General features: G+C 40.8%; 1 protein-coding gene and 1 pseudogene across 3 annotated transcripts; both read left to right on the forward strand.

The window, feature by feature from the left end:
• Window positions 1-628: 628 nt before the first annotated feature.
• On the forward strand, window positions 629-1,062 carry LOC308243623 (mitochondrial intermembrane space import and assembly protein 40-like; annotated as a pseudogene). The gene has a single exon. The product of its transcript is annotated as a mitochondrial intermembrane space import and assembly protein 40-like (transcript).
• Window positions 1,063-5,088: 4,026 nt separating this feature from the next.
• On the forward strand, window positions 5,089-110,005 carry TUBGCP3 (tubulin gamma complex component 3). 2 transcript variants are annotated; one of them, XM_080659169.1, is made up of 22 exons: window positions 5,089-5,400; window positions 22,057-22,164; window positions 27,124-27,191; window positions 31,088-31,165; window positions 32,081-32,295; window positions 35,037-35,209; window positions 37,468-37,586; window positions 38,661-38,786; window positions 41,761-41,829; window positions 42,178-42,310; window positions 43,968-44,134; window positions 63,605-63,715; window positions 64,322-64,430; window positions 78,449-78,638; window positions 80,909-81,044; window positions 82,120-82,188; window positions 86,450-86,585; window positions 96,493-96,581; window positions 96,711-96,842; window positions 99,890-100,030; window positions 102,859-102,975; window positions 108,880-110,005. In XM_080659169.1, the coding sequence occupies exons 1-22, from the start codon at window positions 5,325-5,327 to the stop codon at window positions 109,036-109,038; spliced, it is 2,721 nt and encodes a 906-aa protein (XP_080515295.1). In that variant the 5' UTR covers window positions 5,089-5,324; the 3' UTR covers window positions 109,039-110,005. The 2 variants fall into 2 exon arrangements, with proteins under 2 accessions (XP_080515295.1, XP_080515296.1); XM_080659170.1 differs by having other exon boundaries at window positions 5,123-5,400; window positions 32,081-32,250.
• The last annotated feature ends 34,174 nt before the right edge of the window (window positions 110,006-144,179 follow it).

A 144,179-nucleotide genomic window follows, 5' to 3' on the forward strand; every position in this document is an offset into this window, starting at 1 on the left:
CACAGCATACAAACATTCAACCAGTTTATGAGTGAACTGTGAAGATAAAGTTCACAGTAAGTGCACTATTAAATGAGGGCAATATGAGAAGTGACAAGAGAAGGATTAAAATATTAGCCATAAAATTCTGTGCCCAAACAAAGATATTTCATCACCATTATGAAAAGCCATTTGTATTCTTTTTTTAATAGTGTTTTAAAATTAATTAAAATACTTTTAGGGAGAAACCAAGATGGCGGCATAGGTAAACACTTAAAACTGCTGCCTCACACAACAATTTCAAAACTACAACTAAAAGACAAAACAGACATCACCCAAACCACAGGAAAGCTGGCTGAGTGAAAATTCTACAACTAGAAGGAAAGAGAAAAGCACACTGAGACTCAGAGGAGCTGCAGAAGGCAGAGGTACGGAGGCGCAGGTGTGCGGAGAGGGCTGGCAACTGAGTATGCAGCTGGCTTTCTCAAGCGGGAGGGAGACAAAAGCTCCCGACTGCACTGAACTCCAGTTCCGGGTGAGACTCTGGGAACCCAGACTCATTCAGGGAGAAACTGGGAGGTCACAGCATGAAGCCGCCGCTGCCGCTGCCGCCGCTACCACCACGAGGTCTGAGCGCTGGGCTGCAGCCATGGCCTACTGCCGGCAGGAAGGTAGGGAGGGGAAGGATCGAATTATATTTGTGACCAAAGAAGACCATGAAACTCCAAGCAATGCAGAGCTGGTGGCTGACGATCCCAATGATCCATACGAGGAGCATGGATTGATCCTGCCCAATGGAGACATTAACTGGAACTGCCCGTGCCTTGGGGGATGGCTAGTGGCCCCTGTGGGGAACAATTCAAGTCAGCCTTTTCCTGCTTCCACTATAGCACGGAGGACCTCAAGGGATCAGACTGTGTAGACCAGTTCCGGGCCATGCAGGAATGCATGCAGAAGTACCCAGATCTCTATCCCCAAGATGAGGAGGAAGAGGTGGAGGAAGAGAAGAAGTCAGCAGAACGTTTAGAAAAGGCAGCTCCCGCTGAGGCCACTGCAACCAAAGAAGAGAAGGGGTCAAGCTAATGAAGGCCGTGCTGCAGCGCTGGCTCCTGGCCTTCCACTCAGAGTGACATGAACCTTTTGCAGATGCCTTTCGGTCACTCTCCAAGAAAGTCTTTCCCTCTATGGTTCTGTGCACTGTAATGTACAAAATAACTTATTTTGATGATCAGGGGTTTTGGCCCCTTGACATATACACTGAAAAACCTGGAGTTATATGTCTGTGTATCTCACATAACTCTACCAGTGACTGTGGCTACTGCTTTCCAATTCTCCTCTGAGATTACCTCTAAGTTTGCCACTTTGAAATAATGTGCTGAATACTCTCAGCAACTAAAAATCATTATCTAGCAGTGAAAAAAAAAAAAAGAAACTGGACTGTCTGGCAGCAGGTGAAACTCGAGGGCGGCTTTCTCTCAGAGGTGCTTGCAGCGATTACTGTGAGATACTGAGACCCGGGGGGCCTCTTAGGGCAGGGCTGATGGGAAGCCATTGCTGTCTGCTCCGCCCTGAGACTCTGCCCCATCCAAGCTGAGCACAGAGGCTTTTGCAAGTCTTGTCTCATAAGGGTGTATCCAGCACAGAAGTTCTCCCAGCGTAGACACAGCTGATCCTCACAGCCAATTGGCCTGGAGGTCAATTCCTCCCAGTGATACCAACAACAATCAAGGCTTAAATACAACAAGACTGTGCACATAGCCCACAAAGAGGTGCACCAAGAGTATCCACCTCCAGTAACTGGGGAGGCTGAGCCACTGGGCCCTATAGGACACCTAGCACACAAAGCTACTCTACCAACTCAGGGAAGCAGCCAAAATGCGGAGACAAAAAAAACAGGTCACAAATGACAGAAATGGAGGAAAGCAAACGACTGGGTATAGAGTTCAAAACCACGGTTATAAGGTTTTTCAAGAATTTCCTAGAAAAGGCTGATAAATTTAGCCAGACCTTTGAGGATATGAAAAAGGACCAACTAGAAATTAAGCATACACTGACTGAAATAAAAAATAATATACAGAGATCCAACAGCAGACTAGAGGATCACAAGAATCAAGTCAAAGATTTGAAATACAAAGAAGCAAAAAACACCCAACCAGAAAAGCAAAAAGAAAAAAGAATCCAAAAATATGAAGATAGTGTAAGGAGCCTCTGGGACAACTTCAAGCGTACCAACATCCGAATTATGGGGGTGCCAGAAGAAGAGAGAGACCAAGATACTGAAAACCTATTTGAAGAAATAATGACCGAAAACTTCTCCCACCTGGTGAAAGAAATAGACTTACAAGTCCAGGAAGCACAGAGAACCCCAAACAAAAGGAATCCAAAGAGGACCACACGAAGACACATCATAATTAAAATGCCAAGAGCAAAAGACAAAGAGAGAATATTAAAAGCAGCAAGAGAAAAACAGTTAGTTACCTACAAGGGAGTACCCATACGACTGTCAGCTGATTTCTCAACAGAAACTATGCAGGCCAGACGGGAGTGGCAAGAAATATTCAAAGTGATGAATAGCAAGAACCTACAACCAAGATTACTCAAAGCTATCATTCAGAATTGAAGGTCAGATAAAGATCTTCACAGATAAGAAAAAGCTAAAGGAGTTCATCACCACCAAACCAGTATTATATGAAATGCTGAAAGGTATTCTTTAAGAAGAGGAAGAAGAAGAAAAAGGTAAAGATAAAAATTATGAACAACAAATACTTATCTATCAACAAGTGAATCTAAAAATCAAGTGAATAAAAAAATCTGATGAACAGAATAAACTGGTGAATATAATAGAATCAGGGGCATAGAAAGAAACTGGACTGATGATTCTCAGGGGGAAAAGGGTGTGTGGGGGCGTGTGGGAAGAGACTGGACAAAAATCGTACACCTATGGATGAGGATGGGGGGGGGTAAGGGCAGAGAGTGAGGTGAGAATCAGGTGGAGGGGAGCTATGGGGGGAGAAAAGAGGAACAATTGTAATAATCTGAACAATAAATATTTATTAAAAAAATACTTTTAGAATCAAAGAGGCAATGTTGCCCTAGCCGGTTTGGCTCTGTGGATAGAGCATTGGCCTGCGGACTGAAGGGTCCCAGATTCGATTCCGGTCAAGGGCACATGCCAAAGTTGCGGAATCAATCCTCAGTAGGTGGTGTGCAGGAGGTAGCCAATCAATGATTCTCTCTCATCATTGATGTTTCTATCCCCTCTCCCTTTCCCTCTCCCTTCCTCTTTTAAATCAATAAACATATATATTAAAAATAAATAAAGAGGCAATGTTACAGTTGAACACCATACTAAAAAACGTAATATGTTTCAAACATTCTAAGTATATAATTCTAAGTAACAAAAACAATTATTGAAAAGTGGGGGGTAGTGGCTTTCCTTTGCTAATGTGGAGAGATAGGTGGAAGCAATATTTAACCTCAGTGATATTTAGAGGAAAGCCTTGTCCAAAGTTAACCTTTGAAAATCAATTTCAATTTTAAAAAATAAGAAACACTACATACTAAAAACAAGATAACAGAAAGGACAGTGGTTCAAAAGATTTCTTGACTTCAAAGTAATTTATTCATCTACTTACAATGGTTAAATGACATTTTCCTGAAATATATGACTTTCCAAAGCCTAAATGAAGTTTCTTTCTGTTCATCTGATGTCAGAACAATAAATCATTATGATCTCGAAAAAGAAGTTAATCTTAATGTATAAAATATTTGTAATTTGAAAGGTTGTTCACTAGTTTTAGTTAATCAGAACATCTTACATTATAAAAGCATAATATGCAAATTGACCACACGGCGGAACGATGGGTCACTATGACATGCACTGAGCACCAGTGGGCAGATGCTCAATGCAGGAGTGCTCAGTGTGCTCCCACAGGGGGAGCGCTGCCCAGCCAGAAGCTGGGCTCACGGCTGGCGAGTGCAGCGGCAGCATCAGGGAGCTGGCCTAAGCCATCAGTGGTACATCCCCCGAGGGCTCCCAGACTGCAGGAGGACGCAGGTCAGGCTGAGGAACTTTCCCCACCCCTCCCCGCTTCAGTGCACGAATGTCGTTTTAGTTTTAGTCAATCAATCAGAACATCTTTACAATAACTGAGTTGGGTACTGATAAATTTCCACGTCTTCTGAAGGCTGAGGCTTGGAACTAGAACAGCTTTTCCACTACATCTCAAAAGGCCTCCTTTAAAGTACCATCTGACATTGCTGAGTTCCAGCAGGATGCCTCAGGGTGGTCCTGTTTGTAAGATTGGGTATTCTCCTCTCACCCTGGAAAGTGAGATGTAGACATTTTTTTCCTACTCAGTTCACTTAGTTGTTGAAGGTGATTTTTTTTTTTTCTCTTATAGTTCAGGCCATCTAGAGATAAAAGTTCTTTTTATCTTAATCCCCAAATCCCTGGAAAGAAATTTAGGTTAGTCCAAGGTGGGATAATCTACAGTAGCTTCCAGGATCCCATACCTTGATCAGTTAATGTGTGTATTGTGTCATTTGTTCCTGAATCGGGCAGTTCTCAGTACCTGTGGGTTTTCTCGCACTCACGTTTAAGTGTCTATAATTGTCTTTAAAATGACTTGCAACTGCCTGTTTATCGTTTTCTCTTTGGGCCTTTCCCTTCTCTTCATCTGACTGCCTCCAATGACTATAGTTGCCTGGGATTAGGAGAGTGAGGAATGGGGCGGGATGGTGAGAAACCACACACTGCTCTTGTGAAAAGCTGGATAATGGAGCTGGGTAACGTCAGTGCCCAACCAAATGTTAAAATTATAAGATCATGTATAGCTTTAAACAGACTTCTTACACCAAAAGTGTGACTCGAAACAATGACTTTTTTTTTTAAATTATGGACTATAAAAGCGTTACTGGGCACCAACCAGTTTCACAGCAAGTCAGTGACCGCACTTTTGGGGTCCGAGACTTGGAGCAACACGTGCAGGGAGCAGTTGGGGCGGTTGGTACCGGAACTTTGCGGGCCAGGCGGTGGTGGTCGGAGGAACGCGCGGCGACGGCGCGGGGAACCTTTAGGCCAGCGCACGGGCGGCCCCGCGCGCCCGGAAGAAGTGGGGCATTGTGGGAAGCGCCCGCAGTTTCGGCGGGTTCCGTTAAAATGGCGCCCTTGTCGCCGGCGGTTCCCGCGGGGCCTTAGGTTTTTGGGGACACCGGGAGCCTGTGGGGCACGTGGCGGGCACAGGCTGCGGGGCACGGCTGGGCCTCCTGGGCGCGCCGGCCTCGAGGCTGGCGGGCTCGGGCCGGCGGCTCCGCGGGGCCCCCGTGGGCAGTCTCCGGCGAGGATGGCGACCCCCGACCAGAAGTCGCCGAACGTCTTGCTGCAGAACCTGTGCTGCCGGATTCTGGGCAAGAGCGAAGGTAGCGGGGCTGGGCCGGGCGGCTTCAGGTCCGAGGCGGGTCCTGGAGGCCGTTTCCTGCGAGTGCAGTTCCGAGGCATCCAAGGGGCTGGCGGGACCATGGCAGGGCGGCCCCAGGCTCCGCAGGCCGGCAGTAGAGGAGCCGCGAGGGGCGCGGCCGGCCGGTGGGGTGCTGCTGCCTCCCGGCAGAGGGAGGGAAGAGCCGGGGTCCGGGGTCCCCCGAGGCAGAGGGAAGGAGGGCAGGGCCTGGCGTGGGCTGAGTCACCGCTTCCCTCGCGCTCTGATTCCGAGAGTGAAGCCTGGGAAGACGTCAGCTCGCGAACCGCGTCCACCTTCTCTAAAGTCCCAGGACCGGGCAGGGCGCTTCCGCGTTTATTTGGGTGGAGAGTGGTGGGCTGGTCCCAGTCACGCATCTGTGACTGCGCTGAGTGCCACCGCGGAGGGGATGTCAGGTGGTGGCGGCCACGTCAGTTTCCCCTTCCCTTAGGAAAGTATAGCAGATATGAGTGTGATGTAAAGTGGGTGCTTACGACCTTTACCTGCCATGTTTTTCTATAAAGGGCTGAGGATTGGATTTAATATAAAGCTATTTCTGGAGAGTTCATAGAGCGAACGAATACTGCTACCCAAACACAGTTCTGTACAGTATGTAAAGCCATTCTGTGGTCGTGGTACTGTAAAAAAAAAAAAAAGGGGGGGGCACTGTATGCTGTATGTCGTTTCTTGATTTTTTTTTTTTTTTTTTTTTTGGCGGGAGGGAGTGGGGATGCACCATGAAGGATTTTTCTGGGTAATTGTAGCAACTGGGTTACTTATTCCTTAAGCACCATAATGTGGAAAAGAAATCGTGCAGTGTTTGCGAGACGACTTTAAGCAAAATTACATTTAAAATAGTGGGACAGTATTTTGACCTTTCATGATTTATGACAGTGTACATACTTTATTTGATGTTCTGTGATAATGTTATGGGCAAAAGATGACTTTTTTTCGTCGGTCTATTAAATGGCACTGACTTCACATATATCTTGCTACTATGTGAAGTTTAACTCTGTCAGGAAATCTTTGGGCATCCCCACCCCCAGGCACTCTGCTAGGTGCTGGTGAGGCAGAGCTACATAGACAAGTCTTTACTCTTGCACGCTAGTGGAGACTGATAAAGTAGGTAAATGTATAATGTTAAGTAGTGATAAATGCTGTGATAAAACTAAAGTAGAGCAAAGGGATGTTGCAGGAAAGCCTCTGAGGAGATATTTAAACACAGACCTGAATGGAGTGATGGTGGGCTCTGTGAACATCTGGGGAGGTTCTGGGTAGAGGGTGCAGTGGCCGTGTGATGAGTGTGAATGTGTGGTGTGGTCTTCTATGTGTCCTCTGAGTTACCTATCTGACTTGATGTTTCTAATCATGGAAGAAACCAAAGAGCTAAGATTGTTGGTTATGACTTACTCACTTTAACACCAGTGTTTGCATTACACCAGTGGATCTTAAATTGTTCTCCAAGGATAAACCACACATTCCCGTTATCACAGCTGGACTTAGGAGGCACTCATGAGGTAGCATGATGTTTCTGAATTTTAAAAGAAGTTAAATTTGAGACTTCTTTTGGTTGACTTAGTTTCTTCTCTTCAAGGAGGTTGAAACACTTATCTTTAGCAGAGTGTTGCATCTCCATTTAGAATTGTGTCTTAAGTTAAGAATAAATAGGCTAGAAAGGATATTCTGAGGGGATCCTCTCTGAATAAAATATAAAATCCATTAAAGATGATGCTCTGGACAGCTAGGGTTGTCAATCATTATATTTATAGTTCCAAATACTGCTATTAATAAAGAATTTACAAGGATTTAATAGCTCGCCTTGTCCTATTTTAATTTGTCCTACCTTAGCAAAGGAGCAATATTAATTGCTGCCTTTATAATTTTGACATTAAAATTTTTTTCTTTTCATTAGTGTGTATTTTATCTGGTAACTAAGTAGAATATTTGATTAATTTCTTCGTTTTTAATGACGTTATAATTTGCCTTATGCTTTTGTAATATATTGCTTTTTTAATACTATGAAATTGGGGCATAATAGACACTTGTTACTTTTAATGTGAATTTTATGAGTCAATTTTTTATAGATAATTACAATTTTTTTTTACAGTTGGTTTCAAGAGATTCAGAAACAAAGCACCTACCTTAAATAGTGCTTGTCATTTTTATAAAGTTGTATAACCATTGTTTCCTACCTTTTCCAGCTTATAACAGCTGTCACTTTGTTTGAAACACATTTTGCCAACCAGTGACAGGAAAATTCTCTCCACATCCCTGCCCCTTCCCCAGAGCGCATTTTACTCATTATATCTTTGGAAACAATTTGCTTGATGTTATAGTCTTTCAACTCTGTCAGAGGCAATACTCCTTTTCATACTTTGTAATTCTCGTTCTAGCTGCGAGAAAAAGGAGAAATAAAGGAATTTTTATTAAGTATTTTAACATAAATGGCCTCTCTGGTACTTGTCACACAGTGTATCCTTGAATTCACTGGTGTCCAGTTCTTAACGAAATGTTTTCAGAGGCTTGGCAGGAGTATTACCTGCTTCCCTTTCCAGGCTCCTGATAATCACCCACCCCTCACACATTCCAAGAGCAGATTGGAGGTGAAACTATAATACATTCCTTTGCTACTTTGTGGTCAAAACATTGAATACTTTAATTTTTAGCTTGGATTAAGTCAGATCATCAAAGAGCTCCTCATTGGAGCTCTTGTTGAAATGACTTCGGCTTTTACGGTTTGGATTTTAGAATCCAATGGCATTGGCCTCCTTTGAGGAATAGTGTACCAAGTAGCTCTGTGAATCTTCATATTGTGTCCTTTTCACCGGTTTCTTTCGCTTTTCACAAGGCAGGCTCTACCTCTCTTAAAATTCACTTCCTTAGAGAGGCCTCCCCAACCAACCTATTTCATGAAGTCTTCCCTGTAATTGCCACCATGGTGTCTTGCTTATTTCCTTAGTAGCTCTTATCACAATCTAATTACCTTCTATATTTTTTGCCTCCTCTCCCCCCCCCCTTTTTTTTTGGTATTCTCATTAAGGCTGCCTTGTTGACCACTATTTCTCTTCCATTCTTGGGGCCTGTGGTGTTTGGCATATAGTAGGTGCTTAGAAATTATTCATTGAATTATAGATTGAGTTTAGTTATACTTAAAAGCTGAATGATATTTTGGTAGTATTAAACTAGAAATCTGTAGTTGACATTGTTTGATATTTCACACTTTAATCTCTGATGGTAGGTTCACTAAACAAAGAACAATTGCCTCTGCTAATTTTTTTAATAGTCTGGATTTTGTGTGTCTACTTTTGAAACATATGATAGATAAATTTGGTTTAAGAAATAGCAGGTGGATTTTTCATATATTTTATAATCAGCAGGAAAGAGAGACCAGAAATTTGGTTGGCAGGCAGGTAGGGAAATTGAAGTGTGGCTGAAGAGGTGGACATGAAATAATATGCATACCAAAGGTGTAGAGGAAATGTAGAGACTGAGGAAGAGGAGAGAATTTCTGTTATTGAGGAGTTTTGAATTTTTGGTAAAAGAAAATTCATAGGTTTATGAAACTTTAGGAGTGAGGATTTTTATTTTATACTAGAGGCCCGGTGCACGAATTCATGCATCACTGGGGTCCCTTGGTCTCACCTGCGGGATTGGGCTGAAACCAGCTCTCTGAGATCCCCCGAGGGGTCCCGGATTGCTAGAGGGCACAGACCAGGCTGAGGGACCCGACCGGTGTATGATCGGGGCTGGGGAGGGATGTGGGAGGTTGGCCAGCTGGGGAGGGACCACAGGAGGGCTCCAGGGCATGTCTGGCCTGTCTTGCTCAGTCCCGTTGGGCCGGACCCCAGCAGCAAGCTAACCTACCGGTCAGGCATCTGCCCCCTGGTGGTCAGTGCACATCATAGTGACTGGTTGACTGTCTGCCCCCTGGTGGTCAGTGCACGTCATAGCGGTTGAGCAGCCTTAGCATATCATTAGCATATTATGCTTTGACTAGAGGCCTGGTGCGTGAATTCATGCACAGGTGGGGTCCGGCCAGCCTGCCGGGCCGGTGGGGGGGGAGGGGACATGGGAGGTTGGCCAGCCAGCCCCGCCCCTGGTCAGGGTGGAGGGGCTGATTGGGGGTGGGCTGGCCTGGGGGAGGGGACATGGGAAGTTGGGGGCGGTTCTGATTGGGGCCTTGATTGGACCAGTTGGCCACCACAATATGCATGATAGTGACCTGTCATTCCCGTCATTCCGGTCATTCCATTGTTCCGGTCGCTTGGCTTTTATATATATAGATTGGCTGAACAGCCGACCAGATGATTGGACACTGAGCATATTAGGCTTTTATTATGTAGGATAGGATACTTGAGTATGTTGTTAATGAACTATGTTTTTGTAGAACTCAGGGTCATGGTAATTTAAAAATATTTTTACTAGGATAATTATACAAGCAGCCCTCTTAAATGAGCCATTTTCAATGACACTTTTAATATTTATAAAATTAATATATACTCAGTGTAGAAGCATGTACTCAGTTTGGAAAGTATAAGAAAGAAAATAAAAACTACCCCTAATCCTATGACTCCACAAAAGCATTTTAGATTATTTCTTTTTGCTCCCCCCCCCCTCCCATGTATGCATTCACCAAGTACATATTAGACACAGTCTGTTGATACAGTGGTGTTTAAGAAAGATTCTGTGTGTACATTTGCATTCTTGTGCGCGATTGTGTCTTTGGAGCTAGGAAGGCATTTTGAGAAGGTGACATTTAAATAGAGAACCAAATAAAGCAATGGAATAAATCCTGGGAAGATGCAGAAGAGTGTGTCAAGATTCTGAGCTGGAAGTGAGTGTGGTGTGCTCAAGGAATGACAAGACCACAAAGTGTGGTATGGCTGGGAGAGGCAGGAGATGATATTGATGAAGTAGCAAGGGGCCAGATTATGTAGGCCAGGCATATCAAACTCACATATTTTTGTAGCCCAGCCAATATAATGGTATGTAAGAAACATTTATTTTATTTTTTAAAAAATATATTTTATTGATTTTTTTACAGAGAGGAAGGGAGAGGGATAGAGAGGTAGAAACATCAATGAGAGAGAAACATCGATCAGCTGCCTCTTGCACACCTCCTACTGGGTATGTGCCCTCAACTAAGGTATATGCCCTTGACCTGAATCGAGCCTGGGACCTTTCAGTCCACAGGCCGATGCTCTATCCACTGAGCCAAACTGGTTAGGGCTGTAAGAAACATTTTGATAAAAATGTCATGACTTAAATTTTACAATATTCTGTTATACATAATTATTAATAACGAACTACAACGTTCGCTAATGACTGATGATTATAATTGTGTTGCATTCATTTCTATTACGCGCCTTATGCGCCAGCGCACCCATTTCTCTCCACTAATACTAGCAGCGAATATTTCAGCAGCCGCTTGCCACGTCATTATTCTTGGACTGACTTGTTTGGTGTGCACAACAGGAAATATATTGCTTTCGGAGAACAGGAAAAATAGGTTTATTTGTGTTATGCTTATTAATTTGTGCAGTTATTCAGTGTCTGGTAAGTTAATGTTCAAGAAAAATATTAATTTTTATTAAAATGTTCTGTTATTTTATGTTAACGATTACTTATTTATTTCAGCCCTTTGTATTCAGCATGTCTCTAACAAAATAAACCTACGTTTCTATGAAAATTGAAGCTTTTGCTTTTTTGTGGCCCACATGAACGTAAACCTTGTTTATTTGGTCCGTGTTAGCCTTTGAGTTTGACATGTTTGATGTAGGCTGTCCTCAGGAGTTTGGATTGTATTATAAGTGTGAAGGGAGGGTTTGAGTAGAAGTATGATAGTATTGACTAATTATGTCTTAAAAAGATTACTCTGACTGTTATGTGGATAATTTACTCTAAGGGGGGGGTAAATATAGAAGCAGGATGATCAGCTACTTAGGAGACTTACTGCAGTTGGATAGCAGCTATTGTTGTAGTGTAACCCCCATCTTACAAAGGACGCCTCAAAAAAGGTCGAATTATGGAGTCATTTATTAAAAGCCGGAAGCATACGAGGGAGCAAAAGCGCTCCAGACCTCGCAGCCCCGAACAGCTTGCCACTTCTGGCTTATATGCAGAATATCACAAAAGTATTGATGACATCTTTGGGTCTGGAATGAGGAACCTGTTTTTCGAAAAAGCATTTTTACAGAAGCAGAATTTGAGCAACTTAGTTATCTAAAGTATCTACAAATCACTGAATCAACAGAAACGCATTATCTGGGACCACCTGGAAAATTTGTGCTGTCCAGATTCCGGGACCACTGATTCAACCGAAACTCGGTTATCTGTAGCTGCTGAGACAATTTAGGAACACTATCTGTCCTGGGTCCCAGAGGAATGTGTTTCGATGACCAGTGAGATCACAATCAATGGGATATTCAAACTGCCATCAAGGGAGTATTCAATCATACATAAGTTCAGAAAATCAAAATAACTTTTAAATGAGTACAGAACCCAAAATAGCAAGGTTAAAATATTAAGCAGCAATTTTTACCCAAGTATGGGTGCTACCATACTTCATTATGGAATGATCATATTTGGGATATACTTTTAGAAGTAAAGTCAAGAGGATTTACTGATATAATTATTTAAGAGTGTGAAAATGTCTTTATTTTCTTTTTCTCCCTAATCCAGATGCTCTTGAATTATCAATCAGATATATAAATTTTGGTTTGATGTTGTTTTCCTCTGTCCACTCTGAAGGTATCCCTTCATTATTGATGAGAAATCTGATGTTAATCTGATTATTACTGCTTTGCAGTTATATCTGGCAGCTTTTAGGATTTTCTTTTTATCTTTTATGTTATAAAATTTTGCTATATATAAATTTTGCTATTATGTTCTGAAATTTTGTCTAAGTTTGGGATTTAAAAGTTTATCTGGATTAATACTTGGTGATCCATCAATTTGAGGACTGTGTAATTATGGAAAATTTTGCTATGAATTCTTCTTCATGAATTCTAACTGTTGTCTTTTGTTGTGTTTGATTTACCAGCTTGCATTTAATTTCCCTTTAGTAACCTCATTCTGTTATTAGCCTATTTTTAACTTTGTATTAGTTTTTTAAAAACTTTACAATTATTTCCTCTGTACTGCCACTTTGCTTCTGGCAGCCATTATCTGTTCTGTCCCTGTATTTCGCTTTTTTCAGAGTATCATGTAAATGCAGTCATACAGTATGCAATCTTTTGAGATTGGCTTTTTTTTCACTTAACCTATTTGAGATTCATTCATGGTGTTGTGTGTATCAGTAGTTCATTCCTTTTCATTGCAGAGTGGTGTTTCATAGTATGAATGTACTAGAGTTTATTTATTCACTCAATCATTGAAGGACATTTGGGTTGCTTCCAGCTTTTGGCAGTTGTGAATAATGCTGCTATAAACATATATGTACAGATTTGTATGTCACCATAAGTTTTTATTTCTAAATACCTACAATGTGATCGTCAGGTCCTATAGTCTGTGTATGTTTAACTTTGAAAGAAACTGCCAAACTTTCAGAGTGGCTGTACAGTTTTATTTCATTGTAATAGAGCTTCAGGGGCTCTGCATAAATCCTCACCAGCACTGGGTGGTAGTAGAATTTTTTACTTCAGCCATTATAATAGGTGAGTAATGGTATCTCACTTTATTTTTAATTTGTATTTCCTTAATGAATAATGACATTGAGTATCCTTCCATGTATTTCTTTGCCACTTATCTTCTTGGTGAATTGTCTGTTCAAAACTTTGTGTGTGTCTTACTGGATTTTTCCTCCTTATTGAGTTTTGAGAGTTCCTTATGTATATCTGGATTCAATTCCTTTGTTGGATATGTATTTCCTTTTTTCCTCGGTATTTTCATCTTTTATCAGTGTCCTTTGCAGAGCAAAAGGTTTAAATTTCAGATGAAGTCCAATTTATTAAAATTTTAATGGATCACAATTTTGGTGTCTTATGTAAGAATAACAAAGTCGCAAAGATTTCTTTCATTCCCCCTTCCCACCCCCCGCCAACAGTGTTGTAGTCTTAATGTTTTATACTTACTATCATGTGCGTTTATTTTGTATATGTGTGTGTAATAGGATGAGGTTCTTTTTTGAGTTTACCAAAGAAAAGCATTTTTTTAAACATTTATGTAGTTTTTACCTTTTAGACTAAAGGTTTTTAAATCAGAGCTTTAAAAATATTGATACCTTGGCTCCACTCCAGACCAATAAAATAATGATGTGTGAAAAATGGGTTTTAGAATCAGTATATTTTTAATGAACTTTTAATTTTAGAATTTCAGATATACAGAAAAATTGCAACAATAATAAAGAGTTCCCATATACCCCATAACCTTTCCCCCATTATAAGCATCTTACATTAATATGGTATAATTGTTATAATAATGATATATTTATATTAACTTTATACTTATATTTCCTCAGTTATTATGTAATGTCCCTTTACTATCCTAGGGTTCCATCCAGCGTGTTATATTACCTTTAGCTTTCATGTCTCATTGGGCTCCTGTGGCTCTGACAGTTTCTCAGACATTAACAATTTTTTTTGATGACCTTGACAGTTTTAAAGAATGAAAGTAAAGTATTTTGTATAATGTCTCAATTGGGATTTGTCTGATGTTTTTCTCGTGATTAGACTGGGTTTATGTGTGTTTGGGAGGAAGATCCCAGAGGTAAAGTGCCCTTCTCTTCTTATTGTATCCAGAGTACACACTATCAAGGTGGCTCATTGCCATGGATCTTGATCACTTGGTTGAGGTGGTGTTTGTCAGATTATTCTACTGCACAGCACTCTCTCCCCTTTTTATACTCTACTCTTGGGAAGGAAGCTACTGTGCAGCCAATAATTAAGGAGGGGGGGGTAGAAAATATGGCGGTGGAATGGACAGACGTGTCCCGAGCCTTGTCTCGGAGCAGATAGAAAGAACAGCTGAGGGTCGCATGGGGAGTGTCTGTTGGTGAGTTAAGGGACAGCTATACTCCAGGAGAAGGTGGGGGACTGCTGGACCGGGCTCCCCTGACCGGGCAGCCCCCACTGCTGCTGGGTTCCCTCCCGGAGCCACTGGCTCGGACGCGGAGACAGTGCCATCTTGAAGGGGAAAGTGGATGTTATCGGAAGCCTGAAAATCTACAAATGCGGCACCAACCGAACTGCTGTGAACCCCAGAGCACCGGTCCCCAATTGGCGCAAACACGCGGATTCAGAGGAGCTCTACACTCCACCATGGAAAGTTCAGATTTTGCCTGGGATAAGGAGAGAGAAAAGTACATAACCAGACACCTGGAAAAGAGAGACCAAGGGGAGACAAAGAAAGAACCTGCATATGAAAGAAAAGCAGGCATCACCAGAAAAGGAAGTAAAGGAAATGGAGGCAAGCAACCTGTCAGAGAAAGAATTCAGAGAAATGGTCATAAGGTGGCTGAAAAGAATGGAAGACAAATTTGACAATATGAGTAAGAACCAAGAGGAAATGAAGAACCAAGAAGAAATGAAAAACGACTTCGCTGCTGTAAAGAACTCAATAGAAAGCATCAAGAGTAGACTAGAAGAAGCAGAGGACCACATCAGTGAGCTAGAAGACAAGGTAGGAAAAAATACCCAAGTAGAGCAGCTTCTAGAAAAAAAAAATTAAAAAGGAGGAGGAGAGCCTAAGGGAACTTTGGGACAATACGAAACAAAACAACACCCACATTAATAGGGGTTCCAGAAGGAGAGGAAACTGAGCAAGGAATAGAAAACCTGTTTGAAGAAATAATGACAGAAAACTTCCCTGATATAGGGAAGAAAAAACCCACACAAATCCAAGAAGCTCACAGAGTCCCAAGCAAAATGAACCCCAAAAGACCGATGCCAAGGCACATTATAATTAAATTGGCAAACACCAACGACCAAGTAAGAATCTTAAAAGCGGCCAGAGAGAGACAGAAAGTTACCTACAAAGGAACCCTCATCAGACTAGCAACTGATTTCTCAACAGAAACTCATCAGCCCAGAAGAGAATGGAATGAAATATACGAAGTCATGCAAAGGTAGGGTCTGAATCCAAGAATACTGTACCCAGCAAGGCTATCAATCAAAATTGAAGGTGAAATCAGGAGCTTCACAGACAAAAAAGGACTAAGGGAACTTATTACCACCAAACCAGCAAAGCAAGAAATGCTAAAGGGTCTGCTGTAAAAAAAAAAAAAGAAATAGGAAACAAAGAAGGAACACAGGGGTAAAGAATAAAAATGGCGACAAATAAGTACCTGTCAATAATAACTTTAAATGTAAATGGATTAAATGCCCCAATCAAAAGACATAGGGTAACAGATTGGATAAGAAAACACGACCCATATATCTGCTGTCTACAAGAAACCCACTTCAGAAAAAAAGACGCACACAAACTGAGGGTGAAGGAATAGAAAAAGGTTTTTCAGGCGAATGGAAATGAAAAAATAGCAGGGGTAGCAATACTTATATCTGACTAATTAGACCTCAAAGTGAAGGACATAATAAGAGATAAGGAAGGCCACTTCATAATACTAAAGGGAGCAATCCAACAAGAAGAAATAACTCTGGTAAACATATACGCACCCAATACAGGAGCACCCAAATACATAAAAAAACTCCTGGAGGATATCAAGGGAGAGACTGACAGTGATACAATCATAGTAGGAGACTTTAATACCCCACTATCACCATTGGACAAGTCCTCTAAACAAAAAATCAAGAAAGAAACATCAATCCTAAATGACTCACTAGACCAGATGGAATTAATTCACATCTTCAGAACATTTCACCCCAAAGCCACAGAATATACATTTTTCTCAATTGCACATGGGTCATTTTCAAAGATAGACCATATACTGGGTCATAGGCAATGTCTCTTCAAATTCAAGAAGATAAAAATCATATCAAGCATCTTCTCAGACCACAGTGGCATAAAACTGGAAATCAACTACAATAAAAAGAATCCAAAAAAATCAAACACATGGAGACTAAACAGCATGCTATTAAACAATGACTGGGTTACCAGAGAGATCAAAGAAGAAATAAAAAACATCATGGCAACAAATGACAATGAAAACACAACAATCCAAAATCTATGGGACATAGTGAAAGCAGTCTTGAGAGGGGAGTTCATAGCTCTACAAGCCTACTGCAAAAAATAAGAAACAATGGTAATAAATTACCTAACGCTACATCTCAAAGAGTTAGAAAGAGAGCAACAAGGAAAGCCCAGTGTAAGCAGAAGGAAGGAAATAATAAAGATCAGAGCGGAGATAAACGACATTGAGACCAAAAAAACAATACAAAAGATCAACAAAACCAAGAGCTGGTTCTTCGAAAGGATAAACAAGATTGATGAACCTCTAGTCAGGCTCACCAAGAAGCAAAGAGAGAGGACCCAAATAAACAAAATCAGAAATGAAAGAGGAGAAATAACAACAGACCCCACTGAAATACAAAGGAATGTTAAAAAATACTATGAACAACTCTATTCTAACAAACTGGACAACCTGGAGGAAATGGACATATTCCTAGAAAAATATAACCTTCCAAAACTCAATCAGGAAGAATGGAAACATCTCAATAGTCCAATAACTATGGAAGAAATTGAAGCAGTCATCAAAAAGCTTCCAGCAAACAAAAGCCCAGGGCCAGACGGCTTCACAGGGTAGTTTTACCAAACATTCAAGGAAGAACTAAAACCTATCCTCAGACTATTCCAAAAAATTAAAGGAACACTTCAAGCGCCTTCTATGAAGCCAGCATCACCCTAATACCCAAACCAGATAAAGACAACACAATGAAAGAGAATTATAGGCCAATATCCCTCATGAACATAGATGCCTAAATCCTCAACAACATTCTAGCAAATCAGATCCAGCATTACATCAGAAAGATTATACACCATGACCAAGTAGGATTTATCCCAGGAACGCAAGCATGGTACAATATCCGCAAATCAATAAACGTGATACATCACATAAACAAATTGAGATTTAAAAATCACATAGTCATATCAATTGATGCAGAAAAAGCACTTGACAATATCCAACACCCTTTCTTGATAAAAACTCTCAACAAGGTGGGAATAGAAGGATCATACCTCAACATAATAAAAGCTATATATGATAAACCCACAGCTAACATCATACTCAATGGGCAAAAACTAAAACCATTTCCCCTAAGAACAGGAACATGACAGGGATGCCCACTCTCACCACTCCTGTTCGACATAGTACTGGAAGTATTAGCCATTGCAATCAGAAAAGAAGAAGAAATAAAAGGCATCCAAATTGGAAAAGTAGAAGTAAAGCTGTCCTTATTTGCAGATGACATGATATTGTACACAAAAAAACCGAAAGACTCCATAAAAGAACTAATAGACTTAATAAATGAATTCAGCAATGTAGCAGGATACAAAATTAACGCCAAGGTATCTATGGCATTTCTATACACCAATAGTGAACTTACAGAAAGAGAGATTAAAAAAGCAATCCCATTTACCAAAAAAAATTAAGATACCTAGGAATAAACTTAACTAAGGAGGTAAGAGATTTATACGTGGAAAACTACAGGACACTGAAAAAAGAGATAGAGGAAGACGTAAATAGATGGAAGAACATACCATGTTCATGGATTGTTAGAATCAACATCATTAAAATGTCCGTACTCCCCAAAGCAATCTATAGATTCAATGCACTCTCCATTAAAATACCAATGGCATATTTCACAGACCTAGAAAGAACTCTCCAAAAATTCATCTGGAATAAAAGACCCCGAATAGCCACAGCAATCCTGAGAAAGAAGAACAAAGTAGGTGGGATCTCAATACCAGATTTCAAACTGTATTACAAAGCCACTGTTCTCAAAACTGCCTGGTACTGGCACAAGAACAGACATATAGATCAATGGAATAGAATAGAGAACCCAGAAATCGACCCAGACCACTATGTTCAATTAATATTTGACAAAGGAGGCATGAACATACAATGGAGTCAAGACAGTCTCTTCAATAAATGGTGTTGGGAAATTGGACAGATACATGCAAAAAAATGAAACTAGACCACCAACTTATACCATACATAAAAATAAACTCAAAATGGATCAAGGACTTAAACATATGACGAGAAACCATAAAAATACTAGAGGAATCCACAGCCAGAAAAATCTCTGACATATGCCGAAGCAGTTTCTTCACTGATACTGCTCCTAGGGCAATGAAAACTAAAGAGAAAATAAACAAATGGGACTACATCAAAATAAAAAGCTTTTGTGCAGCAAAGAAGACCATCAATAAAACAACAAGAAAGCCCACTGCATGGGAGAACATATTTGCCAATGATATCAACGATAAGGTTTTAATCTCCAACATTTACAGGGAACTCATGCAGCTTAACAAAAAGAAGATAACCCAATCAAAAAATGGGCAACTGATCTAAATAGACACTTTTCGAAAGAAGACAGAAGGAAGGCCAAGGGACATATGAAAACCTGCTGAAAGTCACTAATCATCAGAGAGATGCAAATCAAAACAACAATGCGGTACCATCTCACACCTGTCAGAATGGCTATCATCAATCAACAAATGACAAGTGCTGGTGAGGATGCAGAGAAAAAGGAACTCTCCTGCACTGCTGGTGGGAATGCAGACTGGTGCAACCACTGTGGAGAACAGTATGTAGTTTCCTCAAAAAACTAAAAATGGAACTCACATTTGACCCAGTGATCCCACTTTTAGGAATATATCCTAAGAAACTAGAAACAGGAATTAGAAAGGATATATGCACCCCTATGTTCATAGCAGCACAATTCACCATAGCTAAGATTTGGAAACAGCCTAAGTGCCCATCAGCAGATGAGTGGATTAAAAAACTGTGGTATATCTACACAATGGAATAGTATGCTGTGGTAAAAAGGAAGGAGTTCTTACCATTTGCAACAGCATGGATGGAGATGGAGAGCATTATGCTAAGTGAAATAAGCCAGGCAGAGAAAGATAAATATCATATGATCTCACTCATTTGTGGTATATAATGAACGGCATAGACTGATGAACAAAAATAGATCCAGAGACAGAGAAACATCAATCAGAATGTCAAACCTCAGGGAAGGTAAGGGAGGGTGAGGGTAAGGGGTTGAGGTCAACCAAAGGACTTATATGCATGCATATAAGCCTAATCAATGGACAGAGACAACAGGGAGGTGGGGTCATGAATGGGAGGTGGGGGGTAATGAGGGAATAAGGACACATATGTAATACCTTAATCAATAAAGAAATTTAAAAAAATAATTAAGGAGGGGGTGTTAATGTTTTATACACTTCCATGAGGGGCTAGTATCTACAAAAGTTTTTTAGCCTTTATTTTTTAAATGTATGTGGTATCAGTGGTAATATCCCTCTTTCATTCCTAAGTTTGTTTCTTATTTTTCTTCGTTACCAATTTATGTTTCTCAATTCTATTAATTTTTTTTTGGTTTTACTGATTTTTTTCATATTTTTGTTTTAAATTTTATTGATTTTTGCTCTTATTTTTATTATTTCCTGATGCTTACTTTAAATTTAATTTGCTTTCCTTTTTCTAGACTTTATTGTATAAGCTTATATTATTGATTTGAGACCTATCTTCCATTTTAATAAAAGCATTGTATATTATAAAGTTTCCTCTAAACACTGCTTTAGCTGTATTCCACACATTTTTTTTTTTTTTTTTACAGAGCGGAAGGGAGAGGAGGGATAGAGAGTTAGAAACATCGATGAGAGAGAAACATCGATCAGCTGCCTCCTGCACGCCCCCCACTGGGGACGTGCCTGCAACCAAGGTACATGCCCTTGACCGGAATCGAACCCGGGACCCTTGAGTCCGCAAGCCGACGCTCTATCCACTGAGCCAAACCGGTTTTGGCTGTATTCCACACATTTTAATGTGTTGTATTTTCATTCACTTCATGATATTTTCCAATTTCCCTTGAGACTTTCTCTGGCCAATGTATTAAGTAGTAGTGGATTAATTGACTTCCAAATATTTGAGGATTTTTTAGATAACATTCTGTTACAGATTTTTAAGTTAATTATATTACTGATAGAGAACATATTTTGGATAATTTCAGTTATTTTACATTTAATATGGCTTATTTTGTGACCCTCCCCCCCCCCCCCCCCCCCCCAAATGTAGTTTGCCTTGAGGAGTGTTCCTTGTGCATATGAAGAGAATGACCTTGACCTTTGTTGATGGATGGAGTTTTCTGTAACTTAGATATAGCTGAGTGTTGTTGTTGTTGTTGAAGTCTGTATGCTGGCTCACTTTCCCATCACTTATTTTTCTGACTACCAAGAAAGGCACTTCTCACAGTGGAGTCTGTGGGCTGGGGTTTTAGTTTTGTTACTGGTTTTTGTTTGGTGTAGGATTTGGCAGCACACTGCAGAGCCGTTTAGTGGGAAGGTGGAACTGGGTTAGGAATTTTCACTCCCAGTGTGGAGGTGGGGGTGGGAGGGGGCTGGATCCTTAACGTTCAGTCCTCTACGTTTACTTCATATTCTTAGCTATCTTGGTGTTCCATCCAGACCCTGTTGGGTTTGCTTGGGTAGGGCAATCAGCAGTTGTCTGGTTGTGTGGAATGGGGTAGAGGATCCAGGAGTCAGTTTTTTATCCAGACTTTCAGCCAGTCCTCCTTCTGCCCTACTTCATCCACATCTTCTGAGGTACTGAGTTCCCTTTCTGGAGCCTCCCTGGGTTTCTTTGTTTCTTGGCCTTTGTCTCCCCTAACCCCCTTACCCCAGCAGGCATGGAGCTTCAGGTTTCACTGTCCTCCTGAATCAGTTCCCACCAACCCATTTGCTTTCCAGCTTCTCACATTTTGTTGACTTGTCTTTTGTGTTGTTTCTGCCTTGTTTTCTTTGCCCTTATTGATTTAAGACTTAAATAACATAAACAAACTTTGGCCCTGGCTTGTGTCACTCTGTTGGAGCATTGTCCTGTGCACGCGAAAAGTTGCTGGTTCAATTCGTGAATTAGGGCACATACCTAGGTTTTGGGTTCAGTCCCTGGTAGGGGTGCATATTGTGACTTTTCTTGTTCCTTTTTAAAAAATGATTATCAGCCCAATTTGTTTTCTATATCTTAGAATTTTTTCAGATTATCTGGCCTGCTGCTGTCTCCCTTTCTTATTTTATAGAACTGTTATTTAGTTTATTTATTCATTTTGTTTTGATTTTTTAAAAGCTTTTGCACCCTCTCATTTTAAAATCTTGGGAAGGTGGAAGGTAAATACATGTGCCCAGTCCATTGTCTTGAACTGGAAGCTTCAGGTGATCGAAAGTGATTGGCATGCAACAGACCAAAAAATTTCTGAGGGAAGGGGGTGGGAAGATTAACCAAAGAATTTATGTGCATTATGCATAACCATGGACAGACAATAGTGCAGTGAAGACCTGGAGAGGGGTAGGGAATGGGGTGGAGGGGATCAATGGGAGAAAAAAAGGATACATCTGTAATACTTTCAACAACAAAGATAAATTTTTAAAAATTAAAAAAAAACCTTCAAGACAAAAAAAAAGGTGATTGGCAATAATTTGCATTCTTTTATTTACCTTTCAGCTGATGTAGCTCAACAGTTCCAGTATGCTGTGCGAGTTATTGGCAGCAACTTTGCCCCAACTGTTGAAAGAGATGAATTTCTAGTTGCTGAAAAAATAAAGAAAGAACGTACGTATTCTTCCTAAATGTTTCATGTGTTGGATTTGTAAACTTGTCAAACCTTAACACACACACACACACACACACACACAGGGTGGGGCAAAAGTGGGTTTATAGTTGTTGGTATGGAAAATAATACATTAATAAAAAATAATACAAAAATAAACTCATAACTGTTAACCTACTTTTGCCCCTCCCTGTATGTAGTTCCTAAGGCACTATTATCTATCTATTTATCCATATGTTTCTGTGTATGTATATATATATATGTGTATATATGTATGTTAAAAATAAAGACAATTCAATTCTGTCTTTTGTTAGAACATAGTGCAAGAGGATTGTTTAAATACTATTATAACAACATAATTTGGTTTAAGAGTGTGAGGAGGTAAAAGGATTTAATATAACTTCCTGCTATCTTGTGATTTGCAGTATTTAATGTAATGCACCTTTTGACCAGATAACATAGAACAGTATCTTGGCAATAAACAGCTCTTAGTGAGTCAAATATTGCTTCTATTAATTGTCAACATTCAAACTTATAGTACTTTAGAATTTATTATGTGAACATTTTAATTCTGAGGTGATACTGAAAGCTTTCTTGAATGTTGTTATCTTAGAGAAAAAAGCTTTCCATTTATTAGCACTTGGTTACTAATGCATTCTTTGTAAGGTGGGGCTCTGCTCTCTCTCTGTACCATGGAGTATCTAAAGGAGGGAGGCTTTGAGCATTGGGACCCATTATTGAGAATTGCTCTTGTCCTGGCTGGAGCGTTGTTTTTCTCTGGTAGCCAGTTCCCCATTCCTCAGTTTCCTGGGCAGTCTGAGTCCAGCTCCAGTTGCTTGAAAAGCAGCTACCTTGAAAGTCAGTGGTTTTCCTATTGGGGCCTTGCTGTTAAACTGCCCAAATGAAATGGGCTTTGGCCTTATTTCTAAGTGTGCTGGCAAACTGGTAATGACATCTTCTAGGAGATCTGTTCTTGGCACAGTTTCCCACCTTAGCTGTTGCATTATTAACTGTATTTGGCCAGTGATCTGTGTGGATGTCCTTTTTCAGAACTGTGTAACTAAGCTGGATGGTGAGGTAGCAGGTGGTAGAGTTGAGGCTGGGGCATGTGAGTAACTGGATCTGGCCGTGGCTACATTTGCATGTTTAGAGGTTGATGAGCAATGTAAGTCTGAAATGATGATTCTGCTAATGTGAGTCACTTAGTGTGTATGTCTTATTTAAGATAGAGGGGTAAAAATGCAGTGTTTATCCTGCTATTAACTTATAAGAACTTATTTTCCTTTCTTATTATAAAGCTGATATATAAGAACACTGTATTCTTTTCTTAAACCCTGATGATTATTACATTCTAGATTATTTTTACATTTTAGGTTATTTTATATTTTATATTATTTATTTTTTTAAAATATATTTTATTGATTTTTTTTTTACAGAGAGGAAGGGAGAGGGATAGAGAGTTAGAAACATCGATGAGAGAGAGACATCGATCAGCTGCTTCCTGCACACCCCCTACTGGGGATGTGCCCGCAACCAAGGTACATGCCCTTGAACGGAATCGAACCTGGGACCCTTCAGTCTGCAGGCCAACGCTCTATCCACTGAGCCAAACCAGTTAGGGCAGGTTATTTTGTATTTTAGATTATTAGTGAGAACTCCATCTATTTATTGGATACTATATTAACAGACCAATCCCTTTACAAATTTACATTCCAGGCCTCCTGGTGAGCATGCTACACATATGTGTAGTAGCTAAAAAAAAAGTTTGAAATTCAGAGTTAGAGAACTGGCAGCTACATTGTTGCAGTGAATATGGCAAGGAAGTGTTGGAATTTCCTTTTTTAAGAAGAAAACACTAACCATGTACAGTCTTTTTCCTGTGTATCTTCTGTGTTTTTGAAGTAAGACTTGCTGTATATCCCCACAGTTTGCCTCTCTGTCCACAGCTTCTGTTAGGTACCCCTGCCATTATCCTCCCAGAGTCCCCAGCACTGATGTAGCCCAGCTATAGTTCATAGAGTGTTATTGATAGCCCTCTAGTGTAAAGGTCTTCATTGATTTATCATTTTAGCCCTCTAGTGTAAAGGTCATCATTGATTTATCATTTTTCAATAATTCTTATACATAGTTTTTATAGTTTAACGTTTTTGAAATTTGATTAGTTTTTTAAAAAATATGTTTTTATTGATTTTAGAGAGAGAGGAAGGGAAAGGGAGAGAGAGATAGAAACATTGTTGAGAGAGAAACATCGATTGGCTGCCCATCGAGAAACATCGACAACCCCTGCTCTGGGGATGGAGCCCGAAACCCGGGCAAGTGCCTTGACTGGGAATCAAACTGGTGAACTCTGGGTGCATGGATCAACACTCAGCCACTGGGCTACACCAGTCAGGCTGAAATTTGGTTAGTTTTTGATAGATTAGTTGAGTTACGGTAGTTCTGTTCTCTGGAATAATACAAAAAAGTTAAATTTTCCATTTTATGTGGCTCACTTGAAGTATGAAATGCTAATCTATACTAATAAATGGGTAATATGCTAATTATACCGGGTCAACTGGACATCTTCCAGATGTCTGACTTCCTTCTGGACAGTTAGGGGGCGACCAGTCTGGCAGGGGGCAGTTAGGGGGTGACCGGGCCAGCAGGGGGGTAGTTTGGGGCCGGGACCAGGCCAACAGAGGGTCAGTTAGGTGGGGACCAGCCCGGAAGGGGACCAGTTAGTGGGCAATCAGGCTGGCAAGCAGAGACAGTTAGGGGCGATCAGGCAGGCATGTAGAGTGGTTAGGGGTGGTCAGGCAGGCAGGTAGAGTGGTTAGGGGCGATCAGGTAGGCATGCAGGCAGGCAAGCAGTTAGGAACCAGCGGTCCCAGATTGCGAGAGGGATGTCCTGGATTGGAGAGGGTGCAGGCTGGGCTGAGGGACACTGCCCCCCCTCCCCCCCGTGCACAAATTTTGTGCACCTGGCCTCTAGTCTATATAATAAAAGCCTAAGTGACCAGAATGACTGGTTGCTATGATGGGTACTGACCACCAGAGGGCAGACGCTCAACGCAAGAGCTTCCCCCTGGTGCTCAGTGCGCTCCCATAGGGGTAGCACTGTTCAGCCTGAAGCCAGGCTTACAACTGGTGAGTGAGCCAAGCGGTAGGGAGCAGCAAGCAGGTGGGCAGTAAGGAGCGAGCATCCCCTGAGGGGTCCTGGAGTGTGAGAGGGCGCAGGCCAAGCTGAGGGGCACCCTCCCCTCCCCCCCCCAGTGCACGAATTTTGTGCACCGGGCCTCTAGTATGTTTTATATTGAAACAAATTGCAAAACTCATCATGTGTGATAAAATTTAATACCTATTAGTTTCTTAATTTTTCACATTGGTGAGTGGAGTACATTCCAACTCAAGGTGTGTTTTGCTATGTTTAGCAATCTATTAGATGAAACTTTTCTTTTTTTGGTAAATATTCTGTGTTCATTTTTATTTGTATTGATTTTGTTGTCCTGTGACTAATTTTATATCAGGCATTAGTGTCAGTCTCATTCTATAGAAAGAACATTACTTACATAATTTCATGGTAGTGTTTATTTGGAGCATTTTTTATGTAAGCTTTAAAGATAGTAAAGTATATTAAATTTTAATTGCATTAGTTTTGTTAAATGCATTTTGTAAGAATACATTTTAAAGGTAGTTTTACCTTTTGGCATAGGAAGACTTGAAAGTGCAGATGATGTAACCTCTGGTATGTGGTTCATACAATCAGTACATGATACCAGCACCATTTCCTAGCTAATAAATATGAGAAAGTGTTGAATGTAAAGTCAGTCATTATCTTTCTAAAAATGAATTTGAACATTCAAAGCTCAGTGAGTTTAGCTGATGAAATTTTAAGAAAGCAGTCCTACTAAATTGAAATAAATAAGCACAAAGGTTACTTGGAGAAGCTCTAAGCTAGCTTTAAAAAATGGTGCCTTGCCCTAACCAGTTTGGCTCAGTGGATAGAGCGTCGGCCTGCGGACTGAAGGGTCCCAGGTTCGATTCCGGTCAAGGGCATGTACCTTGGTTGCGGGCACATCCCCTGTGGGAAGTGTGCAGGAGGCAGCTGATCGATGTTTCTCTCTCATCGATGTTTCTAACTCTCTGTCCCTCTCCCTTCCTCTCTGTAAAAAAATCAATAAAATATATTTTTAAAAAAATGGTGCCTTTTCTCGTGGGTGTAACAGGGTTTCTTAGAGAGGCACTTGTGCATAGATGGTACATGCAGTATTATAGATGTGGGTGAGTGGGGTCTCCTCCCTCAGGGATCCAAATCCTTTGTGTAGTCTTCTTCATGGAATGGAGTAGAGCATGGATTTCTCATTTGTAATCGGGGCTTTTCAGAAAATTTGTAAGTGTAGTGGCAAGCATCTGAAACGCTTACTAATAGAATGAATTAGTAGGTGAAAATTAGCTAGTAAGCTGTTTTGATTTTTATTTTGAAACACTAACTGGCTATTTTGCCGTATGTGTTAACAAAAATGCTTTGTATAGTTTTAAGTCACTATTATGAACAGTATATATTTTTTTACTACCCTTTGAATTTAGGGTTCCAAAGATATTTTCACTTCACATACCTCCCTCCATATAGCAATTATTAACTATGGTAGTTAAACTGATGGTAAGAAAAACCACATTGTACTGTTTATTAATATTTGTAGATAGAAATTAAAAGATCTCATCATTTCTTTACTTGAGCTAATTTTTACATAAATTATTTGATTCCAGCCTAAAATTGTCCATATTTTCCAAATGTCAGAGAGATTACATGAATTGACCAAATTCACAGAGCTGAAATGTCACTCATTGTCTAGTTTTTTTGATTCTTAAGCTCAGGATTCTTTTCAGACTCAAGTTGTCTTTTACTAAAGGTGAAATAGTATCATAAAAATGAATTTTGCTGTATGTGATTAATATGCTTATTTTCTTTTCTAACTTTACAGTTATTCGACAAAGAAGAGAAGCAGATGCTGCACTGTTTTCAGAACTCCACCGAAAACTTCATTCACAGGTATTCACAAGTATTCTGAAAGCCATTCCAGTAATGGTGAGGCTGTGAGAGTGATCTGCAAACTTCTGAACATTTTTCTGTGATATCATTAAACTTTTCTGTATTGAGTGATGGCTTTTAATTGTGGATGGAGTTTGCTTTTTAAAAGATTTTTTAATGTTAGAAGTAAGTTTTAGCTGGATTTAGTGATACATTGCTTATAGAGATGAAAAAAAGCTACATTGGGAAAGTAATCAGACTTACATACACAATAAGTATGTTTTACAGAAACCTTAAATCTATTACTGGGAGGAAGCACATTGGTATAGCAGCAAAAGCTTATCTTGTTGATACACTTAATTGTTTATCAGATCCTAATTTGTACTGGTACAGTGAATAATTTAAAAATTGATTTTGGCCCTAACCAGTTTGGCTCAGTGGATAGAGTGTCGGCCTGCGGACTGAAAGGTCCCAGGTTCGATTCTGGTCAAGGGCATGTACCTTGGTTGAGGGCACATACCCAGTAGGAGGTGTGCAGGAGGCGGCTGATTGATGTTTCTCTCTCATCGATGTTTCTATCTCTCTATTCCTCTCCCTTCCTCTCTGTAAAAAATCAATAAAATATATTTAAAAAAAATAAAAATTGATTTTGAACATTTTGTGATTGGATGTTGATACTTGCACACAGTGGTTTTTCTAACCTGCTATTTTTATAAAAGACTGCCAGCCTATACACCAATAAATTAATTGAATAATAGGGTGAGATTTTTGTGATCCTAGTTCATCTAGCTGTCTCTACTCTTTATGGAGAAGAAAGTTAAATCCAGAGAAGCTTAATACTTTGCTTAACAAATATTACAGCAATAAAAATCACTGAATTGCACCTAAGGCTGCTCGTAATTAACTCATTATTTTTCAGGTCTTTTTGTTTATTTGTAAAAATAAGTTTAATTTTTTTTGCTGACCACTTTGATTCCTTAATTCAACTTGATTTACCTAGATTCACTGTTTTAATTATGCTTTTTCATCTTTGATAATGTTTACTTTGCTGGTAGTAGTTCTTACCTCCTTCACCACCTCTCGTTTCCCTTTCCCTGTGCAGTTGCATCTCAGTGTGCAATCCCTCTATCAAATGCTCTTCAGCAGACTGATCCTGACTGTTGAATTACCTATTCTTCTATGTTAAAAAAAAAGTTGACACCACCTTTAAATATGTTGCTTACTAATTTTTATGTGCAGTTTTTTTTTTTTGGTACTTTCTCCACTCTCCACCCCGTATACATCTTTGTTTTTCTGAAACAGCTGAGGATCTAACCCAGGACGGTTGCTGCACAGGTAGAATGTCTGCCATGTCCTTGATGCCTACTGGACATTTTTATGTAGGCACTCCTTAGGAAACACTCACAGGGGTTTGCAACTCGGCATCCTGGGAACTGAAAGGATCATACTTTAAAGACTTCATACCTCTAGGAGTCCATGCACATCCACCCACATTAAACCTGCTTCTCTTTCCAAGTTCTACCCCTGATGAATGATAACACCATTCATCGATTGCCAAAGACTAGAAATCTGGATGTTATTTTGACTCTACCTCTCCCCCAAATTCGATCTGTTCCCAAGTTTTATTGATTGTTTCTCTTAGTATGCCTCTTATCTGTTCCTATGGAGTCAGGCAGACCTGTGTTTGAATCCTGGCCTAAAGCTTTGTGGTTAAGTTATTTAACTTACACCTCCGCTTCATTTATTTTTGGAGTGAAGAGAATAAAGCTGTGTCTCAGTGTGGTTGTAATGATTATGGAATATGATGTCTGTAAGGACTTGTCCCAGCAGGCCTCCTTTAAATGACAGCTGCTGATAACTTAACTGCCCTGTAACTCTTAAAAAAAAACGGGATTGGTAGAGAGCAGCTCTTTGGAGATAAACAGACAAGGTTTGGCCTCTTGGTCCTGTGCCCCAAGGGAGTCATTTAACCCCAGAGGCTCAGCTTATGGGGCTTGTCACACTTACCTTAGCAGATAGTCAGAGAATCCCAGCTCAGCCTCTGGTCATTTCCCCTCCAGATAACTGCCATTTACTAAGGAGGGCCTCTGTGTCTTGGCTTTATCTCCCCTGTAGTCCATTCTCCACGTGATTGTCAGTAAGTGGATCCATTCCCCTGCATGGAATCCTTCAAAGGCTGCCTATTGTCTTCACCTTAAAAAACCACATTTCTTGGTACAGCATACAAGGCACCCTTTGATCTGATCCTTCATTAATTTTCAGTTTCTATTCTCATGTCTGGCTTCAGCAAAATTTATTTCTTTCAGTTCCTTGAAGAAGCCATGCCTATCCCCCTTTTCTACCTTTGCATCACCCATCTTTCTTTCTTTTTTTATTAAATATATTTTTGTTGATTTCAGAGAGGAAGGGAGAGGGAGAGAGAGAGAGAAACATCAATGATGAGAGAGAATCGTTGATTGGCTCCTTTCTGCATGCCCCCTACTACTGGGATCAAACCCGCAAACCGGGCATGTGCCCTTGACCAGAATTGAACCTGGGACTCTTCAGTCCGCAGGCCAATTTGCTCTATCCACTGAGCTATTTTGGCTAGGGCTGCATCACCCATCTTTCTAAGAGACTCACATTTTCTCTGGGACTCCTTTCCTGAGCTTGGAGCACTTGAATGATCCTCCTATGTCTGAAATGTAATTTATCATACTGAAATAATTTGCCCATTTGTCTACTTACCACTGGACTGAGGACTCTGTCAGAACTGAACCTCTTTCTTCCTGTGCTGTCCCAGCTGGATACTTTGTTGTTTCTGCAAAGTTCTGTGTAAATCAATTTTTAAAATTAGGGAATAATTTAAATACCCAGGATGAGCTTATTCTTTAGAGAAACTTTCAAAGAACATTTTATATAATGAAGAACTTGTATAATGTAAGTAACCATCCCATAATTTGTTTTGTAAATAAATATATTGATATATTCTAGCCTGTGCATACAAAAGATAAGGCTGTATGAATAAAGTAGAATGCTCTGGAAATTTGAATGAAACGTATTTAGGGTGGGCTGCTGTTAATGGTTGTGAATCAGGGCAGAGGGATAGGTAATGGAAAATTAATGAAATCTGTTGAATAACCTTACATAGAAACCTAGGAATTAGTTATCCTGACAACTAAGATCTTGAGTTTGGTTATGTGTGATGCTGAGACTTATATCTTGCACTTTTGAATTCTTTAAAAGAATTTTTTCTACTTACTATTTTTTAAATCCTCGCCCGAGGATATGTTTATTGATTTTTAGAGAGGAAGGGGTAGAGAGACAGAAAAAGAGAAAACATTTATGTGAGAGAGAAACATCCATCGGTTGCCTCCCCTGTGCATCCCAAATGGGGATCGGATCTGCAATCTAGGAATATGCCCTGACTGGGAATTGAGCCTGCATCTTTTCCATGTACAGGATGATGCTTCAACCAACTGAGCCACACCAGCCAGGGCTAAAATAATTTTTATAATACTCTATTTTGTGGCCTAAATGGGACATTGATAGGGGTAGGAGCAGCACGAATTTTATGATGGCATTTTTCTTATAATCACTATATTTGGAAGGCTGGTTATTATAAGAATTATTTCAAAGGGAAATATTGTTATTTAGGAATAGGGTAATTTAAAAAACATGTTCTTATTAGGGACTTTGGAGTTAGTGTTCAGGGGATTAAAGGTTCCAAAGATACTACCTCTTGAGAACATTATCTATAGCCTTCTGATGGATAGTGCTATTTGCAGTGCTTGGAAAATAAACAAATTTAGATTTGATGTTATTATGTGAATTTTAAAATGTAATTCTATTTTGGAAATAAGGATAATTTAGAAGAGATGAGGGTAAAACTGGGGAGTAGTACAACGTTGTCCTTTTAATGTTTTCTTTCTAAACAGGGAGTTTTGAAAAATAAATGGTCAATTCTCTACCTCTTGCTAAGCCTTAGTGAAGATCCACGCAAGCAACCAAACAAGGTGAGAAGCTGTATTTTACCAGCTCAATACCTTTATAAAGGACACTTTCCATCTTTTGTTGGGACAGTTATGCCAAATTTTTATAGAAATTGGGCTGTAATACTTAAGAAAATAGTATGAGTAAAACAAGCCGGGCTTGTTTTTTGGGATGTCATGGAAGGCTAAGAGATTCCCCCCTCTTTTTTTTAAAGGATAATTTTAATCATTGTTCTGTGTTTTCTTAAGATGTTTTTCAAGATTGTTATTCAAATATAATAACGTTCAGTTAAATAGAGCATAAACTAGCAGTTTTCAAATTTTTCACTGTATGAAGTTATTAATATTAGCATAGCTGTGTAATTTTTTGAGTTAGGTGACCTTTTATAATTTTTTGTATGTTTTTAGATATCATTATGAACATTAATTAGTTATACCAGTGAAAACTTTGTTGTCATACACGTTCAATTTTTGACCTGTGCAGTGTTTGAAAGAGTAATTTGGCTGCTCCATGTGCCAGTATGTTTGTTATAATAAAATGCTCTACTACAGAAATTTGAGTGCTTAAAAGTTGAAGAGTGTGGGTGAAAGAGTCATATTTATATCTAAAGTCTTATTCTGAGTAATGTGCATTCTTTCATTATATAAGATTGCCAAACTTAAAAAATTTGAGTAATTAGAGTTTTAGTTTGCATGGATTTTGAATAAAGTGTTTAGTTCTCACATCACATGGGAGTCTTATTGTTCAGAAAACTTCTAAAACTGTATCAGTTCTGGCATATTTCAAACGTATAACAACTAATTTATTGTCTGATCAGTGCAAAATTCAGTTACAGAAATAGGTCTAAAATCTAAACACACATTTTCTTTGTTGAATCGGGAAAAGTGTTCTGTAATTTTATATCTCCATATACTTAATACATTTTGATTTATTTTCAGGTTTCTAGCTATGCTACGTTATTTGCCCAAGCATTACCAAGAGATGCTCACTCAACTCCCTACTACTATGCCCGGCCTCAGACTCTCCCATTGAACTACCAGGATCGCAGCACCCAGTCAGCTCAGAGTTCTGGCAGTATGGGAAGCAGCGGCATCAGCAGTATAAGCATGTATGCCCTAAATGGCCCGACCCCTACACCACAATCTGTTCCAGGGTAAATCAATTCTACATGATTGATTCCTGAAACAGTAGAAATAGGAAAGTCCTCAGGCTTTTAATGAGGCATTTTGTGGTCACTGAAACTACCTTTAGAAGCTTGTACTAGTATGTGTCAGGAATGTTGTAGGCACTGTGTCTGATATGTTTGGTCTTTGGATTTTACTCTTCCTAAATACTCAGTTTCAGATGGGAATTCTTTCCACCTCTAATCTTAGTTGACTATAGATTTTTGGCTAACTCAAGCTATTAGTGCAAATGCATATTAGTAAAGGACCTAGTTCACAAGCATGATGTGCAGAGCCTTCCACTTTGAGGTAACTGATTGACATTTCTCTTGCTACATTCTCATATTTATTTCTCAGTGAATGTTGTCCCCTTAATTGATGTATGCGATTCTCTTCATTGAATTATTTTGAATAAATGTAAATTAAAATAAAGCTATCTCCTCAGATGTGAGATCGTCAAACTAAGAATTATGGCATCTTTTTTTTTTTTTTAATTATGGCATCTTAAAGTACAAGTGAATTAAGATGAGAAACTACGGAACACACAATACTTTGCAGCTTAACCTGCTGTCACATCTAATTACATTTTGCAGAAATATAGAATTTATGGTTGAGAATACAGTAGATACCAGTGCATTAATGGACTTAGAGCTTTGGTTGTTTATTTTTTTTACATACACATTTCAATGCATGGTTCATTCCTAAAAATCATATTAAAGTAGCCTATTATAAAATCCCAGAAGAATAGTGACCAAGGATTCACCATCAAATGATGTTTTCCACATGAGCATAATATAATTATAAATTATTGTTGACTTAATAAAGTTATGTTCAAGTTATTAGAAAATAGAATGTACCATACAGATGGATTATAAATGGAGTCTAGAGTTCTAGAAAGACAGCATTATCCTATCTAATAAAAGTAATATGCAAATTGACCATCACTCAAACATACAAGATGGCTGCCCCCATGTGGACACAAGATGGCCTCCACAAGATGGCCAGCAGGGGAGGGCAGTTGGGTGGGACCAGGCCCGCAAGGGAGGGCAGTTGTGGGCGATCAGGCCAGCAGGGGAGGGCAGTTGGGAGGGACCATGCCTGCAAGGGAGGGCAGTTGGGGGTGATCAAGCCTGCAGGAGAGAGCAGTTGGGGAGGACCAGGCCTGCAGGGGAGGGCAGTTAGGGGTGACCAGGCCTGCAGGGGAGGGCAGTTAGGGGTGACCAGGCCTTCAGGAGAGGGCAGTTAGGGGCAAACAGGCTGGCAGGCAGAAGCGGTTAGGGGCAATCAGGAAGGCAGGCAGGCGAGCAGTTGGGAGCCAGCAGTCCTGGATAGTGAGAGGAATGTCCGACTGCCCGTTTAGGCCTGATCCTACCGGGATCAGACCTAAATGGGCAGTCGGACATCCCTCGAGGGGTCCCAGATTGGAGAGGGTGCAGGCTGGGTTGAGGGACACCCCCCCCCCATGCACGAATTTCGTGCACTGGGCCTCTAGTACATTCTATAAGTTTAATCTCAAATTTTTATTCTGACTAAAGGAGTAGACACTTCCTCATTTTCATCTTAAAATTTGAAATAATTATTGTCATGATATGAAAAACAACTTTGTAGAGAACTTTGAACTGAAGTGGTTTTTCAGAATTTTTCTCTTAAATTTATAACTGTATTCAAAGACATAGTTTTGGTAGTTATTTTCCCCATTGTAAATAGAAAAATGTAAGAGCTGTTTCCGGTTTTTGCTTTCCTCTCTTACTTCATCAGTGGATTATAGATGGACCCACCAGTATTTTACCAGTAATAAATCAGAGCTCTGCCACTTGGAAGAAGCAGTGGCATTTTTGAAATTTTTGTTTTTGCATTTTTACTCTCAGGAAGTGATAATTTTGTTAGTTTTCAAAACATATGTCATTGGAAATCAGCTGTCATATTCTTAGATCTTCAAAGAGCATCTTTGACATAGTCTCCCAATTATTAAAAGTTAACTTTTAGACCTTGGATGTGCTTTTTCCTTAGATTTTGTTTGTACATTTAAAAAATTAATTATAAATTAGGTTTTTCTTTTTCTATCGAGCACCATGAGGGCTGGGAGACAAGTGAGGTCAGGGAAGTGAGACATAGTCTACATTTTTTCACTCCTATGCTCAATAAATGTTGAGTGAATGAAATGGTATTAATATTGAAATTAAGCCCAGCCGGTGTGGCTCAGTAATTGAACATTGACCTATGAACCAGGAGGTCATGTTTCGATTCCTGGTCAGGGTATATCCCAAGTTGCGGGCTGGATCTCCAGTGTGGGGTGTGCAGGAGGTAGCCAATAAATGATTCTCTCATTGATGTTTCTATCTCTCTCTCTCTCCTTTCCTCTCTGAAATCAATAAAAATATATTTTAAAAAAATACTGAAGTTAAAATTAGTAATGCATTTCAAAGTGGTTTTAGATGAATAGTGTATATTATATGTTTGTAAAGAAAAGTCAAATAGATTTTGTTTTTTATGGTGGGAAATATGTGTGGAGGTGGCAGTAAGAGCTTGAATGGCAGCTAAGGATCCCAAGGAGACTTTGGACTGATCATTGTTGTTATATTTGGATATGGTTAAGTCATTCACCTGTCTCAGATTTATAAGATTATATAATTCACTGTAGTTATATAAGAACAATTTCTGGAAGTGTTTTTGTCTCTTCATTGACTAGCCTGGTATTTGAAGATATAAAATGCTCTTTTCTTTTTTTTAGACAGTCTCATCAAGCTCCAGGAGTAGGAGACTGTCTCCGACAGCAGTTGGGGTCGCGCCTAGCATGGGCTTTAACTGGAAACCAGCCTTCTTTACAAACCACTACCTCAAAAGGTATACCCAACACTGTTTCTCGCAATGTGACAAGGCCAAGGAGAGATTGGGATGCAGGTGGTGAGTAAGGATATATTTTAATGGAGCTTTTTTTTGAACATTTAGAATTTATGCTTCACTTGTTTTAAAATTCCTATCATAACTTTTGAGTGGTTTCTTGTTCTCATGATGAAATTCAGAATCATAAATATTGTCTGTGATGCCTTGGGAAGTTTGGTTTTGTCACCCCATGTTACCCTATCTTGTATTCACCAGCGCCATCCACTTTTTGGGTCATTGTCTTAGTGTTTTTTCTCCGTCTGGACCTCTCTTCCCTTTCTTTTCACAGTCCCCTTCTCTTTTTATTCTGATTTTCATCCTGAGAAAGTGTATCCAGGCTGGATTAGGCCCCCTAGTAAAAGTGACCATCTTCCACCACAAGTCCAGGTTCCACGAAGGAGGGGCATTTCTGTCTTGTTCACTGTGCCAGTAACTAGCATAGTGCCTAGACAGGGGTGGGCAAACTTTTTGACTCGAGGGCCACAATGGGTTCTTAAACTGGACCGGAGGACCGGAACAAAAGCATGGATGGAGTGTTTGTGTGAACTAATATAAATTCAAAGTAAAGGAGCGGAGGGGAGAGCAAGAGAACCGGATAGAACAGCCGGATCCGGCCCGCGGGCCGTAGTTTGCCCAAGGCTGGCCCAGAATGTTGAAGAAACTAGTTTAAGATTTATTTGGTGGGTTAATTGAATGCCTCATTGATTTTTAAAGTTCTGTTAGATTCCAAAGAAAGTTTGAATTTCTTACATGAGAACACTACAAATAGCGATATTTGGAACATTATTATCCTAAAAAATAGAAGAATGGGTTTTATTGTTGGTTCATAATCTACTGATTCTGAAATTCCTCTAGCTATTTTCTGTCCTTGTGTAGGATGGGAGCTGTGTCTTTTAGACTTTGGGGACATTCATACACAGCTTGGCCTGTCCCCATGTAGCTGCACTTACCAGCCTCTAGCTGTCCTGTGACATGTGACAGGTGTGTGCTCTTGGGTGCAGAAGCTAGTGCCTAAACGGAGTCAGAGTGCCCTCTGCTTCTTTCTTTTTGTTTGCTATGACTCCTGATCCCTAACCAGTACCTTCAAATCTGTGTTCTATACAAAGCTAAGAGATAAAAGGACTTAAAAATGTACTTGATTAATCCAAAAGAGCAGGAGAAGTACAAAGGAAGAAAACATTGGGATAAATAAAAAACATACTTGAATTAAGGTACATTTAAATGCAAGCATATTGGTAATTACATTAAATTCATGGGGATAGATACTTTGTTCAAAATATTTAAAGAAAAAAGAGACATTTTAAATATAGGGACACAAATAGGTTAAAAGTAAAGGGATGAAAAGAATACCTCTTATAAACACTAACCATGAGAAAGATGGGTGGCTATACTAGTATTATTAAAGTCGATAGTGGCAGGAGTGTTAGAAAGGACAGAAGGACATTTCATAACAATAAAAGAATCAGTTGTTTGGGAAGAAATAATGCTCCTAAATATATATATTCACCTACTGACAGAGCTTCAGATGCACAAAGAACAACGGAAAGAACTGCAAGGAAAAAAGACAAATCCATAATTACAGTTGGAAAATTCAACTTCTCTCTCAGTAATTGATGGAAAAAGTAGATAAATATGGTCAATAATGATAGGTAAGGGTTGAGCAATAATACTAGCAAATTGATGTAATTGATGTTTATAGAATATTTTCCCCACTACTGAAATACAAACCTGTTCTGACTGTGCTTTCTGGGTTCTGAGAGTGCTGATCTCTGACTGTGTACTCTGATTAAGTTTCTCCTGTCACTGATATAGTGGATATCAGGGCATTGCTTTTGAGTAGCACCTAAATTCTGACTTAGCTTTTGTTCCAAGGTTTCTGGAAATTATAAATAACTTATCTGCTGTATTGGGAATGGACCAACATTTGTACACTTGCTGTATAGTAAGCCAGTTTTTCCAAACACCATCTATGAAATAATTATTCATGCCTTTGTGATTGATTAGTGCTACTCTTTGATTATATATTAAGTTTCCACATATTGCATTGTCCTTTTAAAAGACTTCTGTATGAGGACTTCTGTGATCTCCATATTATTTTTCAGAAAATTCTCGTTTGTAATAACTTCGTGCTCTCTTTTCCATTTTAAGCTTGTTTACTTAGTTTTAAATTTTTGTCCTGAATGCAAATATATAATCTGGAACTAATTGTGTCATAAAATTCATTTCATCTTAAAAATGTGTTCTTCAGTAAATGTGTTCTTATAAAAACCATTTTACAGGTACTTCGGAAGTTACTGAGGCAGCCCTTGTCAGAGACATTTTGTACGTATTCCAGGGCATAGATGGCAAAATCATCAAGATGAGCAACACTGAGAATTGTTACAAAGCAGAGGGAAAGGTACAATAACTAAAACTCCTTCTAAAATATTAAAAAAAAAGATAAATATTATTAAGATCAGATAGGAACTATTTATGAGGTGTTATTGGGGTAATGAGCGCTAGACCTACAGAATTGTGTGTACTGCCCTAGCCGATTTGGCTCAGTGGATAGAGCATCGGCCTGTAGAGCAAAGGTTCCTGGGTTTGATTCCGGTCAAGGGCACGTACCTTGGTTGCAGGTTCCTCCCCGCCAGGTCCTTGTTGGGGCACGTGCAGGAGGCAACCAATGGATATGTTTCTCTCACATTGATCTTTCTCTCTGTCTTTCCCTCTCTCTTCCATTCTCCCTAAAAATCAAAGGAAAAATATCCTTGGGTCAGAATTAACAACAAAACAAACAAACAAACAAAAAACCCCCACAAAAACCAAAATTGTATGTACCAATCAAGTTGCACTATTAAATTCTTGTTTATATTTCCCTGTGCAGTTTGTGACGTGTGTAGTCTCCTTACAAGGCCCTTTGTCAGTCTTTCCTATCCTTTTGCATCTTTTCCCTTGCATTTCTTCCTTTCCTTGTTTTCACTGATGCAGTCCCCCAACTTAGCTGATTTCTGTATCCTGTGATGGTGATGTCAGAGATACCTGAGGGCAGGATATGGCTTGGCCATCTTTGCTGCTGGATACTGGCTTCCAGATAAGGTGTCTCGGTTTGCTTTTCCTTTCACATTCTAGAATCTGCCTTTTCCACAGCTCCTTCTTGTTGATGGTGTGTTCTTCTTGACTCTCAGCTATTTCACAAGGTGACTGACATCACAGACTGTCCCTGCCATGCTGGGGGGACCCTGACCAGTCACTCCTTGGGGGTGATGGTACTCGAGCTTAACATTTACTCAGAGGTGTTTTACTTCTCTGCCTGTTACTTGATGCTTTTGTTTTACAGAATCTCATTGTTTTCACTTTAACGATGGTATATTAGTTATTTTTAAATTAAATATGTCGAAGCCCAGGGATTATATTAAAAGTACAAATGGTTGAGAAAAATAATAATTAAAATTTTAGTGTTAATTTTTAACTCTTGATATTTACTTTTTAGGCAAACCTGAATAAATCTTTGAGGGATACGACAGCCAGACTTGCTGAGCTGGGATGGTTACACAATAAAATCAGAAAGTACACAGACCAGAGGAGTCTAGACCGTTCATTTGGACTTGTAGGTCAGGTATGTTCATTATTACTAGAACATTTGGGATGCCATTCACTTTGGGAAATGCTTAATCCACTTAAAATCTTATGAAAATAATTCTTAAGAGGGTTCTTTTTAAGTAAAGAAGCTTTGGTAATGTCTACTGTATCAGTCATGATCCATTCAAGAAAATAGAAACCACAGTAAGTATTGACAAAGATAATCAAATATAGCACATTGTTTACATAGCTATTGGAGGACTACAAAAGCATAATAATATAAACACTAGTTAAGTCAGAGGTAAAACTGGGGAACAGAGAGAAGGTGTTGGGGTTATCAGAATATATATTGATGTCGGAAGAGGGGCTCCCAGCGGACACAGCCCTCTGAGGAGGGCCCTGCTGGGACACAGGCCTGTGAACTGAGGCACTCTCAGCTGCTGTGTGTGCCCTGGGCAGCACAGTGAGACTGGATTTGGGAATGCTCCAGAAGCTAGAGACGGGAAACCAGCTGCTGCTGCTGACCTGAATGGTCACAGCTGGGGCAGTGTCTAACTGGTCCTCTGCATCCTGACAGGAGGCAGCCAACTCCTTTAATGGTTAAGCAGCATAGGATTTTGCCCTCAAATTGATTCTTGAGCAGTAATTATTTCTAATGAAGTCTTCAAAAAATTACTGATGGGGAGAGAGAGAGCTGAAGTAAACTGCAATACAGCACAGCACAACACAGCAATGTGGCTGGTGATTAGGAGTGTGGCTTTGAAGTGAGACTGCCCAGGGGTCACGATGGCTTCACCTTTTAATAGTTATGTCATCTGGCACAAGTTACCTCCTCTTGGCCTTAATTTTTGTGTATGTACAAGGGAGGTGATGATAATATGTAAAATGATGATAATCTTCAAGGTGGTTAGCATTAGGAGACAGTGCCTAGAAAGCCATTTTCCTGAGCCTAGCACTGCTGTTAATACCATTCACCAGTGTAGAGAATTGGTGAGATGGGTCAGGGACCCTTCCCTCTCATTGTAATGCAGATAGGAAGTAGCAAGGTCTTCAGGACTCCACCTGAAGGTTTTAATGATAAATGGAATTTGCAAGCCAGTTGAGCTCATTGGCCATCCCTCCCAGCTGCATGCTTTGATTTCTCTGAGTTGTTGCACCCTTTTCAAAAGGGACCATTTTATCATGTCTTTGTATCATTCTCTCATGAATACAAATTCCACTGATATATCCTAGTCAATTTATTAGATATGAAGTAAAACAAACCCAGAATAAATACAGGGAAGTTAAATAAACTATTACATAGATGTTCTATTAAGCAAATTGCTAATCACTACAGTAGTGTCATATAGTATTTTATATTGCTGGATTTAAAAGCCTTTTCTCTCATATTTACTTCTAATAACAGCCCTTTAAAATTAGCAGGGCAAATGTAATTGTTCCCATTATGCAGATATAAAAGTTGAATTTCAGAAAGTTTAATTGATTTGTCCATGTTGTCTTGACTAGTAGAGGCAGATATGGGATCAGAATATGACATGTAATTTCTACTCTGTAATTCTTTGCATTCCACTCTCATTTTTTGCTTTTTAAAATCATTGCTCTATACTATCTAGGTACTGAAGAAGTAGTGGTTTAGCTTATTAGAAGAATCATTGAGTGCTCTTGTTGGAGTGGTCATTTGTTGCAGTTAGCATGGGTAGTACTAATTTGTGCCTGTTGATCCAGAGTAATTATTTTTAGTCCCCTTTTACTCTCAGAAGTGTCCTGGCTCTAGAAATACTAAATAGAACAAATTTTATTTTTAAAGGAAGATATTGCTTACTAAGTATAAATCTTATATTTGCTCTATAATAAACCAAGATGAGAACAGCTTAAGTTAAATCAAAACCTTTCATGTTAAATACACAGGGTTCTGAAATACTCAGGTTGTAATTCTGTTATTTTGGTGGAAGAGTACTTATAGGCTGACTTGTATACTCCTTTGTATATTTATGTTCTACATGATGAATTATGATTTATTTCTACTGATCAGCAGTTTGGTTTTTTACTTTTATGTGTTGGTGCACATGTCTTTCTGTCTTAGGCACTGGGATGGGGTTTTTGGAAAAAGTGAGGTTATGCCTAAAAAGATGCCATGTTGTTTTATCTGTGCATATTACTTAGCTGACTATTAAAGTATTTCTTTGAGTCTGCAAAATTTGTATGTAAAATTTTTATAGTTTATAAGGAAGGAAATGTTTTTATTAGATAAAAATCTACAAAAAATACGGTAAAAATAAACTTAATAGATGACTGATTATGTATTGCCTTAAAATAAGCAGAAAAGTGTGGAGAGTGATACTTAGAGAAAACTGGTTTTATCCTTTGCAAGTTCTGCTCTAGGCTGTCTCGGAAACCAAAGCTTCCCATTGAGTATCCCTGGGTTTACATCCCAGAGTTAATTCCAGAAAGTTCTTGTCATAGGGCTACGTGAAGGTTCTCCTTACAGCTTCTGACTTGAAACCTTTTTAGCATTTAAGATTGGAAAGATACAAAAACATTTTTAATAATATGGATGAGAAAAATGAGCAGGGCAAATAAAAAAACACTGGGTGAGAATTGGCATAAAGTTGGCAATTAAAAATTTTTCTAATTAAGAGCATTAAAAAATTACATTTTAATGCTATAAATTTAGAAGGGTCATAATTTAAAAATAAAGAATCATTGTCTAAAGTGAATATACTTTTAGCTTTATGAAACATACTTAGTTTTTTTCATTTCTTCATTTCTCTTCTGAGAAGTTCATGTTAAGGGACAACACTTCCTTACCATTATTAAATATTTAAGTATACTATATATGTGGTGGTTAAACCTGCCAGAAGACCGTTGATAGAATGAGAATATAAGGCACGCAAACACCTGAACTTTGTCTTAAAGCATTGTGCTTGTGCAGTTCAAATGAGTTGATGTATGACTGTGTTGTGTGTAAAGACTGTGTTGTGCTTTAATTATACTTACCCCTTTCTGTACAGAGCTTTTGTGCTGCCTTGCACCAAGAACTCAAAGAATACTACCGATTACTCTCAGTTTTACACTCCCAGGTAAATACCTTATTTTTACTTGAATTTCTTCATGATTTGAAGTATTACAAAATGGCAGTTAGAACTTTAAAGTTTTTTCACATATTTTATGAGATAAAAATCTGTTTGTTAATACTGTTTATAAGGTTTGGATATCTATAAAGTTTCACTGTTTCCTAGAGGCAGTTAATTGCTAATTTTAGGGTCCTGTCACTTGTAGTTTGAAGGAACAATTGTTCTTTCAGAGGGCAACTTTTGCCTCATTTTTATGAGAATAATCCTCTCTCCATATTTACTTTACCTGGATTAAGAAATGGTTGACATATTTAGTGACCTGTACTTACACATTATATCTTGATTGTTTTTTAGCTACAGTTAGAGGATGATCAGGGTGTGAATTTGGGCCTTGAAAGTAGCTTGACACTCCGTCGCCTCCTGGTTTGGACATACGATCCCAAGATAAGACTGAAGACTCTTGCGGCCCTGGTGGACCATTGCCAAGGTTGTTTTGCATCTCATCGACCTGCTTCATTTCAAAGCAGGATTTAGGGAATGTCATCTGGGTTTATTTTTGTGCCTGTTCTTTTGTATCGATATTATAGCTGTTTATCTATATTCCTCTTTTACTTGACTCTTAACCAGAAGGCTTTTCTAGAGTTTCATTCCTCCTGAAATTATGGTCCATGTTTAGCTATATGTTACAAGTTCCCATGTTTGCATGTCTGACTTAGTTCTCTCCTGGACTCTCGGTCTGTATTTCTAGTTGCCTTCTGAACCTTTTTTCTTATTGTTTGTACTACTGTGGCCAAAAATATCTTTTTTTTTTTTTCCTCATCTGTAACATTGGGGCACTAATACCTCTTAAGATTGTTATGACTATGAGATGTGAGATGCCATTCATCTGCTCATAGTTCTTGGCTCAGTGTTCAATGCTGTTCTGCTATTGGATGATTCATAAAGGCCAGAACTTCAGCATGTCTAAATCCAAATTCATCATACCATCTGTGCCCTGCCTCCTTCACCTTTATATTCCTCCCAGTCCCCTCACCCCCAATCTGTTTCAATATCCAGTTAGCCACTATAATTCTGATACCTTTAACTCCTTAATAGGGTCTCAAATTACTGCTCTCCCAAGTTAATGTCCTCAGACAGGATTCTGTTTGAATCCTGCTCTCTATCCTCTCTCTGAGCTATTGTAATAACCTGCTCACTGACTCTGTCTCACCCACCTCCATTTTTGTGCATGCATGAAGAATCTTATTAAAATCAGATTACCTTAGTCCTTCTCTTAAAATCTTTTAGCAGTCTAATAAATTCCTGAATTCTTAACATAAATTCTTCACATGCTTATATTTTTGGACTTGATTTTTGCCATTCTTAATTCATTATACCATTATGTCCCCAGGATACAGGAGACTGTAATCTCAATGTAATGTAGTGTTTTTAGGAAGTTGAGATTAGCATATTATATCACAAGAGAAAGGGAAGAAAATAGAAAATATTAAAGTATAAGTACTGTTTTGTAAACATATATATGTATATATATATTATTTGTATACTAGATTGCAACATAAAGTGTGAATCTTAATGTGTTTCTCAGCCAAAAAAATTGAAAAATCATGTTCTGAATCATATAACAAGTCAAGTTTTTACTACTAAAAAACTCTGTAGCGCCGAAACCGGTTTGGCTCAGTGGATAGAGCGTCGGCCTGCGGACTGAAGGGTCCCGGGTTTTATTCCGGTCAAGGGCATGTACCTTGGTTGCGGGCACATCCCCAGTGGGAGGTGTGCAGGAGGCAGCTGATCGATGTTTCTCTCTCGTCGATGTTTCTAGCTCTCTATCCCTCTCCTTTCCTCTCTGTAAAATATCAATAAAATATATTAAAAAAAAAATTAAAAAAAAACACACAAACAAACAAAAAACTCTGTAGGGATCATGGAGAAATGAGTGACTCGCTCTGACCCATGTAAAGCCCGGGGGAGACTCTTGCTCTCTTGGCTCCTGATCCATGACATGTTTATTGCTGCTTCTATGTCCAAAGTGGTATCAAGAAAACAGACATACTTTATCTTCATTACTTGACCATTTTGGTTAGTGTTAAGTTACTGGTTTCTACTGTGAGTCTAAATTTGGGTGTTTTTCATGTATTCCCTCTCAGGAAGGAAAGGAGGTGAGCTGGCCTCAGCTGTCCATGCTTACACGAAAACGGGAGATCCGTACATGAGGTCCCTGGTCCAGCACATTCTCAGCTTAGTGTCTCATCCAGTCCTGAGCTTCCTTTACCGTTGGATATACGACGGGGAGCTTGAGGACACCTACCATGAAGTAAGGAATGCTACTCGATTGTCACACTTGGATTCACGAAGCATGAGCACCCAATTACTGTTTTTCCCCTTGTGATTACTGTTTTCCCTGACCGGTAATGCTACCACACTTTATTTGAATGCCGTGCATATTTTGTATAGTGCTTTGAAAGCTAATTATCTCATTTTTTTGGCAGAACTGTATTTGGTTAATGGAAAATTGTTATCCCACTTTTAATAGTGGGAAACTCAGCAAGGTCAAATCACTTATCCAAATTTACTAGCAATATCAAGTTTACGGCAAAGTTAGGACTAGGTCTCCTAAGTCTTAGTCTAGTTTTCCTTGCAAAACAGTATAATATGTTCTGTTGCTTTGCATGATTACATGAAACTAAACTAACTATGATGCTAACAATTTTACTGAAACAAGTTACTGGTATATGTACCCATAGTACAGTTCGTTCTGCTATAATGCAATGTGTGTTCCTAAAACAATCACCGTGCTAAAATCATAGAGTAAAAACCATAGAACTTTTGACAAAGATAGAATAAAGGGGGCATCACCTTAAAAAATCTTATCAGTGATGTTAAATAAAAAAGTGTATAAGAACTTCATTGAAGTTGTAGCACAGTTTTAAACACATATTAAATTGTTAAATAATATGTAAATTCTAGAATAAATGTGGCGTTTACCTTGAAAAAGCCCTAATGTTGACTTGTGGACATGGGCCAAAGGAGGCTTGTCTGAAGTGGAACAGAAAGTTGTGGTTGCTGATGATGGATTAAGGTAGCTGGTGGTTTGAGATGTGTCTCTGTGTGCAATTTGTGGATTCCTGTGTGGCTGGGTTACTATTTTCACCTAGTTTCTCATGGATGAAATTGCACTTAAAGCAATCATGAGATTTGTGTTAACACTCAAAGTTTCCTAATAATCAATTATGCCATAATAAGTTTTAAAAACACGCACAACAGCAGAACCAACCGTATGTGGTATTGTTTTGTGGGTGCTTTTGGAACACATAAAGGGTGTTCTCTTTGTGCATATGTATTGTGCAAGTCACTCAGTATGTCTTGTGGCTCCTTCCATGGCAGTATTATAGTTGTACTTTATTACTGCATGTTATTTCACTGTATGGACTTATATTTTATTTAGCAGCTCTCCTTTTGATGGAGATCGTGTTCTTTGTAGTTTTAAACCTTATGAATATTATTAAAATCAACCTCCTTACATGTGCCTCCCTGTGCATATTTGTGAGTTTCTCTAAGGTAAGTATTAGGAGGTGGGATTGCTGGGTGTGGGGAATGCATACTTTAAATTTTGATTCTGCCATTTGAGCTCTGGAGTGGCTCTACCAATTTTCCCAACAGTCATCCATTTTCTGCTATGGTTCTTGTTTCTCCATCCTCATCAGCATTTCGTATTACCTAACTTTAATGAAAGTGTTTTTAACCTAAAGTATGAGATGTGGCATCTCCAATGGTATTTATTTGCATTTTACTGGTTATTAGTGAGATTGACCAGCTTATCATGTTTAATCATTATTTTTATTTCCTCTACTAATTGTTATTTATATTCTTGCCCAGTTTTCCTATGAATTTGTCTGTCTTTTTAGAGTTGAGTCATGGGATAATTCTATACATTTGGATAACTTGTATCTGTAGTGGTATTTTTTTCCTTTAATTATTTTTCTTTTAACTTTATTTTCACATTATTCAGACTGAGAGAAGAGTTGTTAGATAGTACAAAGAATCATAGTCTTGACCAAAACTCCCTGAATGTTAGTTTTGCCACATTTTATCAAATAGTAAATTCCCATATACACCTGAGTCGGCTTCTGGACTGTTTTTATATTGTTGGCTATTTGTCAGTATTATTTAAATAACTATAGTTTTATGGTTTTATATCTGATAGGAACAGTTTGTTCTTTTTATAGCTTTCTTGGCTGTTTTGCACATTTCTACTTAGATATGAATTTAGAATCAGCTTGTCAATTCTGCCAAATTAAAAAATATATTTATAGGGATTACACATTGATTTATAAATTAATAAGAAATATTTTCATGCTTTCTGTGTTCTATTTGTTAAATGAGTTATATTTTTAAACTGAATTGAAAGCTTTGAAAGGTCTGATATATATGTTTACATTTGACTAATGGTTACCTTTCAGTTTTTCAGAACTTTCTTTAACCTATATTTTTCTAAATGCTAACGTCAAGAATAAAACTCTGTTCCTACTTTTAAGATAAAGAATTTTGTGCTGCCTCAGATTCTTTTCTGCCATGCAGTTAATCTCTATAGCTTTTGCTGTGTTATTGTATTATTTTCAAAATTTTTATATTCAATTTGTAAAAATTTCCTGCTCTTTTAAAGTTTTAGTTTATTTTACTTTGTCTTTAGATTTGTATCACTTATTTAAACTTATATGTTTTATGTTTAACTGGTATTATTCCTTACCATTAAGCTCAATTAGAATTTCTGTTATTGAGATCTACATACAGAGGAGTACACAAATCATAAGAGTAAAGCTTGATATCTTACTACAAAATGAGCTACCATCCAGATCAGGATAGCATCTTATCAGCACCCTCATTGTATGTCCCCCCTTCCCACCACCACCCACTCACTGCCCCCTTCCTTATTCCTAAAGGTAAACACTTTCCTCACTTCTAATAGCATAGTTTTGTCTTATGTTAAATTTTACATAAGTGGAGTCAGATTTTGTATATGCTAAAATACATTTTACATGTCATCCGTAGGGAAGCATCCTTTGTATTCATCATAGTTAAGTATGAATCTTGAAGTTTAAATTTCTGGAAAGTGCTAGATAGTTATTTATTTAATTAGAACTTTAAATCAGACTTAAATATTCAAGATTAAATGGAGACTTTAATTCTTGTGCAGTTCAGTTTTTATCACTTTTGTGATAAGGAAACTTTTAGGTAATGCTTTCACTTTGATAAGAGTGAAACATCATTTTTTATTAATTTGAGGTCTGTTATTCTGTAATTACAGAATGAGGTGAATTTTGGAAGCTGTTTTTACAATGCATATTAAATCTCCTGACCATTATCACAATAAGTAAATTGATCTAAGTTTTAGGAATTTGTCATTTATGAGCTTAAGAGAATCTAAGTGATGTTATGGTTAAGAAAATGAAAAAAATAAATATCCTTTTTATATTGTAACTAGAGGCCCAATGCACGAAATTCGTGCATGAGTAGGGTCCCTAGGCCTGGCCAGCAATCAGGGACTATCGGGGCCTTCCAGCTGCTAGCCGGGGCCTCCCTTCCCCAGCTGCTGACCGCCGGCTGGGGCCTTCCTTCATTCCTTGCCGCCCCCCTGGTGGTGAGCACACATCATAGCGAGCGATTGAACTCCCAGTCTCCTGGTTGAACTCCTGAGGGGACTCTTTGTATATTAGCCATTTATATATATAGATCTGTATATGATGAGCTATGCTTACTATGTAAATTTGTGAGAAATAACTTGACCAACTAAAAAACCATAAAGGAAAAATTGTACATTACTAGTTTCAGTTTTGAGATTTATCTGTTTATCTCCCATTAAAATTATACCTATATAATTAAAAAAATAATCTTTTAAGGCAGCCTTCTAAAATTAAATTGTTAAAGAATGAAAAATTGTACCTTTTATTAAATAAAAAAATATTCTAATCCCTCCCTCATCCAATAATTAATATGTTATTTATAATATGAATTTGGGGTGCTATGAACTTTTTAAATAGCTGCTGATCAGTTAACTTGATGAACCTGGCTTTCCTCAGAGGTTGGCTTGGGAATTGTCTGAGATATATAGTGCTACTAATTAAAACAAAAATTAAAGGCACAACTGGCTTATTATCTTTTTAAAGTTCGGTGCCTAATTTCTACTTTTGTCTTTTTTCTTGAGAATAATTTAATTTGTATTTTCTAGCAACCAGATTTTTAAAGTAGTCCTTAATTATATTACTAATTCATTAGACACATCTGTGTTTTTAAAAGAGTTTTAAAAGTACCACCAGTTTTTTATTGATTGTCTGCTTTGTGTGTTATTCAGCCTTACTTATTTATTTATTTTGTTGATAGTAATTATGGGACTCAAGTTGATGGAAAATGTAGAGAATTGGACACAAAACTTACAAAATTTATTTTTTTCTGGACCTTTTCTGTACTATTTCTGAACATTGTTTCACTTAGGTAAAACAGACTCCTTTTAAGACTAGTATAGCTTAAATTTGGTGTACCTTTTTATTTTTATTTTTAAGAAGTCTTGTTTCATAGAACATGTATAAGGCAAAGTTCCAGGTTTTATTTATTTAAAGATAAAATACAAAATAAGTATTTATGACTGTTGAATACAATATTAGCATTAGTAGCTCAAATGATCACGTAACAAACTTATTTCAGAGCTTTTCTCATTGGTAAAGTTATTTATTTTTAGATGTTTTTATTTATAGACTTCTGGAAATGTTGGAAGAATTATAAAAAACATTCTCAGGTACCCTTTCCTCAGATTACCTTAATGCTAATATTTTACTACAATAAATTTATCTTTTTTTAAAGATTCTTTGTTTAGCGGTATTCATACTTAGGGTCTGAGTTTAAATGGGACTTTAGGAAATTAGAGATTTGTAAATTTTTATTTTTTAAAATATATTTTCATTGATTTCAGGGGGAAGGGAGAGGGAGAGAGAGATAGAAGCATCAATGATGACAGAGAATCATTGATCAGCTGCTTCCTGCACACCCTCTACTGGGGATCGAGCTTGCAATCTGGGCATTTGCCCTTGACTGGAATTGAACCTGGGACCCCTCAGTCCACAGGCTGATGCTCTGTCCAATGAGCCAAACCTAAAAGCTAGGGCTAAAGATTTGGAAATTTTTAATTTGCTAGTATTATACCTCAGATGGTTACTGTTTACTAGTTTTGCTTGTAGGATTTTAAAAAATTCATTGTGATTGATAGAGCTAAAGTTAATCCTTCTTGACAATATATTTTATGTTCTTTGTGATGGGCTTGTATTGTTTAGTTCTGCTATGCCATTGGGCTTTACCACTTAACAGTGTCTTGTTATAACTCACCTGCCTTATTTCTGTGGGGTAGAGTTTAAGAGCTCAGGTTCTGGAATTATATGACTTGGGTTTGACTTTCACCTTCAGTTTCTTAATGGCTCTGTATTCTGAGTAATTTAGCTTCTCTTGGCTTTACCTTCTGCATTTTTCATATGTGCATAATAGTAGTGCCTATTTCATGGGATTTGTTTTTGTGTGTGTGTTGATTCAGTCAGGCAAATAGTATTCATGCAATGTGTTATCTGCTGATAATATAAGAAAAACATTGCATACAATTTGAATATCCAGTGGCCCTAAGATGTCAGTGGTCTTTTATTTTCATTGTTCTCTGACTTGTGTGTTTTCTGTTGAACCCTAAATTTATAAATATTCATTTAAGTCTCTAATTTATTTTGGGTTCTCTTTAATTTATTTTAAATCATATGTTTACCATAATAATTTGGTAGTTTAGACAATTGCATTCTGTGTTTGATCCTTATGTAATTAAAATTTGGGAATTATTTTTTCTTCAGTTTCTACATGGGTTAACTTTTTCTTAATCTGTACAATGAGTACAACTTGGTTGTAAAATCAGTTTTTTTTTTAAAATATATTTTATTGATATTTTACAGAGAGGAAGGGAGAGGGATAGAGAGTTAGAAACATTGATGAGAGAGAAACATCGATCAGCTGCCTCCTGCACACCCCCCACTGAGGATGTGCCCACAACCAAGGTACATGCCCTTGACTGGAATCGAACCCGGGACCCTTCAGTCCGCAGGCCGACGCTCTATCCACTGAGCCAAACCGGTTTCGGCAAAATCAGTTTTCTTAAAGTATATGTATAGTTAACTCAACTAGTATACATGAGCTTTATAACTACCGATTTAATAGTAGTTTATTTAATATTTGCATAAAAATTGCTCCTTTCTAGAACAAAGAAAACACAAAATATGAATAAGCAGATAGTAAAAAAGGAACCAAATAGAAATTTTAGAGTTGAAAAGTACAGTAACAAATGAAAAAAATTATTCATGGGGCTCAACAGCAGGATTCGTGGGATTCGAACAGAAAGAAGAAAATAAGCAATTTGAAAATAGATCAATTAAGACTATCAAGTCTGTGGAACAGAAAAAAGGGTGGGGAGTTGAAAAGAGCCTATGAGAACTCCTGTGGTACTGAAATTTGATGAAAAACATTAAGCTATACATTCAGGGAGCTCAACAAACTCAAAGTAGGATAAACTAAAGAAGATCCACAGTAAGACACCTTATAGGCAAACTAGAAAGACAAAAAGAGAAAATCTTGAAAAACCTCAAGTGAGGAAAACTCATCATATAGAAAGGATCCTCTATTATATTTAACAACTGATTTTTCATAGAATCCACAGAGGCTAGAAGGCAGTAGTATGATATATTCAAAATGCTGAGAGAGAAAGGCTGTTATTTAAGAATTTTGTAGTCTACAAAAACTGTCTTTCAAAAATGGTAAAGGAGATATCAAGATATTTCCAGATAAATAAAACCTGAGAGAATTTCTAGAAATTAGCTCTCAAAAGTGACTAATAAAGAAATAGAAATTGTGAATAGATCTATATAACAAGTAAAGAGATTGAACCAATAATCTAAAAAAACTTTGCAATAAAGAAGAGCCCAGAATCGATGGCTTCTCTAGTGAATTCTACTAAATATCTCAAGACCTAACATTAATCCTTCTCAAACTCTTTTGCAAAATAGAAATAAAAGCCAATAAAATACTAAGCATAAATATAACCAGGAAGTATAAGATTTGTACGCTGAAAACTACAAAACATCATTGAAAGAAATGAAAGAAGACCTAAATAAATGGAAAAACTTTTTTACTTCATTACTTTTGATTTAATGTAATCTGTCAAAATTCCAATGGCCTTTATTGCAGAAATGGAAAAGCTGATTCTCAAATTGGTATGGAAGGTCACAGAGCCCAAAATAGCCAACATACTCTTGAAAAAAAAAGAACAAAGTTGAAGGACTACTCACAGTTTCTGGTTTCAAACATATTAAAATGTATGGTCCTGGCATAACTATAGACTGGTAGATTGAGTAGAATTGAGAGTCTAGAAATAAACTCATTCATTTTTGTGGAATTGGTTTTCAATAAATGTCCAAGATCACTCAATGGAGAAAGAATTGTCTTTTCAACAAATGGTGCTGAATGACTTAGGACTTCAGTTGCATTCCACATATAAAAATTAACTCAAAATAGATCATACACCTAAAGCTATAAAACTTTAAGAAGTAAATATACATATAAATCTTTGTGACTGTGGATTAGGCAATAGTTTTTTAAATATATCACCAAAAACATGAGCAACAATAGAAAATAATAAAGTTTATCCTATTTAAAAACATATGTACATCAAAGTACATGATTGAGAAAGTACAAAGAACCCACAGAAAAGGAGAAAATATTTACAAATCGTATCTGGTAAGGGCCTAGTATCCAGAATATTTAAAGAACTATTATTACTTGACAACAAAAAGATAACCCAATTAAAAAATAAGCAAAGTACTTGCAGATATTTTTCCAAAGAAGATATACAAGTGACCAGTAAACACAGGAATAAATTCTTATCATTGTTAGTCCTCAAGGAAACGTAAATCAAAACTACAGTTAGATACCACATCACACTCACTGGGATGGTATTAAAAATACAAAGCAAAACAATTGTCCATTAGGATTTGGAGAATTTGGAACCCTTATACATTGCTGGTGGGAATATAAAATGGTATAGTCACTGAAGAAAACAGTTTGGCAGTTCTTCAAAAAGGTAAACAAATGAAAACATCTATTTATATATATATAAAAGCCTAAGCAATCGTTAGGACCAGACGACCGGCTGGTAGCTATGATGTACACTGACCACCAGGGGGCAGCGATCCCTCCTCCTGGCCAGCCAACCTCCCACGATCCCTCCCCACCGGACTGGGCGAGATGGCCCCAATCGGCCCCAATTGCTGGCCAGGCTGAGGGACCTCACAGTGCATGAATTCGTGCACTGGGCCTCTAGTATTCATATAAAAACTTATGCATGAATATTCACAGTATTATTTATAGTAGTCAGGAAGTAGAAACAACACCAGTACTTGTAAATTAATAAATGGGTAAGCAAAATGTATATCTATACCAGTGGTTGGCAAACTGCGGCTCGCGAGCCACATGCAGCTCTTTGGCCCCTTGAGTGTGGCTCTTACACAAAATACCACGTGCGGGCACGCACGTACAGTGCGATGGAAACTTCGTGGCCCATGCGCAGAAGTCGGTTTTTGGCTCTCAAAAGAAATTTCAATCATTGTACTGTTGATATTAGGCTCTGATGACTAATGAGTTTGCCGACCACTGATCTATACAGTGGAATATTGTTCAGCCTCAAAAAGGAATGAAATTTCAACATGTTCTGCTACATGGATGAATCCTGAAAATATTAGGCTAAGTGAAATAAGCCAGGTCACATTGTATAATTTCATTGATAGGAAATGTGCAGAACAGGCAAATTTTTAGAGACAAAGTAGATTAGTTTTGTCAGGGTTGTAGGGGAAGGGGTAAGGGAAATCACAGCTTAATGAGTATGGAGTTTCTCTTTGGGTGGTGAAAATGTTCTGGAATTAGTGCTGATGGTTGCACAAGCACATTGTGAATAATACTAAAAACTATTGAATTACACATGTTAAAATGGTGACCTTTATATTATGTGAAAGGGTGCTAGCTCCACCTGGCTCCTAAGATTTAACTTTCTGGTTCATTTGCTTAGTCTTCTGCCTCATTGCTGGTTAAAGGAGTTCCTTGTTATCCACCACGTAGTATCTGTGCCTAAGTAGAGCTCAGTGGTTCTCAATCTGCATGTCCCTTTGATCCACACTTTGGAGCCTCGTAGGGAGTTTAAGAATTTCCAAGTCTCCATGGTGGTTGTGATATGTGGCAATGCTTGACCTGGTATGCCCACCTTCTGATCTTCTTGCAGCACCATCCAGACTTGAGTGGGACATCTGCAGAATTTGCCCCAGAGATTGAGGGTTACAAAAGGGAGAGGAATTCAGAGTGCTGCCTCATTCCACAGCAGCAATCATTTATAGAAACTTTTCTTGGGAGTTTTTCTGTGAGAAAAAAAAAAAAAAGGCAATTAAGAATAGGAAACAGGCCCTAACCGGTTTGGCTCAGTGGATAGAGCGTCGGCCTGCGGACTGAAGGGTCCCAGGTTCGATTACGGTCAAGGGCATGTACCTTGGTTGCAGGCACATCTCCAGTGGGAGGTGTGCAGGAGGCAGCTGATTGATGTTCCTCTCTCATCGATGTTTCTAACTCTCTATCCCTCTCCCTTTCTCTCTGTAAAAAAACAATAAAATATATTTGAAAAAAAAAATAAAGAATAGGAAACAGTGCAAACTAGAGAAATTCTATAGTAAAGAACTTCTTTTACCTAGTGTTTCTAAACTTAATATTAAATTAGTAATATAGTAATGGATGTGTGTGTTTTTTAAAATATATTTTTGTTGATTTCAGAGAGGAAGGGAGAGGGAGAGATAGAAACATCAATGATGAGAGAGAATCATTGACCGGCTGCCTCCTGCATGCCCCCAAGTCCACAGGCCTACGCTCTATCCATTGAGCCAAAGCAGCTAGGGCTGGATGTGTGTTTTTATTAACATTCAATGAGAATGCTTAGTGGCTATTTTAAGGTATGTGCAACAACTTAACATGCGATGTGGAAATATATTTTTTCTATTGGTGACTGTGGCTTGTTATTTGAAGGAAAAGCCAAATTTCAGATAGAGGATAGTGCAAATAAGGTGTAATAAACTTCCTAGTGACAGACCTCTCTGCATTCTGTGTTTGTGGACTACAAGTCCAGAAACCCTCAGAGAAAAACTTAAATAAATGTCTCGAACTGGCCCTGACCCATGGAATGGAGCTAGTTTTTTTTTTTTTTTTTTTTTTTTTAATATGTATATTTTTTATTGATTTCAGAGAGAAAGGAAAAGGGAGAGGTAGATAGAAACATCAGTGATGAGAGAGAATCATTAATCAGCTGCCTCCTGCACGCCCTCTACCAGGGATCATACCCTTCACCGGAATTGAACCTGGGACCCTTCATTCTGCAGGCCAACACTTTCTCTACTGAGCCAAACCAGCTAGGGTGAATGGAGCTAGTTTTCTGCACAATTATCACAGGTCTGAATGTGAACATCCATCTCTAGGTTTCCTGCCTTGGAACTGGTGGAATGCCAGTCACATGTGGGACTGGGAACCATCTCTGCCCTTGTTTGTTTTTGTTGGGCTTCTTGGACCTTCTTTCTTTGTGGCCCAGCTGTGCATTCCTCAGTAACTTTCCTGCATTAGGCTCTCTGTGATGGCTATTCAGAGTTCACTTGAGGTGTAAGTGGCTTTGTTGCTGTTGTCCTGGGAAGCTCTTTCAAATGCCCAAGGTTACCTGTTTCCAGGTGAGGCTTTCTCTTTTCTTCCTGCTGCTGAGTGATGCTCAGTGTCCTGCCTTAACTGCTTCCAGGTTTGGCTGATTTGCAACCCAAGGATCAGTTTTTGCTCTTTTACCTGAAATAAAAACTTCCAGGTGGTCTGAGCATTGCTATTTCTGGTTTGGCATCATTAAAATTGGCCTCTCGGTCCACTGTTAGGATTTTACTTTTAATCGTTAAAAAGATATGATTCCCTCGCCCAGTTGTACAGGGACTGGTGTCCGACTTTTATTTTTCTTGTATAAAATGCAAAGGCAGGCAAAAATAGAAGGCTTAAGAATTTACAGATCTCCTGAGTGATTAGTGTAGAAAGTACTTTCAGCATTTGGGGAGAGGTTTCTATTATTTTTGGCTTTTTAAGGGTAACACTGTAGACGAAAACCAATTTTTCTTTTTCTTTTTGTTAGGCTTTTTAGTAGCTTATCTGGGTTCTCTCCCTGATAATATGAGTGAGGTAAATAAATACGCCAGTATGTTCAAGGTAAAAACAAGATAGCTCAGTGTTAATTTATTATTATTATTATTGCTAGAGGCCTGGTGCACGAAATTTGTGCACAGGTAGGGTCCCTAGGCATGGCCAGTAATCAGGGCCGATCTGTGAGGCAACCGGCGGGTGATAGGGGCCCCCACTTGCACCTGCCTTGGCTGGCCTGGCTCCGGCTGCTCGCCGGCCCTGCCCCCTGCCGCTGCCGCCAGTCGCCTTCCTCTGTGGGGTAACCTGTGCTGGTCGGGGCCTGCTGCCTGGGGGCAGCTCCTGCGTTGAGTGTATGTCCCCTAATGGTCAGTGTGCGTCATAGCAACGGTCGTTCCGCTGGTCATTCTGATGTTCGGTCGATTTGCATATTAGGGTTTTATATAGATAATTGCCTTTTGAATAAACTTGGCAGAGCTGTATAGGATAGGGGCCTCAACCAGGAGCAGGAAAAGAAGAGAAAAATTAAAAGTACGATCTCTTGCTTTCAAAATTTGAAAACTTTCTATATTGCTTCAAATGTTTACTTAAATGCTCTAATCTCCATCTTTGAATTAGAAGGTCAATGAACTATAGATAATGTAGGGACTGCTTTTGGGATTATCTATCTCTGTGGATCCATTCAGCTCTCATTATTTTGTTCCTTTTATACTTTTGCTGATAATTATTGAAATTTAAAGGTTTCCCATATACATATTTTATTGTTTTGGTCCTTTTGTGCTCCATCACTGAACTAGTGTAATTTATCAGTTTACCTTGTCAATTTCCTTTTCATGCTTCCTCTGGTTCAGAGCCATTTTAGCTTCTCTAGGTGTGGATCTCTTGGTATTTGCCTGCAGGATTGACAGGTTGAAGTTGGGTCTTTTGTGGTCTGTATTAATGGATCTGGTTCTTAGAAACTAAGTTGCTTGCTAAGAAAATTACCCTCTTCACTTCTGTTTTTAGTAGGGAGGCCTTGGCATTTGTCCAACAGTTAATGAGAAATCGTGGTACAATTATGTTTTATTTTTCCCCTCAGTTCTTTCTGTGGTTGACATAATGCTGGAAATTAAAGAACCTTGAGTGGAAAATGCATCAATAAAATAAAAGCATATTGCAATTATATTCTGACCTTGATTTTTCCTCTATAACTATATATTTTTTACAGGATTAATTAAATTCTAAGATGTACCTATTCCTCTCAGTGTTTGCTACTAGATGTTTGCTAGTAGAGTAATTGCATGCTACTTTGCCCTCAGATGAAGTGATGCTTTCATAACTTCTAAAGAAGACAGAATTGTCTGAGGTTTTTATCATTTAAATTAAATTTTCTTATTGTTCATACTGATAAAAATCCTGCTGCACTCCAGCTCTCAGGATAAATTGGTGTGTTATCTGTAGAAACTAGCTCTTCTGTCTAACTGAATAACAGATAAATACATTTTATATGTAATTAATCTGTTGAATGGCAAGCTACAGAGCAGTCATAGCATGGTGATTGAGTAACCTTTTAGATTAGTACTCCTGGTGGGATTATAACATGTTTTTATTTAAGTATATGGATAATTTAAGTATATTAAAGTGATGATAGTCTCATTATAGTAGTATTGTTTATCCTGCAAAAACATCCTTATGTGTTTAAAATTAGAAAGGGGATATAAATTAAAAGATAAAGATCAATAAATACTTTAGTAATTTAAATTAGTGCCTAATAATAAGAAATTTGAATTGAAAATAAATGTAGCAATCTCATTGTGGTCATAAAAATGTTGGCATTTATTCAAATGCCTAGTTATAATGGAGACTGTACAAAATTTATACCATCTAACCCTAACTTATAAGGATCAAATATAAGACTTTGATGTCATTAAAAATTGTTTCCTTAAATATTTACCCTTTGGTATTCGATTTGTGTTAACAGAAGAAACATCTTTTTTAGTTGGTTGCCCTGGGAAATTATAGTTACTAAAAAAATTCCTACTGGTATCATATGTTTACTTGTTGGCTTGAATTACTCAATTTTTTTGAACAATATTTTTCTTTAATTTAAAAGTGTGCAATTATAAAATTTTTGAGCATCTAAACAGTAGAAAATTAAAATTTATTAGTAATCATGATAAACAGATAACCTCTGTTAATATTTGTATATATTCTTTTTCCTAGTATTACTTATATATTTCTGTGTGTAGCATACCATGTATAGCATTTTGTAAACTTTTTTACATGAAGTAAATAATGGAATTAATTTCATGCCATTAAGTAGTATTCTTTTATACCAAGTCTTCAAATGTAATCTCTGAAACTCCTGAGTAGTACATAGGATTATATGTTTTTGTGGATATATGCATTTTTCCTGGAAAAAGATATGTACTTGTTATCTGGTTCTCAGAAGGGTTTATGATAGTTAAGAACAAACTTTAGTCCGGCTGGCATGGCTCAATAGTTGAGCATTGACCTATGAACCAGGAGGTCAGGACACATGCCCGGGTTGCAGGCTTGATCCCCAGTAGGGGCTGCACAGGCGGCAGCCGATCAATGATTCTCTCTCCTCATTGATGTTTCTATCTTTCTCTCCCTTCCTCTCTGAAATTAATAAAAATATATTTTAAAAAAGAACAAACTTTATTTTAAATGACTACATAATCATGTTTTATATTTCATTATATATTTCCTTGCTTGTGCCCTGACCAAAAATATTTTATCCCAGTAATGCAGGGATAATATTTTATTCAGAATTTCATCTATATTCGCAAATGAAATAGTTCCATTTTGGGTATTTTATCACATTTTGCTAGTGATATATTGGATTCAGAAACTGTAGTATTCTGTACATTTTTCTGTGATTTAGAATACTTTAAATAACATAAGAATGATAACTTAAAAAGTAGGCTCTAATTTGTTTTATTATACTTCAGTTTTAAAAGTCTGGGTTTTAAATGCCTTAGTGATAACATCTAAACATATTGCTCTTTTTAGAGTCTCCCTTCTCCTTTTTCTTGGGTTAATTTTGGTTATTTAAATTTTGCAAGGAAACCATTAATTTTGTATTGCTATGAAAATAATAAAAACATTTAAAAATTATTTAAATCCACTTAGTACCTGTGGACACACCTTCCTAGTCAGGTTTGTGTGTTTACCTGTTTGTGATTTGGAATTTATTAAGTATCACCAAAAAGGCACTTTAGGTATGTTATGATTTAAGTGGATTTATAGTCCGCTTGGGAATCAAACCGCCATGTATAGCATAGCCAGTGCTGAGCCTCAAACTAGCCAGCTTCCAACTGAAACAACTGTCAGATACTGAGGTTGTGGTCCAAATGCCATTTCTTCTTAAAAGGAACTAGAGCTCTTTGGAAAATTGACTGAATCTAGGTCTGGTGTAGAAACAAACAAGATGAGCCAAGAGCACCTTCTAAACTAGAAGCAAGGAAGACAACTCAGGTGAAGCCTGAAGAACTCAGGAACCAGCTTGAAGATGCTCCCATCATCCTAATCAGGATAATAACTAATGGATTGAAACTCCAGATATATGTAAATTCATGTTCATGGTGATAAAACAGAAAGCTAATTGGTCACCCCTGGAGGATGGTAAATAAAAACATTATCAAATATCTCCTCTTGATCTCTTGATATAGTCAAATTTCCCCCCTTTTAATTTATTGATATAATTAGTTATGATGTTTATTTCTGATAAGACATCCCTAGCTCAGAGAAAAGGATGGTGTATTAAGTAAAAGTTGCTGACCTGGCCATTAAAGAGAAAATTCTGTCTAGAAGGAAACACAGATCCCTTTATCACATTTTATGTAAGATAAAGTTTGAAGGAAAGAAAGATCTAAAAAATAAAAACACAATCGGAATACTAAAAGAAAATAAGGGAGAATATTCAGTAATCTGGGAATGGGAAGATCTTAGGAAGACAGGAAACTCAGAAGCTATAAAGGAAGACATTTACCTATAAAACACAAAAGTAGAACAAAACAAGCATAGAACAAAACATAAACAATGGCAAAAAATTAACTTGGAAAAATTAAATTTGTGAACTTAATGATTCACAAACGGTCACCATCCTATATAATAAAAGTCTAATATGCAAATCGACTGAGTGGTGGAACAACTGGTTGCTATGACGTGCACTGACCACCAGGGGGCAGACGCTCAAGGCAGGAGCTGCCCCCTGGTGGTCAGTGTGCTCTCACAGGGGGAGCGCCACTCAGCCAGAAGCCCTAAGCCGGGCCATGGCTGGTGAGTGTAGCGGTGGTGGCAGCGCTAAGCCATCAGTTGGACAACCCCCAAGGGCTCCCGGACTGCGAGAGGGGAGCCCTTGCAGTGCAGGAATTTCATGCACTGGGCCTCTAGTACCTAATATAACAGTCTGTTGCTAAGAAAAAGACAATAGGTCAAGGATCTAAAAAGAATTCACAAGAGAAGAAAAGCATATGGCAATTAGCATTGTGAAAACATTCCCAACTCCTTTTGTTGTCAGTAAAATTGCAGTATAAGCAACCATGATTTTGCTTAACTGATAGGCAAAATTTAAATGAGCAAGTATGCAGAATATCGAATATCCTGCTGGTAGGAATATTAATTGACACAGCTATTTGGAAAGGATATTGGCATCTATAAAAAATAAATATTTGACTCACCAGTTCTGCTATTAGAAATTGAGTTTAGCCCTGACCGGTTTGGCTCAGTGGATAGAGCATCGGCTTGTGGACTCAAGAGCCCCAGGTTCGATTCCAATCAAGGGCATGTACCTTGGTTGCGGGCACATACCCAGTAGGGAGTGTGCAGGAGGCAGCTGATCGATGTTTCTAACTCTCTATCCCTCTCCCTTCCTCTGTAAAAAAATCAATAAAATATATTAAAAAAAAGAAATTGAGTTTATAGAAATAAAAGCACAAGTCTAGGGAAAGGATCCAAGATGGTGGCATAGGTAAACACCTAAACTGCTGCCTCGCACAACAATTTCAAAACTACAATTAAAGACAAAACGTCTATCACCCAGAACCACAGGAAAGCTGGCTGAGTGGAAGTTCTACAACTAGAAGGAAAGAGAAAAGAGCATTGTGATGTGCACAAGCGCTGAAAAGCTGAGGTACGGAGGCGCGCGAATTGGGCTGGCGACGGGCAACTGGGTACGCTGCTTTTTTCAACCTGAAGGGAGACAAGCCCCCGATTACTCTGAACTCCAGTTTCTGGGGAGATGTGGGGACCCAAACTCCTACGGGGAGAAGCTGGACTGTCTGCCATTGGGTCGGAAAGTGAGGGTGGCTTGCTTGCAGGGCTGCGTGCAGGAATAATTGTTTACTGTGCTGGGGCGCGGGACGCAGGGACGCGGTCAGAGATGCAGAGACGGCTAACTGGCAGCCATCGCTGTTTGCCACGCCCTAGCCTAGTGATGCCCTGAGATCCTGCCCCGCACAATCTACAAACCCACCCAAGCTCCTAGCAGCGGCTTTAGCATATGAATGGCCTGCCCTATCGCAGCTTAACCTAGCAAACTTGCAGCCCGGGTCAGACAGCTCCAAAACCTCCAAACCCCAAGCAAAGAGGAGAAAACCATAGTTCTCTCTGTAGCTCCTGCTGGGTGGCCTCAGACAGTAGCTGACCTGCACCCCATTGGAGATCCAGAAGCCAGTGTACCTAGTGGTCAGTGTGAGACACCAGATTTCAACTCCTCACATCCATAAGTGACACATTCAAGAGGCAGACTCAGCACCAAAGCCCCACTGAAACAAGTCCTGCACCATAAGCGTGTCTCCAGCGCAGCAGTTCTTCCATTATAGACACAGAGGGTCCTCACAGCCAATTGGCCTAGAGGTCAATTCCTCCCAGTGTACCAACAGCAATCAAGGCTTAACTACACCAAGACTTTGCACTCAGCCCACAAAGGGGTGTACCAAAGGCGTCCACCTCAGGTGATTGGGGAGGCTGTGCTACTGGCCTCTATACGTCACCTACCACACAAAGCCACTCCATCAACACAGGAAAGCAGCAAATAGCGGAGACAAAGAAACATGTCACGAATGAAAGAAATGGAGGAAAGCAAACTACTGGATGATATAGAGTTCAGAACCACATTTATAAGTTTAATCAAGAATCTTCTAAAAACCGCTGAGAAACTTGATGAGACCTCAGAGGAGCTTAGTGAGACCTTCAAGGACCTTAATGAGAATGCCAAAAAAATGGAAAAGGACCAGTCAGAAATTAAGCATACACTGTCTAAAATAAAGAATATACAGAAACTCGCCAAAACCGGTTTGGCTCAGTGGATAGAGCGTCGGCCTGCGGACTCAAGGGTCCCAGGTTCGATTCCGGTCAAGGGCATGTACCTTGGTTGCGGGCACATCCCCAGTAGGAGGTGTGCAGGAGGCAGCTGATCGATGTTTCTAACTCTCTATCCTTCCCCCTTCCTCTCTGTAAAAAATCAATAAAATATATTAAAAAAAAAAAAAAGAATATACAGAAACTCAACTGTAGATCAACATACCCCAAGAATCAAACCAAAGATCTGAAATATGAGGAAACAAAAAACACCCAACCAGAAAAACAAAAAGAAAAAAGAATCCAAAAATATGAAGATAATGTAAGGAGCCTCTGGACAACTTTAAGTGTACCAACATCCGAATTTTGGGGTGCCAGAAGAAGAGAGAGAGCAAAATATTGAAAACCTATTAGAAGAAATAATGACAGAAAACTTTTCCTACCTGGTGAAAGAAATAGACTTACAAGTCCAGGAAGCACACAGAACCCCATACAAGAGGAATCCAAAGAGGACCACACCATACACATCATAATTAAAATGCCAAGGGCAAAAGACAAAGAGAGAATCTTGAAAGCAGCAAGAGAAAAATGGTTAGTTACCTCCAAGGGAGCACCCATACGACTGTCAGCTGATTTCTCGGCAGAAACTATGCAGGCCAGAAGGGAGTGGCAAGAAATATTCAAAGTGATGAACAGCAGGAACCTCCAACCAAGATTACTCTACCCAGCAAAGCTATCATTCAGAGTTGAAGGTCAGATAAAAAGCTTCACAGACAAGAAAAAGCTAGAGGAGTTCATCATCATCAAACCAGGATTACATGAAATGCTGAAGGGTATTCTTTTTTTTTTTTTAGGATTTTTTTTTTATTAAGGTATTATATGTGTACATATCTTACCATTGCCCTCCCCCCACCTCACTCCCATACATGCCCTCACCCCCCAATGTTTTGCATCCATTGGTTACTCTTATATGCATGCATATAAGTCTGAAGGGTATTCTTTAAGAAGAGGAAGAAGAAGAAAAAGGTAAAGATAAAAATTATGAACAACAAAATGACATCAAATACATACCTACCAACAAGTGAATCTAAAAACCAAGTGAATAAAAAATCTGAAGAACAGAATGGACTGGCGAATCTAATAGAATCAGGGACATAGAAAGGGAGTGGATTGACAATTCTCAGGGGCAAGGGGGTGTGAGGGGTGCGGGAAGAGATTGGACAAAAATCCTACACCTATGGATGAAGACGGTGGGGGGTAAGGGCATGGGGTGGGGTGGGGAATCAGGTGGAGGGGAGCTACAGGGGGAAAAAAAGAGGAACACCTGTAATAATCTGAACAATAAAGATTTATTTTTAAAAAAAGCACAAGTCTATTAGGATATATGACTAAAAAATGAGACTGGCCTCATTGGAATAGCAAATGAACTGGAGACGATAGTAATTTAGTTTTCTCCTTACCATCCCTTGTTTTTTTCTGATGTGAACTATCAGGCTGGTTGGTGGGGGAAGCAAATGTGAGAAGTGTAGTAGATGGGACAAGCTTCTCAGCATGGGTGGTTCTTGGGGAGAGCTACAGGGAAAGTCACTTCCTGTTGTGCCATTAGGTACACTGGTGCTGGCCATTTCCCTATGTCATGGACGGCCTGTAGCCGACAGTCTGAGCAGAGTATGTTAGCCTAGGCACCTCTGAGCAGTCTGAGCAGAGTATGTTAGCCTAGACTCCGAGGCTCTGCAAGAGATCCACAGAGGGCTGGCTCACTGGTAGAAGGGGACACAGCTGAGTAGATGGAAGTAACAGATGGAAAAACTATGAAGCAGGCATGAATTAAATATTCAAAACAGCTCTAGAAATCGGTATGTTTTTACTAAGGTCCGAAGCGGATTCGGTAGTCCTCATACTTACTAGTAGATCTTCGATGTTGCACAGTAGAGGCCGTAATTGATATTCATAATGAAAATCATGAGTCTTCAAGAAAGAGCTTAACTTGTTCTCATTATACTTTGGTTTTAAAAGTCTGGGAAATATGTGATTACATTTAGGGAGATCTATCCAAAATGCTTTTTAAAACAAATTTTAGTATATAAATGGTAAGTTTCCTTGCATCTGGAGAACTTTGCTTTCTAGAATAACATTCTTTGATATTGTTCTTAGATAATATTTTGCCATGCATATAATGTTTTTTAATGTTTCAATGCCTCTTTGTTTTCAGTTTTTTGTAGCATCAGATCCTACAGTTAAAACAGATCGACTGTGGCATGACAAGTATACTTTAAGGAAGTCGATGATTCCTTCATTTATTACGATGGATCAATCTAGGAAGGTAGGATTAGAAGAGATTTTTGGGATTTTGATATTTTAATGCTATTTCTACCTGGATCATGAGATAAAATTAATCTTCAGTTAAAATTTTGTTGCATTTTAGGATAAGCATTCTTTTTAAAAAATTTTATCTTTATTGTTGAAAACATTTCAGATGTACCCTCCCTTTTTTCCCCTCATTGACCCTTTCCACCTGGAACTCCACTCCCCCTATGACTTCATCACCTGATTATCTGGGTTCATAGATTATGCATATATGCATATAAGTTCTTAGGTTAATCTCTCCCCACTCACCCACCCCAGCCTTCCCTCTGAGATTCATCCGTCTGTTCCATGTTTCTATGTCTCTGGATCTATTTTGTTCATCAGTTTATTTTGTTCATTAGATTAGGATTAGCATTCTTGAAAGTATATATTAATTGGATACATCAACATAATATGTGTTTGTTAATAACGTCTTTTCAGTTCCTAGAATTCACTTCATACCATCCCACATGTTCTTGTTATTTAATTTTTAATAAGTAGTTAATTTGTTTCTTATGAATATTTGATGATTGACCATTTTAATTTTACATAAAGGTGACTCTAGGATATTTTCCTTTTTTAGGTTCTTTTGATAGGAAAATCAATAAATTTCCTGCACCAGGTTTGTCATGACCAGACACCCACTACAAAGATGATAGCTGTGACCAAGTCTGCAGAATCACCCCAAGATGGTAGGATGATGTTGGTGGTTGTGGTGATGGTGGTGGGATTGTGATGATGGCGGTGGTGATGTTGGTGATAACGATAATATATATTGCTTGAAGTATTTTTTGTTCAACAGGACTAACACATTTTCCAAATTATTATCTAAAAATACCTTAATACACATATAATGTGTATAAAATGTTTATTACTATTTAAATGTTGCTCCCCTTTTTATACAGTTAAACAGTAAGTGGTGGAATAGGTGTAAGCTGTTTTACTCTTACTATTTTTTAATCCTCACCAGAGGGCATGCTTAGAGAGGGGAAGAAAAGAGGGAGGGAGGAATGGAGAGAGAGAGAGAGAAAGAAGAAAAAACCACTTATTTGAGAAAGAAATATTGAGAAACACTCATCAGTTGCCTTTAACCGGGGATCGGCCCTGCAACCCAGAAATTTGCCATGATCGACAGTTGAACCGACAACCTTTTGGTGCACAGGACATTCAATCAACTGAGCCACTCTGGCCAGGCATGCATTACTTTTTTTATGTAGTGACAGTATGCCAAAATAACATAAAGGAAAAATTGCTAGCCACACTTTGAAACTCAGGCTTGTCCAGAAATCAGCAAGGATTTACAAGTGTTTATTGTATTGAAAATGTTACGTATCTTTCTGCCTGCATTAAATGACTTATGGTTATTCCTCAGTCACTGCTGTTTTCTATTTTTTCCATTTCCTGCCTGCTTCAGCTTCAACAATTTCATGGTATTTTGTGTCTTGGCTATATTTGCTATTTAGATTGTCATCTTGGTTCATTCAAGTTTACTTTTCATATGACATTGTGGTAGCTATAGGGGAAATAATATGAATTCTCCATGGCTGTGCCTTTCGTTAGCTTATGGTCTAAATGTGTAATAGAGGCAGCTTGAACCTGAGTCTTGTTTTCTTGCCTTCCTCCCTTATCAACATGAGCTTCAGCACCTGTTCCAGCTTCTCTGCAAACTGCTGGACCCTGGGCTCTGTGCAGTTGCTCAGCCACTGGGCCCAGCCAGCCAGCAGAGGGGTCAGCATCTATGCAGGTCCTGGGGACTTGAGCTCCCAGATCTCTGTGTCTCATTCCACCAGCGTGTGGGGCAATTGAGGGTCGTAGGGCCTGGCTGCGGGGATAGCTGGGGGTCTGGAAGGCATCAGGGGCATCCAGACCAAGAAGGAGGTTATGAAATGCCTGAATGACCACCTGACCTCCTACCTGGAGAAGGTGAGAGGCCTGGAGGCTGATAGTCGGTGACTGCAGAGCAAAATCCAGGAACACCTTGACAATGAGGGACCCAGGTCAGAGACTGGAGCATTATTTCAAGACCATGGAGGACCTGAGGGCTCAGATCTTTGCACGTTCTGTGGACAAGGCTGCATCTGGGTGACACCCTAGCCAGTGGTCGGCATACTCATTAGTCAACAGAGCCAAATATCAACAGTACGATTGAAATTTCTTTTAATAGCCAAATTTTTTAAACTTAAAGTTCTTCTAACTCCACTTCTTCAAAATAGACTCGCCCAGGCTGTGGTATTTTGTGGAAGAGCCACACTCAAGGGGCCAAAGAGCTGCGTGTGGCTCGCGAGCCGCAGTTTTCCGACCATGGCCCTAGACAACTGCAACTCTGTACACTCAATCCAAAAGACCATCACCTGCATGATTGTGGATGGCAAAATGGTGTCTGAGGTCAATGACACCAAAGTTCTGAGGCACTAAAGGCAGCAGAAGTGGAGTACTCCTTGCGGAGGGGTGGGGGGCAGGAAGCCATTAAAAAGTTGAGAAATTAAAAAAAGTGATGTGCAGTAGAATAAAGTAAATAAAACGAAGAAAGTGATAAATGAATTGAGATGTACAGATAAAGTGTTTTAAGAATGCAGTAGAGAGGAATATTCTTAGTTGTAGACACCATATAGTTCACTGTATAGATAACCACCGTTCTACTGTTTGCTTCTCTGAGTTTAACTATTTTACATATAAGTGATATTGTACAATATTTGTCTTTCTGTGTTTGGCTTATTTCACTTAGCATAATGTCCTTCAGGTCCAACCATGTCACAAATGGCAGCTGCCTTTTGTAAGGCTAAATAATATTCCATTGTATCTATGTACTACATTTTTTTTATCCATTCATCTGTCATGGACATTTAAGTTGTAATTGTAAATATCTTGGCTATCCTATCTAATAAAGAGGGAATATGCTAATTGACCATCACTCAGTCACAAAGATGGCTGCACCCACATCTGAGGCCAAGTTCCATAAGGAGCCTTAACGAGCAATCAGCAGGGACCTGAGGCTACGCCCTCCCCCACTCCCATGGGGCTTGACAGGGGACCTCAGGCCGTGTCCCCCAACCCGGCAGGACTTGACAGGGGGCCTAAAGGTGCACTTCCCGTCCTGGTGTTGAGGAAACTCCATACTGTTCTCCACTGTGGCTGCACCAGTCTGTATTCCCACCAGCAGTGCACGAGGGTTCCTTTTTCTCCGCATCCTCGCCAGCACTTGTCCCGTCGTACCCCCTCAGGCTGCTCCCCCCACCCCAATGCCAGGGCTGGGGACCTCAGACCGTGCCCCCCACCCAGCAGGGCTTGACAGGGGACCTCAGGCCGTGCCTCCCACCTGGCAGGGCTTGACGGGGGACCTCAAGGTGCACCCCCAGTGCTGGGTTGGGGGAACTCAGGCCATGTCCCTCGCCCCAGCACGGCTTGATGGGGAACCTGAGGCTGTGCCCCCCGCCAGTGGGGCTTGATGGGGGACCTGAGGCTAAGCCCCCTTCCTGGTGCTGGGCTGGGGGACCTGAGGCTGCGCCCCCCCACCTGGCAGGGCTTGACGGGCAACCTCAGGCCATGCTCCCCACCCAGTGGGGCTTGACAGGGAATCTCAGGCCGTGTCCCCCACCTGGTGGGGCTTGACGGGGGACCTCAAGGCATGCGCCCTGCCCCGGTCTGGGCTGGGGGACCTCGGGCCACGCCCCCCGTCCTAGCACTGGGCCAGGGGACCTGAGGCTACGCCCCCTGCCCTGCGGGGCTTGACAAAGGTGGGACTGGCTGGGTCTGGATCTAGCCCAATGGGGGGGGGGGGGCGGCGGCCAGGTCTGGGTCTCAACGCGATTTTGGGGTGCATGTGGGTGGGTGGGGACTTGACTCTGGGTCCCGTGGTGCGCCCCAGACTCTGACAGGAGGAAGGTTTTCATATACATTTTACTAATTTTCTTTCATCTCTGACACTTCTATTATAGAGAAAGGGCAAATAGCAATATTACATTATTTCCTCTAATTAATCCCTTTTTAATGTGCACAAACTTCGTGTACCGGGCCACTAGCTGTAAATAAGGTTGCAGTGAACATGGGAGTGTAGGTATCTCTTTGAGATTCTGATTTCAATTCTTTTTATTTTTATTTTATTATTATTATTAAAAATATTTTTTATTGTTTAAAATATTACATATATTAGTACATATATATCTCCCTTTTTTTCCCCCATTGACCTTCCCCCAGCCTCCCCTACCCCCTGTCGCATGCCCTCATCCCACCGCCCCCCCCAGTGTCTTGTGTCCATTGGTGTGCTTATATGCATGCATAAAAGTCCTTTGGTTGATCTATTTCCCTCCCTCCCCAACACTCCCCAGCCTTCCTGCTGTAATTTGACAGGTTCGGTGCTTTACTGCCTCTGTATCTATCTTTTTATCCCTTAGGTTATAATGTTCTTTATTTTCCATAAATGAGTGAGATCATGTGGTACTTTTCTTTCATTGCCTGGCTTATTTCACTTAGCATAATGCTCTCCATCTCCATCCATGCTGTTGCAAATGGTAAGAACTCCTTCTTTTTTACCACAGCGTAGTATTCCATTGTGTAGATGTACCACAGCTTTTTAATGCACTCATCTGCTGATGGGCACTTAGGCTGTTTCCAAATCTTAGCTATGGTGAATTGTGCTGCTATGAACATAGGGGTGCATATATCCTTTCTGATTCCTGTTTCTAGTTTCTTCGGATATATTCCTAAAAGTGGGATCACTGGGTCAAATGGGAGTTCCATTTTTAGTGTTTTGAGGAAACTCCATACTGTTCTCCAGTGTGGCTGCACCAGTCTGTATTCCCACCAGCAGTGCACGAGGGTTCCTTTTTCTCCGCATCCTCGCCAGCACTTGTCATTTGTTGATTTGTTGATGATAGCCATTCTGACAGGTGTGAGATAGTACCGCATTGTTGTTTTGATTTGCATCTCTCGAATAATTAGTGACTTTGAGCATGTTTCCACGTGTCTCTTGGCCTTCCTTCTGTCTTCTTTCGAAAAGATTCTATTTAGGTCCGTTGCCCATTTTTTTTTATTGGATCATTTATCTTCCTTTTATTAAGTTGTATAAGTTCCCTGTAGATGTTGGAGATTAAACCTTTATCAGTGATAACATTTGCAAATATGTTCTCCCATACAGTGGGCTTTCTTATTGTTTTGTTGATGGTTTCTTTTGCTGTACAGAAGCTTTTTATTTTGATGTAGTCCCATTTGTTTATTTTCTCTTTAGCTTCCATTGCCCTAGGAGCGGTATCAGTGAAGAAATTGGTTCAGCATATGTCTGAGATTTCGCTGCCTGTGGATTCCTCTAGTATTTTTATGGTTTCCTGTCTTCTGTTTAAGTCCTGTATCCATTTTGAATTAACTTTTGTGTATGATGTAAGTTGGTGGTCTAGTTTCATTTTTTTGCATGTATCTGTCCAGTTTTCCCAACACCATTTATTGAATTGACTGTCTTGACTCCATTGTATGCTCATGCCTCCTTTGTCAAATATTAATTGGGCATAGTGGTTTGGGTCAATTTCTGGGTTCTCTATTCTATTCCATTGATCTATATGTCTGTTCTTGTGCCAGTACCAGGCTGTTTTGAGAACAGTGGCTTTGTAATACAGTTTGAAATCTGATATTGAGATCCCACCTACTTTGTTCATCTTTCTCAGGATTGCTGTGGCTATTCTGGGTCTTTTTTTATTCCAGATGAATTTTTGGAGAGTTCTTTCTAGGTCTGTGAAATATGCCGTTGGTATTTTATGGGGAGTGCATTAAATCTATAGATTGCTTTGGGGAGTATGGACATTTTAATGATGTTGATTTTACCAATCCATGAACATGGTATGTTCTTCCATCTGTTTACGTCTTCCTCTATCTCTTTTCAGTGTCTTGTAGTTTTCTGCGTATGGGTCTTTTACCTCCTTAGTTAAGTTTATTCCTAGGTATCTTAATTTTTTTGGTGTGATGGTAAGTGGGATTGCTTTTTTAGTCTCTCTTTCTGTAAGTTCACTATTGGTGTATACAAATGCCATAGATTTCTTGGCATTAATTTTGTATCCTGCTACATTGCTGAATTCATTTATTAAGTCTGTTAGTTTTTTGATGGAGTCTTTCGGGTTTTTTATGTACAATATTATGTCATTTGCAGATAAGGACAGCTTTACTTCTTCCTTTCCAATTTGGATGCCTTTTATTATTTCTTTTTCTTGTCTAATTGCAATGGCTAATATTTCCAGTACTATGTTGAACAGGAGTGGTGAGATTGGGCATCCCTGTCTTGTTCCTGTTCTTAGGGGAAATGGTTTTAGTTTTTGCCCATTGAGTATGATGTGGGTTTATCATATATGGCTTTTATTATGTTGAGGTATGATCCTTCATTCCCACCTTGTTGAGAGTTTTTATCAAGAAAGGCTGTTGGATTTTGTCAAATGCTTTTTCTGCATCAATTGATATGACTATGTGATTTTTATCTCTCAATTTGTTTATGTGATATATAATGTTTATTGATTTGCAGATATTGTACCATCCTTGCATTCCTGGGATGAATCCTACTTGATCATGGTGTATGATCTTTCTGATATACGGCTGGATTCGATTTGCTAGAATTTTGTTGAGGATTTTGGCATCTATGTCCATGAGAGATATTGGCCTGCAATTCTCTTTCCTTGTGTTGTCTTTATCTGGTTTTGGTATTAGGGTGATGCTGGCTTCATAGAATGAGTTTGGAAGTGTTCCTTCCTCTTGAATTTTTTGGAATAGTCTGAGGAGAATAGGTTTTAGTTCTTCCTTGAATGTTTGGTAAAACTCCCCTGTGAAGCCATCTGGCCCTGGGCTTTTGTTTGCTGGAAGCTTTTTTTTAAAAAATATATTTTATTGATTTTTTACAGAGAGGAAGGGAAAGGGATAGAGAGTTAAAAACATTGATGAGAGAGAAACATCCATCAGCTGCCTCCTGCACACTCCCCACCGGGTATGTGCCCGCAACCAAGGTACATGCCCTTGACTGGAATCAAATCTGGGACCCTGGAGTCTGCAGGCCGACGCTCTATCCACTGAGCCGAACCGGTTAGGGCTCTTAGCTGGAAGCTTTTTGATGACTGCTTCAATTTCTTCCATAGTTATTGGCCTATTGAGATGTTTAGATTCTTCCTGATTGAGTTTTGGAAGGTTATATTTTTCTAGGAATATGTCCATTTCCTCCATGTTGTCCAATTTGTTGGAATAGAGTTGTTCATAGTATTTTTTAACAATCCTTTGTATTTCTGTGGGATCTGTTGTTATTTCTCCTCTTTCATTTCTGATTTTATTTATTTGGGTCCTCTCTCTTTGCTTCTTGATGAGCCTGGCTAGAGGTTCATCCATCTTGTTTATCCTTTCAAAGAATCAGCTCTTGGTTTTGTTTATCTTTTGTATTGTTTTTTTTTTGGTCTCAATATCATTTAACTCCCCTCTGATCTTTATTATTTCCTTCCTTCTGCTTACACTGGGCTTTTCTTGTTGCTCTCTTTCTAACTCTTTGAGTTGTAGGGTTAGGTAGTTTATTGCCATTATTTCTTGTTTTTTTGCAGTAGGCTTGTAGAGCTATGAACTTCCCTTTCAAGACTGCTTTCGCTGTGTCCCATAGATTTTGGATAGTTGTGTTTTCATTGTCATTTGTTGCCATGATGTTTTTTATTTCTTCCTTGATCTCTCTGGTAACCCAGTCATTGTTTAATAGCATGCTGTTTAGTCTCCATGTGTTTGATTTTTTTGGATTGTTTTTATTGTAGTTGATTTCCAGTTTTATGCCACTGTGATCTGAGAAAATGCTTGATATGATTTCTACCTTCTTGAATTTGAAGAGACTTTGCCTATGACCCAGTATATGGTCTATCTTTGAAAATGACTCATGTGCACTTGAGAAGAATGTATGTTCTGTGGCTTTGGGGTGAAATGTTCTGAAGATGTGAATTAATTCCATCTGGTCTAGTGAGTCATTTAGGATTGATGTTTCTTTGTTGATTATTTGTTTAGAGGATTTGTCTAATGGTGATAATGGGGTATTAAAGTCTCTTACTATGATTGTATTGCTGTCAATCTCTCACTTGATATCCTCCAGGAGTTTTTTTATGTATTTGGATGCTCCCGTATTGGGTGCGTATATGTTTACCACTGTTACTTCTTCTTGTTGGATTGCTCCCTTTAGTATTTTGAAGTGGCCTTCCTTATCTCTTGTTCTGTCCTTTACTTTGAGATCTAATTTGTCAGATATAAGTATTGCTTCATCAGCTTTTTTTTCATTTCCGTTCTCCTGAAAAACCTTTTTCCATCCCTTCACCCTCAGTCTGTGTGCATCTTTTTTTCTGAGGTGGGTTTCTTTTAAAAAAAAAAAAATGTTTTATTGATTTTTTACAGAGAGGAAGGAAGAGGGTTAGAGAGTTAGAAACATCGATGAGAGAGAATCATCCATCAGCTGTCTCCTGCACACTGCCCACTGGGTATGTTTCCGCAAACAAGGTACATGCCCTTGACCGGAATCAAACCTGGGACCCTTGATTTTGCAGGCTGATGCTCTATCCACTGAGCCAAACCGGTTAGGGCCTAAGGTTGGTTTCTTATAGAGAGCAGATATATGGGTTGTGTTTTCTTATCCAATCCATTACCCTATGTCTTTTGATTGGGGCATTTAATCCATTTACATTTAAAGTTATTATTGATAGGTGCTTATTTGTCGCCATTTTTATTCTTTACCCCTGTGTTCCTTCTTCGCTTCCTATTTCTTTTTTTTACAGCAGACCCTTTAGCATTTCTTGCATTGCTGCTTTGGTGGTAATAAGTTCCCTTAGTCCTTTTTTGTCTGTGAAGCTCCTGATTTCACCTTCAATTTTGATTGACAGCCTTGCTGGGTACAGTATTCTTGGATTCATACCCTTCCTTTGCATGACTTTGTATATTTCATTCCATTCCCTTCTGGCCTGATGAGTTTCTGTTGAGAAATCAGTTGCTAGTCTGATGGGGGTTCCTTTGTAGGTAACTTTCTGTCTCTCTCTGGCCGCTTTTAAGATTCTTATTTTGTCGTTGGTGTTTGCCAATTTAATTGCCATGTGCCTTGGTGTCGTTCTTTTGGGGTTCATTTTGCTTGGGACTCTGTGAGCTTCTTGGATTTGTGTGAGTTTTTTCTTCCCTATATCAGGGAAGTTTTCTGTCATTATTTCTTCAAACAGGTTTTCTATTCCTTGCTCAGTTTCCTCTCCTTCTGGAACCCCTATTAATGTGGATGTTGTTTTGTTTCGTGTTGTCCCGAAGTTCCCTTAGGCTCTCCTCCTGCCTTTTAATTTTTTTTTCTAGAAGTTGCTCTACTTGGGTATTTTTTTCCATCTTGTCTTCTAGCTCACTGATGCGGTCCTCTGCTTCTTTTAGTCTACTCTTGATGCTTTCTCTTGAGTCTTTTACAGCAGTGATGTCATTTTTCATTTCTTCTTGGTTCTTCTTCATTTCCTCTTGGTTCTTACACATATTGTCGAATTTGTCTTCCATTCTTTTCAGCCACCTTATGACCATTTCTCTGAATTCTTTCTCTGGAAGGTTGCTTAAGGCACAAAATACAACACAACCAGGTACAACACACATGGCACTGAACAGAAATGTATTCACGATATTAATAACCCCAAATAAAGGTGACCACCAGAGAAAGGCATATTAGAGGATAAGAGAGAAAGAAGAAGAGAAGAAAAAAAGGAGTGCAAATATGAAATTGGGAAAAGGAAAAAAAAAGTAAGAGAGAAAAGAAAGAGAATACGAAAGAAGAGGGGAACAAACTATATATATGGGGAGAAAACTGCAATAGAACAGCCACTAATCCTAGCAAATGCCAGCAAAAAGTTACCTGGAGATGAATACAAACTACAAACAACAACTAATATCAAGCGAGGCGAGGGAATACAGAAGCAAAAAACAAACAAACAAGAATAAGCAAAACAATCTCACAAACTAGCATTAAAAATCGATATAATCAACAATCTAGCAAACAACAACAGAAGGACAGAGAGAAAAACAATTTTTTGGATAGTGAAGACAGAGAAGAGAGAGGTGTGTATGGACTTGGAGCAGGGGATTGGAAATTAGATATTTAAGTAGGGTGAAATTTTAACAGGGGGTAAAAAGAAAGAATAGGGAAAATCTAAAGTAGGAAAATGGTAAGAGAAACTGGACAAGAAAAGGGGAAAAGTTAGGAAGAGAGTGATGGCATAAAGGTAAAGTTGAGATAGAATAAAATGATGCTGAAGGGAAGATGAAAATAGAATGTAGAACACTAATCCCAAAGTAAAGAGAAAATAAAATGATACTTTTTTTAAAAAAAGGTAAAATAGTAGTAGTAATAATATTGACTGAAAACAAAAATGTAATAATTAAAAAGGTAAATTTAAGTGAGGAAAAAAGAATAAAAATTAGTTTCTTAAGTAAAAGATGAAAAAAAAATGTGCAGTAGTGAATGTCATTCACCTCTTCTACTGTTCTGTTTGGCACGCCTGTTTCCTAGTCAGGGCAGTATTGCAGTTCCCTGCGTTTCACTGCTCCTCAGTGTTATAAGTCAGTGCTGATTTTTAAGCAGGCAGTGTGTCTTAATTTCTTGTATTCCTTTATTTGTGTTTACTCAAGAGTCAATTTGTGATTCAACCCCTGGGTGGCAGTGTTTCTGGATTGACCTCTGGGTCTATAGGTCCTCTGTAGCCAGTGCTTAGATCAGGGGTGGGCAAACTTTTTGACTCGAGGGCCACAATGTGTTCTTAAACTGGACCGGAGGGCTGGAACAAAAGCATGGATGGAGTGTTTGTGTGAACTAATATAAATTCAAAGTAAAGGAGCGGAGGGGAGAGCAAGAGAACCCTCCGCTCTTTCGGCTCCGCGGGCCGGATAGAACAGCCGAACGGGCTGGATCCGGCCCGCGGGCCGTAGTTTGCCCACGGCTGGCTTAGATCCTGCTTTCCCTGTGGCATTCAGTACTGGTTTGTGGGAGTGGGTTGCCCCAGAGTTGGTTCTCTGATGGTTATTCCCCACTCTGATTCCCAGGTTCCAGAAAAACAACTTTTCCCCTGCATTCTCTTAGGGTGTCCCCAATTGGGTGATCCTATGTATTGGGCTTAGTTATCAGAAGCAACGATTTAAAGGAAAAAGAAAAAAAAAAAAGAGCCAGTGTAAGTGTGTGAACTCTGGGGCTGCGCGCAAGTCTGTGTCATTTTTCCCCCTTGGGTCTAAGCAGCTGGCATACTTTTTAATTTTTAGGCTGTCCTTTTGCGTCAGATCAAAATGGGTTGCTTTTAAGAGTTCCTTTTTGTTAGCAGCTCTGAGGACCCCCTTCCACATTCACGGATCATGCCAGGCCCACAGCCACGGATTTTTCTAGGCGCAGACTTCCCCAGGTCCTCCAGCTCCCGCAGTGCGCGCGTTTCTCTCTCCTGTAGGGAGCAGAGACCTCACCTTATCCCAGGCGAAATTTGACCTTTCCATGGTAGAGTGTAGAGCTCCTCTGAATCCGCGTGTTCGCGCTATTTGGGGACCGGTGCTCTGGGGTTCGCAGCTTTTCGGTGGGTGCCGCAGTTGTAGATTTTCAGGCTCCTGATAACAGCCACTTTCCCCTTCAAGATGGTGCGGTCTTCGCGTCCAAGTGGTGGCTCCGGGAGGGAACCCAGCAGCAGTGGGGGCTGCCGGGTTAGGGCAGCCCCGGCCAGCAGTCCCCCACCGTCTCCTGGAGTATAGCTGTCCCTCAACTCACCAACAAACACTCCCCGTGTAACCCTCAGCTGTTCTTTCTATCTGCTCCGGGACAAGGCTCGGGACATGTCTTGTGTATTCTGTTGCCATTTTTTCCTCCTCCTGATTTCAATTCTTTTGGATAAATATCCAGACATGGAATTACTAGATCATATGGTAGTTCTGTTTTTTATTTTTTGAGGAACCTCCATACTGTTTTCCATAGTGACTGAATCAACTTACATTTCCACCAATAGTGTACAAGGATTCCCTTTTCTCCACATCTTCACCAACATTTGTTAAGATAACAGCCATGCTAACAGGTGTGAAGTGGTATCTCATTGTAGTTTAATTTGTCTTTTCTTGATGATTAGTTATGTTGAACATCAATTCATGTACTTGTTAGTCCAGTGTGATTTTCAGTATCATAGAGAACTCACTAGGGCAGACTTTCAGAATGTATTGAAAATGTAAATTTTTACAAATGGAAGCATAAGATATGCCTGACTCATTCTAGATAATAAAAGCCTAATATGCTAAATGTCTGGTCGTTTGGTCATCCATTCAACCAATCAAAGTATAATATGCTAATGGTATGCTAAGGCTGCTCAGCCGTTCGCTATGACGTGCACTGACCACCAGGGTGCAGACAGTTGACCGGTTGACCAGTCGCTATGCTGTGAACTGACCACCAGGGGGCAGACACTCTGACTGGTAGATTAGCTTGCTGTTGGAGTCTGGCCAATCGAGACTGAGCGAAATGGTCCGGACACACCCTGGAGCCCTCCCGCGGTCCCTCCCTGGCTAGCCAACCTCCTTTGTCCCTCCCTGGCCCTGATTGTGCACTGGTGGGGTCCCTCGGCCTGGCCTGCACCCTCTCACAATCCGGGACCCCTTGGGTTTCGGCTCGATCCTGCTCAACGTAGGAGCTGCCTCCTTCAGTGTGCTCCCACAGGGGGAGCGCCGCTCAGGAAAGCCGGGCTCACGGCTGGCTAGCGCAGCAGCGGTGGTGGGAGCCTCTCTTGCCTCCGCGGCAGTCGGACATCCCCCGAGGGCTCCCAGACTGTGAGAGGGTGTAGGCCAGTCTGAGGGACCCTCGCCCCCTCCAACCCCCCCCCCCCCCGAGTGCACGAATTTCATGCACTCAACCTCTAGTTTAGGAATAATAATGTACAGGGAAGTTCTGGATGGTATGTCTTCTGCTAGGCCACTTCGGGCTAAAACTTTTAAACTTTTTCTTTGGAATGAAAATCCTTAATGACTCAAACAATAGTATAGTAAAAACATTTTTGGGAGAAAACATTTGGATTTTTAAAACTACATAGATCAACAGAAATATATACTTTTCTCCTCCTTAAACTAGATACACAGCTCACTGAGTAGTGTCCTCATGTTATTGCATCATCATACTCCCCCTTCTACAGAAAATAGGGTATATTTTCCTCAATGTGGGCACCCTGCTTTTCCCATTTTAATGTGTAATTGGAATAGTGACAATGCTAAAATAGGTCCTTCTTTTTTTTTCTCTCTCTCTTTCCAATTTATTATGCATTGATTTATAAATATTTGCCTATACAATTTTTTATGTTTATAGTTCCCTATTTCTAGCACATACTTATACATATGTACATAAATGCACACATAGAAGCCTAATGTACTTTGAATTTTCTCATTGAATTGTATAGCTTGTAGTTTGTTCCACATTTGCACATAAAAATCTATCCTACTCTTTTTAATGGATGTGTTATAGTCCATTGTATGTTTGTATTTTTCTTTTGTTTTGTTTTCTCTTTTTTTTTCTCTTTTTAAATTAATTCTTGTTGAAAGTATTACATATGTCCTCCTTTTCCCCCCATTAACCCCCTTAATAACGCCCCCCCCCCACCTCCAGGCTTTCACCACCCTATTATCTGTGTCCATGGGTTATGCATATATGCATACAAGGTCTTTGGTTGATTGCCTTCCACCCACCCACCTGCCCCGCCTTCCCTCCGAAGTTTTGCACTCTGTTCCATGCTTCCTAATATAGGTTCTTCTTAATGGGTCTATTATTTTGAAGAACAAATAAAAACAATTCTAAAGTCTTCTGATATTTTCAAATTGATAACAGGTAGTGGGGAAGACTTAACCTAGACTCTGCAGACCTTGCCTCTTCTTGTTTAACTTTGAAAAGTAGTGTTCTACCTTTTTTGAATTTTAGATTGTTTCTTGACATTGGGATTATTTGTTAGCTCAAGTGTTAATATGGTTTTTATATAAAAGTAAGTATTTAGATATAAATGGTTTTGTGATATAAATTAGCATTCAAAAGCGTTGTTAATCTTTACCTGTGATTTCTTTTCAATTTAAAACTGTGGAAATGATGGGTGTTTGGTTTGTTTTGTTGTTGTTGTTTACATTACTGCTTACAGTTAGGCTTCTTTGTTGGTGACAATCTGCTCTTATTACATGACCCCTGGAAAATCTTCAGATCTTTCCTTAGAGTTTACTCTCTGATACTCTGATATGTCTGCATGACAACAGCACCTAACCTTTACATGAGTTGCACAATCCACAAAGCTCATTACATGTGCCATTTTATTTATTCTTCAAACTAGTTTTGAAATGTCATATAGGCATGTGTAGGTGATTCAACTTTGACCCGCCCTATTCTCTGCACTTTCAACAAAGTGAGATTTTTGAGTTAGTTACATTGTAGAAGGTAATTTGAACTTTTTAAAAAAATCTGTGAAGTGATGAACGGTGCTGTTAGTGGTCCTCCCCTAGGTCACAGTGCAGATGTCTGCTGTAAATCCAGCCAGACATCAGTATTTTCAGTTTCTTGGGCTCGGGACTCTAGTTTGCCTCCCTGACCATACGCATGACCTGTTTGGGCTGCCACCAATGCCATTTGCAGGCATTGGCAATGACTTGTATGTGTGTGTGCCTTCAGTTTTTCCTTTGTTAAAATACAAATTACGTATGTATGTGTACTTTTTCCTTTTGTTCTTTACAGCTGCAGACTTATTTACAGATTTGGAAAATGCATTTCAGGGGAAAATCGACGCGGCTTATTTTGAGACCAGCAAATACCTATTGGATGTTCTCAATAAAAAGTATAGCTTGCTGGACCACATGCAGGCCATGAGGCGGTACTTGCTTCTCGGTCAAGGAGACTTCATAAGGCATTTAATGGATTTGCTCAAGTATGAAAACCATTTTTATTTTCATAAATATACAGTAGATCTCGACATAATAAGAGTCTTACAATTTTTGTTTAAAGAATAAATGACATTAGAGGGAAATTTGAATTTCTATACAACATATGGTAAGATAAAATCGGGAAAAGCAAATTGTCACGTTGTGTTAAAGTGTCTTTATTTTTGTTTGTTCTGTGCTTTGTTCTCCGGAGAAGCCTGTGCACTTCACAAACACTGTGGCCCTGGCAGTCTAGTGTACGAGGAGCACACACTATAGTCACAATTTGCTTAGCTTAACTTTGAAAGTAGTCGTAAAAAGAAAATGCATTTTAAGACTGAACTTTTTAGTTAAAATTGTTTCTTGTTCTAAAAATAACTCAGAAAAACAACTATTACTACTCTTTTTGTTTTGTTACATTAATTAAATGTGCCCTTCCCCTCCATTCATCGAGATGCAGACAGCTCTGTACCAGAGCCCATCATGCTTCTGGCTCTAGAGTAGACAATTAGACCCTCCGGATGCAAGCCGGGGCTCCCAGGCAGCACTGGTGAGAGTGAGCATGCGCGTGTGGGCCACAGCATGGGACTAGTGCTTTTTCCAGGCATATAAGAATGGAAATTATTATTATTTTTTTTGGTGTTCCCTTTAGGACACTTAAAAAAGTATGTTACTTTTCAATCATATCTGTGCTAATCAAGCAGTTGTTTCGGAGTCCCTTAGGGGCTTGTTGAAATGGATCGCTGGACCCACTTATAGAGTCTGGTTCTGTAGATCTGGGGAAGAGCCCAAGAATGTGCATTTCTAACAGGAGCCCAGCTGAGGGTGATGCTGCTATGTGAGAACCCTTATGTCAGTCACATAAGCTCCTGTAGCCCCACCTCTTACTAGAAATCAGTCTAGTTATGAAAAATAATCTAGATTTGGGGGCATATATGACAATAACTGACCTCATGCTCATGGGTAATGTTGTTTGATTAGCCATGAAAGAGTTGATTATTACCTGCTAAACATAAACTCTGTGATTATACTTACTCAAATAGCATGTCTGCACTATAAGTAGAGAAGGGGTTGCTAGTTAATTAAATAGTGGTCATGAGGCCACTGCCTGTTGGAAGGCTGAGTGGTGATGAGTTTTTTAAGGGGAAATGTTCTTTAAATGCCAGAAGGCTAAAATGGGAGTACGTGTGAGGATGTGGGATGAGCAGACCCATAGGTGTAGATGTTCAGGTTGACAAAGAGGTAGAGATTAGCAAGGGGTTTCTTACAGTTTAAAGTTAAAGCAACATTTAGAGGATGGCAATAATACAGATCAGATCATTTAGCTGACTAACATATTAAAACTATGGTAGGTTTTAATATTTAGAACAGGGGCAGGGAACGTCTGGCCCGAGGTATGTATAAGGCCTGCAAAATCATTTGGTCTGGCCCTGCCAAGGCATTAGGGAAGAGTTAATTAAATGCTTGACCAAATATAGCAGGCTAATTTTTAAGTTGGTAATTTTGTGTGGCCCACGAATGATGTTATGAATATCCAAATGGCCCTTGGCAGAAAAAAGGTTCCCCACCCTTGATTTAGAGCAACTCATTTTTGGTATTAAATGAAAAATTTATTTCTTCTCAACGGCATTTTTTAAGTCTACTTTTAAAGGGGAATGCCATCAGTGTCTCACTTGCCTCAGATTTATTTGAGTGAAGCTAAGGCCCCTTTTCACCTGTCCTGCCTGATCTTTTAGTGCTGTGAAGGCCTGCAGTGGATAGGGTTTATATGCATACGTGGGGATGATTGGCTGCGTTCTTAACTTAGTCAGCTCTTGGTCACAGTTTCATATTTGGAAACAGATATTAGTACTCCTTCAGGAATGTTTACTGATAATGCAGTAGTTTTTAGCCTTTAGAATCATGACACCCACCTCTATCTGATTGTTTTGATTTAATGAAGACCCTTCCTTGCATTGGACCCATGTAGGAAATTACACTAGTTCATGCTACTATTGTCTAGCCTTTGTTAACATGGATGGCACTTTTAAATATTTTTCATTTAAGCTGAATAAAAATTAATTTTTTTTTTGAAATTTTAAGGAAATACTTTATTTCCCCAAATACTTGGTGAAATCCTATTTACAGTTAATTCTGGGAAGGTTTTGTTACCATGTCATATTGGTTCCATTTGTCTTTAGTTTTTACAACTTGAACTCTTTTTATAATTTTAAGTTTCTACACAGTTCATTAAGAATTCAAGTAACATTTTCTTTTTCTTTTTAAAAAATCTGTTAAGACCAGAACTTGTCCGTCCAGCTACGACTTTGTATCAACACAATTTGACTGGAATTCTTGAAACTGCTGTCAGAGCCACCAACGCCCAGTTTGACAGTCCTGAGATCCTCAAAAGACTGGATGTGAGGCTGCTGGAGGTACTGTCGCTCCAGGTTCTGTACAATCTGCACAAAGCAGTGAGCTCTCCCCGACCAGCACCTTTCCCCTGATGTTTTCCATGTTTAAGACACGGCTAGTCTAGTGGGGAAGAGCCATTACTGAAAGACTGGGCAACCTTGAGTTTGAATCCCTGCTATGTCGTCTGTTATGGCATCATCTTAGACAAGTCACTGCCTATCTACACCACACTTGGTTTCAGTTCTCACCTTACAAAGGGCTCTTGGGCAGAGAACATGCAACACTTATCACAGTGCTTGGCGGCCGTCATGAATGTCCAGTAAATTGAGGTACTGTTAATGGTAATGTTGATAGGAGGCACAGAGATGAGGTAGAATGATAATAATAATATTTATAAAAAATAGATGTTTTTAGCCCAGCCGGCATGGCTCAGTGGTTGAGCATCAACCTATGAACCAAGAGGTCATGGTTCGATTCCTGGTCAGGGCACATGCCCAGGTTGCGGGCTCAATACCAGTGGGGGACCTGCAGGAGGCAGCCGATCAATGATTCTCATCATGGATGTTTCTATCTCTCTCCCTCTCCCTTCCTCTCTGAAATCAATAAAAATATACTTAAAAAAAAAGATGTTTTTAGTTTTAGTTTGATAGAAGATAACGTTTCTTAGAGAAATGATTATCATAAACATCAGATACTGTGCAGCTATGATAAAGGACCATTAGCAGGACCTGTTGGGTTTTTAAAAATATATTGATTTTTAAGGATTTGGAACATATAAGGCAGTAGGTTTTGTCATAAAGGAATGGTGATGAATTTTAAATACTTTTATAATATTCATTTTAAAATATTACATTCATTCCAAAAATATTTGTAGGCACCTACTGTGCACGTGTCATTGTCTAAATGCTGAAGATCCAGGAGGTGACAAAAAATGCAGTTCTCTGCTGTCATGCAGCTAACACTCAAAACTGTTGAGCAGTTTTTAAAAATTGGGTTTTATTTTATTGCCTTTACTTTGAGGATTTGACTAGTTCTTTGGCATTAAGCTTAACACTGGTGGTAGTAAGTCCTGCCGTTGTTTGTTTTTGCTCTTAGGTGTCTCCAGGTGACACTGGGTGGGATGTCTTCAGCCTGGACTACCATGTTGATGGACCGATTGCAACTGTAAGATCATTCTGAGTATTTTTATAATAGTCACAGCTATTTAGATTGCTAAGCATTTTGCTGTTTTAGAATTGGCTTTCTTCTGTAAGAACTTAACTAAACTGATCACTTGACATCTACGATATACTCAAGTTAATGAATATTTAAGCCCAAATTGTGTGTGTGTTTTAAATAATCATTAATGAGTGCTGAAATGGTGTATTATTTTAAGAATTCTTAAAAATATCAGTTGTTCCATCACAAGTTTTAGCAAGTATTTAATAAATGAATATTCATTTTGTTCCATTATTCTTAGACTGTAGTAACTAATTTAGGATAACTTGAAAGGAACTATAAAATGTATTTTAGGGAAATTGTATTTTTACTTAGATACAATTTGGTAATTAGTATTCATTTCAACTGATGAGGAAATAGCAGCACTATTGTTCATAGTGCTTTTACCATGCATAAAGGAAAGTACTGTTTCTTTTAAACAGGTCATGAAAGATTGACCAGCAGAGTTGCCTTTTTGGGGCCTGCAATTTAAATGCCCCTTCTTAAGTGCTCATTCTTTCTTTATTCAGACTGGCATGGAATCTCCTTAGCCGAGATACCTCTTTGAACTTATTTCAGCCATTTTTATATCTGAAATATTGAGAAAGGACATTCATTTTTTTAATTATTGGGAAAAGTACTCTGTTTAGAAGTAATATATTTTGGGTCTAAAATTTCTCCTTAGTGGTTCTTACAGAGTTCTGACTCCATGGCTGTTCTACCTCTCAAGGGATAAGCCATACATGCTGCTAAAATAGTTTCATCAAAGCCATACCCTCCCTCTTTTCACTTCCAAGTTAACAGATTTTTGCCACTGGCAAATGGCTCTCTCGTGTCTACTGTGAATGGTAGCTACTGGTGCAGTTCTTTTTACAAATAAGTTACTAATGTTTAAACTTTACCAGACCAAATCTACCAGATTTTAAATGTGTAACTGCTTACAAATTTAATTTTTGGTCATATTCAAATTAATTTTTAAATCTTTTTGTTATCAACCTCATACAACAATTTTTCTAGTTTATCAACACATACATTTTTAAAAGTGATATCTTTACCTAGCAAATACTAATTTGGTCATTTTGAAAGTCAATCTTTATATTTTAAGAATTCAAACTTGTCTTAGCAGAGTAAACAATAAGCTAAGTTACTAAAATATTTAAAAGATAAATACCTTGATCATAAATCTCAAACTCCATATTTTAAACACACTTATTTTTTTAGAGAGGCATGGAACAGGCCAAGGATAGGAATAAAATGTTTTCACCTTTGACTTATATCCTAAACGTTTTAAATAATTTTAATATCCAAAACAGGATATTTTAACAAATTATTTAAATTAGAAATTTTCATATTATCTAATTTGTTAATGTTGTATACATTACATATTTTTTCATAGTATAAAGATACCATAGTAAAAACAGTTGTATCAATTATTTCACAAAATGTAAGTGCCTTGAGTGATAGATAAACTGAAAATGGTCTATAAAACTGAAATGGTTATTTCATAATATTGCAGCTCTTACTAGTGAGTATCAAAGTTCAGGCGTTGCAAACCATGTGTATGCTATCAATCGTGCAATATCTAAAAAATTTTTAGAGTTTTGAAAACTCTAGTAGAAAGAGTCAAAGGAAGTTTATATAATAATATTTATTTTAAAAAACAAATTAAGGATATATTCCTATCTATGGCCAATAGGTACCAACTCCAGTGGGTTGAATTGGGAAGGAGAAAAGAGTCTCATAATTGATTAGCAAGGTCTTCCAGAGACATCTTATGGGAAATGATCCCTGGAATGTCTGGTCTTTGCCGTTCTAGTCTTAGGGTTAGTTTATGTCCTGGGTTAGTATATTTTCAGCTAAATGGCTTTACTTATAGTCATATTATTGTACAACTGCAGGTATTCAGACTAATATTAAAAATTGAAATAATTTTTAACTATCAGATTAAATTTTATGCAGTGGTATGCAGAAATTACAAGAAAGGTAAGAGAGGACGATTACAATTGCATTTAAAAGTATACTTTTAGAGTCAAATTTTTAGAGAGAATGGGTTTTCTGCTTTTTCCCTGTTAAATTTAATTTACCATATTATCTATTCCCTTTCTATTCTCATTAATTGAGATTGTCATTTTTGTACAGTTAGTTATAATAGTACATATCCTATATTAGCTATATAATTATATCTTATATAACATATAATTTTAGCTTCTTATTAATTCTGAAAAGGGATGTGGAAAGATTATCTTTAATCTTTTTGATAATGGGCAGGATAAAATCCATTTATTTCTGCCATTGGTCTCCAGGGTGTTAGATAAGGTATCAGAAGCATATTTGTTTACTTTTATCTGAACTTTATTTTACAAATAGGTAATGAACTGAAAGAATATATACCTAGCAAAACCAAAATGTGAAGGATGTTTTTCCCTGTGTAAATGCAGTGGAACATGAATTATTATTAAACAGAATTTTTGTAAATCAGGTCATGTTAAATGTGCTCGGGGAGTTTGGCACTTAAGGGAGCCCTGTAAGATATTATTTGTATAGCAAGGAATCCTTTAATTTATTTGTAAAATTATTTAATTTGGTCACCCTTTATTTAAATAATTGCAAGAATATTAATAGTGTAAGCAGCACATCCAAATGGGTAATCTCTAAAACATTCATAGTTGGTGTTGGAATCTCTCAAAGCAGCTCCTAATCACTCCTATTTAGACATGTAATCATCAGTATTGAGCACCTACCAAATACTGGCACAAAAAGGTATACAGAAGAATGAACAGATAGTCCTTGTAACAGGTGAAAAGTGCCAAGAATATACAAAATAAGACAAGGTAAAACATTCTACAATTAAGTGCTAAAATTGTAAGGGTCAAGCAGTAAGTGTTCTGGGTGTCTAAAGAGGGGAAATGGTGAGACCAGGGAAAGATATGGCCTTTGTCCTTGAGGCACAGGTGGGATTTGGGCAGAAGAGAATGATGGGCTAGGTCCGTGGTTGGCAAACTGTGGCTCGTGAGCCACATGCGGCTCTTTGGCCCCTTGAGTGTGGCTCTTCCACAAAATACCACGGCCTGGGTGAGTCTATTTTGAAGAAGTGGCGTTAGAAGAAGTTTAAGTTTAAAAAATTTGGCTCTCAAAAGAAATTTCAGTCGTTGTACTGTTGATATTTGGCTCTGTTGACTAATGAGTTTGCCGACCACTGGGCTACGTCATAGGGCAGTAATGTGAGTCAAGGCCTAAGGGCGTGAACGTACAAAGCTGGGGTGCAAGAGTGAGAAGCAGACTCTCTAGGAGCAGAGCGTGCACTCCTGAATGCCCAGCCTTGACCTGCTGCTGAGTGTCAGGCCCTGCTCAGACCAGTTACTTTCAGTAACACATGTAAATGGGTTCTCTGTAAATCAGGTCATGTTAAATGTGCTGGAGGTATTAGAAAGGGATGAAAATGTGCCCATGTCGGTGCTGCACACATATTTGTGTCAGAAAAGTGTTTGACTGAAATCTGCAGAAAACCCTGTTACCTTTATGCATGAGACATACTTACACTAGAAAATTAATTATAGTTTATCTGACATTCAAATTTAATAGGGTGTTCTGTTTTTATTTGCTAAATCTGGCCACTGTAGGAGGGAGGTCAGCATAGAAAGTAGACCTGTCCCTATTCCTACCCACAGAGCTTATTCTCCCTGGTTGTGAAACTACTGTCTTCAAAAGCAATAAGTACATGTGTTCAAATAACCTGGAGGCCTCTTTTCAGATGAGAAGATTCTTCTTGGTCCTCCTTCCATGAGATTCACCACCCTCACCTATCCTTCAGGTGGGTGGGGATGGAAAACATTGCTGTGCATTTGGACTTGCTATGAAGATTCCACATTTTAGACGAGGGTTAGGCTAGGTTTAAAAATCTCACTAGACCATTTACTAGCTATGTGACCTTGCTTAGGTCTCTGTTTCCCCATCTGTAAAATTGGCATAAAATAATGTACTGTCTATTATTGTGTGTTTACTTAGCATGCTGTTTAGCATGTAAATAATCAATGTCGTTGTTATATAATGATACTTTCTTAAAATGTACCATATTAGTTGCTTACATACTACTTAGCATCTATTAGAGTTGATTATGTGTTCTCTGCTCTAGCTTTTTTGTTAAAGAAGGAAAAATTATTGAGACCTGTATTGGGAGAATCCTTATGTCACAGAATACTATCAGCCTGTCTTCTGCTGTTGTTTTTAGGTATTTACTCGAGAATGCATGAGCCACTATCTAAGAGTGTTTAACTTCCTTTGGCGGGCTAAGCGAATGGAATATATCCTCACTGACATACGGAAGGGGCATATGTGTAACGCGAAGCTCCTGAGAAATATGCCAGGTAACCCTCATCAGAAGGCAGTCAGGTGAACTGTGTGTCCCACCTGGTGCATGCATACCAGCAACTTCACCCTCTGTGTTGTGTCCAGCAGTTTAGCAAAAATGAAAGTTGTCTTAAAAGTAATTGAACTGAAAAGTGATTCATTATTGTGCTTTTGGATTGGGCTTTTGTGATAAGGTTCATTTGTAATATTGCTTATGTTGACCTCAGTGCAAATCAGAAAAACAACAACATTGAGTCAAGTTAGATTTTTTTAGACCATGAAATTCATTTTAGAATCCCATTTGTTTTTCATTGTAGTATTCATATGTGTTCTTTGATTTAAAAATAATTACTTTTAAGGAAAGAAAGTTGTTTAATAAATTATTGGCTCATTTAACACTCACTTAGTGTTTTAATTAAGTCTATTTGTATATTGCTTTAATGTTTTGTTTTGGTTCATAAACCAGAAGATGGACATATTTTATAATATTATTTTGCAATTAAAAGCTATAGTAAAAATTCTCATCTCAGATAGTCCACGTTTATTTTAATGTTATAAATATTGAATGATTTCAATTATGAATAATTTTGAAATCTTTATATTGAATTTGAATTTGGTCAAAGCCGTTGAGAAAATATTTCAACAAGTATGTCTTTAAAGAAGAACTAAACTGTTATATTCTTAATCTTTTAATTGGTGAAAGTAATTATTTAAAAAGAAGCAGTTGTTTGAAGGAAGGCAGATGTGACCTATGCTTGCTTCCTAGGTCAAGGCTGGTCCTTGAGCATCTCCAAAGCTCCAGGATAATGGCACCCCAGAAGCCTGGGGTCTAGAGGGCACCTGTCCATGTGCTGACATATGGAATCGACAGTTTCTACTGAGTGTCTGTGTTTTCTCTGTTCCCAGCAGGTCTTTTCCAGTGGATCATGATACTCATGCTCTTGGCCTAGCTTCCTCTGGACTCATTTTATGGAAAATTAATCAGAGGGATCCTCTGAAATAGCTGAGAAGGAAGTGAGGGGAACATTTTCTTTTAAATGCTGTAATGGTTGTGCACAGTAAATACTGCCTTCAGCAGCCACTGTCTAGTAAATGTGGAGTGACTGGCACGTGGGTGCCTCTTGAAAGGAGGCAGGAGGAGGAATCAGTTGAGGAGAGAACCTTGCATTGTCTCTTGGCCCTGCATCTCAGGAGCCTTTCTCGTGGTGTGTCACAGGATTACTCACGTATTCCCTGGGTGTGCACTCGCCAGTTACTCAGTTTACCTGCTGTGCTCCTTCTCTGCGTTCTTTTTAATACTGTTGAGTAGAGCGGTTCTTAGCTGTCACTTCTCTGTGCCAGCATCTTTCTTATTGTCTGATTTAGATCAATCCCATCTGAAGCAAATACTTTGTCACTGCATCACTCTTCTCCTTCAAAATAAGCATTCGTATTATGTTTAGCCCTGGGAAATCTAAGCTCTATAACAATTTTAAATAATAGCTGGTTCTGATACATTTTTCTGATTTGAATATCAGCTTAGCAACGTCTATATAAATTTGCTTTTCTCTTGTATTGAGTAATCAGCTATGAGTTTTGTTTTCTTTCAAAGATAACTAATACATTTGTTTGATCAATTGTCTATGTATGGGAAAAAATATTTTATCTTTTATATAATTAATAACTTTAATTTTACTTGATCCTATTATATAGAGTTTAGTTTCAGCTTCTTTCACTAATCCTTTTTCCTTAATAAAACTTCTAGGCTGGCCAGGGTGACTCAGTTTGGTTGAGCATTGTCCTGTGCACCAAAAGGTTGCTGGTTCAATTCCTGGTTAGGGCACATGCCTGGGTTGCGGGTTTGATCTCCAGTCAGGGAGTGCACAGAAGGCAACCGATCTATGTTTCTCTCATATGTGATGTTTCTCTCCCTCTTCCCCATCCCCCACTCCAACTCCCCTTCCTCCTATCTAAAAATCAGTAAAAACATATCCTTGGGTGAGGATTAAGAAAAAAACAACTTCTAAAATGTTTTTAATAGTATAATATTTTCTTTTTGTTGAATGCATAGTCCTTTTATTTAAACTTTTTTCCCCACTAATATAAATAATGCCATAAGCTTTTTTTTTTTTTTTTTGGTACGTATATATTTATATAAGCCTCTGAATATTTCTTTAGAATAAATAAATTGGAAATGGAATTGTGGGGTGAACAGTATGAATTCTAGTTTTACTTTATATCTGCTAATACTTAGTGTTTCTGTTTTAACTTCATTGGTACGTATTGTCTGTTTACATTCAGAAAAGTTATAACAATTTAATTTACTTCCCCATAAGCACAGCTCTCCCTGCTTGAAAATTGTCTGCATAGCTATTTTTGTGACTAACATTGGATTATTATATTCAAACAAATTATCACTTGGATAGGTGAAAATGGAAGTTTATTTTAATTTTTAAAATGTCTTTAAAATTATTGATCAGTATAAACACTTCTCTTTCTCCTCCCCTCCCCTCCCCTCCCCTCCCCTTCCCTCCCCTCCCCTCCCCTCCCCTCCCCTTCCCATTCCCCTTCTCCTCTTTCTCTTGTCATTTGTGTTTCTTGAGGAAAATTGTGTGGTTTTTGTCCTTGTTTCTTTTGGGGTATAATGTTCTTACCTTTAGTTTATAAGGAAGTGTTTTAAACTTGTTAGTGGCCAGTCAAGTTAATGCATGGAAATCAGCCAGGTAGTTAGGCTTGTTAATGCAGCAAATTTAGTAATGTCCTGCCAACCATAAATCTGAGGCAAAAATATAAAACAATTCTATAAAGTGCTTCTGTAAACATCCTTTGGAATTCTACATGTATGCACAGTGTGTGTAGGTGGTTTGATCATATGTACAGTATTAGTAATCATCACCCTAGGAATCATTTTAATAATGTTCATCAACATAAATGTGTTGGAGTAAATAGTTAACCTTGAAAATGATGTGCTTAGGACAGGAATTTTTGATAATGGTCTACCCAGATGTTTATACCCATCCTATCTAATAAAAGAGCAATATGCAAATTGACCGTACCCCCACTACACCTACAAGCCACGCCCACCAGCCAATCAGGAGCGGGTATGCAAATTAACCCAACCAAGATGGCTGCGGCCATGGAGCTACAGCAAGCAGGAGGCTTGGGTTTCCCCGGCAATGGAGGAAGCCAAGCTTTCCGCACACCCTGGCGGGCCCAGGCCTCCACTCAAGGCTTCAAAGTTTCAATTATAGAAGATAAATAAATCCCAACAAAAATGGCTGTGGCCACAGAGTGAGCAGGAGGCTTGGCTCCGCTCAAGGCTACAAAGTTTCAATTATAGAAGATCAATAAACCCCAGATACCAGGGCCTCCGCTTGGGTTGCTGGGGGGTGTGGCCAGCCTGCAAACCACCACAGGCCCCTCACCCAGGCTGCCCCACACCCTAAGGAAACCCCCACCCTGATCCAGGACACCCTTCAGGGCAAACCAGCTGGCCCCCACCCATGCACCAGACCTCTATCCTATCTAATAAAAGAGTAATATGCAAATTGACCACCACTCCAACACACAAGATGGCTGCCTCCATGTGGACACAAAATGGCCGCAACAAGATGGCCAGCAGGGGAGGGTAGTTGGGAGGGACCAGGTCTGCAAGGGAGGGCAGTTGTGGGTGATCAGGCCAGCAGGGGAGGGCAGTTGGGAGGGACCAGGCCTGCAAGGGAGGGCAGTTGGAGGCGATCAAGCCTTCAAGGGAGGGCAGTTAGGGGTGACCAGGCCGGCAGAGGAGGGAAGTTGGGGGTGACCGGGCCTGCAGGGAAAGGCAGTTGGGGGGGACCCAGGCCTGCAGGGGAGAGCAGTTGGGGGGGGACAAGGCCTGCAGGGGAGGGCAGTTAGGGGTGACTAGGCCTTCAGGGAGGGCAGTTAGGGGTGACCAGACCTGCAGGGGAGGGCAGTTAAGGGCAATCAGGCTGGCAGGGGAACAGTTAGGCATCAATCAGGCTGTCAGGGGCGTGGTTAGGGGGTGATCAGGCTGGCAGGCAGAAGGGGTTAGGGGCAATCAGGAAGGCAAACAGGCCAGCAGTTGGGAGCCAGCAGTCCTGGATTGTGAGAGGGATGTCCGACTGCCCATTTAGGCCCGATTCTACCTGGATCGTGCCTCAATGGGCAGTCGGACATCTCTTGAAGGGTCCCAGATTGGAGAAGGTGCAGCCTGGGCTGAGGGACACACCCCTCCATGCATGAATTTCGTGCACTGGGCCTCTAGTCCTATATAATAAAAGCCTAATATGCTAAGTGTCTGGTCGTCCGGTGACTGTTCAACCAATCAAAGTGTAATATGCTAACAATATACTAAGGCTACTCAACTGCTCACTATGACAGGCACTGACCACCATGGGTCAGACAGTTGACTGGTCGACCAGTCGCTATGACGTGCACTGACCACTAGGGGACAGACGCTCCTGTGGTCCGGGTGATCAGGACTGAGTGAGATGGGCTGGACACACCCTGGAGCCCTACCTCCCTGGCTGGCCAACCTCCCATGTCCCTCCCCAGCCAGCCCCAATCAGGACTGGGCAAGACAGGGCTGGACACGCCCTGGAGTCCTCCCCTGGTCACTCCCTGGCCTGATCATGCATCGGTGGGTTCCCTCGTCCTGGCCTGCGCCCTTTCACAATCCAGAACCCCTCAGGGGATGTCAGAGAGCCAGTTTCAGCCTGATCCCGCAGGCCACTCCCCTCAGGAGGGCGCCAGGTGCAGGGCTCACGGCTGGCGAATGGCTGCTGTAGCAGTGTGAGCCTCTCCTAATTGTGTGTGAGCCCACAGCAGGTGCAGTGGGGCTGGGATGAGCAGGAGCGGCAGGGAGCTGCAGGCGGCGTTGGACTGCAGGTACCCATGCACAAATTCGTGTACCAGGCCTCTAGTTTTTATATATTTGCCATTCAACTGAACAAAAAAAAGTTGTTGATACTAAAATAGTTTAAAGATATTTTTCCAGTGATATGGAGTTTTCTTTTTGGCTAGATTCAGTTAATCTAAAAAGTATCTCTATTAATGGCAACTAAACTTGTATTTCAAATAACAATTAACAAAATGAAGTAGACAAATGTAGGTGAGTTTATATTCTTTCTCAGCCTTCTATATTGGGAGGGAGTAAATGGAGGATCCCTTTCCCAAAAGAGTGGTATTAAAATAATCTCTTATTGTGGTCCTTATTAGAAATAAAATTGCACATGGTAGGGGCGAGAGAGGTGGTCAACTCCCTTATAGGTGACGTGTTGCCATGGGAGTGTTATGGCATTTTGTTAGTTTAATTGACAGCTATTTTCCTTTCTTGGTAGTTAATATAATAATGACGCATTATACACTAGACAGTGTTCCAGACTGAGTGAAATAGCTTAAAGATGAACAGACATTTTTCTCTTTAAAAATTTATTTTTGTCTCATTTTTGTATGCCTGGATGAGCAAGTCATCCTGACTAATGATACATTTATAAGAAGTTCTCTCTGCTGTACATTAAGCCGAGTGCTTGGCTTGTCAGCACAGATGCTGGGCTGCATTGTCCGGCTCAGTCCCCAAAACGCCAGAATCAGGCTGTGATCTCAGACTGTGACCTCAGGCAGATTTTCTCATCTTCTGCCTCACTTTCCTCATTTGGGTTATAAGGATTAAATCTGTGTAAAATACTTAGGCCAGTGCTGCCTCAGGCGAGCACCCTTTGTTCAGTCGTTGAAACATGCCTGATGATACAGTGGACTGATGATGTCTGCAGGAGGACCTTAACCAGGATTAGAGATACTGAACACAAGAGCTGTGGAGAATCCTGGGTCTTAACAAGTCCTTTGAATCCTTAGCCTTGAGAAATAAATCAGATTGGTAATTTGATGAAGTCACTTTTTAAAATATGGTAGCATCAGTTATAAATATAGGTTGAAGGAGGTGATTATGAAATTGTGAAGAAAATGATTTAGGGTATTTTAAAACAAGAAACATTTATAATTTTTAACAACACTCAACTCTGTTTATGGTGCATCTCCACATGAGCAGGTGCTTCTCATTGAAGATGCCAAAACCACATGGTCAAGTCCTTGAAGAGCCATTTGTGTTTTTAAATCAAAGTTGAAGTTCTATCAACAACCTTTAGAGGGCAGTAAAGAATTACAAATGAATCTAATACCTCTTAAATAAACTGGAAAATGATCATTCTGGATTTTGTACATACAACTGTCTACAGTTAAGTTAACCTAGTGGGAGATATATTGTATTTATGTACTGTATTTACTGGACTCAGTGCAAATGTTGCTTTGTTTTTGGGAGTCTTAGAATTATATAGTTCTTTGTGAGTCAACTATAAAAACACAAGTACTTATATTTTTAACTTTGTTTTAAATGTATTTTCAAGATGCTGGGTAAAGAGATTCAGGGGGTGTTTCAGGTGTGAGTTGTTAAGTTGTAATTTTTAGGAATTAAGGGACCAAATTATACATTGTGAATTTAATCTTATGAATAGGGTTCAGAGTGAGTGAGAAATTTTGAAATACAGCATATATAGTGTTTGATTGATTACTCACATGGGAAAGAGAAAGATGGGGAAGAGAAAGAATTGTAGTGCTACAGGGATTTTAGATTTTTATTATGTGGACTATTTTATCAGATTTCTTTTCAACAGGCAGTATCCCGAGAGCAGCAGCCATAGATCTACTCATTCTCAGAGATTTTCTTTTAAGAGAGTGCCATCAAGATGCATTTTAGACACAAGAAAAGATGATTTTTCAAGAAAGAAAACATTTGGTAGTATTTTAAGACTATAAAAGAAAAGAACACATATTTTAACATTGTTGTTAAATTTGCCTTGGTCATGGAAACCTTTTGAAAAGGATATGAATTTAAATAGTCATCTATTTAAATAGAAGAATGCAGGCTATCTGCTTTAATTTTGGCGATCTAAGTCCCTCGCTCAGTAAGTAATATTAAGGGCCTACTTTGTGCCCCTCTCCTTGGTACCCAGTGACGGATATGACAAACACAAGGTGCCTGTGGTCACAAGGTGCCTGTGGTCAACAGGTTTATTGCCCCTTAGGGCAAGATGCATACTTAAACAAGAGCTTACAATACACTGTGATAAGTTGTTTGACATGGAAAGACCAGATGCTATAGGAATACAAAAAGACACTTGCACACAAAAACTGATTGCTGAAGAGATTTGTTTGTTTAAAGGGCAGTTTTAAATGTTGATGGGAAGAAGGAAGTTGAGGTTGATGAATCCTAGAGTGAAAGAAAGAGGGTATTTAGGGCACAGGTGGGTTAGCTTTGGAGCTGTGCTGCTGCCACAGTTAGTGTGTGGGCTCCATGGCCAGAGGTTGGTGGGCGGGGCGTTTCCCACCTGGTGGCTGCTTTTCCACATGACTAGGAGGCGGAGTGGAGAGAAGGAGGTGGGTCAAAGCGTTCAGGATAGTGAGAGCTAAACAGCTGCTTTAGAGTAAGAGAAAATAATGGATTTTTCCACATCATGGAGGAATAGCTGAGATTGGATGCCATGAATTTTAGGTTGACACCAACATTACATGGTGATTGTTTTGTAAATATTTTTGTTTTATGGTCATTCAGTTGCATTTTCATTTCCAAATGTGGGTGACTTTAAAGATTCTAGAAGATTAATCAGTAGTGGAGAAATTGTACACTCAAGTAAATCAGAGATTATCAACAGAATTAATGAGTTAATCACTACATGTCTACTTATCAAACTGTCTTAATGCCAGAAAAAAATATTTCTGGTTTGCAAAGGAGCTCAAAAATGAAATGTGAAAAATGTTAGCAAAAATGTACAACCTGCTACTAAAAACCAATGCATTAAATATCTAAGTACTGCAGGTTTGATTGTCGGTGTGACTCCAGTGAAAAAAAAAACTCCAGAGGAGACCCCAAGAAATAAAGACTAAAAGAAACAATAAAAACTTGAATTTTCCTGGAATTGAGCGCCTTTTATTATGCATAGAAAATTCATTTGGAGCTAGATGGTGAAAAGTAGCCACGAAAAAAATATTTTATGCTTCTATAGTAAATAAAGGGTCCCCCAGAGATAGCAGTGAGAATAGTCTAGTTAATACTTTCATAAGAAATCTACAAGAGTATATGAAGAAATTACAGCTTTGCCGGTGATGTTAAACTTTCTCTGGGAGAAAAATGTCAAGGCAGATAAGCGTAAACTACAGTATTCACAAGGCTGGAAAACAAGTTGACAGTGTTCACTGTGAATATGTGCAAAGCAATGCATTTTAGGAAATATTTAGGGTACACTAGAGGGTAGATTCAGAGACATTGGCTATCAGTGAGACCTGAGTGTCATTATGTTTGATTTATGAAGACATTACTCAATTTGTTTCCCTATGAAAAAGTCCACCAGAATTCTGTGATAAAATGAAGAGCATTAAAAAAAAAAATTCCATAAATGATACCTAGATTTATATAACTTTGTGTCACTAAAAAGAAATCACACCCTAGAAAGGTCTTGCGGACCAGTATGTGTTATGCACACCTGCACGCATGTTGCATGTTTACATATAATAGACAGTGTTCCAGGTAAGGCTGCCTGGCTCCAGGGGGGAAGATCCAGTCTGTCATCCCAGCTCAGGGTTAAAACCCAAAATAGAAATGGTAGTCACCATTGAAATGGCAGTAAATGGTAGTTACTTCCCTGAGAAGCTTACTTAAACCGTAATATGGATGAATACCACTTAAAACAGCATTTTATTATGCTCTTTACATTGAAAAGTAATTTTGGTTAAATAGGCTATGAGTATTAGACTAGAAATCTTAGCCCCACTTGATAGTTTCAGTGAAAAATAAAGTACATTCTTCATTCTAGGCTTACAAATGAAATGTGAAACTTATACCCTGTTCTTTTGAAGAATATTTGCCATATTCACGGAGTACGGATTCCTAATGGTGTGGAAGAGATCAGGTGTATTTGGAGCACGTGATGATCTTCTGAGGTTGCTGTGCTGTTTCTTCACTGGCCAAATAGTACATGTTAGACCAGGCCAGAAAAATGCCCAGTGCCACTTAATTCTGGAGTATTTTGTAAAAGTATATATTGTGACTTATTTTTTTCACACCTATTTATATATTTTACTTCCACATTACTGTCTGAAGAAGGGACAAGAATGATTTTTCAAATAACTGCATATAGCAACAAATTATTTATCCAGGTAGCTGATTAAAGGCATTTGGAGTTGTAACAAGAATATGTCAAGTCTGACCCCTATTTAAATCTCTATGTAGTCCGTCCTCTGAGGGCCCCATCTCTGATTGAATCCTCATGTACAGTAGTGTCTCATCATACTTGGGTAGTTTTTGAGCAAAAATTAAAAGTGCAAGCAGAGAACGGCTGCTCCGTGGTGACTTTCAAGCCTTTTGATGGTTTTATAATCTCATAAAGAATAGAAGCAGAGTCGGCCCCCTCCAAGGTTCATGTTTCTCTCAGGTGACAAGGTCACATTCGGGTCCTTAAGGAAATGTCTCTTTTGTCTCCAAATAGCTAGGGAATAGTAAATGTTGATGCACAGTAGGGAGACTAATTGTAAAGAAGCCATAAAATTGAGCTTGCATTTATTCAAGGTATTGCATTATTATAAGATAAAAATTTTTTATTCAATTTTCAAATACAATTATTTTGTTTTATGCCATACTTTATTAGCTCCTTATATTCTGTAAAATAATATAGTGCTACTTGAATAGACAGCTAAATCCTTTTTTTAGCTTGAATGGCATAGAAATTGATTATGAAAGGATTGTTTCCTTTTTAAAGGGTGAGGAGTTAAAGCTAGTGGTTTTTTTGTTGGTTTGTTTTTGTAGATACATTGTAGATACACAGGAGGGAGAGCATGGGGTTGATTTTCAGTGCTTTTCCCTGTGGTGTCTAACATCAGTTCTCTTGACTCTTGCAGAGTTCTCTGGCGTGCTGCATCACTGTCACATTCTGGCATCTGAGATGGTCCATTTCATTCATCAGATGCAGTATTATATTACGTTTGAGGTACATTTGAGTCATTCATTGATTTTAGTTTAAATAAGTCATGTCCTATGACTTTGCATGGTGTTATTTATGAAAGATACTATACTAGGAAGAACACAATCTTAATCTAAGTTTCATATAATTTCCTAGGTGCTTGAATGTTCTTGGGATGAACTTTGGAACAAAGTGCAGCAGGCCCAAGATTTGGACCACATCATTGCAGCCCACGAGGTGTTCTTGGATACTATCATCTCCCGGTGTCTGCTGGACACTGACTCCAGAGTAAGGCTGATGTGTGGTTTAGAAACAAGAAACAGAAAAGATCATAGTCTCCTTTTCTTGAGTTCCTGTCTAATGGAGAATCTTAGAAGTTGCCTGATGCCCACAGTAATGATTAAGACAATCTTATTAATAGTTAAATGTTCATGGTGCACTGTTTGTAAATACAATTGGAACAATAGTGCTGAAACAAGAATGCGCTCTAAAGAGGATGTGAAGATGGCAAAGAATGTAATAATGTCCATTCATTTCCTAGGTGTAATAATATCCTCTTGTGGTTGTTCAAAAGAGAAAAACTAATCATGAGTGATGGCTTTGATGTGTGGAGGGTTACTATCTGAACAAAGTAAACCCAGCAAGGCATGGGAAAACAAAACAAACAGTAACCTGTCTGAAAGTCCAGAAGAATGGTGTGAGAAAACGCAGGGCCCTCCAGGCTCCATGCTCATTTTCTTTTTTTAAAATATATTTTTATTGACTTCAGATAGGAAGGGAGAGGGCGAGAGAGAAATAGCAATGATGATAGAGAATCATTGATTGGCTGCCTCCTGCATGCCTCACACTAGGGTTTGAGCCCGCAACCCAGGCATGTGCCCTTACTGGGAATTGAAGTGTGACCTTCTGGTCCATGGGTTGATGCTTAACCACTGAGCCTCACTGGCCAGGCGGAATGCTCTTCTTTACTTTGATCTTTTATCCATTTTTTTATTCCATTATTTTCTAGATCCTTTTAGGTCTTATTTTATTCAATGAAAAAGTTTTGTTTCTTTCCACAGGGTGTGCCTCCTGCTGTTCTTTCTTGCCATAGGGCATTAGCTTAGGTTGCTAGGAGCACCAGTGGGACTCCTTGTCTAATTGCCAACATTAAAGAGATGTTTTATTGATTCACTATTGACAGTGAAGTTTGCCAAGACATCCGATAGGACCTTTATCAAATCAAGGTCCCAGTTTGTTTCAATGCTTTATATAAATCAGTGGTTGTTAAATTTTTTTAAAAATATATTTTTATTGATTTCAGAGAGGAAAGGAGAGGGAAAGAGAGATAGAAACATCAATGATGAGAGAATCATTAACTGGCTGCCTCCTGCATGACCCCTACTGGGAATCGAGCCTGCAACCTGAGCATGTGCCCTTGACTGGAATCGAACCCAGGACCCTTCAGTGCACAGTCCAGCATTCTATCCACTGAGCCAAACCAGCTAGGGCAAGTGGTTGTTAAATTTTAACACACAATTTTTTCTCCCTGACTATTGAAATTATCTTTTTCCTCCTCAAATTATTAATGGTTTTTTAAAAAATCTGAGATGGCCAAGGATAAAGGTGATTCTCTTAAGTTGTGGCACATGATGTCGTCAGTCCAGGAAAGAACTCTCATGTTTGTTAGGTTCCCCCTGACCCCTTTGCACCATTGGCGCCCATGTCAATGTGTTTTCTATATAACTTTGCGCACGTATATATCTACTAGAGGCCCAGTACATGAAAATTCATGCACTCGGTGGGCGGGGGAGTCCCTCTGTCCGAATGATGGTTTAGCCAGTGAGCCTAAGCCATCGGTCAGACATCCTTAGCGCTGCTGTGGAGGCGGAAGAGGCTCCTGCCACCATTGCTGCACTCGCCAGCCATGAGCCCAGCTCAGGGCTTCTGGCTGAGTGGCGCTCCCCCTGTAGGAGTGCACTGACCCCAGGGGGCAGCTCCTGCATTGAGCGTCTGCCCCCTGATGGTCAGTGCACATCATAGCAGTTGTTCTGCTGTTTGGTCAATTTGCATATTACCCTTTTATTACATAGGGTACTAATAAAAGGGTACTATGCTAATTAGACTGGGAGACCTTCCGGAAGTCCTTCTGGACAAAGCCATGGTGGCGGGGCCAAGGCAGAGGCGGTTAGGGGCGAGCAGGCCGGCAGGGGTGGGCAGTTGGGGGTGAGCAGGCTGGCAGGGGGGCCCAGTTGGGGGCAATCAGGCTGGCAGGGGGGGGCAGTTGGTGAGCAGGCTGGCGGGGCGGGGGGGGGGGGCGGGCAGTGGGGGTGAGCAGGCCATCAGGCAGAGTGGTTAGGGCCGATCAGGCAGGCAGGCAGGCAGGCAGGTGAGTGGTTAGGAGCCAGTGGTCCTGGATTGTGAGAGGGATGTCCAACTGCCGGTGGGATCGGGCCTAAACCAGCAGTCAGACATCCACTGAGGGGTCCCAGATTGGAGAGGGTGCAGGCCAGGCTGAGGCCCGCCCCCCCCCCCCCCCCCCCTCCCCCCCGTGCATGAATTTCATGCACTGGGCCACTAGTGTATATATAATTTTTCATGGATATAGTGTTTATTTACATAAATGATGATTTTGTGCTATAGGTCTCATTCTGTTTACTTCTTGCCGTGCTGCTCTAGGAGAAAGAATAACTAAAGTATGGTAGCTGTATACTGAAGACCACTACAACACAGGCAGTGAGCTAGAGAAATGTACTGTGGCATTGATATGTTTCAACACATTTAGAGTCCCCCTTCCCCTTCCCAGTGGGCAACCACCTTTTCATTCCTGGTATAAAATATGATACTATTTTTTATAAAAACCTTGCTGAATTAAAATATATATATTTTATTAAGAATTTCCTTTCTTATAATCTTGGTGTGTGGTTTTTCTATGAATCACCAAACCACAAAAACCCTTGAAGTACTTTCCCTTCCTTTCCTTTCTGAACTGTAGAATAGTCCAGCTCCTGACTCAACCACTTACTAGTAGTTTTGACACTTGGGGTAGCGCTTCAAGTTTGTAAGGTTTTTGTGAAGAATGGAGGTAATTTGCATAGAGAGCTTGGGGTATGTCATACTGGTGTTGCTATGGTGATACAGAATTACTATGGGATTTTTCCAGGACCTGGTATAGTGTTGCTGCATAGTAGATGTTCAGTAAATGTTTGATAACGAATGAATGAACAAATAATGAGCATTTTGAGAATGTAAGTTAGTATCTTGTTTTATAGTATCTTATTACTAATTATCAATATTTTATTTGGAAAACTTAGTATGTTGAGGCTGTATTCATAAAAAAAGTGTCATCTCTTTAGGCACTTTTAAACCAGCTTAGAGCCGTGTTTGATCAAATCATTGAACTTCAGAATACTCAGGATGCGATATACAGAGCTGCCCTGGAAGAGCTGCAGAGACGGTTACAGTTTGAAGAGAAAAAGAAGCAGCGTGAAGCTGAGGTATGGTTTTTATACTAGTGGATTTATCAGTTTAAATAATGAACGTATTGCCATTATAATAAATACAACAAATAGTTTTCATGCTGAAACGTTCCTAAAACTGAGACTGTGCTCACATCCACATTTGGAGTCCTGAGGAAGAGCTGTTTTAAAGGGAGTGGTCACCATCACTACCATCATGCTTTAAAAAATAAAGCTGACAATTTTCACAAGAATCACAAATCTCTTGCCACTTTTCATTAGTAAGTGTCGAGATGCTGATATCTGTGTATTGCTGCTGTTATCAGAGTGGTACCTGACTCTGCATTGCTTTCTGTTTGAAGCTGTGGATTCATATTTACTTATGGGAACCAAATTTCTACACGTATGGCTATTTTCAGCGACCTCACTAAAGTATTTTGTATCTTCCATTACCTTGAATTATGAAGATTTATTGAGCAAGTTTGGCTGTTTATGAGATTTTTTGTGTTTGATATAATTTGTATAATCTTTTACTTTTTTAAGATGCTTATTCTTGGGTTAGTGACAGAATTATTTCGGTTAATGTGTCTTGATAAGTTTTATTTTTGAGTATTTTTTGCCTTAAAATTAGTGATAGAGGATCATGTTCACCTTGAAAATTTTACAACTTAGAGCACAAATTATTTCTTCTGGATATTTTAGAAACAGTAGTAGTTGCTTCATTGTTTTTTGCCAGGTGTGGTTGTCTGTGATGATGAAATGTCAGAGTTTGTATGCATAGAGAGACACGCCTAGCCACCAGACAGACTGAAGTTCAACCCCAACCCCAACTCACCGGCTTTGTGCCTTGTGGTGGCTTGACTGACTTCTCTAAGACATAGCTCCTTTTTGTAAATAGGAGTGAGTTACTTATTTACATGTGGTAATAATATGTCAATTATTTAGTATTTAATAGTTATTCAGTAAATGCTGGCCACATCTGTGATGTTTAAAACTGCCCAGATGCTCCAGAGAATTTGCTCTTCTGGAAAATTACTAAACTATGAAAATCTACAAAAATCAGTCTTTAGGATTTTCATACTCTGATAATAGGATGGCTGCCAGTTGTGTGTGTGTGGGGGGCGACGATTCTCTCTCCAGACTGTTAACCATCAGTGCTGGAGTAGAACAAGATCTACATAATAAGTCAAATTTATTCAGTGGATTTTATTCAGATATGCTTAGGGATGGATACAGGAGAAGATCTAAAAGCTGAGAAATTATTTAAATTCATTAGGCAAAGTAACTTATGAAGCAATCGTTTAGACCTAAGGTCCACTGACATTTTGAAGAGATTATGCAAAAAGACTCATAACGAGATCTCAGAATCCTGAGATTGCTGAGAGTCTGATGGAAGCTGGTTCTGCCTGCTTCACTCTCAGCAAGGTCTAAGGGGTGCCAGTCTTTGAACCATCTGGTTCCACTTTTATGTATACCATCTGCATTAAAAGTATATGCAAAGTGATGGAAAGACACAAGGCTGTTTATTACAGTACTAGAGGCCCCGTGCATGAAATTCGTGCACAGGGGTGGGGGGTCACCTCAGCCCAACCTGCACCCTCTCCAATCCGGGACCCCTCAGGGATGTCTGACTGCCTGTCTAGACTGGCAGTTGGACATCCCTCTCACAATCCTGGACCACTGGCTCCTAATCGCTCACCTGCCTGCCTGCCTGGTCGCCCCTAACTGTCCCCCGACCCCGCGCTGGCCTGGTCACCCTTAACTGCCCCCTGCTGCTAGCCAGGTCGCCCCCAACTGCCCCCTCCTTGCCGGCCTGGTCACTCCTAACTGCCCTCCCCGCCGGCCTGGTCACCCTAACTGCCCCCCCCCCAGCCTAATTGCCCCCAACTGCCCACCCTGCTGGCCTGGTTGCCCCCAACTGCACCCCCCCTCTGGCCTGGTTGCCCTCAACTACCCCCCCACCCCACCAGCCTGGTCGCCTCTTACTGCCACCCCCTGCCGGCCTGGTCGCTCCCAACAGTCCCCCCTGCTGGCCTGGTTGCCCCCAACTGCTCCCCTGCCAGCCTGGTCACCCCATGCAGCCTGCTGTTCAGTCATTTGGTCGTCCCTCACTAACCCCCCTGCCAGCCTGGTCACCCCACGCAGCCTTGTTGCCCAATACAGCCTGCTTGTTCAGTCGTTTAGTCGTTCCTCACTAACCCCCTTGCCGGCCTGGTCGCACCACACAGCCTGCTTGTTCAGTCGTTTGGTCGTCCCTCCGGCTGGCCCTGGGTGGCTGGGCAGCCAACATCTGAGGCTTGCCTGCGCCTTGGGCTGGCCCTGGGCGGCTGGGGGGCTGAGGGGACTGGGGGACTCTGGAGGCAGGTGCGCAGAGCGGCCGGACCTGCCTTGGGGGCGGGCCCAGCCATGCTGCATGCCTGCTGCCCCGGTGGGGCTGAGGGGACTGGGCACCGCCATCTTGTGGCTTTGGGCACTGCCATCTTTGTGAGGGTGTGATGGTCAATTAGCATATTCCCTATTTATTAGATAGGATTGTTAGTAATAGCAAAAGACTTGTTTGTGACAAATTATCAAAATTGTTACATGTTTTAAAGTATAATACTGTAGTTATTTAAAACACTGAGGGACTTCTGTATTTACTCACATGTATTGATGTATTTCCAAGGTACATTATTAATTGGGGATAAAGTAAGCTAGAGAACAGTTTGGCATCAGAAAATTATCATAGAAGTTCTTAGTAGTACAGAGGGACATAGAAAGCACCTCCCCCCTCAACCCCTGACATTTCTTCCATCCAGATTTCAGCCCTACATTAACAATTTCTTCCATCCAGATTTCAATTTAATTTGGTACTTCTGACTCTTCAGGGCCAGTGGGGAGTGACAGCAGCAGAGGAAGAGGAAGAGAACAAGAGGATTCAAGAATTTCAAGAGTCTATACCAAAAATGTGTTCCCAGTTGCGAATATTGACACATTTCTACCAGGTACATATTAGAGTAACAAAATGCTCTCCAAATCACATTGCTCATTTTCTGTAATTGACTGTTGGCTGTCAAAATGATTAGAAAGGAATTATTCAATCAGTGTAGTGGTGAGTAGCACCCACAGTGGTTCCCAACCTTGGCTGTGACCTGTGGTGCAGCCAGGTCTGAGAACCTCTGCCTGGCGTGGTTCTAGTGTTATCAGTGTTGGGGGGCAGGAGGGAGTGGCTGCTCTGGGAAGACCAGTGTGCATCTCTTCAGCAAAGACCTGGAGAGAATTGCACAGGGAGGTACATCAGGATCGTAAGTGCAAGGAGCTGCCAGGCAGCCAAGGGGCTGAGCTCAGGGAGAACAGGTCTGAAGTTGCTGATGAGGGAAGCTAGTCCAGAGTCCATATTTCTATTTTGTGGGTTTGGTTTCCAGTTTCATCTGTTTCTCAGTGTGATTTTCATGTTGAAAATACAGATGAAAAGATTTTCATGAAGAATTTTTCCATTTGGTTGCTAATAACTAATTAGAAAGGCAAATCAAACTTTTAAAAATTACGTTTTTGTGCGCTATGATAGTCATGTGGTTCAAAGCTTAAAATGAAGCATCACCACATTGTACCATAGGCTTATAGTGTGCTTCCTGTGATCCTCATAGCTTTGAATTTTATATTTTTCTTGAGTATATCTAAGGGGGAAATGTGTCCCTTTTGCAAGTGCTCTTACTCTAACATTAACCTACTATTGCATTTTGTTGGAAACATGTTTCATAAGTGGTAGTAATGACTGGTTTATATTCATACAGACATATTTCTTTATTTTATTTTTTTAATTTCTTTATTAAGGTATTACATATGTGTCCTTATTCCCCCCATTGTCCCCCCACCCCCCTACTCATGCCCTCGCCCCCCTGTTGTCTGTGTCCATTTGTTAGGCTTATATGCATGCATACAAGTCCTTTGGTTGATCTCTCCCCCTTACCTCCACCCTCCCCTACCTTCCCTCTGAGGTTTGACGGTCAGATCTATGCTTCCCTTTCTCTGGATCTGTTTTTGTTCATCAGTTTATGTTGTTTATTATATTACATAAATGAGTGAGATCATATGATATTTATCGTTCTCTGACTGGCTTATTTTACTTAGCATAATGCTCTCCAGTTCCATCCATGCTGTTACAAATGGTAAGAATTCCTTCTTTTTTACTGCAGCATAGTATTCCACTGTGTAGATGTACCACAGTTTTTTAATCCACTCATCTGCTAATGGGCATTTAGGCTGTTTCCAAATCATAGCTATGGTGAATTGTGCTGCTATTGGGATTGCTTTTTTAGTCTCTCTTTCTGTAACTTCACTATTGGTGTATAGAAATGCCATAGGTTTCTTGGCATTAATTTTGTATCCTGCTGCATTGCCGAATTCATTTATTAAGTCTAATAATTTTTTGAAGGAGTCTTCAGGGTTTTCTATGTACAGTATCATGTCATCTGCGAATAAGGACAGTTTTACTTCTTTTTCAATTTGGATGCCTTTTATTTCTTCTTCTTGTCTAATCGCAATGGCTAGTACTTTCAATACTATGTCGAACAGGAGTGGTGAGATTGGGCATCCCTGTCTTGTTCCTGTTCTTAAGGGAAATGGTTTTAGTTTTTGCCCATTGGGTATGATGTTAGCTGTAGGTTTGTCATATATGGCTTTTATTATGTTGAGGTATGATCCTTCTATTCCCACCTTGCTGAGAGTTTTTATCAAGAAGGGTGTTGGATTTTGTCAAATGCTTTTTCTGCATCAATTGATATGACTATGATTTTTATCTCTCAATTTGTTTATGTGATGTATCATGTTTATTGATTTGCGAATATTGTACCATCCTTGCATCGCTGGGATAAATCCTACTTGGTCATGGTGTATGATCTTTCTGATATAGTGCTGGATCCGATTTGCTAGAACTTTGTTGAGGATTTTGGCATCTATGTTCATGAGGGATATTGGCCTGTAATTCTCTTTCATTGTGTTGTCTTTATCTGGTTTTGGTATTAGGGTGATGCTGGCTTCATAGAAGGAGCTTGGAAGTGTTCCTTCCTCTTGAATTTTCTGGAAGAGTCTGAGGAGGATAGGTTTTAGATCTTCCTTGAATGTTTAGTAAAACTCCCCTGTGAAGCCGTCTGGCCCTGGGCTTTTGTTTGCTGGAAGCTTTTTGATGACTGCTTCAATTTCTTCCATAGTTATTGGCCTATTGAAATTTTTAGATTCTTTCTGATTGAGTTTTGGAAGGTTGTATTTTTCTAGGAACATTTCCATTTCCTCCATGTTGTCTAGTTTGTTGGAATAGACTTGTTCATGGTATTTTTTAACAATCCTTTGTATTTCTGTGGGGTCTGTTGTTATATCGCCTCTTTCATTTCTGATTTTGTTTATTTGGGTCCTCTCTCTTTGCTTCTTGGTGAGCCTGACTAGAGGTTCCTCAATCTTGTTTATCCTTTCAAAGAACCAGCTTTTGGTTTCATTGATCTTTTGTATTGTTTTTTTTTTGTTGTTGTTGTTGTTTTGTCTCTATGTCATTTATTTCTGCTGATCTTTATTATCTCCTTTCTTCTGCTCACTCTGGGCTTTTCTTGTTGCTCTCTTTCTAATTCTTTTAAGTTGTAGAGTTAGAAGATTTACTACCATTTTTTCTTGTTTTTTGAGGTAGGCCTGTAGCGCTATAAACTTCCCTCTCAGGACTGCTATCATTGTGTCCCATAGATTTTGGATTGTTGTGTTTTTATTGTCATTAGTTTACAAGATGTTTTTAATTTTTTCTTTGATCTCTTTGGTAATCCAATCACTGTTTAATAGCATACTATTCAGCTTCCATGTGTTTGAATTTTTCTTATTGTTTTTATTGTAGTTTTTTTCTAATATTATGCTTTTGTGGTCTGAGGAGATGCTTGATATGATTTCAGTCTTCTTGAATTTGCGGAGACTTGCCCATACAGACATTTTTTTGTGGGATAGGTGTTTTGATAATTAAATGCTTTCTTGACCAGTCGGTTGTACATGTAGTATGTATTCATGGTTCTTAAAAATGGATTCCTAATTATTAGTTCCATACTATTAATTAAGAGAGTTGTACAGCTGCAAAGGAGTAGTAATATAACTTAAAAATGTGTCCACGTGCTAATTTCTAAAATGGACAGTGAAGGTTACACATTTTCCTGATAGAGTTGGTACATTTTAAAAAAAGTAATCTTAATCAGTATAATCCCTAGTTTTATCCCTATTACAGACTTAATCTCTGTAAATCATTACCATTCACATGATTTCTTTTCTTTATCAGAAAAAAGTCCTTTTCTCTTTGTATAGGTATGAAATGGTAGGGCATTAACTGTTTCTTGTCATTAACTGCTTATGAATAAACATGCAGAGCCTCAAACCTGTAGAAAGAAATATTCCGTAGGATCCCTCTAGTGACCTTCACACATCATCATAATTCATCACTCAACAAGAAATCACTGTATATTGTTAAGATTTTTATTTTTCACCTACAGTGGACATATAATATTATGTTAATTTCAGGTGTACAACATAGTGATTAGACATTTATTATTATCCTATTTAATAAAAGCCTAATATGCTAAGTGTCTGGTTGTCTGGTCATCTGTTCAACCAATCAAAGCATAATATGCTAATGATATGCTAAAGCTGCTCAGCGGCTTGCTATGACATGCACTGACCACCAGGGGGCAGACAGTTGACCGGTCAACCAGTTGCTATGATGTGCACTGACAACCAGGGGGCAGACGCCCTAACCGGTTGGTTAGTTTGCTGCTGGGGTCTGGCTGATCGGGACTGAGCAAGATGGGCTGAACACTCCCTGGAGCTCTCCTGTGGTCCCTCCCCAGCTGGCCAACCTACCGCATCCCTCCCAGTCCCTGATCGTGCACTGGTGGGGTCCCTCGGCCTGGCCTGCACCCTTTTGCAATCCGGATGCCTCGGGATGTCCGAGAGCCGGTTTCGGCCCCATCCCGTGGGCCATGCATGAATTCGTGCACCAGGCCTCTAGTTTTTTAATAATTATATATTTTTTAAAATACTTTTTTATTGATTTCAGAGGCAGGAAGGGAGAAGGAGAAAGGGAAACATCAATTATGAGAGAGAATTAGTGATTGGCAGCCTCCTACATGCTCCCTACTGGCAATCGAGCCACAACCCGGGCATGTACAGGGAATCAAACCATGATCTCCTGGTTCATACGTCGACACTCAACCACTAAGTCACACCAGCTGGACAGACGTTTATATTTTTAACAGTATAATCCCTTAAGAAGTTTCTTGTAAGTCTTCAGTCATCTAAAAAGACAAAGTGATATTCACACACGTGCACACTATATGCTTGTTCAAATATAATATTACTTTGCATAATATATATGAGTCTACAGACATAGCAGCTCTCCAGAAGCAAGGAGAGGGAAAGTGGCAGCTTTTAGAGTTTAGGGAGGATTGACAAGTATGGGGGTGTTTCAGTGACTTTTCTCTGCAGACAAACACTTTCTGAAAGTATGGAGATAAAAAACACATACCTTGAACAGATAAATAAACGTCTGCTAGCTGTGCCACAGGTTGTGCAACTTGATGGGTGGAATTTGTACTTATTAAGTAACGCCTTCAACCCTAGTAGAAACAGTGGATAGTTTGTAGTATTGAAGTCTGATTAAACTCTGACATACATTGTCTTTACGGAGCCACCTTGGAAAGGAGGTGATACAGCCACATTCTGCCCCACTCTTTTAGGATGGAACCCTAAAAATATGGTTGAGGGCATGTATCCATTTTTTATATTCTCAATTTGTTTTCTCAGCAGGGCTTTGTGATTAAATGCTCTTATAACTCATACTAGAGGCCCGGTGCATGAAAATTCATGCACTGGAGTGGGGGTCTCTCAGCCTGGCCTGCCCCCTCTCATAGTCCAGACTATGAGGTGACCTGGCGATCAGGGGAAGGTGACGCCCCCATCACACCTCTGTTGCTGCCACTGCCGGCAGCGCAAGCCTCGGCCGGCCCTGGTTACCTGAGCCTCAGGTGGCCCTGGGTGGCTTGGCAGCTGCCATCTGAGGCTTGCCTGCGCCTCGAGTATTGGCTGGGCAGATGCCCTCCAAGGCTTGCCTGCACCTCAGGCTGGCCCTAGGTGGCTGGGAAGCTGCCATCCAAGGCTTGCCTGCACCTCAGGCTGGCCCTAGGTGGCTGGGCAGCTGCCCTCCAAGGCTTGCCTGCACCTCAGGCTGGCCCTAGGTGGCTGGGAGCTGCCATCCGAGGCTTGCCTGTGCCTCGGGCATCGGCTGGGCAGCCGCCATCCAAGGCTTGTCTGCGCCTCGGGCTGGCCCTGGGCAGTTGGGGGCCTGAGGGCGGGTCCAGCCACACTGTGCGCCTGCCACCCCCCCAGCGGGGCTGAAAGGACTGGGGTACTCTGGCGGGGCTGAAAGGACTGAGCACCGCCATCTTGTGGCTATGGGTGCCGCCAGATTTGGCATGGCGTGATGGTCAATTTGCATATTCCCTTTTTATTAGATAGTATGAAAGATGAAAAGTGTAATGCTAAGTTTTTAACGTAAAAAGAATGATGTTTTAACATCAGTTGCTTTGCTCCTTTGATTGTTCTGGGAGAACTTAGGGCAAAATGGAAAAATCTATTGGTTAGTTCTTTTAGATAAAATCTATTGGTTGCTAATTTGTATTTGTAAAATGGACATCTCTTCCTAATGTGGGTTCCATTAGGTGGGTAAACTGCAAGGTTCTGGAGCAGTTCCCATCACTCGGGACACTTGCCATCGTGGTGTTTATGTTTGGGAGGGAACATAACCCCATGTGGGATTACATTGGAGGGGGCATGTTTTGTGTACAGCTCCTTTCTGAAATGAATATTTTGCTCTTTTTGTTTCTTTTTAGGGGATTGTGCAGCAGTTTTTGGTGTTGCTGATGACCAGTTCTGATGAAAGTCTGCGGTTTCTTAGCTTCAGGTTGGACTTTAATGAGCATTATAAAGCCAGAGAGCCAAGACTCCGTGTGTCCCTGGGCACCAGGGGGCGGCGCAGTTCCCACACCTGACTTTCCTACCGGCTTAGGGAGCCGCAAATGCTATTAACTGCATTATTTGACATTAACTTTCACATTTAAATTCTCAAGGCAACTGGCATGCTGCGGGCACCCACCATTCCTGCCCACAAATCCTTCAGTGTTTCAAAGGCATGGCGTCTGGTATAATCAAAGTCATGTTTTTATACATTGGAGTTGAAGATGTTTGTAATAGCACTAAATTAAATAGGCTGGTTTGCACTATTCACATTTATTTTTTAAAGTCTTCATATTTCAAAGATACCACACTTTGTTGAGGCTTCTTAAGCTCTCCATGATATAATTTATATTTATCATTTTTTTAGAAAGTCACCGTTTCTTTTAGAGAAAATTAGGGCAATGGATATTAATCATTTAAGATGGTAATGTCATTGGTATTTTTTTAACATCCTCTTTAGAGGCAATTTTTGTTAATATAATCAAACTAAATCTAAACAAAATGTCCCTACTAAGAAAATATATAGAGCATTTTATTTTGTTTCTTAGTGTTGTAAAATATTAACCTCTGTAAGAACCTTTATATCTTAGTGCATTTACACATGTTTATTCTTTTCTCTTCAAAGTTTACATTTTTTATATTTAATTTACTCTTTCAGAAGACTGCTAAAATAGTGTAGAACAAAGTAAGAGTGATGTGCAACAAAAACATCCTTAAACCTAGATTTTTTGAAACCATTGGCTGAAGTGTAAATATGTATGACTAGAAGGTTAATGAAGTATTTTATTTTCAAAATTCTGATAAGCATTGGGAAGAAATTGACTTGAATAATGAAAGTTTCCTTTTTCCTTGCCTATTTTTTCATTGTAAATATTTATATACTACTGACCAGATGTTGGAGGGAAATGTTTTTGTAAAAATGTCATATCAAGTCACATAAATCTGCCTTTATTATGTTGCATAAGTGAAAACTTAGAAAATTAAAAGCAATTATCTTTCACACGTATTGGTTCTTTCTTGAGGAGTCTGTGGAGACACAGTCCACTTGCCAAGTTTTGGGGGCAGGGATTGACAGAGTTAGATTTAATGTGCTTCAGTATATGAATTATTTCGTCAGCAAAACTAATAAATTACACAGTGTGTTACTTTCAATGTAGAGCCAAAGGGAATATTACCCACCCAGTATTCACATGATACAGGTGACCTTTCATATCTGTGAGTTCTGCATCTGCAGGTTCAACAAGTCACAGATCAAAAACATCGAAAATAAAAAAAGTCATGCTGTTGCTGATGTGTAGTTATGCCTCCATGGTTGTGTTTGTACTGAACACGTACAGACTTTTCTTGTCATTCCCTACACAATACAGTATAAATTATTTATATAACATTTATGTTAGGTATTCTAAGTAATCTAGAGCTGATTTAAAGTGTCCAGGGGATGTGCGTAGTTATATGCAAATATTATGCCATTTTACATATGCAACTTAAGTGTCCTCGGATTTGGGTATGAGTGGGGGGTCTGGAACCAATCTCCCACAGATACTGGGGATGACTATATACCCTTTTAGTTATCTGATATCCACATCTGATTCATGTGGAGTCCTGGCTATGCGGAAAGGAATCCATGGTAAAGGTCAGAACTTCTTAGGATATACATTTTATTTAGTTAAAAAATTCATAAAAGCAGAAACTTGAAGCAGCTTTCCCTATGCAAAGCTTCTCAGAAATAAATGTGTACTGCAATCTCCAAGAGAAATTGCCCGAAGTGTTTTGACCTTGGAGCTTGTATTTTAAGTTTTCTTCAGAGATTAATTCTCAGTAGAAACCACTCTAGACAATTCTGTTTTGGGGATTAAAACTCCATCTGAACTTAGGGGCTATCAAGCAATTAGGCCAGATTTGTGGTTATGAAGGAGCTTCTGAGAAGGGGACACCCTGAGTGGAACCTGGACAGTCCTGGCAGGGCCAGGATGCAGGTCTCACTCAGAACAGAACTGTGGGTCTGGGAGACGGAGATGTGGACCACAGAGGTCAGGGCAGTCCAGGGATGGTGGTTACATGAGGCTTTGGAAGAACTCATTGCAGACTCACTGGAGAAGTCACTAATGGACAGGCAGGCCTGTGACAGAGCAGGGTCCCATCCACCAGAATCAGCAAAAGGTTTAATGAGTGTGGGACACTGAGTGGTTGGAGGCGTGGCCCTGGGAGGGTCACTTCATCCAAAGAATGGTAATCATTCTTACCTTTCAGGGTTGTAAAGATTAGAGCTAATGCATGCATAGGGTCTGGCTCATAATAACCCATTGTACGCCATGTAGACACAAGCGGCGGACCTTCCCCACACGCCACGCTTGTCTATTAAAAAAAAAAACACGTTTTCCCTAAGTGGCAACCCTGATCAACTTTAAAATCAATCATTTTTGTTGAGAATTTCCAGCTGAAAATATTCAAGAAAACCTGAATTGTGAGTAATATATTTATTTTTATAATATTCATTGCAAATTGATTTTTTAATTAAATTCAAAATATTGTGACGTGTGGGGATGGTTTCCATTTTGGACACGTGGCAGTTAACTGGATAAATGGTGCTCTTATGGTCTGGTATGGTAGAGAGAAGGCTCTTGTCCTGGGCAGCTCAGGTAAGCTTCAGCCTAGCTTTTCTGTCATGGAGGATGCCTCTTGCCCAGGAAGTTCAGTTACCGTGGCTGAAGGCACAGTTATCCTCAGGGTGGAAAGACTTGCCTCCCTCGTGTCCTGCTGCGTTAATAGGTGTGGCTAAAGAGGGGAGTAGGCTTGCCTTTTCTCCTGAGTATCCACACCAGGAGAATTCATGGTGTTATAATTTCCCTATTCCAACGAGTATGTGTCCTCCAGACTTGAACATACAGACAGAACAGTACAGCCAACTTGAAAATGCCACTTATTAAGAAAAGAGCATTTTCGTGGGGCACAGACCCTCAACCCCCCCCAACTTTGCAGGGGCCTAAACCCTCACCCCTTCTGAGGGAGGTCTCCTGCCCCCATGGCTGCTTTGCTTCCCATGCCCAGCTCAAATTGGGACCCAGGTAACAGACAGAGACTTGGCCGACAGCAGCTGCCCTCTCACTGCAACAAGACTTGTTTGAGTTGTCTTGTACCCATGGTGTGGGGAAATGGATTTTTGATATCTAAATCCAACCTAGCACCAGGAATGCTCAGGGCCTACTCAAGAAGGCAAATAATCCTTCCCACTAATATTTACAGGGTAAAATAAGATTGTTGATAGAGTATTAAATTTGACAGTAAAATAGTAGTCAAGTTCTCAGACTAATTTAAATTGGCTAAGTGAAATAAGCGAATATTGTAGAAAAATTAATGGTACTGGACAAAAAGCTGTTCCTAAAGTGTTAACTAAAATTTTTATTGGTAGTTCATCTCATGGTAAAATTGCGTAACATGTAATGAACCTAAAGCAGTCATATTTTAGTGCAAAAAATTAAAATTTAAAAGCTATCAAGACTATACTATAAAATTTCCAAAAGCCTCCTAATATTTAAATCAAAGAAGGGGGGACAGTAGAAGAATATCATGTAAGGAAAAATATCCTGTAAGTAAATTACATCTAGAAAATTTTTACTTTAGAAAATTAACTTTCATTTGTAATGCTAACAGCAAGACACCCATGAAAAACACACATGGTGTCAAAACAAGCCAAAGGAAAACCGTTTGGGCAAAAAATGAAAAAGGATCCCAAGTCAAATTTATAGAAAAGATTCCTTTATTAACTTTTGGTCGAGAATATGTTTGTATATTTTCAGAAAACACCTCCAAGGCCATGTGGATTCCTGCAATAGAGAGGAATTGCTCCAGCCATGAAGACAGAAGAGAAACAGTCCAGAGATGGAAGATGCTGACGATGCCTTGCCATACTAGCAGTCAGCAGCTGTGCGTCGCAGCAGGTTGCCCAGGACCAAACCAGAGAGGGTCGGACCTGCATTACCACCATTTGTCCACCATCCAGAACTGAAATATCATTGCTGACATGTACACATAAGGAACTGTTTGACATTGAAATTGGGACTCAAAAGAACTGTTGGCCCAGAAAGAAACTCACTACAGACTGATTCATTTGCCTCTCAGCATAACCATTATTGCTTGTCTCATTTTCGGTTCTTATAAGTGTATTTCTAGTATCACATGATCTCACTCATCTAGGGGAAATAATGAACAACATAAACTGATGAGCAAAAACAGACCCAGAGACAGGGAAGCATCGATCAGACTGTCAAACCTCAGGGAAGGTAGGGGAGGGTGGGGGTGAGGGGGAGAAATCAACCAAAGGACTTGTATGCATGCATATAAGCCTAACCAGTGGTCACGGACAACAGGGAGTTGGGGGCATACGTGGGGAAGGGCTCGGGAGGGGAATGGGATGAGCACAAATATGTGATACCTTAATCAATAAAGAAATTTAAAAATATAAATAAAATAAAAAAACAAAATAGACAAGCAAAACAGAATCATAGGGACAGAGAACATCTTGATGGTTGCCAGATGGGAATGGGGTTGGGAGGATGGGTGAAAAATGGTGAAGGAAGGAAGACTACAAATTGGTAGTCATGGGGATATAAAGTACAATACTGGGAATGTAGTCAATAATACTGCAATAATACTATGTATGGTGTCAGATGGATACTAGTTTTATATAAGATAAGTTATATAATGTTTAATCACTAGGTTGTACACCTGAAATTAATAATATTGTATGTCAACTTCAATTAAAAAATAAAAAATTATTGCCCTAGCCGGTTTGGCTCAGTGGATAGAGGGTCGGCCTGTGGACTGAATGGTCCTGGGTTCGATTCCAGTCAAGGGCATATGACCGGGTTGTGAGTTCGATCCCCAGTAGGGGGCTTGCAAGAGGCAGCCGATCAGTGACTCACTCTCATCATTGATGTTTCTGTCTCGCTCCCCCTCTCCCTTACTCTCTGAAATCAATAAAAATATATATATTTTTTAAAAAAAGAAAAGAGCATTTTCATCAAATAGCCACAGTCACATTCCAACCAAATCAGGAGGCATAAAGTCTATGTAAAAGGTCAGGTGTTGCCAGAAACTGTCCCACCTGTGGGTTGTGTGGACAGCTGAAGCTATGGACTGGGCTGTGGGCCACGGGCTGCTCGTGGCTGTAGCTACAAGTAGCGGTGACAAGCCTCCTATCCCGGTCTTCCCAGAAGAGTGCTGTAGACCTGAGGGTGGCTGGCTGCCCAGGTGAGCAAGAGGAACAGATTTATGAGTCTTGGATTTAGGGGAGAGGCTAGGGCTAGAGATACTCGTTGGGGAATCATCAGCATAGGCAGTATTTGAAGGCATGGGAGTCAATGAGATTGCCCGTGAAGAAACTACAGAGAAGAGGATTCAGGACCAGGTTTGAAGTTCTCCCAACATTTAGAGGCTGAGCAGGAGTGTTGGGTGTCACAGGTGACCAAGAGAACACTGTTGCAAGAAATCAATGGTCAACTCTTTAGATTGCTGAAAGCCTGAGTTCGATTATGATAAGAGAATTGATCATTGCATTTGGTGAGAAGATGATTTTGACAAGAGCTATTTCATTGGAGTGCTAGTTGGTCAGTTTTATTGTGTTGGTTTTTTTTTAAACAGCTTTGGGTTCCATGGATATTTTCTACCTAATTAAATTTTGAATGTATTTAAGACATGTAGAGTTTAAAGATTAATTATAAAACCAGAAGCCATCCAATGTTCTACCTGCTAGTGTGAAATGTACAACATGTCCAGTAACCTGTAGCTCCCTTTTGACTCTTCCTGATTCTATTTCCTGCTCCCTCTATGCAGGTAAGTCACCTGGCTTTTGTGGCATCACTCCCTTGCTTTAAAAAAGAAAAAAATTATCACCTATGTATGCACTCGTAACAATAGATTGTTAGTGAAATAATTATTTCAACATTTTATATGGGGATCCTATTGATACTTATAATTTAAGTGTTGTGTTAATAACTAACTGATAGCTCCAGCTGTAACTGAAGTTCACTCATTGCTGTTAGTACAAGCACACCTCCTTTATTGTGCTTTGCTTTATTGCACTCAGCGGATGCTGCATTTTTCACAAATTGAAGGTAAGACCTTCACCAGCAAAAAAGATTATGACTTGCTGAAGGCTCAGATGCTGGTTAGCAGTTTGTTTTTTGTTTTTTGTTTTTTTAAATATATTTTATTGATATTTTTACAGAGAGGAAGGGAGAGGGATAGAGAGCTAGAAACATCGATGAGAGAGAAACATCGATCAGCTGCCTCCTGCACACCTCCCACTGGGGATGTGCCCGCAACCAAGGTACATGCCCTTGACCGGAATCGAACCCGGGACCCTTCAGTCCGCAGGCCGACGCTCTATCCACTGAGCCAAACCAGTTTCGGCTGGTTAGCAGTTTTTAGCAAAGTATTTTTTAATTAAGGTATGTACATTGTTTTATTAGACATAAGACCATTGCACACTTAATAGACTGTTACATGCAGTAGGAAATAAAAAAGATTCATGTGACTCGCTTTATTATACTATTTTTAAAAAAATACATTTTACTGATTTTTTAGAGAAGAAGGGAGAGGGAGAGAGAGCTAGAAACATCGATGAGAGAGAAACATCAGTCATCTGCCTCCTGAACACCCCTCACCGGGGATGTGCCCACAACTAAGGTACATGCCCTTGACCAGAATCGAACCCGGGACCCTTGAGTCCGCAGGCTGACGCTCCATCCACTGAGCCAAACCGGTCAGGGCACTTTATTACACTATTTGCTTAATTGTGGTGGTCTGGAAATGAACCTGCAATATCTCTGAGGTATTCCTGTATCCCAATGTTTTGATCATACCACAATTTACTCAGCCATTCTATTGTTAATGGATGTTTGTATTATTTGCAATTTTTAGTTATTACAAACAATGCTGATGTGAACATTCTTAAACGTTTCTTTGGGCTCATATGCAAGAGTTTTTCTAGAGTAAATACCAAGAGTGGAATTGCTAAGTCATAGGATAACTTCAACTTTACTACGTAGGGCCAAACTACTTTACAAAATGTGCCAAATTTCATTTCTATTCCTAGTGCTTGAAAGTTCTTCTTGCTCAGTATCCTGGAACACTTGGCATTGCCAAAGTTTTGCCAAATCTGGCTGCTATATGATGGTATGTTGTGGCTTTAATTTATATTTGTTAAATATTGATGAGGTTGGATATTTTTTAATATTTTACTGGTTATTTGAATATTCTCATTTTTTGATTATGGGTTTCTATATTTTATACTTTTTGAAGGGTTGTTTGCCATCTTGTTACTGGTTTATAGGAGTTCTTTATATGTTTTATATGCTCATCTTTTGTCAGTTACAATATTGCACACACCTTTCAATTTCTGGCATGCTTTCTTTGTGTTGTCTTTTCTTATTTTATACTTCAGCATAGAGCCATCTATCAATCTTTATGTTTTATAAAATGTTATCATTAGCAAATGTGTTTTGTTTAAGAAATACTTCTATACTCTGAAATCATGGAAGATAGTCTCCTATATTTCATTCTAAAAGCTTAATAGCTTTGTCTTTTGTATTTTAATTTACTTGGAATGAATTTTTACATATGGTAAGAGTTAGATTTCATTGATTTTTTATAAATGTATCTAGTTCCAAACACCAATAATTGAAAAGTCTAACTGAAATACTACCTCTGGCATAAAGCAAAAATCTATACATGTTTTTTTTCCTCCATTGGTATCTCTCCTTGCATGAATATGAGACTGTCTAAATTTCTCTAGTTTTATAATAGAGATTGGTATCTCTTAAGGAGCGTGTTTCAAACTTCTTAACTCTTTTTCAAGAATGCCCTGGCTATTTCTGACCTTTTTTATTTCATATAAATTTTAGAATCCAGTCTCCACACCGCCAAAATAACGGTATTTTGATGAGGATTGTATTGTATCTATAAATCAATTTGGAGAGAATCGGCATGTTTATAATATTGATTCTTCTAATCTATGAACATAGTATATACTTATGTTTGCTTAGGTCTTTCTTAATGTCTTTCAGAATTCTATAAACTTCTCCATGATGGGTTTGCACAACTTCTGTTAGATTTATTCCGAGGGGCTTCACTTTTAAAAATGCTATTATAAGTGGTATTTTTATTTAAGATATAATTTTCTTCCTGTTACTGATACACAGAAATGCGATTAAGTTTTATATATTGATTTTGTATTCTGAAGTCTTGCTAAATTAGCCTAGCAATAGTCTATTAATTCTATAGTTTATCTATAGGTTAATTGGATTTTCTATGTACTTGTGTCTGGATCCCCCAAGAAACAAGGAGCACATGGAATTAAATATATATATTGGAGGGGATACCTGAGAGGGACAATGGGCAGGGATTCGGTGGAGCCTGGGAAAGCTGGGAGACTATGACTCATGTCACAGCCTAGTGAAGAAGGGTGGGAAGAAGGGGTGATTGGGTGGAATAGTCTCAGACTGCAGTGCAGTCCTGAGGGTGTATGGCAAACATCAGGGAGTCCTGAGCCAGAGTCACCCCTCAAAGGAGTCCTATGTCCCCTAGGATGGGTCTATATTAATATCCTTTGCAACTCTCTGTTGTGGCCTGGGAGAGGCCAGGGGAAGCATGGCCGTGGCATGAAGGCCACAGGTTTCAGATCTGACATTCCCACAGGTAAAGATCTGAGAGGCTCATTTTCAGGGTCCATGGATCTGTTCCCCCCCACAAAGTTGGGGAGCCTCAAGCCTCTTTCCCTGAGGGAAATCTCAGAAGGTGGTTAATGGGGTGAGCCCCACCCAACACCATGTGCAAGGCTGTGACGGGTCACCTTTTCCCTCCACTGTTCATTTTGAATTGTCCTCACCCACAGACCTACTTTGGCTGATGTTGGTGCCTTGCCTCGCTGTGCGGCCCAGACCTTCATTCCTGGGGTCGGGGATCTGAATCTTTGTGGTCCTACCCCTTTGAGGCCAGGACTGCTGCATTAAAATGGTGGTGCCCAGGTGGGATCCCTCGGTCCTGTGCGGATGGGCTATCCCATCCCTCTGCTGGTGTGGTGACTCCTCACCTATGGTCCCTGGGCACAAGATGCATGGGCTCCCTGGCAGCAGCCATCCCCGTGGCCCTCTGCACCGTGTACATTGTGTCCTGCAGAGCAATGACTCCGAGAGGGGCTTCTCGGAGGCCCAAGCCCGTGTTCCGGATGGAGTGTGTGTGGCTCAACCAGCGAGCCTTCTGGGGCCACTCCCAACTGCTGAAGCTCCCCTGGAGGGCAGGCCCTGAACCCTTGCAGGGTTATCTCCCCGTCTGGACCTCCAGCCATGTAGACGGTGTCCAGGTCAGCCTGGCTGCACTGGTTTCAGTGGGCAAAGTAGAAACTTCCCGCATGGCCAACAGCAAAGGTGTTGCTTAGTGAATTATTGTACAATCACATGATGAAGGAGGATTGACATTAAAACCAAGCTGTGGCAGAATAAAGTGATATGTATAATTTAGAGACAACCTTAAATGTTTAAAATAAAAAGACTTCAAAACAGGACTTATGCTAGAACATATCTACATATATACTTTTAAATATATAAAAATGTAAATATTTACATATTTATTCACTTTATGGCTATGTGGACAGTTGGATTAGAAGATATGTTGCCAAATAATAGGGTTCTCTCTGATTATAGAATTTATTGGGATTTTTGTTTTCTTCTTTGTTCTTTCTTGCACTATATAAATTTAATAACATGACAAATCACTTTTCTAAATTAAATAAAACTAGAACTAATATATAGGCTCAGAGCATGAGGACGAGATCAGTGGTGTAGGTAGGAGAGGCGATCAGGCTGGAGCTGAAGGAAGCCTGCAGTTGGCAGGTGCTGGGAACCAGTGATATGCTGGGATGTTTGTGCATTCATTTCAGGTTGTATTTTCTTAAGCTGTGCTGAAGAACAGGTAATATTTTTTTCATTTTTATGTGTTTTCAATTTGTCATCTTCCCACTTTTTAAAAACACTACAAACTCTCTGCAAATTGTTCTCTGTAACGATGTCAGCTTCAGGATATTTAAAGACATATCTGGCCCGGCCGGTGTTGCTCAGTGGTTGAGCGTAGACCTATGAACCAGGAGGTTATGTCTCAATTCCCAGTCAGGGCACATGCCCACACTGCAGACTCGATCCCCAGTGGGTGGTGCAGGAGGCAGCTGATTAATGATTCTCTCTACCATTGACATTTCTATCTCTCCCTCTACCTTCCTCTCCGAAATCAATTTTATATATATATATCTCCTATATATATAAAAGCCTAAGCAACCGGCTGACTGGCTGACCAGCCAGTAGCTATCATGCTCAATGACCACCAGGGGGCAGATGCTCCAACTGGTAGTTATGACGTGCACTGATCACCAGGGGGAAGACTCTCAATGCAGGAGCTGCTGAGCTGTGGTGACTTAGCAGCTGCGGTTCTCAGATGATGCACTCGGAACCAGAGAGGAGGGAGCCCTATTCTGGGGTGCATCACCCAAGAACCGCCCTCTCACAATCCAGGACCTTTCAGGGGATGTTGGAGAGGCGGTTTTGGCCACATTCCTGCAGGCCAGGCCGAGAGACCCCAACAATATATATATATATATATTTAAAAAGACATATCTGAAGTCTGGGGAAACTGTTCTGTGAGCTTCTTTGCAAGTCAGTGAGGCCTAAGTGTGGCCCATCTAGGCTATGACAGCTTCACTGGGAGCCCTTCACCCTGGCTCTGGGGTCTAAGAACCTGTCGGATCAATGGCCAGATAACTGCGGGTCTGAAGACCTCTAGGGTCACCTGGCAGGTGTGTCCCGTGGGGTCACAGCCTCACCTGAAACCTTTGTCCCATGGTTTCCAAGCTTGCTTGCCTCATCCTTATTTGGTTGTAGTGGCCTCTGAGCAGGAGGGACAGTTTTTATAATAGTCAAGCACCTGATGCTCACCAGGCACCTTTCCCTGCACAGCTGCTCAACAGGATGTTTCTGGGCCTATGTAATTTGAGAAGACCCAGGTTCAGGAGGAAAAGTGGCCTAGGTCACCTGGCCCGGCGAGAGCAGGCCACCAAAGCCTGGTTAGTCCTACACCAGCCATTAGAGGCCAGCCTCAGCGGGGCTGTGACCTGCACGGGCACCCAGTTGGAGACAAGCAGGACCAAGAACCAGCCCAGGTCCTCCCACCATTCCGGCAGGCTGCCTGAAGGAGGTGTGGGGAAGGCACTGCCACTCCAGCAGCCTCCTTCTTTGCTGGAGAAGGGGGAAGGGGTTCGGCACTCTGGGCCGCCCAGCCTAGCCTCTGCCGTGTTCAGAAGCACATCTCCAAACTCAGTGAGGGGGGTGCGGGCTCTAGAAGGAGAGGAAGAAGAGCAGCGTAAATTACACGTGTCTCTGCACTCTGGAAATATACCTCTGCTTTCCAGAAAATTGAGTCAAATGGTATGGAAATTTGGCTAAGTGATTACGGATATTGTTCTGCAGACATGTTGCCAGGTGTCTCTTCAAGAAGAGAAATAAATCTGTATTTTTCTACCTTTATTATGGGCTTAAGATTTTAATAAAAATGCTGCAAGGGAATATCGTATAGCAACTTGCCTGGGCAGAGATTAATGTTGCTGACAAAAGCTTCAGACTGTCTTGTCTCATGTTTCCATTGCTAATCTGACCATCACCCTGAGGGACACTGAAGAGACCAATAGCCTGCATTTGTCCCCAGCAGGCGATGCAGGACCCAGCCTCCCCAACAGAACACCCTGCTCCTCCTAGTCTGGAGCTTGTATTATTTTTTCAACTAAAAAAAAAAACAACACAAAATGGAAGGCTCACTTTATTATTATTTAAAATACAGAGGGATGATGGTGATATGATGCAGTCTGTGTGTTAGGACACAAGTCATACACTGTCATGAGTTGTCCCAAGAGAAAAGAGGTGTGGGTGCAGGGAGGGTTCCATGACTCTTGGAGGGACAGTGGCCACTCTTTGATGTGCTTTCATTTTTTGAAGAATATTTTTGCTAAGTATGGAATTTAGGTTGACACTTTCATCACTGAACATTGTGTTTCCTCATCTTTTGTCCTCCTTTATTTCAGATAAAGAAGTCAGTGGTTATTTTTATTTTTGTTCTATATATACTACTAGAGGCCCGGTGCATGAAATTCATGCTCGGGAAGGGGGTCCCCTCAGCTTGGCCTGCACTCTCTCCAATCTGGGACTCCTCAGGACCTCTGGCTCCTAACTGTTCACCTGCCTGCCATCCTGATCCCCCTAACTGCTCTCCCCTGCTGGCCTGATCCCCCTAACTGCTCTCCCTTGACAGCCTGTTTGCCCTAACTGCTCTCCCCTACTGGCCTGATCCCCCTAACTGCTCTCCCTTGACAGCCTGTTTGCCCTAACTGCTCTCCCCTACTGGCCTGATCCCCCTAACTGCTCTCCCCTGCCTGCCTGATCGCCTCTAACCTCCTCTGCCTTGGCCTTGCCAACATGGCTTTGTCGGGAAGGACGTCCGGAAGATGTTCAGTCTAATTAGCATATTACCCTTTTATTAGTATAGATGCCACCTTGTCCTAAAAATGCAGGTTGTTCCCAGGTTTTCCTATCGTGGAAGGGGAGCCCGCAGTAGCATCCTGGGTTCTGACCAGGGCTTATGTGCTTGTGCTTTATCTCAGCAGATGCAATTCCTAGTAGAAGACTCTTGGGTGTACCTTGAACATTTCTATCGAATTTGCCAAATCATCCTCCAAAAATGTTGAACCACTTTAAACACCCACCAGCAACCATGCGTGTGCCCTCCATCCCACTTTGATGCCAATATTATTGATTTCTTCCTAGAAGCTTCCCTCCCGTCAGCCGGGATTGCTTGGTACTTGAGTCAACCTCATTGTTCAGCTGGAGCCTTGATTTCCCAAGATAGAATTATGGAGGAGGAAAAATAGTTTTCCTCTACCTTTCTGAGTTCTTAGGGGAGGCCCTTGTAATGAAAGACAGATCACCAAGAGAAAAGCAAAAGTTCATTAACATGTGTACCTCGCGTATATGTGGGAGATCCCAGGGAAAAATGAGTAACTCCTCAAGGTGGCTTAGAATGCATATTTAAATACCTTCTTCCTAGGGAAAGGGGACGGGAGATGTAGGCCTCTTAGAGGAGAGTAAATTATATTTAGGAAAGATGAATGGGGTGGGGGGAAATAGTTTGTAACAAAGTTTGGGTGTGATGTCAACTTCTACTCTCCTGTCCTGTGACAGGAGTCAGTCTTCTCTGCCTGATGACACTTCTCCTGTCAAGGGGACCTATGCCATTTAAGCTCCTTTAGGGGGGTTCGATTTTAGGCAGATCAGGAGATTTCAGTGAAAGCCTCTCCTTGCATTTGCTGTTTTTCAAGCATCTGCAGGTCAAGATCATCAATATAACAACACAGCATATGTTGGGGTGGCATGTTCTCTGATCTTCAGAATAAACCCAACAAAAGCTTGTTTCCTCTCTTAGGTGATCTGCCACAGTAGCATTATTCCCTGGAGATGGTATTCCGACCAGACCTTCCTGGGAGTGGTCATAACATACCCTGTGCTTGTAGAAAGGTGTGGGCCACATCACTAAATAAACCAGGGGCAGTTTTCTCATCTTGTGGATAGGGAGATAAAGTTATGGTAGTTTATCTCCCTTTCCGCAGGTTTCTTGCGGGTTTGTGTCTCCGCTGCCCCCGCAACCCCCCTAGCAGCCCCAGCACCACAGTGGCAGGCCTTGGGGCTGTGGGTGCCGGCCTCCCTGTGGGTTTGTGTCCCGATCCGGCCCCCCACAGGCCCAGCGCCACCATGGCAGGGCTTGGGGCTGCTGGGTGCCGGCCTCCCTGTGGGTGTGTGGGCTTGGGGCTGCGGGGGGCTGGCCTCCCTGTGGGTGTGTGTCCCGATCTGGCCCCCCGCAGCCCCAGTGCTGCCATGGCAGGGCTTGGGGCTGCTGGGTGCCACGCCTGGCCGCTATGGGCGTGGCCATCTTTGTTGGGTAATTTGCATACTCAGTCCTATTGGCTGGTAGCATAGCAGAGTGATGGTCAATTTGCATCTTTCTCTTTTATTAGTGTAGATGGGTTTTTTTTGCGGAGGTGGGGTGTTTCCAGATTTACTCTTAATCTGATTTTTAACAGTTTGATTGGTGTGCTTTGGAGGGTTTTCTTTGTATTTTTCCTACTTTGGGTTTACAAGCTTCTTGGATTTTGGGTTCTCTATTATTTTGTCATTATTTCTTCAGACATTTTTATTATGCTCCAATTTCTCTCTCTCCTCTTACTGGAATTCCAGTTACATTACATGTATGTTGGGCTGTTAATATTTACCCAGAAGTCTTAGAATCTCCATCCTCTTTCCCCATTCCATTTTTTCCCTTACGCTTCTGCTTGGATAGTTTCTATTCACATGTCTTCAAGTTCACTGATTGTTTGCTCTGTTGCTTCCAGTCTGCAAATAAGCCCAGAAGGAGGGTTCTTCTCTGATATCATATTTTTTATTTCTAGCATTTCCATTTGGTTCTGTTCATGGATAATATCCTCCTGTCTTTCTAGTGTTTTTTTTTTTTAAACATAATTGTCATAGTTAAAGTTTCTCTCTGAAATTCCAACATCCCATTCATGTTTGGTTCTATGGACTATTTTTTCTCCTGTTGGTGGGGTAATATTCTTGCTTTTTGATGTGTCTTGTGCACTTTTATTGACTTCCACAGTCAATTTTTCTGTGTAAAAGGAGGTTAGAAATTAAAAATGATAAATATGTGAGGTGATGGATGTGTAAGTTAACTAGATGGGGGAATTCTTTCACAATGCTTATATGTATCAAGTGATCACAATGTATGCTTTAAATATCTTATACTTTCATTTGTCAATTATACCTCAATAAAGCTGAAAAAATAAAACAATAAAATAATTGTAGAAACCAGAGTAAATGATATTCGCACCATGTACAGGGCCTTTTCCTCTCTCAGTCTGTGTTGCAGTGGGTTGAGTCAACCTACTCTGTAGTTGATTGAGCTGGATTTGGGCTTCATGGTTAATTTAGTTAGGTTCAGTCCACAGAGGCTTACAATTATCTGAGGTTTGGGTCAGAGCTTTCCCCTTCATCAAAGTGGCTGTGGGGTTAATCTCAGTTCTGCTGCCTTATCCTCAGATTTTGTCTTGTTCCTATACCTGTACCTTCACCTGCCCCTGCACCTGGGGGAGCTGCCAGTCTCCCCTCCCCGCCCCACCCATAGAAAATGCCTCTACTTTGTACTCAGGGCAGGGTGTTTGCTCCCTGCCCTCAGACCACAGCAGGCCCCAGATGGCTGCACCTGAGGGCTGAGGATCCCTCAACTCTCCTGCCCCTAAAGAAGGCATGGGTGTCCTCACATTTTTATTGCCTCTGCTGCCACACTCTCAATCTCAGCAGGCCATTGTTCCCCTGTCTGCAGGCAGCCTCTCAGCTTGCTGTCCTGTGCTTTCCTAATCTTCCTCCCATCAATGATCGCTGGGGCAGGGGCTGCAGGTTCTCCTTGCGTCCTGGACGCACAGGTGCTATGGACTCTTGTCCCACCCCTGCACAGCCTTTACTCGTTGTCTCCTTCCTTATTTTGCTTGGAGGTTCCACCCCACAGCCACTGAGGGCAGCAGCGTGGGCACCACTTGCCTATGATTGTGTAGAGGATCTGGGTTGTTCTCACTTCCAGGGTGGGAGTAACATTTCTGTGTGGCCTTCCGCAGCCTGAGTGGAAGCAGAAGTGTCAATATAGTATTGTAACTCGTGAAATATTTACACTTCGTAAGGAGATGGGAAGTGACCCTGAAACTCTTTTTGTAACACACAGATTTGCCAGTTACCTCAGGGTCAAGCACTTAAAGAGATGCCAAGGTTTTATAAGAGTTAGGCATTCAGTTTTATAAAATGTGTGGATATTCTCTGTGAGAAGAAATGGCCTTCAATAGTATGCTACTGAGCAGATCTTTTCAACAATATTAAGGCAGCCCCTTGCAAGGTAAAACCTCACTAATAATTTTTAAATTTATTTTTTTATTCACTAATGATATTTTGACATTGAGTGAGGAAGCAGCTACCTTTCCAAAGGAATGTGTCTGAAGAAAAAACATTTCGAAAATGAATGTTCAGAAATGTTATTATTATGCAGTTTTGTTGCTAAGAATGATGTGTCATTTATTTTTAAAAAAGAAGTTTGAGCCCTAACCGTTTGGCTCAGTGGATAGAGCGTCGGCCTGCGGGGTTGCGACCCCTGAAGGGTCCCAGGTTCGATTCCGGTCAAGGGCATGTACCTGGGTTGCGGGCACATCCCCAGTAGGGGGCGTGCAGGAGGCAGCTGATCGATGTCTCTCTCTCATCGATGTTTCTAACTCTCTATCCCTCTCTCTTCCTCTCTGTAAAAAATCAATAAAATATATTTAAAAAAGAAGTTTGACTTAAAACTTAACTTGGAAACATAGTTTTAAAATACTCCATGCAGCCTAGCTGGCATGGCTCAGTGGATGAGTGTTGACCTATGAACCAGGAAGTCACTGTTCGATTCCCGGTCAGGACACATGCCCGGGTTGTATGCTTGATCCCCAGTGTGGGGTGAGCAGGAGGCAGCCGATCAATGATTCCCATATTGATATTCTATCTCTCTCCCTCTGCCTTCCTCTCTGAAATTAATAAAAATATGTTAAAAAAAATTTACTCCACACAAAGGGTTTCAGTTGGTTAGACCAGTGGTCGGCAAACTGCGGCTCGCGAGACATGCGGCTCTTTGGCTCCTTGAGTGTGGCTCTTCCACAAAATACCACGTGCGGGTGCGCACGTACAGTGTGATTGAAACTTTGTGGCCCATGCGCAGAAGTTGGTTTTCGGCTCTCAAAAGAAATTTCAATTGTTGTACTGTTGATATTTGGCTTTGTTGACTAATGAGTTTGCCGACCACTGGGTTAGACCATTTGTTAAAATTCTTCAAATTCAACACATTTTAATGAGTCTGGAGCAACAACTGATTGTTCTCATGAGTATAGAAATTTGCTGCCTCCATTGAAACAGAACGCAGACTTGGTCAATGGGGTTGAATAATGTGCAACACAGATTAGAAGTGCAGCCAGTGAGGCACTTCTCCATTGGGATTTGTGTATCCTCATGAGGATTCTTTTGTCAGACATGTAGTCATTGAAACTAAATTGAAATAGCATGTCAAATGGTTGTACAGCAAAGTGCTAAGCACAATATTTTATAACCAAAGAAGTATGTTTAAACATAGGAGTCCCTGAAACCATTATTATTTACTGGAGGCCTGGTGCACAAAATTTGTGCACGGGTAGGGTCCCTAGGGCTGGCCAGCGATCAGGGTTGATCGGGGCCTTCTGGCTGCCACCTGGGGCCTTCCTTCCCTAGCAGCCTGGTCAGGGCTTTCCTTTGTTCCACACTGCTCCCTGATGGTCAGCGCACATCATAGTGATCAATCGAACTCCTGGTCTCTTGATCGAACTCCCGAGGGGACACTTCGCATAGTAGCCTTTTATATATATAGATACCGTATGTTAGCAAAAGCAAAGAAGTTGACTGATAAATTTAAAATTATTTAAAAATATTTTATTTCATTCTATATCATTCTTCTAAAAGTTCTATGTCTATATCAAATTTTTGTTTTATTATATGCATAATGTACTAATACTTCTTGTATATATATAATGTGTAAATAACTGTACTGGCTTGTGGGAATTCATGCTTGAATTTTTAAATCCTAGATATCATTTTAAAAAGTCAGATTACTATTTTAGTGCACTCTCAAAGAGCACTGGTGTAGTTAGGATTTGGGGAGATGTTGCAGATAATTTCTTAAAAAAATATACACTGAGGGGAGAAACCAAGATGGTGGCATAGGTAAACACCTAAACTGCTGCCTTGCACAACAATTTCAAAACTACAACTAAAAGATAAAATGGACATCATCCAGAACCACAGGAGGGCTGGCTGAGTGGAAGTTCTACAACTAGAAGGAAAGAGAAAAGCACACTGAGACTCAGAGGAGCTAAAGGAGGCAGAGGTATTGAGTCGCACATGTGGAGAGGACTGGCAACTGAGTGGCTTTCTCAAGCAGGAGGGAGACAAAAACTTCCAACTGTGCTGAACTCCAGTTCCGGGCAAGACTCTGGGGACCCAGACTCATACAGGGTGAAACTTGACAATAAGGAAAGAGAAAAGCACACTGAGACTCAAAGGAGCTGCAGAAGGCAGAGGTACTGAGGCACGCATGCAGAGAGGGCGGGCAACTGAGTACGTGGCTGGCTTTCTCAAGCAGGAGGGAGACAAAAGCTCCTGACTGCACTGAAATCCAGTTCCAGGCGAGACTCTGGGGACCCAGATTCATTTGGGGAGAAACTGGACTATCTGGCACCAGGCGGAACTCGAGGGCGGCTTTCTCTCAGAGGTGCTTGCAGCGATTACCAAGGGACACTGAGACACAGGGGCCTATTAGGGCAGGGCTGACGGGAAACCAATGCTGTCTGCTCTGCCCTGAGACTCCGCCCCATTCAAGCTGAGCACAGAGGCTTTTGCAAGTCTCCCATAAGGGTGTCTCCAGCACAGAAGTTCTCCCAGCATAGACACAGCTGATCCTTACAGCCAATTGGCCTGGAGGTCAATTCCTCCCAGTGATACCAACAACAATCAAGGCTTAAGTACAACAAGACTGTGTACACAGCCCACAAAGAAGTGCACCAAGAGTGTCCACCTCAGGTAACTGGGGAGGCGGAGCCACTGGGCCCTCTAGGACACCTACCACACAGGCCACTCTATCAACTCAAGGAAGCACCCAAAATGCAGAGACAAAGAAACAGATCACAAATGAAAGAAATAGAGGAAAGCAAATGACTGGATATAGAGTTCAAACCCACGGTTATAACGTTTTTCAAGAATTTTCTAGAAAAGGCCGATAAATTTAGTGAGACCCTCGAGGATATGAAAAAGGACCAATTAGAAATTAAGCATACACTGACTGAAATAAAAAATAATATACAGAGATCTAACAGCAGACTAGAGGATCGCAAGAATCAAGTCAAAGATTTGAAATACAAAGAAGCAAAAAACACTCAACTGGAAAAGAAAAAAGAATCCAAAAATATGAAGATAGTGTAAGGAGCCTCTAGGACAACTTCCAGCGTACCAACATCAGAATTATGGGGGTGCCAGAAGAAGAGAGAGAGAGTAAGATACTGAAAACCTATTTGAAGAAATAATGACCGAAAACTTCCCCTACCTGGTGAAAGAAATAGACTTACAAGTCCAAGAAGTGCAGAGAACCCCAAACAAAAGGAATCCAAAGAGGACCACACCAAGACACATCATAATTAAAATGCCAAGAGCAAAAGACAAAGAGAGAATATTAAAAGCAGCAAGAGAAAAACAGTTAGTTACCTACAAGGGAGCACCCATACGACTATCAGCAGATTTCTCAACAGAAACTATGCAGGCCAGATGGGAGTGGCAAGAAATATTCTAAGTGATGAATAGCAAGAACCTACAACTAAGATTACTCTACCCAGCAAAGCTATCATTCAGAATTGAAGGGTAGATAAAGAGCTTCACAGATAAGAAAAAGCTAAAGGAGTTCATCACCACCAAACCAGTATTATATGAAATGCTGAAAGGTATTCTTTAAGAAGAGGAAGAAGAAGAAAAAGGTAAAGATAAAAATTATGAACATCAAATACATATCTATCAACAAGTGAATCTAAAAATCAAGTGAATAAAAAAAATCTGATGAACAGAATAAACTGATGAATATAATAGAATCAGGGGCATAGAAAGGGTGTCGACTGACAATTCTCGGGGGGAAAGGGGTGTGGGGGGTGTGGGAAGAGACTGGACAAAAATCGTACACCTATGGATGAGGACAGTGGCGGGGGGCGGGGGTAAGGGCAGAGAGTGGGGTGGGATCTGGGTGGAGGGGAGCTATGGGGGAAAAAAGAGGAACAATTGTAATCTGAACAATAAAGATTTATTAAATTAAAAAAATATATATACACTGAGTGGCCAGATTACTATGATCTCTGAACGCATAATAATCTGGCCACTCAGTGTATATCCTATATAATAAAAGGCTAATATGCAAATTGTCCCCTCGACCAGGAGTTCGACCAGCAGGCAGGCCAAACAACCGCCCATGTCCCCTCCCCCTGGCCAGGCTGGCTGGACTCCACCGATGCATGATTCATGCACTGGGCCTCTAATATATATATATACCGAGTGGCCAGATTATTATGTGTTCAGAGATCATAATAATCTGGCCTCTCAGTATATATTTTTAGTCCAGCTGAAGTGGCTCAGAGTTTGAGCGTCAGCTATGAACCAGGAGGTAATGGTTTGATTCCTGAGTTGTGGGCTCGACTCTCAGTAGGGGGCATGCTGGAGGCAACCAATCAATGATTCTCTTATCATTGATGTTTCTATCTCTCTCTCCCTCTCCCTTCCTCTCTGAAATCAATAAAAATATTTTATTTATGCCCTAAACCCAGGCATGTGCCCTCACTGGGATTCGAACCATGACCTCCTGGATCATAGGTCGACGCTCAAACTCTGAGCCATACTGGCCAGGCACAGGTAAGTTCTTAGTAACAAAGTGCCAAAGGTAGCATGTGACTCATCTATACTACTAATATAGGAATATGCAAATTGTCTGGGAAGCCATCACAGTAACAGTAACGACAGAACAGCAGGCTGTGTGGGGCTACCAGGCCGGCAGGGGGGTTAGTGAGGGACGACCAAATGACTGAACAGCCGGCTGCGTGGGGCGACCAAGTTGGCAGAGGGGTTAGTGAGGGACGACCAAACGACTGAACAGCAGGCTGTGTGGGGCAACTAGGCTGGCAGGGGAGCAGTTGGGGGTGATCAGGCTGGCAGGGGGGCAGTTGAGGGTGACCAAGCCAGCGGGTGGGGGGAGTTGGGGGCAACCAGGCTGGCAGGGGGGGCAGTTAGGGGCAATCAGGCTGGCAGGCAGAGGTGGTTAGCGGTGATCAGGCAGGCAGGCAGGTGAGCAGTTAGGAGCCAGCTGTCCCAGATTGGAGAGGGTGCAGGCTGGGTTGAGGGGGACCCTCCCCCCCATGCATGAATTTCATGCACCGGGCCCCTAGTTTTCTTAATAAAGAAAGAACACATTCAAAGTTATCCCCATGGCCAAATTTCACTGGCTTGCATCTCAGAAGTTCCTTGGGTGGAGAGAAAGAGGAGGAGGAGAGGTAGGGAGGACAGCATTCATCCTATCACTGTTAGAAAAGCGAGAATTCCAGTAGCATGGCCATGGACCCACTTCCATGAGGCCACCCCAGCTCCATTACATGTTCTTCTTTGTTGTCTCCACACAGCCTTTGTTTTTCTAATTGTCCCTGTTCAGTGCAGGCTGCTTTATTTTGCACCCTGCAGATTCTAGGGGAGAGGGGCCATTCTGTTTGTGCAGAGGCTGTTATAGGGTGCAGGAGTTACTAGCCCATAATACTGATTTCTTTCCCTCAATATACAAGAAAAGATTGTCAGATCCTTCTTTGTGCCTCTATCAACTTTTGTATAATTTTATTTCTGGGATTCAAGACCTGGAGGAAAGACCACAGAACAACGTGTCTTGGTCACCAGTGATACACTTCTCATTGGATCTGTGTGTCCTTGTGAGGAATCTTTTTTCAGACACGATAGTCATTAAAACCTAGTATCAAATTGCATTGTGGACTGGGGTCGGCAGGCGCTGCTGCCTGGGCTGTGTCTGGGGCCACGTGATGACAGAAGGTCACAGCTGAGGTTCAGCTGCTCCTTGGGGTTCTCAGAGTGGCATCCAGAGCTCCATCCAGCTCTGAAGGATCTGGTGATAGTCATGAGCACAAATTGGGGCCCAACAGCGTAGACACACAACTTTAGACTAACATACTAACCCTCAAGAGCCCATTTTTGTTTTAGTTTTTTTTTTGTTTTTTTTTTTATAAATTTAAAGATTAGGTAACAGGATAAGGCAAGTTTAGTCCTCAAGTTAAGCTCCCTGTAGCCTACCCCTTTGAGTTACCATTTGGGATGAATGCAGAACTGTGACATGTGCTAACTGTTTCTTCGGGGCTCCCCTGCCCCTGCCTTCCCCCCACCCAGGTCCCCATCAGCATCAGGGCAGCTCCATCTGGATGTGCTGTGTCAACTGAGTTCTCACAAATAACATTTTAAATCATCACTCCAGGAGCTAATATATATTTTTATAATAATCTGTAAATATTTTTATTAATTTCCTCTGAAGAAGGAAGGGAAACCTTGCCTCACTTCCAAGGAAGGATATAGCTCCTGCCTTGCCCAAGCTGATGTGTTATCAACCATGTCATTAGCTTGCCTGCTTTGTCTGCATGTCCTTGCTTAATATTTCATGTCACTCTGTGGCCTTTTGTGCCAGGATCCAGGCGGCTCTGAAATATCCATTCATTATGTCCCCGGAAACTCATTGTTGATGTTGTTACTACTCAGCAGTTTATAGATGTTGACAATTGGAGACATTGGTTAAGTGACCTGCTTGTAACCAGCCACCTGGCCAAGAAGGGAGGTCAGCACCGAGCCGTGGGGTTGCTGGCTCCTATTCTTTCTTGCTCGCTGCTGTGGGCTCATTATTTGGGGCCTCTGTGTGCTTGTCTTCGATGGCCATGAGCTGGATTCTCTGCAAAGCATGCTGACTCAGGAGGGCAAACATTGCATTGAGGGGTGAGGCTGGAAGAGAACTGGGCAGGTGCAGGGCTGGACCAGGAGCAGCCTTGTGGAGAGCTCTGGCCAAGCCTGCTCATTGGTGAATCTGGCATCAGGAAGAAATGGCCAGGCTCTTTGCTGCAACCTTGCTTGGTCAGTGACAGGTCATCCTAACAGCTAAGGCTGATATGAAGGCACTGAGAGCTGAAGCCATGGCTGCTTCAGGGTGCTCTACCCCATACAGTGCAAGGAACACCTGAGGGGACTACACAGCAGGGGGAGTGGGAGGTACCAGGCCTGTCCAAGCACTTAGTCCCGGCACCACACTGGTCCTCATCTCTGCCCTGCAGCATCCTTCCTAAACCCTCCCTCTCAGCATCACCTTTGCTGGATTTGGCAGCTTACCTGGTGGTGTGATGCAAACCCACATTCCTGAGGGGCTGAGGCCAAGCTAACCACATCCTTCTCAGGCTGCTGTGCTTGTCCATTTCAACTGCTCTAGGGGAACCCACCGTGGGGTGTTGGGTCCCACAAGCTCCTCCCACAGCCCTGCCTCCTCTGCAGTCCAGGTTGGTTCTTCTGGAGGATGGTGGTCTCCTTGTCTGTTCCTCCTTGCGCACTGAGCTTAGAGGTGGCTACTGCTTGTAGTTCAATGTTGCAGGTGGGAGTAGGATCGAGTTGACATCACTTGGCAATGGTGCCCTAACTGATGGGAATTTGTGTGTCTTTTATGATGAGGATTGTGGTGGGTTGAACGGTAGCACCCCCAAAGATATATCTGCAGCAAGTCCCTGGAACCTGCCAGTATTACCTTATTTGGAAAAAAGGTCTCTGAAGATGTCATTAAGTTGAGGTCCTGAGATGAGGAGATCATTCTGGATTATCAGGGTGCGGCCTGAATCTAGTAGTGTCCTCCTGACAGACACACAGATGGAGGAGGTGGAGGCCATGTGAACACAGAGGTAGAAATTGTGGTGATGCAGCCACATGCCAAGGAATGCCTGGGGCCACAAGAAGCCAGAAGGGGCAGTAAGGATCATCTCCAGGAGCCTCCAGAGGGAGCATACCCTGAGACACCTGGATTTCAAACTTCTGTTCTCCAGAACAATGAGAGAGTAAATTGCTCCTTTGTGATCATTTAGTATGGCAGCTCCAGGACCCTGACATGGAGACACACAGTTCTTGTCCATTAAAGGACGGAGTGAATGCTGAGAGACAGAAAAAATGGACTCTACTGAATATCTTCTGTTTGCCTCTCCAGACACGCTGTCCACCCTTGTCCCCCAGCCCTGGCCCAGGAACACTAACCTCGATGAATCTATCACATTAACAGACTCCTGTACCTCCTGCTTCCTACTGAGTGTCTCCCTGTGGATGGTTGTTCCTCCACCAAGGCCACACCTTCTCCCAGGTGGCTTCACTGGCATCTGGAGTCATCTGGGTCCTGCCCTGGGTCCCTGTCCCTCACTGAAGGGTGCTTCTCCATCCCTGTCGCTTTCCAATCTGGCCTCTGCAGCCCCCTGAAATCTCACTTTCGGGTACCCACATTGGATTCCCACTTTCTATTTCCTGATGCACTCCTGACAGGTTCAACTATATTGACCGTTCAAGATTAAATAGCACCTAGACTTTTGGACACACTGAATGTAATTCTAGACTCAGTTGCATCTTCTTTTCTTCCTTTCTTTTATTTTAACCACTAGTGGCCCTGTGCACAAATTCATGCACATTGAAAGGAAAATAATTAGAAGAAATATTTTAGTACTAGAGGCCCAATGCATGAAATTTGTGCATGGGTAGGGTCCCTAGGCCTGGCTGGCGATCAGGGTCTATCTGTGGGGCGACCTGCGGGGTGGTCGGGGGGCCATGGCTGGCACCTGCCTGACCAGCCTGGTGCCACCTGCTCGCCGGTCCCGCCCCCCGCCGCTGCTGCTGGTCACCTACCTCCCTCTGCTGGAGGCCGCCGGTGGGGCGATCGGGAGCCCCCACTAGCACCTGCCTTGGCTAGCCTGGGGCCTGTGGGCTGGGGGCAGCTCCTGCGTTGAGCGTCTGCCCCTTGGTGGTCAGTACGCATCATCATAGCAACCGGTCATTCCACTGGTCATTCTGCCATTCAGTCAATTTGCATATTAGGCTTTTATTATATAGGATGATTTTAGGTGGTGAATAAAAACTGGCACAGCATTAACTGATGCATGAAATAGGAAGTCTTTAATTGATTTGTCCTAATCCTGTGGGAAAGCTGGCGTGAGCCGTGGCTGCCCGTTCACTCTGCCTGGCTTCCTTGGTGGTGTTGGAGCTCTCTGGTGATGAGGGTGGTCAGACAATTCTTCAGAACCACGTGAGGCTGCAAGCACCTGTAAAGATGCTAGCGGTGCAGAGCAACTTGCTTTGAAAGTCTCTCTGTCTATTCTACCCTTTGAACTCTCCCTGCCTCGGAGGAGACAGGGGCAGTCCTTATACTGGAAGGGACATCAAAGCCGTTTCCCTAGTGGCATCTAAATCCCGCAGTGCCCAAGCCAGAGGTGTTTGTGAGTGGGGAGTGGGCACTCCAGCCCTCGTTGTACACGTCTGTCCATTTGTAGACGAGCTAGGCACAATGTCAAGTAGACTCCTGGTTCTGAGGGGTGTGAGGGGAGCTGCCCTTCTGCCTGCCCCCAAGCGTGCCTGTGCCCAAGGGTGGAGAGCAGGAAGAGCTGCATAGTTTCCAGCTGTGATTACAGCACATGGCTTCTGTGCCTTTTGGATTTGGTGGCTGCTCTACGCCTGAGCCCTCACACTGACCAATGAGAATAGCCATGTGAGGCATTAGCACCTCTGTTCTTTTCACAGAGCAGGTTGGGGCCTGGGGGTGGTCTAGGGTGGCTAGGGCTATGAGGCTAAGGAGGCTCAGGGAGGTGGTGTCCTGACAATAGAGGCAGCCCCAATGGCCACATTCCTCCTGCTCCTCTGACTCTTAGCTGTACTTTCCCTTTCTTGTCTCCACATCAGTACGCCCACCCAACCATTCCACCAGAGGGCCTCCCATTGCTTCTTCCGTTGGCCAGTTTTCTCGAGAGGCTCCCATAGGGGAATAGGGAGAAAAATGGGGCCTGGCCTTTATCTGCCTTCTCTCTGGGCATCTGTGCCATTTCGAGGGGTGCATCAAGCAATTCTGGGGCTCTGTTGGAATAATTTAGCATCCTGTGGTCACACTCCCAGTCCAGACCTTGTGGACCTTTCTGCCTTAGGTGGCTATTCCCCACCTCCCTCCTTCAGTTTGGGTTGCCGTATTATGACAGGCCCAGGGCAGGCGTGGTCTGATGGCTGCTGCTCTTATTTTTATTTTCACCTCCTCCCCGACCTGCACATACTTTGCTTTCATCCAGGGTTTAGGAGGTTTGCTGCAATTTAAATAGGATGTTCTTGCTTGTTGAATGTTAAACCTGAAGCCACACAGCTGATTGGTAAATCAAACTTAGCAAATAAATCAACCATTCTCTTTTAGTATTGTCTTTACGTCTTATTACTCATATCTCCCTTCATTAGAGGTTTTTATTGTCTTCTCTTCGGCTCAACAAAGACAACAAAATCTGCCCTGTTAATTTTGTAATTGAGGTCTATGCAAACATATTGCCATCGCCGTGGAAAAATGTTTACTCTCTTTCAGCTGAACACACAGTACATTTTTAGTTGAATAAGATCCAACTGAAAGGCATAAATCAAGGGTTTAAAAATAGATTGAGGATCGCAAACGCTTAGTGTGTCAGTATACTAGTCGAGTATTAAATGGCAGCAAAATGTAGATCAGACTGCCTGGCGTTGCTGGTGGAACTCAATTTAACCTCTTTAATATGTCCCTGTATTTCAGTTCATTTCTCATAAAAACCTACAGAAAGGCTCCTGACAGGAGGAGTCCGCATTGGGAGGGATAGAATAGCAAAGGAAATAAGATGGTAAAATAGTTACCCTTTTCTTTATTGAAAAGCTGGGATCTGCTATTATTGTGTTGTTGATTTTTCACATCTGTGAAAGGAAACAGAAATACTTATGTAGTGAGGCTTCAGGCAGAGTTCAAGGATGGAGCCTGTTGGACACATTTTGGCCAGGATGATGTACCTGTCCATGGAAGCTAAGACACCTGCTTTGAAAACAAAACAAAACAGATGGCTCCCCTAAAACACTGTGATGAGCTCATGCTTACTGAATTACTCCATATCTGGAGACAAGGTAAAAGTCAGTGTAGATGGGATTGGCTAAACATGACTAAGGGCAGTGATCAGAAACAATAGGGAGCTTGAAGGGGCTTTGGGATGGGTGGCCTTTTCCGAGGTACTAGCACAGAATTGCATTTGAGAAAGCCCACCACCTTTAATCAACACATCGACAGTATTTATTGTTATAACTACAAATGTTCATTTTCAGAATTTCATTTTGCATACAAAGAAACCGAAGCTTGCAGACATTTAATAACTTAGCCCCCAAATCACAAAACTATCCAAAATTCAAATCTAGGTCTCTATCCTGGGCTTGTTGGGGGTACAAGAATGACAGACCTAGTCCCAGATGGGCGGGACTTCAATCTAATTGAAGAGATGGTGAGCGTGTGCAATAATTGGAATAAGGAGGAGTAGATGGTAACAGCCAAGTGGCACAAAGTGAACTAGAGCTTCAGAAGAGAGAGGTTTACTAGGTGCAAGGGAGACTGGATCAGACTGGGTTTGGAAGGATAGGACTGGTGTGGCTGGAGAGAGGGGAGGGCATGAGTAGTGGTGAGGGCACATGTGGGGTCTTTTTCAGAGTTCCTAATGCTCTGCCTTATGACTGTTATATCTTGACTGACAGCAGCAGAGTCCAGAATCATCCTATATAATAAAGAGGTAATATGCAAATTGACTATCACTCCAACACAAAAGATGGCTGCCCCCATGTGGTCAAAGATGGCCACCCCCATGTGGACACAAGATGGCTGCCACAAGATGGCCAGCAGGGGAGGCAGTTGTGGGTGATCAGGCCAGCAAGGGAGGGCAGTTGGGGGGGACCAGGCCTGCAGGGGAGGGCAGTTAGGGGGGACCAGGCCTGCAGGGGAGGGCAGTTAGGGGTGACCGGGCCAGCAGGGGAGGGCAGTTAGGGGCAATTGGGTCAGCAGGGGAGGGCAGTTAGGGGCAATTGGGCCAGCAGGGGAGGGCAGTTAGGGGTTATCAGGCTGACAAGGAAGGGAAGTTAGGGGTGACCAGGCCAGTAGGGGAGGGCAGTTGGGGGGGACCAGACCGGCAGGGGAGGGCTGTTAGGGGTGACCAGGTCGGCAGGGGAGGGCAGTTAGGGGTGACCAGGCTGGCAGGGGAGGGCAATCAGGCCAGCAGGGGAACAGTTAGGCGTCAATCAGGCTGGCAGGGGAGTGGTTAGGGGGTGATCAGGCTGGCAGGCAGAAGCGGTTAGGGGCAATCAGGCAGGCAGGCAGGTGAGCAGTTGGGAGCCAGCAGTCTTGGATTGTGAGAGGGATCCCAGATTGGAGAGGGTGCAGGATGGGCTGAGGGACACTCCCCCGCCATGCACAAATTTCGTGCACCGGGCCTCTAGTGAATGATTAATAGCTCTCATTTGCTGAGCATGTTTTCTGTGCTCCAATCACATGCAAATGCTTTAAATTCATTGACTCTTTCAACTTTCCCAACAATCCTATTGCTTGCCTATTTTGCAGGTGAGGAGCACAAGGCTTAGGTGGGGAAATCACCTTGTGTATGGTCACTTGGATCCCAAGGGTTGGGGCAGGGTCTCACAGCCTAGTCTATCTGACTCCAAATCCAGGGGATTTTGTCACTGCATAAAACCACTGCCAGTCTCCCTAGACCCCTCCGGGTGAGCTCTGCCTCGTGTACCTGCCACTCTGGTGCAACCTAGTGTCTTGGTGCCTGGAGGGCTGATTGTCCAGGACCGACACACCCATGTATAAAGAGGTCTCCTCCTTGGTCCCACCCTCAGGGAGGAGTTTGCAGTGGTCTGAGCAGTCTCATTTTCCAGTGGAAGTGAGGGATTGCTGGGGGTGCGGGCTTTCAAGTGGAAGATGCATGTCTGGGATGAGCCTTTGACCACCATTATCCACTATGTGACCAAGTCGGAAGCTAGAGGTGACACCTAATAACCTAGCCTGAATTTTCCCAAGGGCCAAGCATGGTGGTTGTTATTTTTGAATGAGCCATGGAGAGGCAGAGTAGGATGGTGCTGGAGGCTCTGGGCCCAGGAGTCAAGCCCAGGCTCTGCCTCTGGCCCCATCCTTCCTCAGCCTGTGCCTCTGCACCTCCAGACCCCAGTTGATCATGGGGGTGAGCCAGTGAGGCGTGGGGCAGTTGATTTTACATGTCATCTCAGCCAGGCCATGGGCCCACATGCTTGGTCAAACACTAGTTGAGATGTCACTGTGAAGGGATTTTCTCACATGAGAATAACACTTAGCTCAATAGGATATGAGTAAAGCAGGTCACTCTTCATGATGTGGGTAGGCTGCAGCCTTTCATTGAACCCTTAAGAAAGATACCAAATGTCCTGGATAGGATTCTGCCTCCAGATGGGTTTCAGAATGGAATGTTTCACACTCTTCCTGGGTTTCACCAAATTCACCAGCCCCTCAATTGGGTGAGAAAATTTCTTAAAATAAATCTTTCTCTCACAAACACACACATATCCTATTGGTTCTTTTTCTCTGGAGAATCCCAACTAAATCAGTTAAAGAGAGTGTGATAGTGTGTGTCCCTTTCAGGGCTACAGAGAAGAATGGGTGATGGCAGGAGGGCAATGACAGTGGGTGATAGCAGAAGGTGATGATAGTAGCTGATGGGAATGTGTGCTGGGAAGTCTGTTGGATGGAATGTGCTAATCTAAATAAAAACCCTTTGGACAGGGCCTGGCACGTAGCTAGTTCTTGATGGTGGCCAGGGGAGGGTCACTTTTCTTGTTAATGAAGACTGTTACCGGTATTTTCTCAAACTTGTTTTTTTAATTTCTCATAGTGCCTAAATTAATTCTTAGAACCATCCATGAGCTGCATGCCATTATTTCCTATTTTTAGTTAAAAAAACAATAACCTGGAATCAGCCCAGCTGGTGTGGCTCAATGGTTGAGTATAGACCCAGAAATCAAGAGGTCATGGATTGATTCTGAGCTAAGGAACATACCCTGTTTGTGGGCTTGATCCCCAGTAGGGGGCATGCAAGAGGCAGCTGATCGATGATGTTCCTCGCTCATCAGTGTTTCTATTTCTCTATCCCTCTCTTCTGACTCTCCCCAAAAATCAATAAAAACATATATTTTTAAAAAAACCCACTTGATATCAACCCTGGGGATGTGGTGTTGCTAAGGACATGGGGTGGTCCAGGTGGAGTTAGGTTCATCCAGCTGTTCGTCCCCCTGGGCACGGTCTGTCCACTGGCCCGACGCGGTGACAGGCTTCCCTGCCGGGTGCTGCCTGCCAGGCCTCTGCTGTGCAGGGCTGTCAGACTGCCTTTATGAAGCTCTATTATCAGCGATTTAGCATCAAGCAGGTAAAGTGCGTTCTCAGTTGAAAAACATCATGTGGGATCTTTAGCTGAAAAACATTTTCTAACAAATATTTCTAAAGTCGATTTGGCCACTTAAAAAGTAATGTATTTCTTCAAGAGTGTTTGGGCTTGCCACTTTTAGCCTCTTAAAGGTTCAAATGAAATTTTCCCTTTTTCATATAAAACTATGCAGCAATTTAGTCTGCCACAAGAAGCAAACCTTTTTTGGGGTCTTAAAGGAATGATTAAGGATAGAAGGGGTAAAGCTGGCAAAAGAGTCCCTGTGCACACACAGAAAGGGTTCTAATGGAAGTCACAGAAGAGCTCTGCCCTCCCACAGCAGATTTCAGTCACGGGAATCTCAGAGCCTCACTCGGAGTGGGGCTGTGCAAGCGGGGAGCCAGCAGCCACATTGGCCATTTACATTTAAATTACTTCACATTAAATACACTTTAAAATTCAGCTCTTCAGTCACACTAGCTACATTTTGAGTGCTCCTGGGCCCTAAGCAGCTGGTGGTTCCTGCACTGGCTAGTGCCCACAGAGAGCATTTTCTTTACTGAGAAATTCTACTGGACGGTGCTGCTCTGAGCAGGCCAGCTGTGCCCATGGGCCAAATCCGGCTCCCTGCCTGTTTTTGTGAATAAAGTTTTATTGGGACACAGCCACACCCACTTGTATGGATTGTCTGGCTGCTTTTGCACTACTGTTTCTGAGTTGAGTTGCGGCAGAGACCATATGACCTGCAAAGCCTAAAGTATTTTCTATCTGGCCCTTTATAGAAAGTGATTGCTGACTCTGCTCTAGACCACAGATGTGAGGTCAAGCTGGGCACAATTGTGAGGGTGGCGTGATGGCCTGCCTTACGCTGGCCACATGGAGCTCATGAGCACTGGCCTCGCCTATGGTACAACTGAGTGGACAGGTCCAAGACATGCCAGGCAGGGACATGATGGTTTCTGTGCATGGCAGCTCTAGCACATGCCACAGAAAGTGCTGAGTGGTAGGTGTAAGGACACAAGGCCTCATGTGTGCATGCACATGTGTTCACATACATGGTGTGTTCACATGTGTGCACTCATGTGGTGTGCATGTGAATGTGTGTGCATGAGTGCACATGTGTGCGTGTCATGGGGTATGCATCCAGCCAACTTGTAAGGAATGCTTCTGTGGGTGATGGCCAGGCGGCTGCCTGACACTATTTCCATTTCCAAGGCAGAACAAGAGATAGCACCACACAGAGCAGAAACTACTTCCTCTCTCCTTTTTTTAAAAAATAAGGAAAAGGCCACCAGATTATTTTTCAGAGAGACTGTGGGAATAATAGGTCTGCTGGCTCACTCTCCTTCCCACAACCCTGGGGAAAGAAGCGCTTTATTCCTGATCACACCAGGAGACATATTTCTCTCTGCAGGGCTGTTTCTAGAAAATGCAGTTCCCTGTAGCAGCACAATCTCTGGAAGAAGAGAAAGCTGACTCTTAGAATCAAAGTGATGACGATGGTGCCCTACACTGATAGCAAAGTCCTCCAGACCAATGGACACACGCGGCGACAGGCTGGTCTCGGGGCCAACACGGGGCTGTGAAGGGCTTGTGTTAGTCACTTGGAGGCTGGGCTGAAGAGAGAAGCTGCCAGGCCAGTGAGAGACTAGGTGGACCATCACATTCAATCCTCCTCCTTGCAGGAAAGCCTTCGTGAGGGGTATACCGAGGAGTTCACAAGCAGCAGCTGGGTCCTGCAAGGCTCTGGTGTGGGAATTACACAAAAGCAGCATCTTTTGGAAAGATGAGTGAAATTCCTGGAGCGGGTTTAGCTGCAGAGCATATGCTTTTGTGACTACATTAAAGGGTTGTGCTGATGGGTATTCAGTTAAAATACTAGTGAAGACAGAGACTCTGGAGTCAACTACATGTAAGCATATTATCTAGATTCTTTAAATGACTACTTGAACTATTACCTTTTCTAATTTTTTATTTTATTTTATTTTTCATCTGGCGTTTTAAGTTGCTTGGTAGTATCACTACAGGTGAGAAGATGCTTTGGGTTCCTTGGCCTCAGAAGATGCAGGATTGAAATCAGTTCTTTTAAGCACAACCATTGGCCTGTGATGCTGACTTATTGATGGAGGTAACTTCATTTGGAATTAAAGTGAAAAGTAGGGGAGATGTTGGGGGAAAGTTCGAACGTATGACTGTCTATCAACATTTCAGCTTGTTTTATGATTTAGAACAAGCATGTCAAACTCGCAGCCTGCGGGCTGTGTGCCTCGTTTATTTGGCCTGTGTTAGCCTTTGAGTTCGACACGCTTGGTTTAGAATATAACAGCCAGAGACAGTAGCTCTCAACTTAAGCAGGTGCCAGAATTGCTTGGAGTAATGTTGCAGAGCAGGGCCCTGGTAATTTTGCTCCTAACAATTTCTCTGGAGTTGTGGATGCTACTCATCCAGGAACCTTATTTTGAGAGCCACCAATCTGAGAGACAGAGCTGCGAGCTACATCCTGACACCTGCAAAGAAGGCAGAGTTTTTCTAAAAACAAGCCAGAGCTTCTACATTTGGAGCTGGGGAGGGCATAGATAAGAACAAACCCAAAGGGAAATGTGTTTGCTCATGGCAAGGAGTACTGCAACAGCATCAGGAAGAGCAGAGGTGGCTCAGAGGCATTTGCAGCCATTCCAGCACATCGGCGGGGAGTTACACCTCAGTGTCTCACCATCCACGGGTCCAACACTGCATGGTGCCAAGTAGGAGCCAAAATAGCAAGAGCACTGATCAGCCATATCCTGAACTCTGTGTAGCTAAAGGGCTGAGTGTTCATTTGTTGCACTAATAGCAGTCAATGACTAGACGCACATGTGCCAGGAAGAGAACAATAGAGCTGGGTGATGGAAGATGTGAAAGAGCAGGCTCAAGACCAGGACAAGACTAGTACCCAAATGACCTTGGCAAGGTATTTGCAGAAAGAAACTTCTTGATATATATGTAGTGCATGAGTGAGTATGTGCATGAAAGAACTACTGGCTAAAGGCTCCCCCAAAGGGAAGGAATTGGAACTTAGTACCAGAATCACACATAATTGTACCGGTATATTATCTGAATCTTTTTCATTGGTGTTTATGGATTAAGTTACCTAGTAAACTACACATTGTTCATTCTTTCATTTGGGTTTCTCAATCGTTTTGTTGTCCTTATAAAGAGCTTATTTAGAATCCATACTATTAAAAATAGATGCTTCAGTGTAAAATTATGTGACATTGCATTTTGATCAGATGTACCTGGGGAACCACTTATATTTTCATAGAACAGGAGAGAAAAAGCTCCTTACCTGTTTCCTCATAATTCCCTTTATAATTCTTAAGGAATGTTGCTAGATAGCAATTTTGTATATCAAATTAAAATAGATATTTAATGTTTTTATTTTTTACTAGAAGCCTGGTGCACAAATTTGGGGCCAATTGAGGGTGGGGCCTGCTGGGGGGAGGGGCTTCGGGCAGTTGTGCTGGCCGGCCCGCACCCTGGTCAAACTCCCAGTGGAACTCCTGGTTGAGGGGACAATTTGCATATTAGCCTTTTATTATATAGGATTCCTCTCTTTTCAATCTTCTTCACATCTTTACTTGGCACACAGTAGCAAAGGCGACAGCCTTTACTTGTTTCTTTGGGACACATGCTGAGCAGACACTGATACACATTTGGATTAGAGTTTAACAATTATACAACTTTAAAACTCTTAAGGGATAATGCCCAGTCTAACAGGGGGTTCTTGAATAGACTGATCTATGGTTAATAGGGGACAGTGGATGATGAAGGGGAAATCTCTCCCCTATTCTGGGAAATAACTCAATAGCCAATAGCATCATTTTTATTTTTATTTATTTTTGTTAATCCTCACCAAAAGATATTTTTTCCATTGATTTTTAGAGAGAGTGGAAAGGAGGGGGAGAGACACAGAGAGAGAAATATCAGTGTGAGAGGGACACATCGATTGGTTGCCTCCTTCATGCACTGTGACTGGAGCTGGGGCCGATCCTGCAACCAAGGTACATGCCCTTGACTGGAATTGAACCCACAATCCTTCAATCTGTGGGCCAATGCTCTAACCACTGAGAAAACCAGCTAGGGTAATAGCATCTTTTTTAGATCAGGAAATACAAATAGGGAATACTGTTTTGTGCTCTTTTTCTAAATATGAAAATAGACAAGTCTTATAAAAGCTCCCCATAATATTTTTTCTCTCATTACCTATTCTTACTGCCCAGGATAGATTAATGTTTCTCAGAGTTTCACTTCTGGAAGTGGTGAACTAGTTTGTAGCAGACCAATTATCTCACTGAAAGTAACTAGAAAACCTAGATAAAAGACAAACATGTATATTAGAAAGCTACCATGAACACAAAGGGTCAAGATTCCAGAAAGACGATAGATTCATTGATGTGAGCTTTGTACTTTAAGCCCATCATCCCCTTATGGCAGTTGTTAATTCTTTTGCAATCACAGAGAGGGTGAGAAAAATAGCAGAAAGCAGATGCTCAGAGGTTTTCAGTAATTTCCCAGGGCTGGGAAGACAAAATTGTGAGATCAGGGCTTCTGAAACAGCCAGGACTTGAGGTGCCAGAGAGAAGGCATGTGAGTTATAGTGAGTCTAACCTTCTGATCTGCTTGTCCCCTCAAAGCATTCTCTAAGTCCTTAACTGTGCAGGCTGAGATAAGATGAGCAAAATTTGGTAGCCATATGACCTTGGCTAAGCAGCTAAAGAGAGTTTTCAAAGTCTAATGGTGTAAAAATAAAAATGAAATTTAAGGGCCCAGGTAAACTTTCTGAGATTTAACTAGGAACTTCTTTAGAAATAAAAAATAAAAGAAGCTGAAAATAGATTTTACAAAGACTGAAACCTGGTTTCAAAATATTTCAAGATGATCTTTCCTTACTTGAAT

This window comes from Plecotus auritus, assembly GCF_963455305.1.
Source record: "Plecotus auritus genome assembly, chromosome: 3".
In the NCBI taxonomy this organism is placed as follows: Eukaryota; Metazoa; Chordata; class Mammalia; order Chiroptera; family Vespertilionidae; genus Plecotus; species Plecotus auritus.

Excerpts from the sequence above, each read along its gene's own strand:
- TUBGCP3 (XM_080659169.1), top strand. The coding sequence starts at position 5,325 with ATGGCGACCCCCGACCAGAAGTCGCCGAACGTCTTGCTGCAGAACCTG. Across the intron at positions 96,582-96,710 it reads AGTATTATATTACGTTTGAG|GTGCTTGAATGTTCTTGGGA; the intron begins GTACATTTGAGT and ends ATAATTTCCTAG. Across the intron at positions 96,843-99,889 it reads TGCTGGACACTGACTCCAGA|GCACTTTTAAACCAGCTTAG; the intron begins GTAAGGCTGATG and ends TCATCTCTTTAG.